The sequence below is a fragment of the Melospiza melodia genome, chromosome 20, assembly GCF_035770615.1.
Source record: "Melospiza melodia melodia isolate bMelMel2 chromosome 20, bMelMel2.pri, whole genome shotgun sequence".
Classification (NCBI taxonomy): Eukaryota; Metazoa; Chordata; class Aves; order Passeriformes; family Passerellidae; genus Melospiza; species Melospiza melodia.
Genome location: NC_086213.1, coordinates 15,291,634 through 15,435,812, shown reverse-complemented (window position 1 = coordinate 15,435,812; position 144,179 = coordinate 15,291,634). Strand labels below are relative to the sequence as shown.

The 144,179-nt window shown below is 46.0% G+C and overlaps 5 long non-coding RNA genes across 15 annotated transcripts; all 5 read right to left on the bottom strand.

Moving 5' to 3' along the window:
- Nucleotides 1-24,208: 24,208 nt before the first annotated feature.
- LOC134427405 (uncharacterized) lies at nt 24,209-25,084 on the bottom strand. Its single transcript, XR_010030149.1, has 2 exons — nt 24,372-25,084; nt 24,209-24,260 (listed from the first exon to the last, which is right to left on the bottom strand). It is a non-coding gene; the product is annotated as an uncharacterized LOC134427405 (long non-coding RNA).
- Nucleotides 25,085-25,131: 47 nt separating this feature from the next.
- Nucleotides 25,132-27,090, bottom strand: LOC134427356 (uncharacterized). Its single transcript, XR_010030147.1, has 5 exons — nt 26,365-27,090; nt 26,226-26,269; nt 26,081-26,124; nt 25,959-25,999; nt 25,132-25,877 (listed from the first exon to the last, which is right to left on the bottom strand). It is a non-coding gene; the product is annotated as an uncharacterized LOC134427356 (long non-coding RNA).
- A 15,138-nt stretch (nt 27,091-42,228) lies between these two features.
- On the bottom strand, nt 42,229-92,897 carry LOC134427448 (uncharacterized). 9 transcript variants are annotated; one of them, XR_010030179.1, is made up of 7 exons: nt 57,979-58,209; nt 57,401-57,465; nt 44,919-44,982; nt 44,155-44,230; nt 43,728-44,037; nt 43,270-43,387; nt 42,229-42,497 (listed from the first exon to the last, which is right to left on the bottom strand). It is a non-coding gene; the product is annotated as an uncharacterized LOC134427448 (long non-coding RNA). The 9 variants fall into 9 exon arrangements; XR_010030178.1 differs by lacking the exons at nt 57,401-57,465; nt 57,979-58,209 and adding exons at nt 45,601-45,665; nt 48,153-48,264 and having other exon boundaries at nt 42,229-42,586; XR_010030174.1 differs by lacking the exons at nt 42,229-42,497; nt 43,270-43,387; nt 43,728-44,037; ... (2 more) ...; nt 57,401-57,465; nt 57,979-58,209 and adding exons at nt 75,397-75,716; nt 76,877-77,644; nt 77,765-77,840; ... (2 more) ...; nt 79,213-79,277; nt 81,790-81,929.
- On the bottom strand, nt 88,037-91,821 carry LOC134427449 (uncharacterized). Its single transcript, XR_010030180.1, has 7 exons — nt 91,804-91,821; nt 91,652-91,715; nt 91,281-91,359; nt 90,886-90,961; nt 90,458-90,767; nt 90,000-90,117; nt 88,037-88,847 (listed from the first exon to the last, which is right to left on the bottom strand). It is a non-coding gene; the product is annotated as an uncharacterized LOC134427449 (long non-coding RNA).
- An 8,627-nt stretch (nt 92,898-101,524) lies between the features above and the next one.
- On the bottom strand, nt 101,525-106,396 carry LOC134427446 (uncharacterized). Of its 3 annotated transcripts, none has more exons than XR_010030168.1 (7): nt 105,833-106,396; nt 105,303-105,389; nt 105,151-105,214; nt 104,385-104,460; nt 103,957-104,266; nt 103,499-103,616; nt 101,525-102,346 (listed from the first exon to the last, which is right to left on the bottom strand). It is a non-coding gene; the product is annotated as an uncharacterized LOC134427446 (long non-coding RNA). The 3 variants fall into 3 exon arrangements; XR_010030166.1 differs by lacking the exon at nt 105,303-105,389 and adding an exon at nt 104,780-104,858 and having other exon boundaries at nt 101,526-102,346; nt 105,833-106,395; XR_010030167.1 differs by lacking the exon at nt 105,303-105,389 and having other exon boundaries at nt 101,527-102,346; nt 105,833-106,393.
- Nucleotides 106,397-144,179: the final 37,783 nt, after the last annotated feature.

Sequence of the window (144,179 nt, the reverse complement as noted above, 5' to 3'; positions counted from 1 at the left end):
GGGGGCACTGCCTCGGGGTGGGTGCTTGGGTATGGGGGTGGTTCTTAGTGACAGGTGTGCCTCATCAGGCTTGATTGGCAGCAGGTGGGGGTACTGATTAGGGGTGGGTGGGGTTCCTATATACTATATATAAAAAGAAGAAAAACTATAATGTCTGGTGCAGCAGTAGAAAATTTCAGGCTCCCGGGGAGTAAATGCTTTGTTTTATAATTTTTTTTTTTTTTGCTTTACTCCCAGGGAGCCTGAAAGTTTCTACTGCTGCTTTTTGAAAACTAAAGCTAGAAAGGAAAAGAAAGTTAGAAATAGAGAGAAAAAAAGAGAGAAAGAAAAGAGAGAGAGAGAGAAAGAGAAAAGAGAGAGAGAGAGAGAGAAAAGAAAGAGAAGAGAAAGAAGAAAAAAGTCAGAGATAAGACAGAAAAGAAAGAGAAAAATAGAGAGAAAAAAGAGAAAACCAGACAAAAGAGAAAAGAGAAAGACAGAGAGAAAAGAAAGGAGATAAAGAAAAAGGAGAAAAGAAAGAAAATAGAGAAGAGAGAGACACAAAAGAAGACAGAGAAAGACAAAAAGACAGAAGAAAAGACAGAGAGAAAAAAGAACACAGAAAAAAAAAAGACAGAGAGAGGATAAGAAAACACAGAGAGAGAAATCAAGACAGGGACAGAAAAGAAAAGGAGGGTGGAAAAACTGAAGAACAGGAGTTAAAAGGGAAAAAAAGTGGTTAGGGTTAGAGTTACAGGAAAAACTCAGGGTAGAGTGAAAAAGGAAAAGACTAAGAGGAAAAAAAGACAAACCAAGGAAAAGGAGAACACAGACAGAAAAAGAAGCAAGAAGACCACAGGTGAAAGTTATAAAGGAAAAGAAATAAAGGTGCAAAGTAAAGAGAGAAACAGAACAGAGTTACAGAAGCAAGACAGCATCAGAAAGAGTGAGACACAGAAACAAAGGGTGGGAGACAGATGGAAGTTAAGTGAAAAATAGAAAAGGAAAGAAAGGAGCAAAAGGAAGAAACACAGAGAAAAAAATGACAAAACCACACCAAAAAAAGACAGGAGCCATGGGGGGAAGAGGGGGTTTAGGGAAGGGCAGGGGGTATCTTTATTAGGGGTGATGCAACTTTATTACAGGAAATCAGCAAAAGACATAGAAACCGTGCATACAAATGCAAGCGCAGATACAATCCATAGACACAGCGATAAAACCTAATTCACGTACAAAGCAGTACAAAGCAGTACAAAGCAGTACAAAGCAGTACAAAGCAGTACAAAGCAGTACAAAGCAGTACAAAGCAGTACAAAGCAGTACAAAGCAGTACAAAGCAGTACAAAGCAGTACAAAGCAGTACAAAGCAGTACAAAGCAGTACAAAGCAGTACAAAGCAGTACAAAGCAGTACAAAGCAGTACAAAGCAGTACAAAGCAGTACAAAGCAGTACAAAGCAGTACAAAGCAGTACAAAGCAGTACAAAGCAGTACAAATATTAACACAAACTGATAACCTTTTCCTATTTCCATTACATGTTAATCTATGGTTACAGGAAACCCAAAACAACAAAACCACAGAGAAAACAACACTCACCCACCACAGACACTCGCTTCAAATAGCACAGAAACCCACCAGCCCTCTCCCCAAATCTACTAAATTAAACCCCAGCAATCATTGGTCCTCAGGAACGTGGTTCCCGGGAGCCCCCAAAAAATGCCTCCTGCCTGACGAAAACCCCGGTCCCTGGCCGTTCCGTGCCCGAACTTTGGCGATGAATGTCGCCTCGCGGACCGACCGGGAGCGAGGAAAAAAAAACCCAGCCGGGGGGAAAAAAAAAAAAACCCCCCGGCTGGGGATTTTTTATTCTAATTTTAAAAATGAGTTGAAAAACCTGAAAAGCAAACAGCATACAAGGTTACAACCCTACAGACCTTCAACAGGCACACACACACACACACACACACTTCAGCTTACACACAAACCCACACTACCTCCCACATCAACCGCTCCGCTAACCCTCAGCACACATGCCCACCGCTCCTCGGGAACGTGGTTCCCGGGAGCCCCCAAAAAATCCTCCTGCCTGACGAAAACCCCGGTCCCTGGCCGTTCCGTGCCCGAACTTTGGCGATGAACGTCGCCTCGCGGACCGACCGGGACCGAGGAAAAAAAAACCCAGCCGGGGGGAAAAAAAAAAAAAACCCCCCGGCTGGGGATTTTTTATTCTAATTTTAAAAATGAGTTGAAAAACCTGAAAAGCAAACAGCATACAAGGTTACAACCCTACAGACCTTCAACAGGCACACACACACACACATACACACACTTCAGCTTACACACAAACACACACTACCTCCCACATCAACCGCTCCGCTAACCCTCAGCACACATTCGCACCGCTCCTCGGGAACGTGGTTCCCGGGAGCCCCCAAAAAATCCTCCTGCCTGACGAAAACCCCGGTCCCTGGCCGTTCCGTGCCCGAACTTTGGCGATGAACGTCGCCTCGCGGACCGACCGGGACCGAGGAAAAAAAAACCCAGCCGGGGGGAAAAAAAAAAAAAACCCCCGGCTGGGGATTTTTTATTCTAATTTTAAAAATGAGTTGAAAAACCTGAAAAGCAAACAGCATACAAGGTTACAACCCTACAGACCTTCAACAGGCACACACACACACACATACACACACTCCAGCTTACACACAAACACACACTACCTCCCACATCAACCGCTCCGCTAACCCTCAGCACACATGCCCACCGCTCCTCGGGAACGTGGTTCCCGGGAGCCCCCACAAAATCCTCCTGCCTGACGAAAACCCCGGTCCCTGGCCGTTCGGTGCCCGAACTTTGGCGATGAACGTCGCCTCGCGGACCGACCGGGACCGAGGAAAAAAAAACCCAGCCGGGGGGAAAAAAAAAAAAAACCCCCCGGCTGGGGATTTTTTATTCTAATTTTAAAAATGAGTTGAAAAACCTGAAAAGCAAACAGCATACAAGGTTACAACCCTACAGACCTTCAACAGGCACATACACACACACATACACACACTCCAGCTTACACACAAACACACACTACCTCCCACATCAACCGCTCCGCTAACCCTCAGCACACATGCCCACCGCTCCTCGGGAACGTGGTTCCCGGGAGCCCCCAAAAAATCCTCCTGCCTGACGAAAACCCCGGTCCCTGGCCGTTCCGTGCCCGAACTTTGGCGATGAACGTCGCCTCGCGGACCGACCGGGACCGAAGAAAAAAAAACCCAGCCGGGGGGAAAAAAAAAAAAACCCCCCGGCTGGGGATTTTTTATTCTAATTTTAAAAATGAGTTGAAAAACCTGAAAAGCAAACAGCATACAAGGTTACAACCCTACAGACCTTCAACAGGCACACACACACACACATACACACACTCCAGCTTACACACAAACACACACTACCTCCCACATCAACCGCTCCGCTAACCCTCAGCACACATTCGCACCGCTCCTCGGGAACGTGGTTCCCGGGAGCCCCCAAAAAATCCTCCTGCCTGACGAAAACCCCGGTCCCTGGCCGTTCCGTGCCCGAACTTTGGCGATGAACGTCGCCTCACGGACCGACCGGGAGCGAGGAAAAAAAAACCCAGCCGGGGGGAAAAAAAAAAAAACCCCCCCGGCTGGGGATTTTTTATTCTAAATTTAAAAATGAGTTGAAAAACCTGAAAAGCAAACGTCACACACACGAGGTTAAATCCACTCACCCTGTGCTCACACACACAGAGACGAGCGCACACAGACAAACACAGCCACAGGCTCTCACACATGCTCACACGCTCTGCCCGCTTACACGCTCGCTGCGGCCCTTACCTGAGACGCTGAAGAACGTGCTTCGACGCATCTTCTGGCTGCCCCTCCCTGACATCAAATGGTAGATTAGGGAAATCGGTAGCCTCGGGAACCTGTGAGACAACAGAAAGTGGTCAGCAACTGCCAATCTGACAGCCAGGAATTGTCCCCGCTCTGAACCGATAAGTTTTCTACCCAAAACCCCACAAAACACAAAGCAACAGGAAAATTTCTATAACTGTTCCACCTAACTATGACTAGCTGCCAGGGCAGGGCAGCTCCGACCATAAGTGGTACAACATAGGTACGCATAATATAAGCCAATGCACAAAGTGCCAGTACAGACAATAAAATGCAATGCACTTACATACATTATAAGTACATACAGTATAAGCCAACACAGATACACACAATATAATCCAAGACAGGTACAACCAAGATAAGTACATACAGTATAAGCCAACACAGGTACATGCTAGATAAGCCAACAGAGGTACATGCAACATAAGTACATACAGTATACGCCAACACAGGTACATGCAACCTAAGTGCATACAGTAAAAGCTGACACAAGTACATGCAATATAAGCCAGCACAAGTACATACAATATAAGTACATACAGTATAAGCCGACACAGGTACATGCAAGCTAAGTGCATACAGTAAAAGCTGACACAAGTACATGCAATATAAGCCAGCACAAGTACATACAATATAAGTACATACAGTATAAGCCAACACAGGTACATGCAACCTAAGTGCATACGGTAAAAGCTGACACAAGTACATGCAATATAAGCCGACACAGGTACATACAATATAGGTAGATAGATACAATATAAAACAGGACTTAAGATCACTCTGGAAGATGAATTCCTGAGACCTATACCCTTTCAGAAGATGGAACCCATAGAACTACTGCAGTCACGTCAGGAGGGTATAAGACACTACTCCAGAAGTCAAAGAAAATGTCATTGGGAAAAAAGGCACTACCGAAGCTGGTAGTGAGAAGGAAGACTGATGAGAACATCTTCTCTAATCCTACCTGGCTCAGAGTAAAAAGATAAAGAGGGCAGAATAAGGAAGATCCAGAAAGGCACATGAGTAGAATATAGGCAATATAGCACACATTAGTGCCAACAAAGCGTCGAGACGTAAGAAAGGCCTTAGGCGTGAAAGACAATGGACACACACAACATAACACAGACGCAGATGACCTGACGCAAAGGCAAGCGGGAACTTTCCCCTTAGGGATCTGATATTGCAAACGCAAGATGAGCCACAGGAAAGGAAGACCTGTGATGATGGCACGTGATGATGAAATGTAGCTCGCAAAAAGAAGTTAGTGTCAAAGCAGTTAGGAAGACCCTCCAGACGCTCGGCCAGCCGACGGAAGGAAGCGGACTGCCGGATGACCGTGGCGATAGCTCCGGACCCGAAGGCAAGCCCCTCGGGGAAAACGGCCGTGACTATGCCTAGTCGAGGAAAGCTGACGACGCAAAGTCCACGAGAACGTGCAGATGGGTCGGAACTGCCCTGCCCGGCAAAGGCTCTCGTGAGGCTGAGGACAAACCCTCTCTCTTTAATTTCAAAGAGCCCGTCCCACTACAGACCTCTCAGCTAAGCTGACGTGAAACTGCCCCCTGTGATACTAAAGGCTTTTCCCCTTCTCCCGACCGCCGCCCCGACACTTAGCTTTTGGAAGACGAGCAGACAAAATCCAGCCTCAGTCGGACGTGCGCGTTGAGATGTTCTCGATGTGTGTGCTTCGGTGCTGCCGCTTCCCAGCTGTGGCTACGAGCCTGCTCAGGGTACCTAAGATACAACAGAAAATGTGACTATTGCCCTCAAAAACAGTAATCCCTGGAACTCCTCCACACCGTGGCCCCAGCTCACCTCAAAACTTGATTTGACTAAGGAGGCATCCCAGAAGACACCTGCAAAAAGAAAATGTACACACTTAGCATGCTGCTACATAACGCTCCCCTATGACTCACCCTGCCTAAACACCGACTCACCTGCCCTCCTCTGTTCCTTGATCATGCTTAGGGCAGCGACAGCACCTGCAAGGAAACAAAGCAAAAAAGCATGCTGAGATACTGGGAAAACACAACCTCCCTACCGTGACAAGTATGCCACACCGATACCTTAGGCTTGCACCCGCCTCGCATGAGCGGCCTCGGCCGGGATAGATCACAAGTGGACCACCTAAAAGAATAAAAAAAAAGAAAAGAAACAAGAGGAGACAGTTAGAGCTGCACCAGAAACTGAGACCTCAGCAATAAAACTGCGGGTGTACGCTACGCAATGCTCACCTTGCCCACTGGCCTGGACTGCAGCTCTATGCCTTGACTTCCTAAAAGGAAAGGCAAAAGAGCTGTGACAGCCAGAATTTATGCTTCCTCTACAGAGGAAAACAGTGACTGACCTGCTTGGGGGAATCCCCTCACCCTAGATGCGGGGCTCTGCCCTGGATTTGATCCTTCTGCATCTGAAAGACAGTTAGGAGAAAAGTCAAAGGGCTGCAGGAAAACTTAGAGGCTCCACACATGTCATGTCCATTTACAAATCCCATCTAGAGGCCAACTAGACCCCACATTACAAATTACAAGCCCCCGAGACGCCTCCAATTGCACCCGGCTACCGGGCAGGGCGGAGCAGCTCCGGCACAAATGTGTGCAGACACCCGTGACACAGGACAGACAGGACAGGACAAACAAAGGGCACAACACACAGACAAAAATCTCTTGGCAAGGAAAATGGCTGCAAGGACTGAGAGAATGCAAAAGGAGATGACTGAGTTCAAACTGACGATCAGCTGCTGAGGCTCAGAGAACCCTGGAGGAAGAAGATGCTAACTGAAGGATTTATTCCAAGAACAGCAAAGATCGATGCCTAGGAATCCTATGGTCAGAATCCTCTGCCTGCCCTCACATTCTTACAAGTCCTAATCCACCATAATGGATCCAGGTGGGGCATAGCTGTCCGGACAGCTCAGAACAAGACCTGACAAGACACCTGACTGGATGCTTCCAAAGAGAGAACTTTTGACCAGGGAGCTCAGACAGGTATCAGAATCACATGTGTGGCCTGGGTGCCAGGACACGGAATGCAGAGATCACAGATGCTAACAAGGATGCCAGGGTTTCTGACAGGCCCCCCTAAGGTAAAAGACATTGCATACACAAACAACACATAATGCACAACAGACAAAGGACACGAGACACACCGGGACTGCTCTGCCCTGCGCACCGCAGCACTGGGATCAACAGTGAGACGTGGCTTTTATGGGGCCTAAGGGGCCACTTCATGAACACCGCCCAGCTCCAAACTGGACTCAAAAACACCTCCCAGTAATTCCCAAACCAGCACCGTGCCTTCATCCCCTCGGTGGGTCACAGCCCTCTACTTATCTCTCAGACATCTGGGAATGCCAGTCCATCTCAGGTGCAGAGAAAGGCCACCTCGTCAGGTGGGAAGCTGCTGATGGCACCGGGCCGGTGTCTCTCAGACAACTACATTAAAGAGAAACAAACATCAATGCCTGACCTTGGCACCGCATCGGCCAAAACCCCACCACTCTGCTACTCACCGCGCTCCTAATAAGGCCCGGCATCTCCTAACCCTGACCCTCTGCCACATCTGGAATCCATCTGCACCTGAAAGAAAGTTAGAACATATGTCAAACACCACCAGGATAACTCAAAAGCTGCAAACACCTTATGTCAATCTAGGAAGAGCATCTAGAGCTCAAGTACATCCCACATTACAAATTTCAACTCCCCATGGTTTGTCCTATTGCAGCAGGCCAGGCAGCAGGGCAAAAGAGCTCCGGCACAAATACGCGCAGACACCCGTGACATGGAACGTGACCAACAGGGGGACATGAAACACAACACATCATGCTTGCGGTGAGGGCCTCGAGGGAAGAGGGCAAAAGGGACCCCAAAGACACACCAGGTAACAGGCACACCTGACAACACCAGACAGACCGGAGCTGTTCTGCACTGCCCGCCTGACATCTGCCATCAAAAGTAGAGTCTCTCCCTTCACTTGTCCTAACATGCCCTTGGACAAGATTGCTTCTGCCTCCGCTATTTGTTAAAGCTGGACCAAAAACTCCCAATCTGCTACACTCCCATCTCCAGACCGAGGCCCCTGACTCATCTTTTGGATGATGAGTGATGGCAATCCACGTTGGTCCTGAAATGAGTCTGCCTCCGAGGGCCCCTGATAGCCTGTTAGCCTCTTGGTCAGCTACAATAAAGAAAACCAAAACAAAAGTATGAGTCCAAAATTATGGGGGACATATCCCAGCCAGTCAGGTACTTGCCCTTTCCTGACTGTGCCTGGCTCCCTCAGGCTCCAGCTTCATCCTGATTCCAAGGCTGTGGCCTGCATTAGGGGCGGCACCTGGGTAAGAGAAAGGCAAAGTTAAATGCCATTGCTGTGAGTGCAGTGGATGACCTTGTGCGCTGCAAGACATGCGAATGCCTCTGCTAGGCTGCTGAACAGCCTTGTGTGGGGGTCCCCCAAATAAACACCCTTTCGCACCCTGCTGCCTGCAAACCCCCTCCCAAGACCGCCTAAGTCGATACCTGATCACCCACCCTCTCCTAGGCACAATCCTCAACTCACCTGAAGCCTCAATCTCAAACATCATCCTTGACACTGGGCAGATCTCTCTTGCGACATGATCAATCCGCTGAAATATTGTTGTGCTTGAGAGCTGAGCAATAAGAACCACTTCTCTCCGCTGCTCACCTTGGCTGCTGGTATCCAGATTGACTTCCTAAAAAGAAAGACAAAGAACAGTGCTGTAACACAGTCACCATACACACTTCTGCTGCAGAGACAAATGGGGCCTCACCTGCTCGGGGCAATCCGCCCACCCGGGATGGGGCCCTCTGGCACAGATTTAATCCATCTCAATCTGAAAAAAAAGGTAGGACAAGAGTCAAACTATTGCAGGATAACTGAGGAGCTCCAGATATCCTGTGTCCATCTACAAATCCCACCTAGAGTCCAACTACACCCCACATTACACATTCCAAGTCCCCGGGATTTCTACTATTGCACCAGGCTATGCGGCAGGGCAGAGCAGCTCCAGCACATACGTGTGCTGACACCCGTGACACAGGACAGGCAGGACAGGACACACAACGGGGACACAACAGGAACAGAAATCTCTTGGCAAGGAAAATGGCTGCAAGGACTGAGAGAATGCAAAAGGAGATGACTGAGTTCAAACTGACGGTCAGCTGATGAGGCTCAGAGAACCCCGGGGGAAGAAGATGCTAACTGAAGGGTTTATTCCAAGAACAGCAAAGATCGATGCCTAGGAATCCTGTGGTCAGAATCCTCTGCCTGCCCTCACATTCTTACAAGCCCTAATCCACCAAAATGGATCCAGGTGGGCATAGCTGTCCAGACAGCTCAAAACAAGACCTGACAAGACACCTGACTGGATGCTTCCAAAGAGAGAAGAGAGTCTGATGCCTGTCTGAGCTCCCCAGTCAAAAGTTCTGTGGCCGGGCTGCCAGGCCAGGGAATGCAGTGATCACAGATGCTAACAAGGATGCCAGGGTTTCTGACAGGCCCCCCTAAGGTAAAAGACATGGCATACACAAACAACACATAATGCACAACAGACAAAGGACACGAGACACGCCGGGACTGCTCTGCCCTGCACTGCCCTGCCTCAGCACTGTGATCAAAAGTGAGACGTGGCTATTATGGGGCCTAAGGGGCCACTTCATGAACACCCCCACCTCCAAATTGGACTCAAAAACCCCTCCCAGTCATTCCCAAACCAGCACCATGCCTTCATCCCCTCGGTGGGTCACAGCCCGCTACTTATCTCTCAGACATCTGGGAATGCCAGTCCATCTCAGGTGCAGAGAAAGGCTACCTCGTCAGCTGGGAAGCTCCTGCTGGCACCGGGCTGGTGTCTCTCAGACAGCTACATTAAAAAGAACCAAACATCAGTGCCTGACCTTGGCACCGCATCGGCCAAAACCCCACCACTCTGCTACTCACCGTGCTCCTAAGAAGGCCCGGCACCTCCTAACCCTGACCCTCTGCCACACCTGCAATGCATCTGCACCTGAAAGAAAGTTAGAACATATGTCAAACACCACCAGAATAACTCAAAAGCTGCAAACACCTTATGTCAATCTAGGAAGAGCATCTAGAGCTCAAGTACATCCCACATTACAAATTTCAACTCCCCATGGTTTGTCCTATTGCAGCAGGCCAGGCAGCAGGGCAAAAGAGCTCCAGCACAAATATGGGCAGACACCCGTCACACGGAACGTGACCAACAGGGGGACGTGAAACACAACACATCATGCTTGCGGTGAAGGCCTCGAGCGGAGAAGGCAAAAGGGACCCCAAAGACACAGCAAGTAACAGGCACACGGGACAACACCAGACAGACCGGAGCTGTTCTGCACTGCCCACCAAAAAGACGCCATCAAAAGTAGAGTCTCTCCCTTCACTTGTCCTAACATGCCCTTGGACAAGATTGCTTTTCCCTCCACTATTTGTTAAAGCTGGCCCAAAAACTCCCAATCTGCTACACTCCCATCTCCAGGCCAAAGCCCCCGACTTATCTTTTGGATGATGAGTGATGGCAATCCACGTTGGTCCTGAAATGAGTCTGCCTCCGAGGGCCCCTGATAGCCTGTTAGCCTCTTGGTCAGCTACAATAAAGAAAACCAAAACAAAAGTATGAGTCGCGAATTATGGGGGACATATCCCAGCCAGTCAGCTACTTGCCCTCTCCTGAGTGTGCCTGGCTCCCTGAGGCTCCAGCTGCATCCTGATTCCAATGCTGTGGCCTGCATTAGGGGTGGCACCTGGGTAAGAAAAAGGCAAAGTTAAATGGCATTGCTGTGAGTGCAGTGGATGACCTTGTGTGCTGCGAGACATGGGAATGCCTCTGCTAGGCTTCTGAACAGCCTTGTGTGAGGGGGCCCTCAAATAAACACCCTTTCTCACCCTGCTGCCTGCAAACCCCCTCCCAAGACCTCCTACCTGGATACCTGATCACCCTCCCTCTCCCAGTCACAATCCTCAATCACCTGAACCTTCAATCTCAAACATCATCCTTGACACTGGGCAGATCTCTCTTGCGACATGATCCATCTGCTGAAAAATTGTTGTTCTTGAGAGCTGAGCAATAAGAACCACTTCTCTCCGCTGCTCACCTTGGCTGCTGGTATCCAGATTCATTTCCTAAAAAGAAAGACAAAGAACAGAGCTGTAACAGTCACCATACACACTTCTGCTGCAGAGACAAATGGGGCCTCACCTGCTCGGGGCAACCCCCTCAACGGGATGGGGCCCTCTGGCACAGATTCAATCCATCTCAATCTGAAAAAAAAGATAGGGCAAGAGTCAAACTGTTGCAGGATAACTGAGGAGCTCCAGATATCCTGTGTCCATCTACAAATCCCACCTAGAGTCCAACTACACCCCACATTACACATTCCAAGTCCCCGGGATTTCTACTATTGCACCAGGCTATGCAGCAGGGCAGAGCAGCTCCAGCACAAATGTGTGCTGACACCCGTGACGCAGGACAGACAGGACATGACAAACAAAGCACACAACACACAGACAGAAATCTACCGGCAAAGAAAATGGTCGCAAGGACTGATAGAATGCAAAAGGACATGACCGAGTTGAAACTGATGGTGAGCTGATGAAGCTCAGAGAACCCTGGAGGAAGAAGATGCTAACTGAAGGGTTTATTCCAAGAACAGCAAAACCAGATGCCTAAGAATCCTATGGTCGGAATCCTCTGCCTGCCCTCACATTCTTACAAGTCCTAATCCACCATAATGGATCCAGGTGAGCATAGCTGTCCAGACAGCTCAAAACAAGACCTGACAAGACACCTGACTGGATGCTTCCAAAGAGAGAAGAGAGTCTGATGCCTGTCTGAACTCCCCAGTCAAAAGTTTTGTGGCCGGGCTGCCAGGCCAAGGAACGCAGAGATCACAGATGCTAACAAGGATGCCAGGGTTTCTGACAGGGCCCCCTAAGGTAAAACACATGGCATACACAAACAACACATAATGCACAACAGACAAGTGACACGAGACACACCGGGACTGCTCTGCCCTGCGCACCGCAGCACTGGGATCAAAAGTGAGACGTGGCTTTTATGGGGCCTAAGGGGCCACTTCATGAACACCCCCCACCTCCAAATCGGACTCAAAAACCCCTCCCAGTAATTCCCAAACCAGCACCGTGCCTTCATCCCCTCGGTGGGTCACAGCCCTGTACTTATCTCGCAGACATCTGGGGATGCCAGTCTGTCTCAGGTACATAGAAAGGCCACCTCGTGAGCTGGGAAGGTCCTGCTGGCACCGGGCCGGTGTCTCTCAGACAGCTACATTAAAGAGAACCAAACATCAGAGCCTGACCTTGGCACCGCATCGGCCAAAACCCCACCACTCTGCTACTCACCGCGCTCCTAAGAAGGCCCGGCACCTCCTAACCCTGACCCTCTGCCACACCTGCAATGCATCTGCACCTGAAAGAAAGTTAGAACATATGTCAAACACCACCAGGATAACTCAAAAGCTGCAAACACCTTATGTCAATCTAGGAAGAGCATCTAGAGCTCAAGTACATCCCACATTACAAATTCCAACTCCCCAGGGCTTGTCCTATTGCAGCAGGCTACACGGCAGGGCAGAACAGCTCCGGCACAAATATGTGCAGACACCCGTGACACGGAACGTGACAAACAGGGGAACGAGAAACACGAGACATCATGCTTGTGGTGAGGGCCTCTAAGGGGAGAAGGCAAAAGGCATGCCAAAGACACACTAGGAAACACGGCACAGTGGACAACATGACGCAGACCGGAGCTGTTCTGCGCTGCCCGCCTGAAAGCTGCCATCCAAAGTAGAGCCTCTCCCTTTAGCTGTCCTAAGAGGCCCTTGGACAACATTGCCTTTCCCTCTGCTCATTTTTAAATCTGGCCCAAGAACTCCAAATCTGCTACTCTCCCATCTCCAGGCCGTGGCCCCCGACTTATCTTTTCAATGATGGATGATGGGAATCCATGTTGCACCTGAAATAAGTCTGCCTCCGAGGGCCTCGTAATGGCCTGTGTGCCTCTTGGTCAGCTACAATAAAGAAAACCAAAACCAAAGTGTGAGTCCAGAGTGATGTGGGCCAAATCCCAGCAAGGCAGCTACTTGCTCTCTCCTGAGTGGGCCTGGCTCCCTCAGGCTCCAGCTTCATCCTGACTCCAAGGCTGCGGCCTTTATTCAGAATGGCAACTGGGTTAAACAAAGGGAATGTCGAATGGCATTCCTGTGACTGCAGTGGATGAACTTGTGTGAGAAAGACGTGAAAATGCCCCTGCTATGCATCTGAAAACCTTGGGTGGGGGAGCCCTCAAATAAACACCCTTTCACACCCTGCTGCCTACAAACACCCCCCCCCAAGAACTCCCAACTGGATACCTGCTCACCCTCACTTCACCTACTCTCAATTCTCAAATCCCCTGAAGCCCCAATCGCACGCATCTTCTTGGACACAGGGACGATCCCTCTTATGACATGATTAATCTGCTGAAAAATGTACTGGAGTTGACACACCCTAGAATCTGTGAAAGCTGCCCTCCTACTAAAAACAATGGAAGAAAAAAAAAAAAAAAACAAACACAAGAACAAAACCAGAAACTACAAACATACTTTACCCCCCCTAAACACAAAACTGAAAACCACAAACCTAAATACTCCCTGTATTCCACGGCGTTTTCCTCACTGTATTTCCCAAGCCTCTGTTACTTTGTCTAAAGGCCCAGAAACACCTGCTGAAAATGAGCTGAGATAAGCTAAAAGAGACTCTTCACTGAAATGAGAGGAGAGCTCTTACCCCAGCAGTTCCCAGGAAGGGAATGAAGGCCCTCAGCCAAGGCTGGGGTTAATATACCCCTGATAGTGCCCGCCTCTTGTTCCCATGATGCCCTGGAAAAGGGAGGGGACTAATCCCACCGGGTATAAAAGCCCTCAGAAGAGCTGCAGCAGTTTGGCTCCTCTGACTCAGATTCAAGAGGAGCAAAGGGCTTGTTAAAGAAGAAAGCTCTTCATAGAAAAAACAGTGCTTTCTATTTTCACAGCGACTACTTGCAGCAGAAGAACAAAAAACTGGTAAGACTTTAAACTTTTTCTTAAGGTTACATACATAGATACAGTGGGTGATATGCTGCTGCCTTACATAATTAGTCTTTGGTAATTGCTAAGTAGAACATCATGTAGGACAAAGTAGGGTGGAGAAGAATGATAAAGACATAAATAGTCTAAGTCTCATTGGGACTCCTAATTAGGCCTAACTGCATTAGAAATAAAAATGAGAAAAAAAAACCTCCTGGGTGGCTTATGTGTTAAGTACACGCCGGGCTCGCTCTTCTCTAAGATACCTGCTCCAAAGGCACGGAAAAAAAGTGGCCAGAAATGAATACTTAAATCCTAAAAATGCTGAAAAAGACACAGCTTCCTTCAAGTGAACCCATAAAAGTTAGACAGCGGGGCAGTTAGGTCCACTGAAACTGATAACATGACAAATAAACTGATTCTACCCTATAATTCGTTCTCCAAAAATATTGTGAAACGAAGGGTTCTCCTCAATTTAAATCCCTCAAGCAATGAAAAAACAGAATTTTTTCTGTCAATCAAAACCCTTAACAACGAGGGACAGCTGGGGAAGGTTTGCAGGAGGCACTTAAGACTCACAAAGCCACCTGACTTTGGGGTGGTGACGGCTTGTGTCTGTGAGACGTCTGGCGCGAGGCACGTTTTTCAGCAAGCGGCCGGCCGCTCTGGTCCGTAGACCTCTGAACAACAGTGCTGGCCCTTTTCCCTAGCAATGACAGCTAACTAACTCAGGTTCGAGATGGCAATTTGCAACAGGCACTTGGCACTACCAAAGTACCTTGAGGTGTCCCTGGTGCCAGCTGGAATCTGGAAGGCATACTTCACAAAATAGAATTTCGGCAGACACCACACCGCTCCGGGCTACAGGCCCGTGAACGCGAACACCGGCCCTTTCCCCTGGCAAAAGAAACTCACCTGCCCGGGTTAGTTCAGAGGAGGCGCTTGGGACTGACTACGCGGCCTGATTTTGCAGAGGTGCCGGTGTGGGCTTGAGAGGCATCCTGTGCCATGCAAAATATGAGGAGCCGGCTGGGCACTCGTGGCGGCTGAGTCCTTACCAAAAATGCCACCCCGTTTCCTAGGTAAACAAAGCTAACCGTTCCGGGTTCCTGGTGTCCCTTTGCAGGAGGCGCTTGTTATTGTTAATGCAGCCTGAGTGTTCCCTGCTGCCGGCTTGGGTCTGCAAGGTATCTGGCGCAATGCGGAATTTTAGGAGCCAAACAGCCGCTCCAGGCTGCGGGCACCCAAACACCAAAGCAAGGTCTTTTCCCTGGAAAGAAAATGCAACGGACTACGTTCCCGATGGCAGATTGCGGGAGCGCCTTAAGACGCTCAAACCAGCCTGACCTGCAAGTTGTGCCAGCTTACGACCTTGAAGCATCCCGTGCAATAGGGAATTTCAACGGGCAGCGGAACATGCTGGGCCTGAGGTGCCTGAAAAAAAATGCTGACCCGTTGCCCTGGGAAACGACGCTCAACGGCGCAGGGTCCTGATGGCAGACTCCGGGAGACGCTGGGAGCTGTCAAAGTAGCCTGACTTTGCAGTGGTGGCGGCTAGAGTCCGGGAGGCAACCTCTGCAATGCAGAAGTTCGGCAGGCGGTGGGCCTCTCCGGACAACTGGCCCCTCAACACGGAGACCGGCCTTTTCCCCTATCGATCCACACTCACCGGATCACGTTCCAGATGGCAGATTACAGAAGCCACTTAGCGCTGTGAAAGCAGCTAGAGTTGGAACTGATTCCACCTGAGGTCTAGGGGGCACCTGCGCAAGGCAAAAGGTCGGTAGGCGGACGGCCCCTAGGACCTGAACGCAATAGGCAGCCCTTTACACAGGGAAGTGTAACTCACCGGCGGAGGTTCCTGATGGCAGACGGCAGGAGACGCGTGCTGAGGAAAAAGCAGCTGGAGTTGGAACTCGTGCCACCTTGGCTCGAAGAGGCATATTTGGCAATACAGAAATTTCAGCAGGCAGCCAGCAACTCCGGGCAAGGCCTCCTGAACACCAATGCCGGCCCTTTCCCAGAAGAAGACAACTCAGCATCCCAGGTTCCTGATGGAATATTGCTGGAGCCATTTGGGACCCTCGAACGAGACTGACTGTACGGTGGTGCCAGCTTGGGTCTGGGAGCCATCCTGCGCAATGCAGAATTTTAGCCGGCTGATGGCCACGAAGGGCCCCTGGGCCCTGAATGTGAACACCAGCCCTTTTCTCAGGTAAGCGTGACTCAGCTGCCAGGTTCCTGATGGGAGATAGGAGACACGTGCCGAGGCCAAAGCAGCTGGTATTGGGACAGGGGCCAACTGGGTCTGGGAGGCAGATTGGGAAATGCAGAAGTTCAGAAGGCAAACAGCCGGCCACTCCGGGCCAAACGCCCCTGAACACTAATGCTGACCCTTTTCCCAGGTAAAGAAAACCGAGCAACCCGGGTTCCTGATTTCAAATTGCTGGAGGCGCTTGGGAGTCTCAAACCGTCTCGACTCGGCACCTATGGCAACTTGGATCTGGGAGGCATCCTGCGCAATGCGGAATTTCAGGAGCTAGCCGTCCACTAAGGGCCCCCGGCCCCTGAACAGGAACGCCAGCCCATTTCTCAGGGAAGCGTTACTCAGCCACCCGGGTTCCTGATGGCAGATGGCAGGAGACACGTGCCGAGGGAAAAGGAGCTGGACTTGGAACTGGTGCCGGCTTGGGTCTGGGAGGCACATTTGGCAATGCAGAATTTCAGCAGGCAGTCAGCCGCTCGAGGCAAGACCTCCTGAACAACGCCAGCCCTGTCCCAGAAGAAGAAAACTCAGCAGCCCAGGTTCCTGATGGAATATTGCTGGAGCTATTTGGGACCCTGAAACCAGCCTGACTAGGCGGCGGTGGCAGCTTGGGTCCGGGAGGGATCCTGCGCAATACAGAATTTCACCAGACAGCCGTCCACAAAGGGCCCCTGCGCCCTGGACACAAATGCCACCCGTTACCCCAGGTAAGTGTAACTCACCAGCTCGGGTTCTTCATGGAAGATTGCTGGGGACATTCTGAACCTTCAAACCAGCCTGACTTTGCGGTGCAGGCAGCTAGGGTCTGGGAGGCATACTGTGCGATGCAGAATTTCAGATGGCAGACAGCCAGCCCCTCTGGACCAGAGGCTCCTAAACACTAGTGCTGGCCCTTTTCCCAGGTAAGCAAAACTCAGCCCCCCAGGTTCCTTGTTGCAGATTAGTGGAGGCACTTGGGACTCTCAAATGAGCTCGACGCGAGTGAGGTGGCAGCTTTGGTCGGGGAAGCATCCTGAGCGATGCAGAACTTCAGCAGGCAGACAGCCGGCTGCTCCGGGCCACGGGATCCTTAAAATTAGTCCTGTCCCTTTTCCCAGATAAGGAAAACTCAGCCACCCAAGTTCCTGGTGGAATATTGTTCGAGGCGCTTGGGACTCTCAAAAAGATCAACTAGGCACAGGTGGCAGCTTGGGGCTGGGACGCATCCAGACCAATGCAGAATTTCAGGACACAGCAGGCCACTACGGGCCACTAAGGGCCCGGGACACCAATGCTGCCCATTACACAGGGAAGTGTAACTCAGCAGCTCAGGTTCCTGAAGGAAGATTGCTGGAGCCACTTGGGACTCCCAAACCAGGTTGACTTTGCGGTGGTGGCAGCTGGGGTGCGGGAGGCATCCTGCCCAATGTGGAATTTCACCAGGCGGCCGGCCGCTAAGGGCCCCTGGGCACTGGACAAAAATGCCGCCCATTACGCAGGGAAATGTAACCCAGCCACCTGGGTTCCTGATGGCAGATGGCAGGAGACACGTGCCGAGGACAAAGCAGCTGGAGTTGGAACTGGTGCCGGCTTCGGTCTGGGAGGCACGTTTGGCAAAGCAGAAATATCAGCAGGCAGCCAGCCAATCCAGTCAGGGCCTCCTGAACACAAATGCCAGCCCTGTCCCAGAAGAAGAAAACTCAGCACCCCAAGTTCCTGATGGGAGATTGCTGAAGCCATTTGGGAGCCTCAAAGCCTCCTCACTCTGCAGCGGTGGCAGCTTGGGTCAGGGTGGCATCCTGCGTAATGCAGAAATTCAGCACACAGCAGGTCACTAAGGGCCCCTGGGCCCTGAAAAAAGATGCTGCCCTTTACACAGGGAAGTGTAACTCACCAGCTCAGGTTCTTGATGGCAGATTTCTGGGCCCATTTGGGACCCTCAAACCAGCCTGACTCTGCGGTGGAGGCACCTTGGTCCGGCAGGCATCCTGCGCAATGCGGAATTTCAGCAGGCAGACAGCCACTCCAGGCAAGACCTCCGGAACACCACTGCCAGCCCTTTCCCAGAAGAAGAAAACTCAGCAGCCCAGGTTCCTGATGGCATATTGCTGTAGGAGCTTGGGAGTCTCAAACAAGTTCGACTCAGGTGAGGTGGCAGCCTCGGTCTGGGAGGGATCCTGCGCATTGCAGAATTTCAGAATGCAACCGGCCACTAAAGGCCCCTGGGCCCGGTATACCAATAATGCCCTTTACACAGGGAAGTGGAACTCACCAGCTCCGGTTCCTGATGTCAGATTGGTGGAGCCATTTGGGACCCTCAAACCAGCCTGACTTTTAGGTGGTGGCAGCTTGGGTCTGGGAGGCATCCTGTGCAATGTGAAATTTCAGCAGCCATCCGGCCACTCCTGTCCCCAGCCTCCTGAAGACACATGCTGACCCTTTACCCAGGTGAGCAAAACTCAACCCCCAGGTTCCTAGTTGCAGATTGGTGGAGGCGCTTGGGACTCTCAAACCAGCTCGACTCGGCTGAGGTGGCAGTTTGGGTCTGGGAGGCATCCTGCGCAATGTGGAATTTCAGAAGTCAGCCGGCCACTAAGGGCCCCTGGGCCCTGAAAACCAAAGCCGCCCTTTACACAGGGAAGTGTAACTCGCCAGCACAGGTTCCTGATGGCAGATTGCTGGAGTTACTTGGGACTCTCAAACCAGCCTGACTTTACGGTGGGGGCAGCTTGGGTCTGGGAGGCATCCTGCGCAATCTTAAATTTCAGAAGGCAGCCGGCCCCTCCGGTCCCCAGGCTCCTGAACAGTCATGCTGACCCTTTCCTCAGGTAAGCAAAAGTCAGGAGCCCAAGTTCCTGGTGGCATATTCCTCGAGGCGCTTGGGACTCTCAATCGAGCTCAACTCGGCTGTTGCAGCAGCTTGGGTCTGGGAGGCATCCTGCGCAATGTGGAATTTCAGAAGTCAGCCGGCCACTAAGAGCCCCCAGGCCCTGAAAACCAAAGCCGCCCTTTACACAGGGAAGTGTAACTCACCAGCTCAGGTTCCTGATGGCAGATTGCTGGGCCCATTTGGGACCTTCAAACCAGCCTGACTTTGCGGTGGTGGCAGCTTTGGTCGGGGAGGCATCCTGCGCAGTCTTAAATTTCAGAAGACAGGCGGCCCCTCCGGTCCCCAGGCTCCTGAACAGTCATGCTGACCCTTTCCCCAGGTAAGCAAAAGTCAGCAGCCCAAGTTCCTGGTGGCATATTCCTCGAGGCGCTTGGGACTCTCAAACAAGCTCGACTCAGCTGAGGTGGCAGCTTGGATCCGGGAGGCATCCTGCGCAATGGAGAACTTCAGCAGGCAGACGGCCGGCCACTCAGACCACAGGCCCCTGATCATTAGGGCTGACCCTTTCCCCACGTAAGCAAAAGTCAGCAGCCCAAGTTCCTGGTGGCAGATTGCTCAAGGCGCTTGGGACCCTCAAATGAGCTTGACTCAGGTGAGGTGGCAGCTTGGCTCTGGGAGGAATCCTGCGCCATGTGAAATTTCAGCAGGCAGCCGGCCACTCCAGGCCGCAGGTTCCTGAAAACTAATGCTGCCCCTTACCCAGGTAAGAAAACCTCAGCCCCCCATGTTCCTAGTTGCAGATTGGTGGAGGCGCTTGGGACTCTCAAACGAGCTCGACTCGGCTGAGGTGGCAGCTTGGCTCTGAAAGGCAGCCTGCGCAATGCAGAATTTCAGCAGACAGCCGGTCACTAAGGGCCCCTGAGTCCTCAACACCAATGCTGCCCTTTACACAGGTAAGTGTAACTCACCAGCTCAGGTTCCTGATGGCAGATTGCTGGACACATTTGGGGGCCCTCAAAGCAACCTGACTCTCCAGTGCTGGCAGCTTGGGTCTGGGAGGCATACTGCGCAATGCAGAATTTCAGCAGGCAGACGGCTGGCCACTCCGGGCCACAGGCTCCTGAACACTAGTCCTGTCCCTTTTCTCAGGTAAGCAAAACTCAGCCGCCCAGGTTCCTTGTTGCAGATTGCTGGTGGTACTTGGGACTCTCAAATGAGCTCGATTTGGCTGAGGTGGCAGCTTACATCTAGGAGGCATCCTGTGCAAGGCAGAATATCAGAAGTCACACAGACAGCCACTCCGGGCCACCGGCTCTCTAAAACTAATGCTGACCCTTTGCCCAGGTAAGCAAAACTCAGCCCCCCAGGTTCCTTGTTGCAGATTGATGGAGCTGCTTGGGACTCTCAAACGAGCTCGTCTCAGGTGAGGTGGCAGCTTGGGTCTGGGAGGCATCCAGGTGTTCCCCCCGACCCTGTGAGAAGCTCTCGCAGTCCTTCCATGAGACAGTGCCGGGAGCAGCCCATAAACCCCTCCACTCAGCAACTCCATGCAAAAGGGAGCTGAGGCAAAGCCTCCCCCTAAAACAGCCTCGCCCCGGCAGGAGCCGCCCCCTCATCATCCTCACACTCACACCTGGGCTGCTCCGAGCCCCCATCATCCTAACAGCTCATACCTGGGCTGCTCCCAGCCCCCATCATCCTCACACTCACACCTGGGCTGCTCCGAGCCCCCATCATATATTTTTCATATTTATATTCACATGTATATTTAGAATTTATATTACTGTATAATAAAAATTATATTATATATTGCATCTCTTCATGTTACTTACATAGATTTCTATTTCTATTTCTATTCATAGTTTGGTATTATATAATAAATATATAGAGATATAAAGATATATTTCTGTATGTCGATTTACATTTCTATAGTACTTATATTATTTAAAATAAAACCCCTGCCTCTAATGACATAAAAAGCTAAGACACCCCTTTCTTTAAAACACATTTAAAATTTTAAAAATAATTTTGTTTGTCATAATTCTATTCACATCTATATTTGTAATTTTCATTTGTTATATTTATAGATATTATATATATTGGAGAGAATACCTTTTTATATAATAATAGATACATTCTTTTGACACAATATATTTCTTTTACTTATATAAATATATATTAAATATTTATTGATATTGACATATATCTGATATATTTGCATTTCTAGTTTTATATTTTTTATGAAATCTCCAGCCCATACCCCAATAAAAGCCAAACAATCCCCAATTTATTTAAACTGTATTTAAACATAAATCCTGTCACAGCTGCGTTGCTCAGCAGTGCCCCAAGCTAATCTGACACTTGTTCATCTCCTGGACCTGAATCTGAACCCGCTCACCTTGATCGCACCTGGCAGAACCATTTTCGTACCTTTTTCTGGCATGTCTTGTTTTTGTTTTTTTTTGTCTTGAGTTTTTGTGCCCTTTATTGCCTCTCTTTCTTGCCTTGTTTCTTGGGGCTTTTACTCCCTTTTTCCTTGATTTTTTTCTGGCATTTCTTGGGGTTTTTTCTTCGTTTCTTCTTGCCCATTTTGGTGTTTATTCTGGTTTTTCCTTGCCCCCCTTGGGGTTTTTTTTTCAGTTTGTTTTTTTTTTTTTTTTCCTTCCCCATCTTGGTTTTTTGTTGTGATTTTGTTTCTTGCCCATCTTGGGGTTTTTCTCTGGTCTGTTTTCAGGGATTTTTCTTGCCCATCTTGGTTTTCTTCTGTGGGTTTGTTGTTGTTTTTTTTTTCTTTTCTTTTTCTTTTTTTTCCCCCTAGGTTTCTCCTTGCCCTCCTTGTTTTTGGTTTTTTTTGTCTGTCTTCCTTCCTTCTTTCTTCCTTTCAGTTCCTTTCCTTATTTTCTTTTTTTCTTTCCCTGTATTTCTAATCTTGGTTTTCATTTCTAGCTTTAGAATAAAAAAGCAGCAGTAGAAACTTTCAGGCTATCTGGGATTACAAAAACCTCCAAAACGAAAATGATTTAAAGAAAACTATTTATTTCCTGGGAACCTGAAATTTTCTACTGCTGCACGTGACATAGAGCGTTTATTCCTTCTTATAGATAGTTGATATTTCATACTTACTTTATACAGCGCTCCCTGCTGTCTGCACAGGCGCACTGCAGGCACAGCGGTGCGGCGACGTTGAGTTCTGTTTAATGAAACTCGGCTTGGTTCAGCTTGGTTCGGCTCTTAGTCGAAACTCATTTAAGTTCGGCTCTTCGGAACAATTCGCACAGTAACGCTTTCGGCACCTTTTACGACAGTCGCGCTTTACGGCACCTTTTACGACAGTCGTGCTTTACGGCACCTTTTACGACAGTCGCGCTTTACGGCACCTTTTACGACAGTCGCGCTTTACGACACCTTTTACGACAGTCGCGCTTTACGGCACATTTTACGACAGTCGCGCTTTACGGCACCTTTTACGACAGTCGCCCTTTACGGCAGTCTTTACGACAGTCGCGCTTTACGGCAGTCTTTACGACAGTCGCGCTTTACGACACCTTTTACGACAGTCGCGCTTTACGGCAGTCTTTACGACAGTCGCCCTTTACGGCACCTTTTACGACAGTCGCCCTTTACGGCCGTATTTACGACAGTCGCGCTTTACGGCAGTCTTTACGACAGTCGCGCTTTACGACACCTTTTACGACAGTGGCGCTTTACGGCACCTTTTACGACAGTCGCCCTTTACGGCAGTCTTTACGACAGTCGCGCTTTACGGCAGTCTTTACGACAGTCGCGCTTTACGGCACCTTTTACGACAGTCGCGCTTTACGGCACCTTTTACGACAGTCGCCCTTTACGGCAGTCTTTACGACAGTCGCGCTTTACGGCAGTCTTTACGACAGTCGCGCTTTACGGCACCTTTTACGACAGTCGCGCTTTACGGCACCTTTTACGACAGTCGCGCTTTACGGCAGTCTTTACGACAGTCGCGCTTTACGACACCTTTTACGACAGTCGCGCTTTACGGCACCTTTGACGACAGTTTTGCTTTACGGCACCTTTTACGACAGTCGCGCTTTACGGCAGTCTTTACGACAGTCGCGCTTTACGGCACCTTTTACGACAGTCACGCTTTACGGCAGTCTTTACGACAGTCGCGCTTTACGGCACCTTTTACGACAGTCGCGCTTTACGGCATCTTTTACGACAGTTTTTTTTCTTGCCCAGTTTGGAGTTTTTCCTGGGTTTTTTTGCCAGTCTTGCGGGGTTTTTTCCAGGTTTATTCTTGCCCATCTTGAATTTTTTTTTCTGGGTTTTTTTCTGGGTTTTTTCTTGCCCATCTTGGTGGGTTTTTTCCTTTTTTTTTTTCTTGGCTTTTTCAGGTTTTTTTCTGGTCCATCTTGCTTCTTTTCTTGCCCATCTTGGGGGGATTTTCTGTGATTTTTCTGGGTTTTTTGAGGATTTTCTCCTTGCCCATCTTGGTTTTTTTTTTTTGCGTTTTTTTCCTGCCAGTCTGGGGTTTTTGTTCTTGGTTTCTTTCTGGGTTTTTCCTTGCCCATCTTGGGATTTTTTTTCCGTTTTTTTTTCCTGGTTTTTCCTGCGTTTTTTCTGGTCCATCTTGTGGGGGTTTTTTGGGATTCTTCTTGCCCATCTTGAGGTTTTTTCCTGGTTTTCTGTGGGTGTTTTCTGCGTTTTTTCTTGCCCATCTTGGGGTTTTTTTCTGGGTATTCTCACCCATGTTTGGTTTTTTTCCTTGGTTTTTTCTGGGTTTTCCTTGCCCACCTTGGGAGTTCTTCCGGTTTCTTTTTCCTGTTTTTTTTTTTTTTTTTTTTTCTGGGCTTTTTCTGGGCTTTTCTTGCCCATCTTGGGGTTTTTAGCTTTTTTTCCCGGGTTTGCTCTTGCCCCTCTTGAGATTTTTTCCCTGGGATTGTTCTGGGTTTTTTCTTGATTTTTTTCTTCCCCATCTTGCAGTTTTTTTCCTGGATTTTTGTGGGGTTTCTTTGTTGCCCATTTTGGGGTTTTTTCTGCTTTTTTCTGGGTTTTTCTTGCCCATCTTGTGTTTTTTTACTGGGTTTTTTGGGCCTTTTCTAGCCTATCTTGGAGTATTTTTCTGGGTTTTTACTTGGCCGGGACCAAAAAAAAAAAACAGCCAGGGTGGAAGGCAGCTGGGGATTTTTTATTCTCAATTTAACAATGAGTTGCAAAACCTGAAAAGCAAAAGTCATATACACAAGGTTAAATCCAGTCAGCATGCGCTCACACACGCAGAGACGAGCAGACAGACACAGCCACGTGCTCTCACACACACTCCTTCTTACACGCTCACTGTGGCCCTTCCCTGAGATGCTGAAGAAGGTGCTTTGACACATCTTCTGGCTGCCGCTCCTTGAGCTAAATGGCAGATCCTGGGGAAATCAGCAGCCTCGGCGACCTGTGAGACAACAGGAAGGGTCAACAAGTGGCTATCTGACAGCTAGGACTTGTCCCCACTCTGGACTGATGAATTTTCTACCCAAAATCCCACAAAAGACAGATGAACAGTAAAGTTGTTATAACTGTTCTACCTAACTGTGACTATGTGCCAGGGCAGGGCAGCTCCGATCATAAGTGGTACAGTCTACACACAATGTAAGCTGACGCATACAGTGCAAGTGTACACAGAGTCTAAGTACACACAATATAAGGCGACATGCTTACATGCAGTGTAAGTACAGACAATATAAGGCAATGCACTTACATTGCATGTACCTATGCTGGCTTATACTGTACGTACTTATACTGTATGTAAGTACATACAATATAAGCCAACATAGGAACATACAATATAAACCACGACTTAAGAAAACTCTCTGGAAGATTACTTATTGAGCCCTGTACCCTTTGAGAAGATGGAACCTATAGAACTACTGCAGTCACGTGAGGAGGGTGTAAGATGCTCCCTCTAGAAGTCCAAGAAAATGGAAAAAAAAGCACTACCAAAGCTGATAGTGAGAAGGAAGATTGGATGAGAACATCTTGTCCCTGTGAGACATTCCTGTCTCAAAGAGTAAAAATGTAAAGATGCTAGAATAAGGGATATCCGGCAAGGAATGTGAGTAGAACATGGCACAGAAGAGAGCCGATAAAGCATTGAGATGTAACAAAGGCCTATGCCGTGGAAGACAATGGACACACACACCATAACATAGACACAGATGACATAACACAGAGACAAGTTGCAACTGCTTGGCACTTTCCCTTTAGGGACCCGAGAGTCCTAGCACAAGACGAGCCAGAGGCCAATGAGGCCAAGGGAAAGGAAGCCCTATGACAACAGCACGTGATGATTAAATGCAACTCATTAAAGGAAGTTAGGGCCAAAGCAGTTAGGAGGATGCTCGAGAGGCTCAGCAAGCCTAGAGAAGGAAGCGGACTGCCAGGTGACTGCGGCTACAGCTCCGGACCTGAAGGCAAGCTCCACGGGGGAAAGAGCCGTGACAACTTCAAGTCGAGGAAGGCAGATGACGCAAAGTTCACGAGAATGTGGAGATGGGTAGGAACTGCCCTGCCTGGCAAAGGCTCTGGTGAGGCTGAGGAGAAACCCTCTCCCTTTACTTCCAGGGAGCCTGTCCCACTACAGACCTCTCCGCTAAGCTGACATCAGATTGCCTCCTGTGATAGTAAAGGCTTTTCCCCTTCTCCCAACCACTGGCCCCGACACTTAGCTTTTGGAAGACAAGCAGACAAAATCCATCCTCGGTCGGACGTGGACGTTGAGACGTTCTCAATGTGTGCGCTTCGGTGCTGCCGCTTCCAAGCTGTGGCTACAAGCCTGCCCAGGGTACCTAAGGCAAAACAGAAAAGGTGACTATTGCCCTCAAAAACAGTAATCCCCGGGACTCCTTCGCACCCCTGCCCCAGCTCACCTCAAGTCTTGATTTGACTCCAGAGGCCGCCCGGAAGATACCTGCAAAAAGAAAATGTACACACTTAGCATGCTGCTGCATAACACTCACCTAGGAATCAGCCCATCTAAACTCCGAGTCACCTGCCCTCCTCTCTTCCCCGGCATGCCTAGGGCAGCGACAGCACCTGCAACGAAACAAAGCAGAAAAGCATGCTGAGATACTGTGAAAACACAACCTCCCAACCCTGACAAGTATGCCGTACTGATACCTTAAGCTTGAACCCACCTGGCATGGGCATGCTGGGCTAGGATAGATGGCAAGCAGTCCATCTAAAATAAAAAGAGGAATAATACATACCTAGAGCTGCACCAGAAACTGAGACCTCAGCAATAACAACTGTTTCGGTACCCTACTCAATGCTCACCTTGCCCACTCAGCCTTGACAGCTGCTCTCTGCCTTGACTTCCTAAAAATAAAGACAAAGAGCAGAGCTGCAGCAGCCACAATTTATGCTTCCTCTGTAGAGACAAACAGTGACTGACCTTCACGGGGGAATCCCCTCACCCAGAATGGGGGGCTCTGCCCTGGATTTATCCTTCTGCAACTAAAAGAAAGTTAGGATGAAAGTGAAAGGGCTGCAGGATAACTTATGGGCTCCACGTATCCTGTGTCCATCTACAAATCCCATCTAGAATCCAACTACACATTACAAATTCCAAGTCCCTGAGACTTCTCATATTGCACCAGGATATGCAGCAGGGCAGAACAGCAGCTCCAGCACAAATGTGTGCAGACACCCGTGACACAGGACAGACAAGACGTGACAAACACTGGGGACACAACAGGAACGGAAATCTCTTATCAAGGAAAATGGCTGCAAGGACTGAGAGAATGCAAAAGAAGAAGAGTTGAAACTGATGGCGAGCTGATGAGGCTCAGAGAACCCTGGAGGAAGAAGATGCAAACAGAATGATTTATTCCAAAAACTGCAAAGATGGATGCCCGAGAATCCTACAGTCAGAATCCTCTCCCTAACCTCACATCCTTACAAGTCCTACTCTGCTATAATGGATCATTGCGCAGCATGGCTGTCCGTACAGCTCAGAACAAGACATGACAAGACATTTGACTGGACGCTTCTAAAGCGAGATGCATTTCTGATGCCTGTGTGAGCTCCCCAGTCAAAAGATCTATGGCATGGGTGCCAGGGCGAGGAACGCTGAGATCACGGATGCTAGGAAAGGTTTCTGAGAGGCCCCTCACAGGGCTAAGATAAGAGACATGAGATATCCAGGAAAACACACAATACACAAGTGACACAAGACACACCAGGACTGCTCTGCCCTGCTGCGCACCTCAGCACTGTGACCAAAAGGGAGACTTTGCTTTTATGGGGCCTAAGGGGCAACATCTTGGCTAACCTCATTGCCAGAGCCAACTCAGACCCCCACCTCAGGGAGTCCTGACAAAGCACCCCACGTTCATCCCCTCTGAGGGTTGCAGCCCTCTGCTTATCTCTCAGACATCAGGGGATGCCTGTGTCAGGTGCAAAGAAAGGCCACCTCGTCAGCTGGAAAGGTCCTGCTGCCACCGGGCTGGTGTCTCTCAGACAGCTAGATTAAAGAGAACCAAACATCAGGGCCTGACCTTGGCACCGCATCGGCCAAAACCCCACCAGTCTGCTACTCACCATGCTCCTAGGAATGCCCAGCACCTCCTAACCCTGACCCTCTGCCATGGATGCAATGCATCCACACCTGAAAGAAAGTTAGAACATATGTCACACACCTCCACAATAACTTTAACTTTCAAGCTGGAAACACCTTATGTAAACCTAGGAATAGCACCTAGTGCCCAAGTAGAGCCCACATTCAAATTTCAACTCCCCAGGCTTGTCCCATTGCAGCACGCCATGCGGCAGGGCAGAACAGCTCCGGCACAAATACCTGCAGACACCCGTGACACAGAACGTGACAAACAGGGGGACACCAAACACGACACATCATGCTTGTGGTGAGGGCCTCGAGGGAAGAGGGCAAAAGGGACCCCAAAGACACACTAGGGAACACAGCACACCAGACAACAGGACACAGACCGGAGCTGTTCTGCACTGCCCGCCTGAAAGCTGCCATCAAAAGTAGAGCCTCGCCCTTTAGCTGTCCTAAGAGGCCCTTGGAGAAGATTGCTTTTCCCTCTGCTGGTTTTTAACTCTGCCCCAAGAACTCCCAACCTGATACACTCCCATCTCCCGGCCGTGGCACCCGACTTATCTTTTGGATGATTGGTGATGGGAATCCACGCTGCACCTGAAATGAGTCTGCCTCGGAAGGCTCTGTGATGGCCTGTTAGCCTCCCAGTCAGCTACAATAAAGAAAACCAAAACCAAAGTGTGAGTCCACAGTTATGTGGGCCAAATCCCTGCAAGGCAGCTACTTGCCCTCACCTGAGTGTGCCTGGCTCCTTCAGGCTCCAGCTTCATCCTGATTCCAAGGCTGTGGCCTTCCTTAGGAGTGGCACCTGGGTTAGAGAAAGGCAAAGTTAAATGGCATTGCTGTGAGTGCAGTGGAGGACCTTGTGTGCTGCAAGACATGGGAATGCCTCTGCTAGGCTTCTGAACAGCCTTGTGGGGGGGGGGGCCTCAAATAAACAAACAAACACCCTTTCTCACCCTGCTGCCTGCAAACCCCCTCCCAAGAACTCCTAACTGGATACCTGATCACGCTCCCTCTCCCAGTCACCATCCTCAACTCACCTGAAGCCTCAATCTCAAACATCATCCTTGACACTGGGCAGATCCCTCTTGTGACACGATGAATCTGCTGAAAAATGGTTGTGCTTGAGAGCTGAGCAATAACAACCACTCCTCCCCGCTGCTCACCTTGACTGCTGGCATCCAGATTGACCTCCTAAAAAGAAAGACAAAGAACAGAGCTGTAACACAGTCACCATACACACTTCTGCTGCAGAGACAAATGGGGCCTCACCTGCTCGGGGCAATCCCCTCACCCGGGATGGGGCCCCCTGGCACAGATTTAATCCATCTGTATCTGAAAAGAAAGTTAGGACAAGAGTCAAACTGTTGCATGATAACTGAAGAGCTCCAGATATCCTGTGTCCATCTACAAATCCCATCTAGAGTCCAACTACACCCCACATTACAAAGTCCAAGTCCCCAGGACTTCTCCTATCGCACCAGGCTGTGCGGCAGGGCAGAGCAGCCCCGTCCCAAATGTGTGCTGACACCCGTGACACAGGACAGACAAGACAGGACAGACAACGGGGACACAACAGGAACAGAAATCTCTTGGCAAGGAAAATGGCTGCAAGGACTGAGAGAATGCAAAAGGAGATGACCGAGCTGAGACCGATGGTGAGCTGATGAGGCTCAGAGAACCCTAGAGGAAGAAGATGCTAACTGAAGGATTTATTCCAATAACTGCAAAGATCGATGCCTAGGAATCCTATGGTCAGAATCCTCTGCCTGCCCTCACATTTTTTACAAGTCCTAATCCACCATAATGGATCCAGGTGGGGCATAGCTGTCCCTACAGCTCAGAACAAGACCTGACAAGACACCTGACTGGATGCTTCCAAAGAGAGAAGAGAGTCTGATGCCTGTCTGAGCTCCCCAGTCAAAAGTTCTGTGGCCCGGGTACCAGGCCAAGGAATGCAGAGATCACAGATGCTAACAAGGATGCCAGGGTTTCTGACAGGCCCCCCTAAGGTAAAAGACATGGCATACACAAACAACACATAATGCACAACAGACAAGTGACACGAGACACACCGGGACTGCTCTGCCCTGCACACCTCAGCACTGGGATCAAAAGTGAGACGTGGCTATTATGGGGCCTAAGGGGCCACTTCATGAACACACTACCCCCCCCCCCCCCCAAAACTGGACTCAAAAACCCCTGCCAGTAATTCCCAAACCAGCACCAAGCCTTCATCCCCTCTGTGGGTCACAGCCTTCTACTTATCTCTCAGACATCTGGGGATGCTGGTCCCTGTCAGGTGCAAAGAAAGGCCACCTCGTCAGCTGGGAAGGTCCTGCTGGCACTGGGGCTGGTGTCTCTCAGACAGCTAGATTAAAGAGAACCAAACATCAGGGCCTGACCTTGGCACCGCATCGGCCACAACCCCACCACTCTGCTACTCACCGCGCTCCTAAAAAGGCCCGGCACCTCCTAACCCTGACCCTCTGCCACACGTAGAATGCATCTGCACCTGAAAGAAAGTTAGAACATATGTCAGACACCACCAGGGTAACTCACAAGCTGCAAACACCTTATGTCAATCTAGGAAGAGCAGCTAGAGCCCAAGTACAGCCCACATTACAAATTTCAACTCCCTATGGTTTGTCCTACTGCAGCAGGCCATGCGGCAGGGCAGAACGGCTCCGGCACAAACGTGTGCACACACCCGTGACAGAGAACATGACAAACAGGGGGACAAGAAACACGACACATCATGCTTGTGGTGAGGGCATCGAGGGGAGAAGGGAAAAGGGATCCCAAAGACACACCAGGGAACACGACACACACCAGAGCTGTTCTGCACTGCCCGCCTGACATCTGCCATCAAAAGTAGAGCCTCGCCCTTTAGCTGTCCTAAGAGGCCCTTGGAGAAGATTGCTTTCTCCTCTGCTCATTTTTAAATCTGTCCCAGGGATTCCCAACCTGCTACTCCACCATCTCCAGGCCGTGGCCCCAAACTTATCTTTTGGATGATCGGTGATGTGGATCCACGTTGCACCTGAAATGAGTCTGCCTCGGAGGGCTCTGTGATGGCCTGTGAGCCTCTCGGTCAGCTACAATAAAGAAAACCAAAACCAAAGTGTGAGTCCACAGTTATGTGGGCCAAATCCCTGCAAGGCAGCTACTTGCCCTCACCTGAGTGTGCCTGGCTCCTTCAGGCTCCAGCTTCATCCTGATTCCAAGGCTGTGGCCTTCCTTAGGAGTGGCACCTGGGTTAGAGAAAGGCAAAGTTAAATGGCATTGCTGTGAGTGCAGTGGAGGACCTTGTGTGCTGCAAGACATGGGAATGCCTCTGCTACGCTTCTGAACAGCCTTGTGGGGGGGGGGGGGGGGCCTCAAATAAACAAACAAACACCCTTTCTCACCCTGCTGCCTGCAAACCCCCTCCCAAGAACTCCTTACTGGATACCTGTACACCCTCCCTCTCCCAGTCACAATCCTCAATCACCTGAAGCCTCAATCTCAAACATCATCCTTGACACTGGGCAGATCCCTCTTGTGACACGATCAATCTGCTGAAAAATGGTTGTGCTTGAGAGCTGAGCAATAACAACCACTCCTCCCCGCTGACCACCTTGACTGCTGGCATCCAGATTGACCTCCTAAAAAGAAAGACAAAGAACAGAGCTGTAACACAGTCACCATACACACTTCTGCTGCAGAGACAAATGGGGCCTCACCTGCTCGGGGCAATCCCCTCACCCGGGATGGGGCCCCCTGGCACAGATTTAATCCATCTCAATCTGGAAAAAAAGTTATGACAAGAGTCAAACTGTTGCAGGATAACTGAAGAGCTCCAGATATCCTGTGTCCATCTACAAATCCCATCTAGAGTCCAACTACACCCCACATTACAAATTCCAAGTCCCCAGGACTTCTCCTATCGCACCAGGCTGTGCGGCAGGGCAGAGCAGCCCCGTCCCAAATGTGTGCTGACACCCGTGACACAGGACAGACAGGACAGGACAGACAACGGGGACACAACAGGAACAGAAATCTCTTGGCAAGGAAAATGGCGGCAAGGACTGAGAGAATGCAAAAGGAGATGACCGAGCTGAGACCGATGGTGAGCTGATGAGGCTCAGAGAACCCTGGAGGAAGAAGATGCTAATTGAATGCAGTTATTGGAATAAATCAAAGATGGATGCCTAGGAATCCTACAGTCAAAGCCCTCTACCTAACCTCGTAATATTACAAGTCCTAATCCACCATAATGGATCCAGGTGGGGCATAGCTGTCCGGACAGCTCAGAACCAGACCTGACAAGACACCTGACTGGATGCTTCCAAAGAGAGAAGAGAGTCGGATGCCTGTCTGAGCTCCCAAGTCAAAAGTTCTGTGGCCCGGGTGCCAGGCCAAGGAATGCAGAGATCACAGATGCTAACAAGGATGCCAAGGTTTCTAACAGGCCCCCCTAAGATAAAGACATGGGATACACAAACAACACATAATGCACAACAGACAAGTGACACGAGACACACCGGGACTGCTCTGCCCTGCACACCTCAGCACTGCGATCAAAAGTGAGACGTGGCTTTTATGGGGCCTAAGGGGCCACTTCATGAACACCCCCCACCTCCAAATTGGACTCAAAAACCCCTCCCAGTAATTCCCAAACCAGCACCAAGCCTTCATCCCCTCTGTGGGTCACAGCCCTCTACTTATCTCTCAGACATCTGGGGATGCTGGTCCCTGTCAGGTGCAAAGAAAGGCCACCTCGTCACCTGGGAAGGTCCTGCTGGCACCGGGCTGGTGTCCCTCAGACAGCTAGATTAAAGAGAACCAAACATCAGGGCCTGACCTTGGCACCGCATCGGCCACAACCCCACCACTCTGCTACTCACCGCGCTCCTAAGGAGGCCCGGCACCTCCTAACCCTGACCCTCTGCCACACCTGGAATGCAGCTGCACCTGAAAGAAAGTTAGAACATATGTCAAACACCACCAGGGTAACTCACAAGCTGCAAACACCTTATGTCAATCTAGGAATAGCATCTAGAGCCCAAGTACAGACCACATTACAAATTCCCACTCCCTATGGTTTATCCTACTGCAGCAGGCCATGCGGCAGGGCAGAACAGCTCCGGCACAAACGTGTGCACACACCCGTGACAGAGAACATGACAAACAGGGGGGACAAGAAACACGACACATCATGCTTGTGGTGAGGGGAGAAGGGAAAAGGGACCCCAAAGACACACCAGGGAACACGGCACACCGGACAACACCAGACAGACCAGAGCTGTTCTGCACTGCCCGCCTGACATCTGCCATCAAAAGTAGAGCCTCGCCCTTTAGCTGTCCTAAGAGGCCCTTGGAGAAGATTGCTTTTCCCACAGCCAATATTTAATTCTGGCACAAGAACTCCCAACCTGATACACTCCCATCTCCAGGCCGTGGCCCCCGACTTATCTTTTGGATGATTGGTGATGGGAATCCACGCTGCACCTGAAATGAGTCTGCCTCGGAGGGCTCTGTGATGGCCTGTGAGCCTCTCGGTCAGCTGCAATAAAGAAAATCAAAACCAAAGTGTGAGTCCAGAGTTATGTGGGCCAAATCCCTGCAAGTCAGCTACTTGCCCTTTCCTGAGTGTGCCTGGCTCCTTCAGGCTCCAGCTTCATCCTGATTCCAAGGCTGTGGCCTTCCTTAAGAGTGGCACCTGGGTTAGAGAAAGGCAAAGTTAAATGGCATTGCTGTGAGTGCAGTGGATGACCTTGTGTGCTGCAAGACACGGGAATGCCTCTGCTACGCTTCTGAACAGCCTTGTGGGGGGGGGGGCCCTCAAATAAACAAATAAACACCCTTTCTCACCCTGCTGCCTGCAAACCCCCTCCCAAGAACTCCTAACTGGATACCTGATCACCCTCCCTCTCCCAGTCACCATCCTCAATCACCTGAAGCCTCAATCTCAAACATCATCCTTGACACTGGGCAGATCCCTCTTGTGACATGATCAATCTGCTGAAAAATTGTTGTGCTTCAGAGCTAAGCAATAACAACCACTTCTCTCCGCTGCCCACCTTGGCTGCTGGAATCCAGATTTATTTCCTAAAAAGAAAGACAAAGAACAGAGCTGTAACAGTCACCATACACACTTCTGCTGCAGAGACAAATGGGGCCTCACCTGCTCGGGGCAATCCCCTCACCCGGGATGGGGCCCCCTGGCACAGATTTAATCCATCTGATTCTGGAAAAAAAGTTATGACAAGAGTCAAACTGTTGCATGATAACTGAAGAGCTCCAGATATGATGTGTCCATCTACAAATCCCATCTAGAGTCCAACTACACCCCACATTACACATTCCAAGTCCCCAGGACTTCTCCTATCGCACCAGGCTATGCGGCAGGGCAGAGCAGCCCCAGCACAAATGTGTGCAGACACCCGTGACACAGGACAGACAGGACAGGACAGGACAGGACAGACAACGGGGACACAACAGGAACAGAAATCTCTTGGCAAGGAAAATGGCTGCAAGGACTGAGAGAACGCAAAGGGAGATGACTGAGTTCAAACTGACAGTCAGCTGATGAGGCTCAGAGAACCCTGGAGGAAGAAGATGCTAACTGAAGGATTTATTCCAAGAACAGCAAAGATCGATGCCCAGGAATCCTATGGTCAGAATCCTCTGCCTGCCCTCACATTCTTACAAGTCCTAATCCACCATAATGGATCCAGGTGGGGCATAGCTGTCCGGACAGCTCAGAACAAGACCTGACAAGACACCTGACTGGATGCTTCCAAAGAGAGAAGAGAGTCTGATGCCTGTCTGAGCTCCCCAGTCAAAAGTTCTATGGCCCGGGTGCCAGGCCAAGGAATGCAGAGATCACAGATGCTAACAAGGATGCCAAGGTTTCTGACAGGCCCCCCTAAGATAAAGATATGGGATACACAAACAACACATAATGCACAACAGACAAGTGACACGAGACACCCCGGGACTGCTCTGCCCTGCACACCTGAGCACTGGGATCAAAAGTGAGACTTTGCTTTTATGGGGCCTAAGGGGCCACTTCATGAACACCACCCACCTCCAAATTGGACTCAAAAACCCCTCCCAGTCATTCCCAAACCAGCACCATGCCTTCATCCCCTCTGTGGGTCACAGCCCTCTACTTATCTCTCAGACATCTGGGGATGCTGGTCCCTGTCAGGTGCAAAGAAAGGCCACCTCGTCACCTGGGAAGGTCCTGCTGGCACCGGGGCTGGTGTCTCTCAGACAGCTAGATTAAAGAGAACCAAACATCAGGGCCTGACCTTGGCACCGCATCGGCCAAAACCCCACCACTCTGCTACTCACCGCGCTCCTAAGAAGGCCTGGCACCTCCTAACCCTGACCCTCTGCCACACCTGGAATGCATCTGCACTTGAAAGAAAGTTAGAACATATGTCAAACACCACCAGGATAACTCACAAGCTGCAAACACCTTATGTCAATCTAGGAATAGCATCCAGAGCCCAAGTACAGCCCACATTACAAATTTCAACTCCCCAAGGCTTGTGCTACTGCAGCAGGCCATGGGCAGGGCAGAACAGCTCCGGCACAAATACCTGCAGACACCCGTGACACAGAACGTGACAAACAGGGGGACATGAAACACGACACATCATGCTTGTGGTGAGGGCCTCGAGGGAAGAGGGCAAAAGGGACCCCAAAGACACACTAGGGAACACGGCACACGAGACAACACCAGACAGACCAGAGCTGTTCTGCACTGCCCGCCTAAAAGCTGCCATCAAAAGTAGAGCCTCTCCCTTTAGCTGTCCTAATAGGCCCGTGGAGAAGATTGCTTTTCCCACAGCCAATTTTTATTCTGGCACAAGAACTCCCAAACTGATACACTCCCATCTCCAGGCCGTGGCACCCGACTTATCTTTTGGATGATTGGTGATGGGAATCCATGCTGCACCTGAAATGAGTCTGCCTCGGAGGGCTCTGGGATGGCCTGTGAGCCTCTCGGTCAGCTGCAATAAAGAAAACCAAAACCAAAGTATGAGTCCAGAGTTATGTGGGCCAAATCCCAGCAAGTCAGCTACTTGCCCTTTCCTGAGCGTGCCTGGCTCCCTCAGGCTCCAGCTTCATCCTGATTCCAAGGATGTGGCCCTCATTAGGGGTGGCACCTGGGTAAGAGAAAGGCAAAGTTAAATGGCATTCCTGTGAGTGCAGTGGATGACCTTGTGTGCTGTAAGACATGGGAATGCCTCTGCTAGGCTTCTGAACAGCCTTGTGGGGGGGCCCTCAAATAAACAAACAAACACCCTTTCTCACCCTGCTGCCTGCAAACCCCCTCCCAAGAACTCCTAACTGGATACCTGATCACCCTCCCTCTCCCAGTCACAATCCTCAACTCACCTGAAGCCTCAATCTCAAACATCATCCTTGACACTGGGCAGATCCCTCTTGTGACATGATGAATCTGCTGAAAAATGGTTGTGCTTCAGAGCTGAGCAATAACAACCACTTCTCTCTGCTGCTCACCTTGGCTGCTGGTATCCAGATTGACTTCCTAAAAAGAAAGACAAAGAACAGAGCTGTAACACAGTCACCATACACACTTCTGCTGCAGAGACAAACGGGGCCTCACCTGCTCGGGGCAATCCCCTCACCCGGGACGGGGCCCTCTTGCACAGATTTAATCCATCTCAATCTGAAAAAAAAGTTAGGACAAGAGTCAAACTGTTGCAGGATAACTGAAGACCTCCAGATATGATGTGTCCATCTACATATCCCACCTAGAGTCCAACTACACCCCACATTACACATTCCAGGTCCCCGGGCCCTCTCCTATCGCACCAGGCTGTGCGGCAGGGCAGAGCAGCTCCGGCACATACGTGTGCTGACACCCGTGACACACGACAGGCAGGACAGGACAGGACAGACAACGGGGACACAACAGGAACAGAAATCTCTTGGCAAGGAAAATGTCTGCAAGGACTGAGAGAATGCAAAAGGAGATGACCGAGCTGAGACCGATGGTGAGCTGATGAGGCTCAGAGAACCCTGGAGGAAGAAGATGCTAACTGAATGCAGTTATTGGAATAAATCAAAGATGGATGCCTAGGAATCCTACTGTCAAAACCCTCTACCTAACCTCGTAATATTACAAGTCCTAATCCACCATAATGGATTCCAGGTGGGGCATAGCTGTCCGTACAGCTCAGAACAAGACCTGACAAGACACCTGACTGGATGCTTCCAAAGACAGAAGAGAGTCTGATGCCTGTCTGAGCTCTGAGTAAAAAGTTCTGTGGCCTGGGTGCCAGACAAGAGAATTCAGAGGTCACAGATGCTAATGATGATGCCAGGGTTTCTGACAGGCCCCCCTAAGGTAAAAGACATGGCATACACAAACAACACATAATGCACAACAGACAAGTGACACGAGACACACCGGGACTGCTCTGCCCTGCACACCTCAGCACTGTGATCAAAAGTGAGACTTGGCTTTTATGGGGCCTAAGGGGCCACTTCATGAACACCCCCCCACCTCCAAATTGGACTCAAAAACCCCTCCCGGTAATTCCCAAACCAGCACCATGCCTTCATCCCCACTGTGGGTCACAGCCCTCTACTTATCTCTCAGACATCTGGGGATGCTGGTCCCTGTCAGGTGCAAAGAAAGGCCACCTCGTCAGCTGGGAAGGTCCTGCTGGCACCGGGCTGGTGTCTCTCAGACAGCTAGATTAAAGAGAACCAAACATCAGTGCCTGACCTTGGCACCGCATCGGCCAAAACCCCACCACTCTGCTACTCACCGCGCTCCTAAGAAGGCCCGGCACCTCCTAACCCTGACCCTCTGCCACACGTGGAACGCATCTGCACCTGAAAGAAAGTTAGAAAATATGTCAAACACCACCAGGGTAACTCACAAGCTGCAAACACCTTATGTCAATCTAGGAATAGCATCTAGAACCCAAGTACAGACCACATTACAAATTCCCACTCCCTATGGTTTGTCCTACTGCAGCAGGCCATGCGGCAGGGCAGAACAGCTCCGGCACAAACGTGTGCACACACCCGTGACACAGAACGTGACAAACAGGGGGACACCAAACACAACACATCATGCTTGTGGTGAGGGCCTCGAGGGGAGAAGGGAAAAGGGACCCTAAAGACACACCAGGTAACAGGGCACGTGAGACAACACCAGACAGACCAGAGCTGTTCTGCACTGCCCGCCTGACATCTGCCATCAAAAGTAGAGCCTCGCCCTTTAGCTGTCCTAAGAGGCCCTTGGAGAAGATTGCTTTCTCCTCTGCTCATTTTTAAATCTGTCCCAGGGATTCCCAACCTGCTACTCCACCATCTCCAGGCCGTGGCCCCAAACTTATCTTTTGGATGATCGGTGATGTGGATCCACGTTGCACCTGAAATGAGTCTGCCTCGGAGGGCTCTGTGATGGCCTGTGAGCCTCTCGGTCAGCTGCAATAAAGAAAACCAAAACCAAAGTGTGAGTCCACAGTTATGTGGGCCAAATCCCTGCAAGTCAGCTACTTGCCCTTTCCTGAGCGTGCCTGGCTCCCTCAGGCTCCAGCTTCATCCTGATTCCAAGGATGTGGCCTTCATTAGGAGTGGCACCTGGGTAAGAGAAAGGCAAAGTTAAATGGCATTGCTGTGAGTGCAGTGCATGACATGGGAATGCCTCTGCTAGGCTTCTGAACAGCCTTGGGGGGGGGGGGGGGGCCTAAATACACAAATAAACACCCTTTCTCACCCTGCTGCCTGCAAATCCCCTCCCAAGAACTCCTAAACTGGATACCTGATCACCCTCCCTCTCCCAATCACAATCCTCAACTCATCAGAAGCCTCAATCTCAAACATCATCTTGGACACTGGGCAGATCCCTCTGAAGACATGATGAATCTGCTGAGAATCTGTTGTGCTTGACACAGCTTGGAATTTCAGGGAGTCTCACTCCTCCATTAAAGAAAAAAAAAACAAAAAAACCAAAAAACAAACAAACAAAAAAAACCACTAAACCAGAAAACAAAAATAAAAAACCCAAAACACCTAAATCCCCAAAAAAAAAAAAAATACAGAAACCACCAAAAAATCAAAGAAAGCAATGAAAACCAACCAAAAACCCCAAAAAGAAAACCTAAGAAACCAAAAATTCCACCAAAAAAAATCCAACCAAAAAAAAAAAAACAGTGCAAAACCAAAAATTTCAAAGGCACTTTACTACCCCTAAACACAAAACCCAAAATCACAAACCTAAATATTTCCTGTGTTCTATGCTGGTTTCTTCACAGAATCTTCCAAGCCTCTGTGCTTTAGATGCCCAGAAACACCTGCTGAAAAGAAGCTGAGACGAGCTGAAAGAGCCTCTTCCCTGAAATGAGAGGAGAGCTCTTACCCCAGCACATCCCCGAGAGGGAATGAAGCCCCTCAGCCACGGCTGCGGTTAATATACCCCTGATGGTGCCCGCCTCTCGTTCCCATGGCACCCAGGAAAAGGGAGGGGGCGAATCCCACCAAGCCCTCAGAGCAGCTGCAGCTGTTTAGCTCTGACTCAGATTCAAGGGCAGTAAAGGGCTTGTCATAGAAGAAAACTCTTCAGAAAAATAGCAGTACTTTCTTTTTTGCAACAACTACTTGGAGCAGAAGAACAGAAAACTGGCAAGATATAAAACTTTGTGGTAAGGTTACATAGCTGGATAAATTGGGTGATTGGGTAATTTGCTGTTACCTTACATAATTATTCTGTGTTTAACAAAAGCCATCTAATAAATTCACACCCAAAACTCCAGCAGCCCAGCTGGCCCTACCAAATCTCTATGTTTATGCATACAGTAAACAAAACCAAAATCCCAGTAATACCTATGAGAACTCTGTGAAAGAAACCTATTGAAATTGATCCTACCTCAAATACAAAACAACCCATCCAAAGTTAGCTTCACTCAAAAAACAATTTACACAGAGTTAATAACACCAAGAAATAAAACAACACACGATATACCACCAATGAATATAACAGTGAAGAAAAAAAAACCACTTTTTTTTTTGTTTTTTAAACTAACTTCTTTTATTAGCTAGAACAAAAAAGATTTTGCCAGGACTGTAACAACAACTTCTTCTCCTTCTGAAATGTCCCTTCTTCTTCCCAAATTCCTTAAAACTTCTGAATTTACATCCAAGCAAAAAGCAAAATTCGTGCACTTGTGCGTTCGATGCTCCTGTCAGATTCTCTGTTTCTCTCCACATCTTCTTACACTTTCAGTCTTCACGCTGTCCTGCCGTGATGAGTTTGACGGAAGAATTGGTAAACGTTAAGAGAGGATTTCCCTGCCTCCCTCCCCAGAGCTGGTTTCCTTAGCGCATTTCACTCAATCCCAAGCCGGCAATGATGCACGCTCGCCTCAAGGCTCACAGCTGCTCGGCTAAACTCGGCTCTAATCGGCTAAACTCGGCCACTGTCATCTGCATTCGGCTGGACTCGACCCTTCGGCACGGCTCGGCTCCCTTCGGCCGAACTCGGAGCTGTTCTGTGCGCTCGGGGCGCCCCGGCTCGCTTCGGCCGAACTCGGAGCCGATCAGTGCGCTCGGCGCGCCTCGGCTCGCTTCGGCCGAACTCGGAGCCGATCAGTGCGCTCGGCGCGCCTCGGCTCGCTTCGGCCGAACTCGGAGCCGATCAGTGCGCTCGGCGCGCCTCGGCTCGCTTCGGCCGAACTCGGAGCCGATCAGTGCGCTCGGCGCGCCTCGGCTCGCTTCGGCCGAACTCGGAGCCGATCAGTGCGCTCGGCGCGCCTCGGCTCGCTTCGGCCGAACTCGGAGCCTCTCTGTGCGCTCGGCGCGCCTCGGCTCGCTTCGGCCGAACTCGGAGCCTCTCTGTGCGCTCGGCGCGCCTCGGCTCGTTTCGGCCGAACTCGGAGCCGCTCTCTGCGCTCGGCGCGCCCCGGCTCGCCTCGCTTCGGCCCAACTCGGAGCCGCTCTCTGCGCTCGGCGCGGCCCGGCTCGCTTCGGCCCAACTCGGAGCCGCTCAGTGCGCTCGACGCGACTCCGCTCGGCTCCCTGAGGGCGGGCAAGCGGCGGCGCCTCACGTTAAACTCGCCCGGCTCGGGGCTCTCCTGCTGCCGCGTCCCGCGGGCGGCCCGGCCATCGCACGGACACGAGCGGGAGCGCGGCGTGGCACAGGAGCTCATTGGGCTGTGACCGCACTCGCGCTAGTTAGCGCGCACGAGAGCAGCGGGCTCGGTTCGGCTGAGCTCGGTTCAGGCAGCCTCGCAAGCCTGGCCTCGGTTCGCTCGAGGCCGTCAGGTTCGGCCGGTCTCGCCTTGGTTCGGCTGAGCTCGTTCCATTCGGCCGAAGGAAGCGTCGTTCGCTCGTGTTTTTATAGATATCTTTCTATATTGACTGTATATTTCTATCTTTAGTTTTATACTTCTATAATACTTCCATTATTCCAAATAAAAACCCCGTCTCTAACCAAATAAATAAAAAAACCCCCTTCTTTTAAAGGATATTGAAATATTTTTTATTTATACTTTGTATAATTATACATTCATATTTTAATTTATCGTTTCTTTGGATGTATTACATTAATAATGATATATATTATATATATAAAATTTTAAAATAGATTTAAATTATTATTTAAATTATGTATAATATCTACTGCTACAATTTTTTCTTATATTTTTAATTTTTATATTTATCTGTATGTATTTATTATATATTTCTAAACTTAGATTTCTACCTTTATATTATTTGTATTTATAATTCTTACAATCAAAACCCTTCCTATTGACCAATAAAGAAAACCCGCTTTATTTAAGTATTTTAAAAATATTTTCATGTTTATAATTTTCATATTTATATTTATAATTTATTCTATATTACATGAGAACACACCTGCTCCTGCACCCCAGTGGGGCTCCCTCTCCTGGGGACCTTGGGGTGCCCCAACGGCATCAGAGCCCCGAGTCTTCACCCCCTTCTCCTCTATTTAGAAACTACACTACAACTTCTTTCTGGAAACAAAGACATTACCTAAATCCTCTCCCCGTGTCCTAGACAGATGGATATTCAGTTATTAGTTGGCTGGGCAGCAGTTTCTTAAATAGAATGATAAACAAGATGTGAACATTTCAGCTACAAGCAAATAGGCAAATCTGAACAAGGTACTGATGGCCAGCCACTGAAGTTATTTTGAAGCAATTTTTTAAACAATAAAATACTGATACCACAAAAATAAAGCAAAAAGCTAACTACTGGCTAAGAAAAAATTAACTTTTGACAGCAACAACATTCCAACCACACAGGCTTTTCCCCGATGTCATACCTTATAACTACCTCTCTTGGGAATTCTCATCACGTATCCCAAAAGGAATAAATACCTCAGAGCGTCCTAAAGCAAAAAGTAGCACACATGAGCTCCTCACACTCCCGGGAGGCCGGCACAGCGTGCACTGAGTCTGCAATGAATTCTGCTCAGTGAGGGTCTGCAAACAAAGGTTCAACTCATGAACTGAACTGATTTTAAAGGGAGGTTTTCTAAGCACTGAAGCACAACAAAGAACAAGCAACAACAATTCTTAAAAAAATCTGCAAGTTTTATTTAGCATATATGCGACTGATTTCCACGCTGTGGCTTCTCACTTTGATTCGTCTGTAGGTTCAGGAAGATGACAATGCACACTCTGCCTTCCCTGAGACCCCCACAGCAGCTGAGCGCTGCTCCGTGTGCTCAGATCATCAGGAACTGCATTACACGTGCCCGGATGGACTGGAACTGCTCTGCTGCAGATTCAGGAGACGATAGCAGAGAGGGGCTGGCCAAGGCGTCGTCCCAATTCCATTTCTGTGTGACGAGAAGCGGTTTGTTCCCAACAGCTGCAACAATCCCCAGCTCCCTTCCGTGGTGAGTACCGATGGCACACAAATGGCAGCCTGAGGAAATCGTGTTCTGGGCTCTAAGTGCTTGGGACGGGGTCTGATTTTTTGTTTTGTACTTGTATGAAGATTAGTACAACAGGGCTCTGATGGATGACATGGCAGCACAGAATTAAAAACTCCTCAATAGGATTACATCGACTTCTAGGAAAAGACAAAAGCTTAGGACCCTTCTGAAATCTAATTTTAATTCAAAGCACGGGGATTGTCAGCATGCTGCACCTTCCAGCTTTTCAAAGCAGCTTCCCTCTGAAGACCAGGAAACATTGATTTCTACAGAAACAATGGGCAACCCCCAGGCTAATCTCAGCACTACTGTTTAATAGGGGACCTGCCAGCGTGCCAGTCCAGCTTCAAGTGTGCTTTACTTCAGTCTAACATCCCCACACAATTCTTCTCACATCTTCCAACCCTGACATCTTATTTTCCCCTAAAGCTTCTCTTCATTAGCAATTTCCAAGTAACATAGTATTTTTATAACATTCAAAAATGTCGTGCTGGACTGTGCTAGAGAGTAATCTGCAAATATAAGCTTAGCAAAGTTTGAATTGACTTGTCCAGAGAAAAAACCTACAAGTGAACACCTACACCTGCCTACAAAGAGCTAACAAGCCCCTGGCAGCTGCCAGCATCAAAGCACAGCGGATGTCTCTAATACAGGGTAAGGATAACAATATCACCTTCTGTTCTCTCCAGCTTCTTTTCCCTGCAGTCATATTTTGCTTCTTATGATTTTTTTAGTCCCCGTATCTTCTTGGACAGCACCGAGCCCGACGACAAGGACACGAGAGTCTTTCCCTGCTGGACGGAGAGAACCAGGAAAACAGTTAAAATAAGAACAGGGCAGTTTGAAATTCATACTTGCAACGAGAAGCAGCGCCTAACCAACAGAACAAAAGTAAACAAAGCATGACACCTCCCTGGGGACAGAAGACTCACAAATTCTCCAGGATTTACAATTCTAGCCACCAACCCCTTCAGGACAGCAGCCAAGTGTCCCATGGGGTGGTGCTGCACCAAAGAACCATCTGAGAGGTTCCAAAGAGTGAAATGCACAATATTTTGCAAAGACAAAAAATCCTGCAAAATAACAAAAAAACAATAGATGTAAACTACAGGGCAAGAGTACAAGTGTTACCTTTGGGAGCTGGAACCATCCAGGTGAGCACCTGATAACTGGATCCTCACCAGAGTTTGAACCCTTCAGGACACAGAAGGGTTTTCCCCAGGACTTTCACAGACTGAGTTTTGACAGAAGCACGCTCGCCGGATCCTCAGAAACGTCGCCCATTCTCCAGGCGTCTGGAGAGAACTGCAAATGGCTCTCACGTAGTTGGAGCTGGTTCTGTAAGGTCTCAGGGTGAATTTCACCAGATGCAACCAAACTGGGCAACTCCCAGTGGGACAGAAGGAACCCAAAGCTTGGGTGAGCAGAGCTGCAGCAAATACTGAGGAAACAAACATAACAGCGTAAAAAATAATAAACCATCCTTTTTTTTCTCTTGCTTTTGTTTTTTTTCTTATTCAGATCAGCATAGCAATTAAAGAGAAGGTGAAAAACTCACCATTACTGAACATTTCATCACCTGTAAGCTGAGCATCCTTAGCATAGGGGACTCCAAAGTTAAAATTCACCTATCCCTGGGAAATGAAACCAAATATCGTATGGTAAACAATCAAACAGCAGACATAAAAATTTGTTTCCTCTAAGGACTTTCAGGTATGTATGCATCTTTGCATTACACATGAGAACATACACTTTATACCATCACCTAACACATAATAATTTACCTTTAAATTTTGAGAGTATAGCATGAATTTTTAACTTAAACTGGTGATCTATTATTATTCAGTTGGTGCCTAAAGTTATTTCTGCTGTCACGTTCAAAAAAACATGAATTTTTTTAACTGTAATGAGCAATTGATTTCAGTCATCACAAGCCCACCAAAACACAAAGCTGAGTTCACTGGACGGGTCTGTGAGCTAGAAGTAGTTAGGCTTGTACTTCCCTCTTGTTCTTCCAGAACCAATAAATGCTGTCAACAAAACCAGGATCTTTAGCCCGCTGCTGTGAAAGATTCTACAAGGATGATGGTTTGATTTGTGTTTAGAAGTTTTGATTTGAAATGGCCAGTCCAATGGATAAAGACAGTTTATGTAGTATTACATTACTATTATTATTATTTCTATTATTATTTTTACTATTACTACTGCTATTGTTATCACCTGCTACTGGAAGAAACAAACCAGTAGTACCTATACTTAATTATTTTTATTTCCAGGAAATAATAAAGAAAAAGAACCAAACCAAAAAAAGTCACTTCCTACCTTTTATATCAAGGGATGAAAAATTTCTCTTGGGCTCTTCTCCAATTTATCAAGACTCAGAGCACTGAAAGGCAAACAAAACAGTGCTTTATAGAAGGCCAAGTGCACGTTTCAAGGCTGAACCACCAACTGATTGCAGTGACAGCAGTTACAACATGAATCGTTCCCAGAGCCTCTGTTCAATGGAATGTTCTGTGGAACTGCCATTTCTTTCCCAAAATACTAACTTCCAACACTTCCGAATCGAATTTTGTATTTTAAAACCACAGAAGTTAGTGAGACTCTGTGCGGAGATCAGGTTTAAATTTATTTCCTTCCAAAGCACAGAGCTCTGTTCCATCACCCTTCCCTTCGGCTCTACACTGGATCATGGTGAGCATTCGAGGAGTGCTCAATAATCAATTCTATTTCTCTCTTTTTCTAGTTCTCTCTATTCCTAAATCATTCAAGACAAGTCAAATGAAAAATGACAAGTTCAGCATCAAAGTCACACTTTTTCCCTTTGTCTGCTCAAGAACAGGCTCTAAATCCACTTATTGCTGCCTTCAACGATTCAGACTTGCAAAACCATTTTTACATGTTTTACAGGTTTATCATACAACCCACAGAACGCAAGCTCTGAATTACAGGAAAAGGTACACAGGCAAATATCTAAAGGGATCACTTATTTGTAAATACATACCTTGATAGAGAGCGCACTGAGAACCTTTCCGTGGGACTCTAAGGGACGCATGCGTTCTGAGCACCCTGTAAACAAGAAAAGCTACGATATATTACAGGACATCCCCACTTTTTCTACATAATCAAATAGGATTTTTAATAAAAATAATTCAGTTACAAAAGAAGGAAGAAAACCAAGCTAATTTTACTCAGCTGTATTTACTGCCGATTTAGAGAAAAATGCCGGGCCGCGTCGGCCGTTGCGTCACACGCCGCGCCGGCAGCACGGCCTGCCGGGAGCTGGAGTCTCGGGCTGGCAGCCACTCATGTGCCGCGTCAGCTGTTGCGTCACACGCCGCGCCAGTAGCACGGCCTGCCGGGAGTTGGAGTCTCGGGCTGACAGCCAGCGCTCCGTCCCCCGGGAGCCACCGGGACCTGCACTCCCTCCCGGGCATCAAACGGCTCCTTCGCCCCAGGGCGGGGAAGGACCTGAGGCAGCACCGCTCCTCCCGGATGCCCTCTATTTTTCCCTACAACTCTTTTTACTTTTTTCACTCTGTTTTTCACCACTTCCCTTCCCTCTTCCTCTCCTGCTTCCCTTCCTTCCCTTCCCTTCCCTTCCCCTTTCTCGTATTTCTGATCTTGGTTTAGCTTTCTAGCTTTAGAATAAAAAAGCAGCAGTAGAAACTTTCAGGCTATCCGGGAGTAAAAAAAAAATCCAAAACGAAAATGATTTAAAGAAAACGATTTATTCCCTGGGAGCCTGAAATTTTCTACTGCTGCCCGTGACATAGAGCTTTTATTCCTTCTTATAGACAGTTGATATTTTATATATATATTTATAGTTTATATTGATGCATTATATTAATAACTATATTTAATATGCACCTTATTCAAAAATATACGGGAATTATTTTTTAAATTATTTACCATATCTACTGCTACAACTTATTTTTCCTTATATTTCTAATTTTTATATAAATCTTTAATGTGTTTATGATATATTTCTATACTTATATTTCTACCTTTATATTATTTGCATTTGTAATTTTTACACTAAAACCCCTGCTTTGGCAAAGGAAAAACAAAACCATCCATTATTTTAATGTACCTAAATTTTTTTTTATATTTATATTTATCATAATATACAACAAATGATATATATATATAGATAGATAGATATATCACATCCATATTTATATCTATTTTATATCCATTTCCTATAATATTTTTAATAAAATATATACAGTATTACTTGTATTATATATTGTATCAATTTATGTTATTTTACATTTACAATTTATTATTAATTTCTTATATATCTGCATATAGTTGCAATACATTTATATATTTGTATTTTTGTTTGGGTTGTATTTACATTTATATTCTCTATTCATTTATCTATAAAAATACTCTATTAAAATTAGAATAACTTATTGTAACATATAATGACTTTTGTTACATGTTAAATTTTAAAAATTGACCGAATATATAAAAATAAAATTGGCTCATTCCCATTGCTACACATCTATTTCTTTTGTTTCAATATAGTTAGAGTCATAATTGTATATTTAAAATCCAATTCCTAAATGAAATGACAGAACAAACAGCATCAAATTCCCACCAATATCTTCCAAAAACATCAAGATACCTCCAACAGCCAAACAAGTGTCAGCGAAAAAACAAAGAACACTCTTTTCAGTAACAATTCTCATCACGACAGAAAAATGGAACCAAAGTAAAAGAAAATCCTATAGAAACACACACAGCAAATTACAAAAAGTACTAAAAAAAAGTCAAACCAATCTACTCAACTCAAGCCATTGCCACTCACCCTGAACGACGTTACCAAAAAAAAAAACAAGAAAATTCTACCTCTACACTAACGCAAAGAATAAACAATCCTCTGTAAAAATAACTTTAAAACCTGAACTAATTAACAAAATGGAAAAACATCTCAACCACTAAAAACTAAGAAATTAACTACCCAAATAAATAAATACTTTAAAAACCCACCATATAAATACCCACGTTCCCAAAATAAACCCTGATAAACAATACTCAAATACATTAAAAGACAACAACAAAAAAAAAAATAAAGAAACCAACAACAAGAATAATACCAAAAAACAGATAAACTGAAATCTGCAACAAAAAAATTATTCCCAACTGAATAAACCCATAGTGCCTCAAGCTGTCAAAATAAAAATACCACCTAGAAACAAACACAAAGACTAAAGACAAACGTAACCATAAACAATGTCCCCCAAATTACCCGTAACCATAAAACATACACTACAATCAAACAAACCAAACAAATAAAAGCCCTGGAAGACGATAAACACACATGCAATTATCGAGATTAAAAACCCGCTGCTATGAACGACAGGACGCTACCCCAAGCCCCCCAAAACAAACACTACACACTCACGCTAATAAAAGCCACCGCAACAGAATTAAAATCTGAACCGCTGCTTCGCGCTACGACCCGTAAAAACCATTGCGCGCCCTTCTACACATAATACCCCGGCAAAAAAATATATATCCGACTACAAAACCCAATCCGAAACGAACCTTTATCATCCCTACCGGCACCGAGAACCGTACCACTCAGGAAGAACACCGTATCCCTTAGCAGCAAACCGAACCCGGCGATGCCATCAACGCCTCCAAAGCGCCTCCGAGCCACGGCACCGCCGAACTTGGAGCGGCCGAACCCCGCGCTCGCTGCCGGCCCCGGACGGAGCGCGGCTCCCGGCAGGAAAGCGGCTCCTGCGGCGGCTGCTCCGGCACGCGGGGCCGGCGCCGTCCCGGGGAGCCCCGCCCGCTGCCCCTGCCCGGCGGGGCCGGCACCGGGCCCGGGGCTACCGGCGGCGCCCGAGCCCCGCGCCCGGAGCGGACGGAGCGGCCGGCACCGCCCGGGCCGGCGCAGCAGCGCCCGCGCCGCCTCTGCCGCCCTTGGCCGGCCCGGCCCGGCTCCGCTCGGCTCCGCACGGCTCGCACCGCCGCGGCTCCGCCACTGCCGCCCTTGGCCGGCCCGGCCGCGCCGAATCCCCCGGGCGCCCCGGCAGCTGCCCGGGCCGTGCCAGCAGCGCTCCCGAGCGGGAACGTTCCGGGCCGGGCCGCGGGCACGGGCAGCGCCCTCCAATGCAGCGGCACAGCCCCATTGCAGCCCTGCAAACGCTGCCGGAGCTGCGGCTTCCCGCAAGCCAGCCCCGAAAAAGCAGACGGGGCTCACCTCACTTCAACAAGGGCAAAGAAATGCGTTCTCCCCTCCAATTTCACCCCCTAGGAGAGCAGAAAAGAAGGGGCGCTCCTCAAATGAAAGCCTTCGACTGATGGGAAAGGGCAATTTCGACCTCCATTCAAACCCTTCAAAAGGAGGGACACCAGGGCTGCCCCCTCCATTTAAACCCGAGGGTAATGAAAATGGGGTGGCTGCCTTCAAATCAAACCCATAACACCACAAGAATACTTTTCCCATTCCCCTTAAAATAGAACGCAGGGATTCCCTGTCACCCCCGGGATACCCCTAACAGCCTGGAAAAGGCAGCTTTTCCTGCAATCAACACCCTTAAAACCACAAGTCAAGAGGGATCCCCTCAGTTCAAACGCAGACAATAAAAGAAGAGCAGCTGCTTCCTTCTCCTTAATCCCTTTTGTCCTCATAAGCTCCACTTTTGTTCCTGGGGATCCGGGGAGGGACTGGCAAGATGAAATTGCAAAGGGGAAGGAGAAAATTCCCCGCTCCAAACCCACACGGGCTCACCTGTTCGGCCGCTGCTCCCCGGCACAAAGATTCGTCCCTCGGCACCTCCTTTAAGCGATGCTCCACGTACCCAAGCGCAGATCCAGGTGTTGCCCCCGACCCTGTGGGAAGCTCTCGCAGTCCTTCCATGAGACAGCGCCGGGAGCGCCCCATAAACCCCTCCACTCAGCAGCTCCATGCAAAAGGGAGCTGAGGCAAAGCCTCCCCCTAAAACAGCCTCGCCCTGGCAGGAGCCGGCCCCTCATCATCCTCACACTCACACCTGGGCTGCTCCGAGCCCCCATCATCCTAACAGCTCATACCTGGGCTGCTCCGAGCCCCCATCATCCTCATACTCACACCTGGTGCTGATCTGAGCCCCCATCATCCTCACACTCACACCTGGGCTGCTCCGAGCCCCCATCACATATTTTTCATATTTATATTCGCATTTATATTTAGAATTTATATTACTGTATAATAAAAATTATATTATATTATATATTGCATCTCTTCATGTTTCTTACATAGATCTCTATTTCTATTCATAGTGTGGTATTATATCTTTACATCTCTATATATTTATTATATATTTCTGTATGTCGATTTACATTTCTATAGTACTTAAATTATTTAAAATAAAACCCCTGCCTCTAACGAAATAAAAAGCAAAGACATCCCTTTATTTAAAACACATTTAAAAGTTTAAAAATAATTTTGTTTGTCATAATTCTATTCACATCTATATTTGTAATTTTCATTTGTTATATTTATAGATATTATATATATTGGAGAGTATACCTTTTTATATAATAATAGATATATTCTTTTGACACAATAGATTTCTTTTACTTATATTTATATGTATTAAGTATTTATTGTTATCGACATATATATATGATATATTTGGATTTCTAGTTTTATATTTTTTATTAAATCTCCAGCCTATACCCCAATAAAAGCCAAACAATCCCCAATTTATTTAAACTATATTTAAACATAAATCCTGTCACAGCTGCATTGCACAGCAGTGCCCCAAGCTAATCTGACACTTGTGCATCTCCTGGACCTGAATCTGAACCCGCTCACCTTGATCGCACCTGGCAGAACCATTTTCGTACCTTTTTCTGGCATGTCTTGGTTTTGTTTTCTTTTCTCTTGAGTTTTTGTGGCCTTTATTGCCTCTCTTTCTTGGCTTGTTTCTTGGGGCTTACTCCCTTTTTCCTTGATTTTTTTCTGGCATTTCTTGGGGGTTTTTTCTTCGTTTCTTCTTGCCCATCTTGGTGTTTTTTCTGTTTTTTCCTTGCCCCCCTTGGGTTATATTTGTTTTTTGTTTTTTGGTTTTTTTTTTTTTTTTTTTTTTTTTTTTTTTGGTTTTTTTTTTTTTTTCCCTGGGATTTTCTTGTCCTTCTTTTTTTTTTTTCTTTTCTGGATTTTTTCTTCCCCATCTTGGGTTTTAGTTCTGATTTTATTTCTTGCCCATTTTGGGGTTTTTCTCTGGTCTGTTTTCAGGGATTTTTCTTGCCCATCTTGGGTTTTGTTGTTTTTTGTTTTTTGTTGTTTTTTTTTCTTTTCTTTTTTTTTTTTTTTTTCTTTTTTTTTTGTTTGTTTTTTTTTTTTTTTTTTTCCGTAGGTTTCTCCTTGCCCTCCTGGTTTTTGGGTTTTTTGTCTGTCTTCCTTCCTTCCTTCCTGTCCTTCCTTCTTTCTTCCTTTCATTTCCTTTCCTTATTTTCTTTTTTTCTTTTTCTTTCTTTCTTTCCCTGCATTTCTAATCTTGGTTTTCCTTTCTAGCTTTAGAATAAAAGAGCAGCAGTAGTAACTTTCAGGCTACCTGGGAGTAAAAAAAAACTCCAAAACGAAAATGATTTAAAGAATACGATTTATTCCCTGGGAGCCTGAAATTTTCTACTGCTGCGCATGACATAGAGCTTTTATTCCTTCTTATAGATAGTTGATATTTTATACTTTATACAGCGCCCCCTGCCGTGTGCACGGGCGCACTGCAGGCAGAGCGATCCCTGCCGTCTGCACAGGCGCACTGCAGGCACAGCGCTGCCGCGTCGTTCGGTTCTGTTTAATGAAACTCGGCTTGGTTCGGCTTGGTTCGGCTCTTGGTCTAAACCCGTTTCAGTTCGGCTCTTCGGCTAAACTCGGTTTAAATATAATATAAATAAACTCGGTATTCGGCACATTGTCTAAATGCGGCTCAAGTCGGCTACACTCGGCTATCGGTTCCAGTCGGCTATCATCGGCTCTTGGTGTAAACTCGGCTGTTTTCGGCCGCACTGGGCTCTTCGGTGAAACTCGGCTGTTTCCGGCCGCACTCGGCTCTTCGGGGAAAGTCGGCTGTTTTCGGCCGCACTCGGCTCTTCGGCGAAACTCGGCTGTTTCCGGCCGCACTCGGCTCTTCGGCTCTTCGGAACTATTCGGCCCGGCTCGGCTCCCTCAGGGCGGGAAAGCGGACGTGAGAGGACCCCGGCACGGCGAGGCGTTTACCCAGATGCCTCTCACAAACCCGCCAAAATACGCCCGCCCGCGGCGCCCCTGAGCCCACAGCATGTCTCGGGTACACATGAAACGCCACAGAAAAATCCGTCGGAGCCGCCATGACGTTGGTATTCCGTGCAGGCAGTGCAGTGACACCCACCCGGTCCTCTACTTCCCCGCCCTTTTCGCCGCCATGCTGAGAAGGTCAATTAAAAGTCCGCGACATCGCCCACGCGCCACTCCCAAGGTGGCGGCCTCTCGCTGCACGGCTGCAGTACCGCGCTCTGCCCACAAGGCGCCAGCACTGCCGCCCGCCCCAGCCGGGGGCGCAGCGCGCCTCGGGGCTGCGGCAGCGAAGGCGGCAAAAAAGAACAGGGGCGACCCCCGCCGAAAACTGCTCTGAAATAAATGCCCCAAAACCGGGAAGAGGAAAAATAAACTTCTGCCTCTAATCTAATAGGATAAAAGACAAAACAAAACAAAACACAACACAAAAAAAAAAAATTATTTTAAAAAATATATAAATATTTTTTAAAATATTTTTTCATATTAATATTCACATTTCTATTTACAATGTATATTGATGTACACTGTCCATTTATACATTTCTTTTTATAAATACATTTCTATTCCATATTGCATATATCCCTAAAACTTAAATTTATTTGTATATTTTTATAAATATTTTTACACAGTAAGTATATATTTCTGTTACGATTTTTACTTCTGTAACACTTGGATTATTTAAAATAAAACCTTTGCCTCCATCCACATTAAAGCCAAAAAGAACCCCTTTCTTCAAAACTGTACTTAAATATTTTTTTAAACTCTATTTTTCAGGTTCATATTCACATTTACATTTAAAATGTATACTTATGTATACTGTTATTTGTATTCTTCATTACATCTCTTCCTATTATTTGTATTTATTTATATTTTGTGTTTATATATATATTTATATCTTGATTGTATATCTCAATATTTAGAAATATATAACAATAATATCTATATTCATATTATTTAAAATAAAAACCCTGCCTCTAACACAAGAATAAAAAAAGATCCCAACCCTTTGTTTTAAAAAATATTTAAATAGATTTTATCCTAATGTTCAATTTTTATATTCATATTTGTATTTATATTGTATATTAATGTATATTGCTTACTTACACATTTATCTTTACCAATGTCAATTTATAAATAAATTTATATTCTATATTACATGCGATGCGAGTAGGTATTTATATTTTTTATATATTTTTATTCATATTTTTTATATTGATTAAATATTTCTGCGTCAAGATTTTTACTTCTGGAACACTTATAATATTCAAAATAAAAACCCTGCCTCTACTTAAATAAAAGCCAAAACATTCCCTTTCTTTTAAACTATATTTACATATTTTTATATTTATATTCCCATTTATAGTTTATATTGCCATATAATGTTATTTATATTCCATGCTACAACTCTTCATATTACTTACATATATTTATATTTAAATTTATATTCATAGTTTAGCAATTTTTCTTTATATATTTATTATATATTTCTATCTTAAGATCCACATTTCTATATTGCTTATATTATTTAAAATAAAACTCCTGCCTCTAACCAAATAAAAACCAAGGACAACCCTTTATTTGAATCAGATTTAAAATTTAGGAAGTTAATTTATTTTTCAAAATTATAATGATATTTATATGGATATTTTTATTTATTTTATTCATAGATATTATATATATTAGAGAGAATACCTTCTAATATAATCATAGATATATATTTTCTGTATTATATATATTTTCTTACTTATATTTGCTTAAATTAAATATGTATAGATATTTGTATTTCTATATATATTTGTATATCTGAATTGATATTTTATTTCTATCATTTAAAAACCCCAGCCTATAACCTAATAAAACCCCCCAATTTTCTTTCACTCTATTTAAATATTTTTATATTTACAATCTATATTTATATATCTTTGTGTATATATATATATAAAATAGACTATCATTTATCTATATGATAATATGTTACAATTATATACCATATATTACAGTTTTACGTATGTATCTGTTATCTATATTTATGTTTACAACTCTAATGTTATATTTATTTTTAAATGTATATTTATTTCTATTTTCATCTCTATATTAAACCATGTCAGTTCATTAACCCGACGCACCAGAGCCACAACAATACTGTACCTTTGTCAGCACCGGCACGCAGCACACGCCCATCCCATCGCAGCACAGCAAAACAAAACCTATTTCTGTTACTAACGGAACAAACATCCCACAACGTCATTGAACCCTAATAAAAACTCAAATAAACCTAACTGTAAATAAATTTTAAATCCCATTAGAAAGTAGCCCAAAACCTCCGCACATGCTCATCATAAACTTCCTCCTAAACCGGTATCTCAAAAACCCCAAAAAACTCAAACACACCTTGAAAATGACACAACTGCTAATAAAAACAAACACCCAATAAAAATTAAATCAAACCAACGCACTAGACTCAAAACTGCACAACTGACCCTAAACATTACTAAAAAGTCCCCAAAGCTCTACCTTTATGTTAATGCACAAATAATAACCTGTCATCTATAAAAGTTATTTGAAAAAATTAAAAAAAATAATTAAAACCATGAAAATAAAAAACCTAAACTATTAAAAATATTAAAAAATATCACTACCTAAATTAAAAAACATATTGCCTATAAAAACCCACCATATAAATGCCCCTGTCCCAAAAAATAAAAATAAAAAAAAATATTGAACCACAAAGAAATCAGAACTTAGGAACACCAAAACCATAATGTTCAAAAAGTCACACCACATCCCTTATCATACACCAACTACAAACAACAATACAATGAATTCTTAAAAACCACCTTAAAACCACTACATTGAAAAACATTTCAAAAATTAAAAACTGCATCTAACAAAAGCCATCTGATAAATTTACACCCAAAACTCCAGCAGCCCAGCTGGCCCCACCAAAGCTCTATGTTTATACATACAGCAAACAAAACCAAAATCCCAGTAATACCCATCAGAAATCTATGAAAGAATCCTATTGAAATTAATCCTGCCTCAAATACAAACCAACCCATCCAGAAAGTCAGCTTCACTCAAAAAACAATTTACACAGAGTTAATAATACCAAGAAATAAAACAACACACCATATACCACCAATGAATATCATAGTGAAGGAAAAAATAAAAACACTACATTTTTTCCCTTTTGTTTTTTAAACTAACTTCTTTTATTAGCTAGAACAAAAGATTTTGCCAGGACTGTAACAACAACAACAACTTCTTTTTCTTCTTCTCCTTCTGAAATGTCCCTTCTCACTCCCAAACTCCTTTCAACTCCTGAGTTTACATCCAAGCAAAAAGCAAAATTCGTGCACTCGTGCGTTCGCTGCTCCTGTCAGATTCTCTGTTTTCCTCCACATCTTCTTACACTTTCAGTCCTCACGCTGTCCCGCCGTGATGAGTCTGACAGAAGAATTGGCACATGTTAACAGAGCATTTCCCTCCCTCCCTCCCTCCCTCTGCTTTCCTCAGCGCATTTCAATCCATCCCAGGCCTGCGGTGATGCACGCTCACCCCAAAGCTCACAGCAAGCATGCAGCAGCTCAGGCTCACTCGGCTCCAGGGCCCAGAGCCTGCAGGCCCTGCAGCTGCCACACGGATGGACCTGGTTCCCTCCCCGGGTGCCCAGAGGGAAACCTGAGGGCAGGCGTCCACCCCGAGGGGGCACCCGCAGCCCCGGGCAGGCATGGAGTCGCCGGCTGCTCTCTGGGGACGACACCCTCCCTGCAGGCCACACTGCCTCGTCCTCTCCCTCCCTGGGGGACAGGCACCTCCAGGGTCTGTGACCTTCCGTCAGCATCCAGGTGCTGTGTCAGAGCCAGAGGGGTCGAGGCTTTCCAGAACCATAGCATCCTTTAGGTTGCAAAAGCCTTCTAAGACCATCGAGCTGTTGCCCCAGCACTGCCAAGCCCAAATCAGGTCCCTAAACACCACATCTTGCCATGCTTTCAATGTCTCCAGCAATGGGGACTGCCCTGGGCAGCCCGCTCCTACGCCTGACCACCCTTTCAGTGAACAAACTGGTCCTCAAAGCCAATCTAAGCCTTCCCTGCTGCAACTTGAGGCCATTTCCTTTTGCCACGTCACCTCTTACCGGAGAGATCTCGGCACTTAAACCTTACCTGCCCCTTCCCTAGGAGCTCTCTGGCTTGCCTGGATGAGAGGAGAAACACTCCCACCACAGGAACGGCAGCTCAGCAGGTCCCACACCGAGGCAGGGGAGCAGCTGTCCTCACCAGAGCTCCCGTGTCAGCTCTCAGAGATCGCCTCTGCTCTGCCTCCCGGGCAGATCTCTGCTCAGCGCTTCAGAATTGGCTGTTTGGAGGAGGGGGAAAAAAACAGGTTAGCCAAGATTTTTATCCAGACTTATCTGATGTCTTTGCCTGCTTTGCCTCTTCCTGACTTCCTCCTGCTAAGAAAACAGCTGCCTTTGCACTTCTAGGGGGAACTGTCACGTAATGCTCGAAAAGGAACTACAGAAATGTGTCTCATTTTTAAAGACTCAGCCAAGAAGACAGATAACTGCAGCTTCTCCATCCCCACTGCCTGCACAGCTGCCAGGCACCAGGCCAGCTCTGCTCCGCTTCTCCCAAAAAAGATCTTTCAGTGCTGTTCTCCCTCCACGGGAAGGGCCTTTCTGTCTCACACACTTGGTGACACGAGGCTGCGCGAAGCTGCAGCAACCTCTGCTCCGGGTGGGAAGGGCTTTCTTCCTCCTCTGGCACCTGGCTGGCACAGGCTGCTCACAGATGCTGGGGCTGCCCCATCCCTGGAAGTGTTCGAGGCCCATTGGTGCTCTGGGATCAGGCTCAGAGCAACCTGGTCCATGGAACCATGTCCCTGCCCACGGCAGCAGGCTTGGAACGAGGTGATCTCTAGAGCCCCTTCCAACCTGAATTATTCCATGATTCTATGAACTCAAAAAACTCGGGGAAGAAATCTGTAAAGGTCACTAAATACATAAAAGCATATCCCCATCAGCATAATTTTGAATGACAAGTATATCTACAAACAGGGAGAAATATTCTATGTCTTTGCTCTTGCTACCTTTCAGGCAACAGAAGTTAGTGAGACTCTGTGCGGAGGTCAGCTTTAAATTTATTCCCTTCCAAAGCACAGAGCTCTGTTCCATCACCCTTCCCTTCAGCTCCACACTGGATCATGGTGAGCATTTGAGGAGTGCCCAATAACCAATTCTATTTCTCTCTTTTTCTAGTTCTCTCTATTCTTAAATAATTCAAGACAAGTCAAATGAAAAATGACAAGTTCAGCATCAAAGTCACACTTTTTCCCTTTGTCTGCTCAAGAACAGGCTCTAAATCCACTTATTGCTGCCTTCAACGATTCAGACTTGCAAAACCATTCTTACATATTTTACAGGTTTATCATACAACCCACAGAACGCAAGCTCTGAATTACAGGAAAAGGTAATTCACAGGCAAATATCTAAAGGGATCACTTACTTGTAAATACATACCTTGATAGAGATCGCACTGAGAACGTTTCTGTGGGACTCTAAGGGAGACATATTTTGTGAGTACCCTGTAAACAAGAAAAGCTAGAATATATATTACAGGACATCCCCACTTTTCCTACATATTCAAATAGGATTTTTAATAAAAACAATTCAGTTAAAAAAGAAGGAAGAAAATCAAGGTAATTTTACTCCCAATTTAGAGGAAAAAAAAAGTCAAGGCTGCTGCAAAGAAAAAAAAGTGAACCATAACCGCCTAGTAGAATTTTAAAACAAGTGCTTGGATAAAAGAATCTTATGGAACGTGAAGTAGAAAAAAAGTGAAACCACTATCAGACCTGCCTATTTTCTCACTATTGTACAAGAAAATCCTAAAAGCAGTATAAAGTCACTGCCTAAAACCGGTCATGGGATGTAACCAAGAACAATTTAGGCATTAGCTAATCTAGTCAGAAACCTTTTCTGGATGCAAGTGTCAAATCACAAGTTTTGTCTTTCAGAAGCTCGACAATGCTGGAAAGCATTTTCCCCGGGGCTCGGGAGGGCAGGGGCGGAAGGGGGGATCACTTTGCAGCTCGCACCTGTGCCATCCGAAGCATACAGCCCGCCCGCTCCCTGCGCTGGGCATTCTCCCGGCCATCTCTGGCTTTACCGCCCAGCGCCGCTCCATCCGCTGTCACGGCACAAAGAGCCACGAGCACTAACGCTGGCAGCAGCCCCGTCATGCCGGCGATACCGCAGCGCTCCCTGCTCGCAGCGCCCAACACGGGCGGAGCCGCCTCCGCCCGCAGCACCGGCAGCAGCCCGAGGGAGACGGCTGCAGCTCGGGGGCTCCTCCGGCGCCTCCGCCAGCCCGAGGGCGGCCGCCCCACCGGGACCGCGGGAGCGCCCGGCGCCGCTCGCCCGGGGCGGCTCCTGCAGCTCCCGGCCCGCGGCAGCAAAGCACCGCCTCGCCCCCCGCCTCCGGCACCGCTGAGGGAGGCCGAGGAACCGGGCGGACGCTCATTCCGCGCTGCTCAGCTCCGGGAGGGCGGCCAGACGGAGGCTGCGCCCCTCCAGCGTCGCTGTCCCGCGCGGGAGAGGCGCCGGCAGCTGCCCGCGCACAGCCCCGCGCGGCCGCCTGGCACGCCAGCCACTCATGTGCCGCGTCAGCCGTTGCGTCACACGCCGCGCCAGTAGCACGGCCTGCCGGGAGTTGTAGTCTCGGGCTGACAGCCACCGCTCCGTCCCCCGGGAGCCACCGGGACCTGCACGCCCTCCCGGGCATCAAACGGCTCCTTCGCCCCAGGGCGGGGAAGGACCTGAGGCAGCACCGCTCCTCCCCAATGCCCTCTCTTTTTCCCTCCAACTCTTTTTACTTTTTTCACTGTTTTTCACTCCTTTCCTTTCCTTTCCCTTCCCTTCCCTTCCGCTTTCTTGTATTTCTAATCTTGGTTTAGCTTTCTAGCTTTAGAATAAAAAAGCAGCAGTAGAAACTTTCAGGCTACCCGGGAGTAAAAAAAAAACTCCAAAATGAAAATAATTTAAAGAAAACGATTTATTCCCTGGGAGCCTGAAATTTTCTACTGCTGCACGTGACATAGAGCTCTTATTCCTTCTTATAGATAGTTGATATTTTATACTTTATACAGCGCCCCCTGCCGTGTGCACGGGCGCACTGCAGGCAGAGCGATCCCTGCCGTCTGCACAGGCGCACTGCAGGCACAGCGCTGCCGCGTCGTTCGGTTCTGTTTAATGAAACTCGGCTTGGTTCGGCTTGGTTCGGCTCTTGGTCTAAACTCGTTTCAGTTCGGCTCTTCGGCTAAACTCGGTCGTATTCAGCACATTGTCTAAATGCGGCTCAAGTCGGCTACACTCGGCTATCGGTTCCAGTCGGCTATCATCGGCTCTTGGTGTAAACTCGGCTGTTTTCGGCCGCACTGGGCTCTTCGGTGAAACTCGGCTGTTTCCGGCCGCACTCGGCTCTTCGGGGAAAGTCGGCTGTTTCCGGCCGCACTCGGCTCTTCGGCGAAACTCGGCTGTTTTCGGCCACACTCGGCTCTTCGGGGAAAGTCGGCTGTTTTCGGCCACACTCGGCTCTTCGGTGAAACTCGGCTGTTTTCGGCCACACTCGGCTCTTCGGCTCTTCGGAACTATTCGGCCCGGCTCGGCTCCCTCAGGGCGGGAAAGCGGACGTGAGAGGACCCCGGCACAGCGAGGCGTTTACCCAGATGCCTCTCACAAACCCGCCAAAATACGCCCGCCCGCGGCGCCCCTGAGCCCACAGCATGTCTCGGGTACACATGAAACGCCACAGAAAAATCCGTCGGAGCCGCCATGACGTTGGTATTCCGTGCAGGCAGTGCAGTGACACCCACCCGGTCCTCTACTTCCCCGCCCTTTTCGTCGCCATGCTGAGAAGGTCAATTAAAAGTCCGCGACATCGCCCACGCGCCACTCCCAAGGTGGCGGCCTCTCGCTGCATGGCTGCAGTACCGCGCTCTGCCCACAAGGCGCCAGCACTGCCGCCCGCCCCAGCCGGGGGCGCAGCGCGCCTCGGGGCTGCGGCAGCGAAGGCGGCAAAAAAGAACAGGGGCGACCCCCGCCGAAAACTGCTCTGAAATAAATGCCCCAAAACAACCGGGAAGAGGAAAAATAAACTTCTGCCTCTAATCTAATAGGATAAAAGACAAAACAAAACAAAACACAACACAAAAAAAAAAATTATTTTAAAAAATATTTAAATATTTTTTAAAATATTTTTTCATATTAATATTCACATTTCTATTTACAATGTATATTGATGTACACTGTCCATTTATACATTTCTTTTTATAAATACATTTCTATTCCATATTGCATATATCCCTAAAACTTAAATTTATTTGTATATTTTTATAAATATTTTTACACAGTAAGTATATATTTCTGTTACGATTTTTACTTCTGTAACACTTGGATTATTTAAAATAAAACCTTTGCCTCCATCCACATTAAAGCCAAAAAGAACCCCTTTCTTCAAAACTGTACTTAAATATTTTTTTAAACTCTATTTTTCAGGTTCATATTCACATTTACATTTAAAATGTATACTTATGTATACTGTTATTTGTATTCTTCATTACATCTCTTCCTATTATTTGTATTTATTTATATTTTGTGTTTATATATATATTTATATCTTGATTGTATATCTCAATATTTAGAAATATATAACAATAATATCTATATTCATATTATTTAAAATAAAAACCCTGCCTCTAACACAAGAATAAAAAAAGATCCCAACCCTTTGTTTTAAAAAATATTTAAATAGATTTTATCCTAATGTTCAATTTTTATATTCATATTTGTATTTATATTGTATATTAATGTATATTGCTTACTTACACATTTATCTTTACCAATGTCAATTTATAAATAAATTTATATTCTATATTACATGCGATGCGAGTAGGTATTTATATTTTTTATATATTTTTATTCATATTTTTTATATTGATTAAATATTTCTGCGTCAAGATTTTTACTTCTGGAACACTTATAATATTCAAAATAAAAACCCTGCCTCTACTTAAATAAAAGCCAAAACATTCCCTTTCTTTTAAACTATATTTACATATTTTTATATTTATATTCCCATTTATAGTTTATATTGCCATATAATGTTATTTATATTCCATGCTACAACTCTTCATATTACTTACATATATTTATATTTAAATTTATATTCATAGTTTAGCAATTTTTCTTTATATATTTATTATATATTTCTATCTTAAGATCCACATTTCTATATTGCTTATATTATTTAAAATAAAACTCCTGCCTCTAACCAAATAAAAACCAAGGACAACCCTTTATTTGAATCAGATTTAAAATTTAGGAAGTTAATTTATTTTTCAAAATTATAATGATATTTATATGGATATTTTTATTTATTTTATTCATAGATATTATATATATTAGAGAGAATACCTTCTAATATAATCATAGATATATATTTTCTGTATTATATATATTTTCTTACTTATATTTGTTTAAATTAAATATGTATAGATATTTGTATTTCTATATATATTTGTATATCTGAATTGATATTTTATTTCTATCATTTAAAAACCCCAGCCTATAACCTAATAAAACCCCCCAATTTTCTTTCACTCTATTTAAATATTTTTATATTTACAATCTATATTTATATATCTTTGTGTATATATATATATAAAATAGACTATCATTTATCTATATGATAATATGTTACAATTATATACCATATATTACAGTTTTACGTATGTATCTGTTATCTATATTTATGTTTACAACTCTAATGTTATATTTATTTTTAAATGTATATTTATTTCTATTTTCATCTCTATATTAAACCATGTCAGTTCATTAACCCGACGCACCAGAGCCACAACAATACTGTACCTTTGTCAGCACCGGCACGCAGCACACGCCCATCCCATCGCAGCACAGCAAAACAAAACCTATTTCTGTTACTAACGGAACAAACATCCCACAACGTCATTGAACCCTAATAAAAACTCAAATAAACCTAACTGTAAATAAATTTTAAATCCCACTATAAAGTAGCCCAAAACCTCCGCACATGCTCATCATAAACTTCCTCCTAAACCGGTATCTCAAAAACCCCAAAAAACTCAAAACACACCTTGAAAATGACACAACTGCTAATAAAAACAAACACCCAATAAAAATTAAATCAAACCAACGCACTAGACTCAAAACTGCACAACTGACCCTAAACATTACTAAAAAGTCCCCAAAGCTCTACCTTTATGTTAATGCACAAATAATAACCTGTCATCTATAAAAGTTATTTGAAAAAATTAAAAAAAATAATTAAAACCATGAAAATAAAAAACCTAAACTATTAAAAATATTAAAAAATATCACTACCTAAATTAAAAAACATATTGCCTATAAAAACCCACCATATAAATGCCCCTGTCCCAAAAAATAAAAATAAAAAAAAAATATTGAACCACAAAGAAATCAGAACTTAGGAACACCAAAACCATAATGTTCAAAAAGTCACACCACATCCCTTATCATACACCAACTACAAACAACAGAAAACAATACAATGAATTCTTAAAAACCACCTTAAAACCACTACATTGAAAAACATTTCAAAAATTAAAAACTGCATCTAACAAAAGCCATCTAATAAATTTACACCCAAAACTCCAGCAGCCCAGCTGGCCCCACCAAAGCTCTATGTTTATACATACAGCAAACAAAACCAAAATCCCAGTAATACCCATCAGAAATCTATGAAAGAATCCTATTGAAATTAATCCTGCCTCAAATACAAACCAACCCATCCAGAAAGTCAGCTTCACTCAAAAAACAATTTACACAGAGTTAATAATACCAAGAAATAAAACAACACACCATATACCACCAATGAATATCATAGTGAAGGAAAAAATAAAAACACTACATTTTTTCCCTTTTGTTTTTTAAACTAACTTCTTTTATTAGCTAGAACAAAAGATTTTGCCAGGACTGTAACAACAACAACAACTTCTTTTTCTTCTTCTCCTTCTGAAATGTCCCTTCTCACTCCCAAACTCCTTTCAACTCCTGAGTTTACATCCAAGCAAAAAGCAAAATTCGTGCACTCGTGCGTTCGCTGCTCCTGTCAGATTCTCTCTTTCCCTCCACATCTTCTTACACTTTCAGTCCTCACGCTGTCCCGCCGTGATGAGTCTGACAGAAGAATTGGCACATGTTAACAGAGCATTTCCCTCCCTCCCTCCCTCCCTCCCTCTGCTTTCCTCAGCGCATTTCAATCCATCCCAGGCCTGCGGTGATGCACGCTCACCCCAAAGCTCACAGCAAGCATGCAGCAGCTCAGGCTCACTCGGCTCCAGGGCCCAGAGCCTGCAGGCCCTGCAGCTGCCACACGGATGGACCTGGTTCCCTCCCCGGGTGCCCAGAGGGAAACCTGAGGGCAGGCGTCCACCCCGAGGGGGCACCCGCAGCCCCGGGCAGGCATGGAGTCGCCGGCTGCTCTCTGGGGACGACACCCTCCCTGCAGGCCACACTGCCTCGGCCTCTCCCTCCCTGGGGGACAGGCACCTCCAGGGTCTGTGACCTTCCGTCAGCATCCAGGTGCTGTGTCAGAGCCAGAGGGGTCGAGGCTTTCCAGAACCATAGCATCCTTTAGGTTGCAAAAGCCTTCTAAGACCATCGAGCTGTTGCCCCAGCACTGCCAAGCCCAAATCAGGTCCCTAAACACCACATCTTGCCATGCTTTCAATGTCTCCAGCAATGGGGACTGCCCTGGGCAGCCCGCTCCTACGCCTGACCACCCTTTCAGTGAACAAACTGGTCCTCAAAGCCAATCTAAGCCTTCCCTGCTGCAACTTGAGGCCATTTCCTTTTGCCACGTCACCTCTTACCGGAGAGATCTCGGCACTTAAACCTTACCTGCCCCTTCCCTAGGAGCTCTCTGGCTTGCCTGGATGAGAGGAGAAACACTCCCACCACAGGAACGGCAGCTCAGCAGGTCCCACACCGAGGCAGGGGAGCAGCTGTCCTCACCAGAGCTCCCGTGTCAGCTCTCAGAGATCGCCTCTGCTCTGCCTCCCGGGCAGATCTCTGCTCAGCGCTTCAGAATTGGCTGTTTGGAGGAGGGGGAAAAAAACAGGTTAGCCAAGATTTTTATCCAGACTTATCTGATGTCTTTGCCTGCTTTGCCTCTTCCTGACTTCCTCCTGCTAAGAAAACAGCTGCCTTTGCACTTCTAGGGGGAACTGTCACGTAATGCTCGAAAAGGAACTACAGAAATGTGTCTCATTTTTAAAGACTCAGCCAAGAAGACAGATAACTGCAGCTTCTCCATCCCCACTGCCTGCACAGCTGCCAGGCACCAGGCCAGCTCTGCTCCGCTTCTCCCAAAAAAGATCTTTCAGTGCTGTTCTCCCTCCACGGGAAGGGCCTTTCTGTCTCACACACTCGGTGACACGAGGCTGCGCGAAGCTGCAGCAACCTCTGCTCCGGGTGGGAAGGGCTTTCTTCCTCCTCTGGCAACTGGCTGGCACAGGCTGCTCACAGATGCTGGGGCTGCCCCATCCCTGGAAGTGTTCGAGGCCCATTGGTGCTCTGGGATCAGGCTCAGAGCAACCTGGTCCATGGAACCATGTCCCTGCCCACGGCAGCAGGCTTGGAACGAGGTGATCTCTAGAGCCCCTTCCAACCTGAATTATTCCATGATTCTATGAACTCAAAAAACTCGGGGAAGAAATCTGTAAAGGTCACTAAATACATAAAAGCATATCCCCATCAGCATAATTTTGAATGACAAGTATATCTACAAACAGGGAGAAATATTCTATGTCTTTGCTCTTGCTACCTTTCAGGCAACAGAAGTTAGTGAGACTCTGTGCGGAGGTCAGCTTTAAATTTATTCCCTTCCAAAGCACAGAGCTCTGTTCCATCACCCTTCCCTTCAGCTCCACACTGGATCATGGTGAGCATTTGAGGAGTGCCCAATAACCAATTCTATTTCTCTCTTTTTCTAGTTCTCTCTATTCTTAAATAATTCAAGACAAGTCAAATGAAAAATGACAAGTTCAGCATCAAAGTCACACTTTTTCCCTTTGTCTGCTCAAGAACAGGCTCTAAATCCACTTATTGCTGCCTTCAACGATTCAGACTTGCAAAACCATTCTTACATATTTTACAGGTTTATCATACAACCCACAGAACGCAAGCTCTGAATTACAGGAAAAGGTAATTCACAGGCAAATATCTAAAGGGATCACTTACTTGTAAATACATACCTTGATAGAGATCGCACTGAGAACGTTTCTGTGGGACTCTAAGGGAGACATATTTTGTGAGTACCCTGTAAACAAGAAAAGCTAGAATATATATTACAGGACATCCCCACTTTTCCTACATATTCAAATAGGATTTTTAATAAAAACAATTCAGTTAAAAAAGAAGGAAGAAAATCAAGGTAATTTTACTCCCAATTTAGAGGAAAAAAAAAGTCAAGGCTGCTGCAAAGAAAAAAAAAAAGTGAACCATAACCGCCTAGTAGAATTTTAAAACAAGTGCTTGGATAAAAGAATCTTATGGAACGTGAAGTAGAAAAAAAGTGAAACCACTATCAGACCTGCCTATTTTCTCACTATTGTACAAGAAAATCCTAAAAGCAGTATAAAGTCACTGCCTAAAACCGGTCATGGGATGTAACCAAGAACAATTTAGGCATTAGCTAATCTAGTCAGAAACCTTTTCTGGATGCAAGTGTCAAATCACAAGTTTTGTCTTTCAGAAGCTCGACAATGCTGGAAAGCATTTTCCCCGGGGCTCGGGAGGGCAGGGGCGGAAGGGGGGGTCACTTTGCAGCTCGCACCTGTGCCATCCGAAGCACACAGCCCGCCCGCTCCCTGCGCTGGGCATTCTCCCGGCCATCTCTGGCTTTACCGCCCAGCGCCGCTCCATCCGCTGTCACGGCACAAAGAGCCACGAGCACTAACGCTGGCAGCAGCCCCGTCATGCCGGCGATACCGCAGCGCTCCCTGCTCGCAGCGCCCAACACGGGCGGAGCCGCCTCCGCTCGCAGCACCGGCAGCAGCCCGAGGGAGACGGCTGCAGCTCGGGGGCTCCTCCGGCGCCTCCGCCAGCCCGAGGGCGGCCGCCCCACCGGGACCGCGGGAGCGCCCGGCGCCGCTCGCCCGGGGCGGCTCCTGCAGCTCCCGGCCCGCGGCAGCAAAGCACCGCCTCGCCCCCCGCCTCCGGCACCGCTGAGGGAGGCCGAGGAACCGGGCGGACGCTCATTCCGCGCTGCTCAGCTCCGGGCGGGCGGCCAGACGGAGGCTGGGCCCCTCCAGCGTCGCTGTCCCGCGCGGGAGAGGCGCCGGCAGCTGCCCGCGCACAGCCCCGCGCGGCCGCCTGGCACGCCAGCCACTCATGTGCCGCGTCAGCCGTTGCGTCACACGCCGCGCCAGCAGCACGGCCTGCCGGGAGTTGTAGTCTCGGGCTGACAGCCACCGCTCCGTCCCCCGGGAGCCACCGGGACCTGCACGCCCCCCCGGGCATCAAACGGCTCCTTCGCCCCAGGGCGGGGAAGGACCTGAGGCAGCACCGCTCCTCCCCAATGCCCTCTCTTTTTCCCTCCATCTCTTTTTACTTTTTTCACTCTGTTTTTCACTCCTTTCCTTTCCTTTCCTTTCCTTTCCTTTCCTTTCCTTTCCTTTCCTTTCCTTTCCTTTCCTTTCCTTTCCTTTCCTTTCCCTTCCCTTCCCCTTTCTTGTATTTCTAATCTTGGTTTAGCTTTCTAGCTTTAAAATAAAAAAGCAGCAGTAGAAACTTTCAGGCTACCCGGGAGTAAAAAAAAAACTCCAAAATGGAAATAATTTAAAGAAAACTATTTATTCCCTGGGAGCCTGAAATTTTCTACTGCTGCACGTGACATAGAGCTCTTATTCCTTCTTATAGATAGTTGATATTTTATAGATATTCATAGTTTATATTGATGCATTATATTAGTAACTATATATAACATGCACCTTATTCAAAAAATATACGGGAATTATTTTTTAAATTATTTACCATATCTACTGCTACAACTTATTTTTCCTTATATTTCTAATTTTTATATAAATCTTTAATGTGTTTATGATATATTTCTATACTTATATTTCTACCTTTATATTATTTGCATTTGTAATTTTTACACTAAAATCCCTGCTTAGGCAAAGAATAAACAAAACCATCCATTATTTTAAACTACCTAAATTTTTTTTTATATTTATATTTTTCATAATATACAACAAATAATATATATATAGATAGATAGATCGCATCCGTATTTATATCTATTTTATATCCATTTCCTATAATATTTTTAATAAAATATATACAGTATTACTTGTATTATATATTGTATCAATTTATGTTATTTTACATTTACAATTTATTATTAATTTTTTATATATCTGCATATAGTTGCAATCCATTTATATATTTGTATTTTTGTTTGGGTTGTATTTACATTTATATTCTCTATTCATATATCTATAAACACACACAACACTCTATTAAAATTAGAATAACTTATTGTAACATATAATGACTCATGTTACATGTTAAATTTTAAAAATTGACCGAATATATAAAAATAAAATTGGCTCCTTCCCATTGCTACACATCTATTTCTTTTGTTTCAATATAGTTAGAGTCATAATTGTATATTTAAAATCCAATTCCTAAATGAAATGACAGAACAAACAGCATCAAATTCCCACCAATATCTTCCAAAAACATCAAGATACCTCCAACAGCCAAACAAGTGTCAGCGAAAAAACAAAGAACACTCTTTTCAATAACAATTCTCATCACGACAGAAAAATGGAACCAAAATAAAAGAAAATCCTATAGAAACACACACAGCAAATTACAAAAAGTACTAAAAAAAAGTCAAACCAATCTACTAAACTCAAGACAGTGCCACTCACCCTGAACGACGTTACTAAAAAAAAATAAAAAACAACAAAATTCTACCTCTACACTAACTCAAAGAATAAACAATCCTCTGTAAAAATAACTTTAAAACCTGAACTAATTAACAAAATGGAAAAACATCTCAACCACTAAAAACTAAGAAATTAACTACCCAAATAAATAAATACTTTAAAAACCCACCATATAAATACCCAAAAAAAACCCTGATAATCAATACGCAAATACATTAAAAGACAACAACAACAACAACAAAAAAGGAAAATAAAGAAAGCAACAACAAGAATAATACCAAAAACCAAATAAACTGAAATCTGCAACAAAAAACTTATTCCCAACTGAATAAACCCATAGTGCCTCAAGCTATCAAAATAAAAATACCACCTAGAAACAAACACAAAGACTAAAGACAAACGTAACCATAAACAATGTCCCCCAAATTACCCGTAACCATAAAACATACACTACAATCAAACAAACCAAACAAATAAAAGCCCTGGAAGACGATAAACACACATGCAATTATCGAGATTAAAAACCCGCTGCTATGAAGGACAGGACGCTTCCCCAAGCCCCCCAAAACAAACACTACACACTCACGCTAATAAAAGCCACCGCAACAGAATTAAAATGCGAACCGCTGCTTCGCGCTACGACCCGTAAAAAACATTGCGCGCCCTTCTAAACATAATACCCCGGCAAAAAAATATATATCCGACTACAAAACTCAATCCAAAACAAACCATTATCATCCCTACCGGCACCGAGAACCGTGCCCACTCAGGAAGAACACCGTATCCCTTAGCGGACACCCGCTGCAAACCGAACCCAGCGATGCCATCAACGCCTCCAAAGCGCCTCCGAGCCACGGCACCGCCGAACTTGGAGCGGCCGAACCCCGCGCTCGCTGCCGGCCCCGGACGGAGCGCGGCTCCCGGCAGGAAAGCGGCTCCTGCGGCGGCCGCTCCGGCGCGCGGGGCCGGCGCCGTCCCGGGGAGCCCCGCCCGCTGCCCCTGCCCGGCGGGGCCGGCACCGGGCGCGGGGCTACCGGCGGCGCCCGAGCCCCGCGCCCGGAGCGGACGGAGCGGCCGGCACCGCCCGGGCCGGCGCAGCAGCGCCCGCGCCGCCTCTGCCGCCCTTGGCCGGCCCGGCCCGGCTCCGCTCGGCTCCGCACGGCTCGCACCGGCGCGGCTCCGCCACTGCCGCCCTCGGCCGGCCCGGCCGCGCCGAATCCCCCGTGCGCCCCGGCAGCTGTCCGGGCCGTGCCAGCAGCGCTCCCGAGCGGGAACGTTCCGCGCCGGGCCGCGGGCACGGGCAGCGCCCTCCAATGCAGCGGTACAGCCCCATTGCAGCCCTGCAAACGCTGCGGGAGCTGCGGCTTCCCGCAAGCCAGCCCCGAAACCGCAGACGGAGCGCACCTCACTTCAACAAGGGCAAAGAAATGTGTTCTCCCCTAAAATTTCACCCCCTAGGAGAGCAGAAAAGTAGGGGCGCTCCCCAAATGAAAGCCTTCGACTGATGGGAAAGGGCGATTTCGACCTCCATTCAAACCCTTGAAAAGGAGGGACACCAGGGCTGCCCCCGCCATTTAAACCCGAGGGTGGTGCAAATGGGGTGGCTGCCTTCAAATCAAACCCATAATGCCACAAGAATACTTTTCCCATTCCCCTTAGAATAGAACGCAGGGATTCCCTGTCACCCCCGGGATACCCCTAACAGCCTGGAAAAGGCAGCTTTTCCTGCAATCAACACCCTTAAAACCACAAGTCAAGAGGGATCCCCTCAGGTCAAATGCAGACAATAAGAGAAGAGGAGCTGCTTCCTTCTCCTTAATCCCTTTTGTCCTCGCAAGCTCCATTTTTGTTCCTGGGGAACCGGGGAGGGACTGGCAAGATGAAATTGCAAAGGGGAAGGAGAAAAGTCCCCGCTCCAAACCCACACGTGCTCACCTGTTCGGCTGCTGTTCCCCGGCACAAAGATTCGTCCCTCGGCGCCTCCTTTAAGCGATGCTCCACGTACCCAAGCGCGGATCCAGGTGGTGCCCCCGACCCTGTGGGAAGCTCCCGCAGTCCTTCCATGAGACAGCGCCGGGAGCGCCCCATAAACCCCTCCACTCAGCAGCTCCATGCAAAAGGGAGCTGAGGCAAAGCCTCCCCCTAAAACAGCCTCGCCCCGGCAGGAGCCGGCCCCTCATCATCCTCACACTCACACCTGGGCTGCTCCGAGCCCCCATCATCCTCACAGCTCATACCTGGGCTGCTCCGAGACCCCATCATCCTCACACTCACACCTGGGCTGCTCCGAGCCCCCATCATATATTTTTCATATTTATATTCGCATTTATATTTAGAATTTATATTACTCTATAATAAAAATTATATTATATATTGCATCTCTTCATGTTACTTGCATAGATTTCTATTTCTATTCATAGTTTGGTATTATATCTTTATATCTCTATATATTTATTATATATTTCTGTATGTCGATTTACATTTCTATAGTACTTATATTATTTAAAATAAAACCCCTGCCTCTAACGAAATAAAAAGCAAAGACACCCCTTTCTTTAAAACACATTTAAAAGTTTAAAAATAATTTTGTTTGTCATAATTCTATTCACATCTATATTTGTAATTTTCGTTTGTTATATTTATAGATATTATATATATTGGAGAGAATACCTTTTTATATAATAACATATAGATTCTTTTGACACAATAGATTTCTTTTACTTATATTTATATGTATTAAATATTTATTGATATCGACATATATATGATATATTTGCATTTCTAGTTTTATATTTTTTATGAAATCTCCAGCCCATACCCCAATAAAAGCCAAACAATCCCCAATTTATTTAAACTATATTTAAACATAAATCCTGTCACGGCTGCATTGCACAGCAGTGCCCCAAGCTAATCTGACACTTGTTCATCTCCTGGACCTGAAACTGAACCCGCTCACCTTGATCGCACCTGGCAGAACCATTTTCGTACCTTTTTCTGGCATGTCTTGGTTTTGTTTTCTTTTGTCTTGAGTTTTTGTGGCCTTTACTGCCTCTCTTTTTTTCTGGCACTTCTTGGGGTTTTTTCTTCGTTTCTTCTTGCCCATCTTGGTGTTTTTTCTGGTTTTTCCTTGCCCCCCTTGGGGGTTTTTTTCAGGTTTTTTTTTTTTTTCCTGGGTTTTCCTTTTCTGGATTTTTTCTTTGCCATCTTAGTTTTTTGTTGCGATTTTTTTTCTTGCCCATCTTGGGGTTTTCCTCTGGTCTGTTTTCAGGGATTTTTCTTGCCCATCTTCGTTTTTTTTTTTTTTTTGGTGGTTTTTCTTTTCTTTTCTTCTTCTATTTTTTTTCCCCCTAGGTTTCTCCTTGCCCTCCTGGTTTTTGGGTTTTTTTATCTTCCTTCCTTCCTTCCTTCCTCTCCTTCCTTCTTTTTTCCTTTCATTTCCTTTCCTTATTTTCTTTTTTTCTTTTTCTTTCTTTCTTTCCCTGCATTTCTAATCTTGGTTTTCCTTTCTAGCTTTAGAATAAAAAAGCAGCAGTAGTAACTTTCAGGCTACCTGGGAGTAAAAAAACCTCCAAAACAAAAATGATTTAAAGAAAACGATTTATTCCCTGGGAGCCTGAAATTTTCTACTGCTGCACATGACATAGAGCTTTTATTCCTTTTTATAGATAGTTGATATTTTATACTTTATACAGCGCCCCCTGCCGTGTGCACCGGCGCTCTGCAGGCACAGCGATCCCTGCCGTCTGCACAGGCGCACTGCATGCAGAGCGCTGCGGCGTCGTTCGGTTCTGTTTAATGAAACTCGGCTGAATTCGGCGTGGTTCGGCTCTTGGTCTAAACTCGTTTCAGTTCGGCTCTTCGGCTAAACTCGGTCGTATTCGGCACATTGTCTAAATGCGGCTCAAGTCGGCTACACTCGGCTATCGGTTCCAGTCGGCTATCATCGGCTCTTGGTGTAAACTCGGCTGTTTTCGGCCGCACTGGGCTCTTCGGCTCAACTCGGCTGTTTTCGGCCACACTCGGCTCTTCGGTGAAACACGGCTGTTTTCGGCCACACTCGGCTCTTCGGGGAAACACGGCTTTTTCCGGCCACACTCGGCTCTTCGGGGAAACTCGGCTCTTTCCGGCCACACTCGGCTCTTCGGGGAAACTCGGCTCTTTCCGGCCACACTCGGCTCTTCGGGGAAACTCGGCTCTTTCCGGCCACACTCGACTCTTCGGCTCTTCGGAACTATTCGGCCCGGCTCGGCTCCCTCAGGGCGGGAAAGCGGACGTGAGAGGACCCCGGCACAGCGAGGCGTTTACCCAGATGCCTCTCACAAACCCGCCAAAATACGCCCGCCCGCGGAGCCCCTGAGCCCACAGCATGTCTCGGGTACACATGAAACGCCACAGAAAAATCCGTCGGGGCCGCCATGACGTCGGTATTCCGCGCAGGCAGTGCAGTTAAACACCCACACGGTCCTCCACTTCCCCGCCCTTTTCGCCGCCATGCTGAGAAGGTCAAACAAAACTCCGCGACATCGCCCACGCGCCACTCCCAAGCTGGCCGCCTCTAGCTGCACGGCTGCAGTACCGCGCTCTGCCCACAAGGCGGCAGCACTGCCGCCCGCCCCAGCCGGGGGCGCAGCGCGCCTCGGGGCTGCGGCAGCGAAGGCGGCAAAAAAGAACAGGGGCGACCCCCGCCGAAAACTGCTCTGAAATAAATGCCCCAAAACAACCGGGAAGAGGGAAAAAAACCGTCTGCCTCTAATCTAATAGGATAAAAGACAAAACAAAACAAAACACAACACAAAAAAATTATTAAAAAAAATATTTAAATATTTTTAAAAATATTTTTTCATATTAATATTCACATTTCTATTTACAACGTATATTGATGTACACTGTCCATTTATACATTTCTTTTTATAAATACATTTCTATTCCATATTGCATATATCCCTAAAACTTAAATTTATTTGTATATTTTTATAAATATTTTCACATAGTAAGTATACATTTCTGTTACGATTTTTACTTCGGTAACACTTGGATTATTTAAAATAAAACCTTTGCCTCCATCCACATTAAAGCCAAAAAGAACCCCTTTCTTCAAAACTGTACTTAAATATCTTTTAAATTCTATTTTTCAGGTTCATATTCACATTTACATTTAAAATGTATACTTATGTATACTGTTATTTGTATTCTTCATTACATCTCTTCCTATTATTTGTATTTATTTATATTTTGTGTTTATATATATATTTATATCTTAATTGTATATCTCAATATTTAGAAATATATAACAATAATATCTACATTCATATTATTTAAAATAAAAACCCTGCCTCTAACACAAGAATAAAAAAAACCCAACCCTTTGTTTTAAACAATATTTAAATAGATTTTATCCTCATGTTCAATTTTTATATTCATATTTGTATTTATAATGTATATTAATGTATATTGCTTACTTATACACTTATCTTTACCAATGTCAAGTTATAAATAAATTTATATTCTATATTACATGCAATGTGAGTAGGTATTTATATTTTTTATATATTTATATTCATATTTTTTATATTGATTAAATATTTCTGCGTCAAGATTTTTACTTCTGGAACACTTGCAATATTCAAAATAAAAACCCTGCCTCTACTTAAATAGAAGTCAAAACATTCCCTTTCTCTTAAACTATATTTCCATATTTTTATATTTATATTCCCATTTATAATTTATAATGCCATATAATGTTATTTATATTCTATGCTACAACTCTTCATATTACTTACATATATTTATATTTAAATTTCTATTCATAGTTTAGCAATTTCTCTTTATATATTTATTATATATTTCTATCTTAAGATCCACATTTCTATATTGCTTACATTATTTAAAATAAAACTCCTGCCTCTAACCAAATAAAAACCAAGGACACCCCTTTATTTGAACCAGATTTAAAATTTAGGAAGTAAATTTATTTTTCAAAATTATAATGATATTGATATGAATATTTTGATTTACTTTTATTAATAGATATTATATATATTAGAGAGAATACCTTCTAATATAATCATAGATATATATTTTCTGTATTATATATATTTTCTTACTTATATTTCTTTAAATTAAATATGTATAGATATTTGTATTTCTATATATATTTGTATATCTGAATTTATATTTTATTGCTATCATTTAAAAACCCCAGCCTATAACCTAATAAAACCACCCAATTTACTGTAACTCTATTTAAATATTTTTATATTTACAATCTATATTTATATATCTTTGTGTATATATATATATATATAAAATAGACTATCATTTACCTATATGATAATATGTTACAATTATATACCATATATTATAGTTTTATGTATGTATCTGTTATCTATATTTATGTTTACCACTCTAATGTTATATTTATTTTTAAATGTATATTTATTTCTATTTTCATCTCTACATTAAACCATGTCAGTTCATTAACCCGACGCACCAGAGCCACAACAATACTGTACCTTTGTCAGCACCGGCACGCAGCACACGCCCATCCCATCGCAGCACAGCAAAACAAAACCTATTTCTGTTACTAACGGAACAAACATGCCACAACGTCACTGAACCCTAATAAAAACTCAAATAAACCTAACTGTAAATAAATTTTAAATCCCACTATAAAGTAGCCCAAAACCTCCGCACATGCTCATCATAAACTTCCTCCTAAACCAGTATCTCAAAAACCCCAAAAAACTCAAACACACCTTGAAAATGACACAACTGCTAATAAAAACAAACACCCATTAAAAATTAAATCAAACCAACGCACTAGACTCAAAACTGCACAACTGACCCTAAACATTACTAAAAAAAGTCCCCAAAGCTCTACCTTTATGTTAATGCACAAATAATAACATGTAATCTATAAAAGTTATTTCAAAAAATTAAAAAAAATAATTAAAACCATGAAAATAAAAAACCTAAACTATTAAAATATTAAAAAATATCACTACCTAAATTAAAAAACATATTGCCTATAAAAACCCACCATATAAATGCCCCTGTCCCAAAAAATAAAAATAAAAAAAAATATTGAACCACAAAGAAATCAGAACTTAGGAACACCAAAACCATAATGTTCAAAAAGTCACACCACATCCCTTATCATACACCAACTACAAACAACAGAAAACAATACAATGAATTCTTAAAAACCACCTTAAAACCACTACATTGAAAAACATTTCAAAAATTAAAAACTGCATCTAACAAAAGCCATCTAATAAATTCACACCCAAAACTCCAGCAGCCCAGCTGGCCCTACCAAAGCTCTAGGTTTATACATACAGTAAACAAAACCAAAATCCCAGTAATACCCATCAGAAATCTATGAAAGAACCCTACTGAAATTAATCCTGCCTCAAATACAAACCAACCCATCCAGAAAGTCAGCTTCACTCAAAAACCAATTTACACAGAGTTAATAATACCAAGAAATGAAACAACACACCATATACCACCAATGAATATCATAGTGAAGGAAAAAAAAAACACTACATTTTTTCCTTTTTGTTTTTTAAACTAACTTCTTTTATTAGCTAGAACAAAAGATTTTGCCAGGACTGTAACAACAACAACAACCTCTTTTTCTTCTTCTCCTTCTGAAATGTCCCTTCTCACTCCCAAATTCCTCTCAACTCCTGAGTTTACATCCAAGCAAAAAGCAAAATTCCTGCACTCGTGCGTTCGCTGCTCCTGTCAGATTCTCTGTTTCCCTCCACATCTTCTTACACTTTCAGTCCTCACGCTGTCCCGCCGTGATGAGTCTGACAGAAGAATTGGCACATGTTAACAGAGCATTTCCCTCCCTCCTTCCCTCCCTCCCTCCCTGTGCTTTCCTCAGCGCATTTCAATCCATCCCAGGCCTGCAGTGATGCACCCTCACCCCAACGCTCACAGCAAGCATGCAGCAGCTCAGGCTCACTCGGCTCCAGGGCCCAGAGCCTGCAGGCCCTGCAGCTGCCACACGGATGGACCTGGTTCCCTCCCCGGGTGCCCAGGGGAAACCTGAGGGCAGGCGTCCACCCCGAGGGTGCACCCGCAGCCCCGGGCAGGCATGGAGTCGCCGGCTGCTCTCTGGGGACCAGACCCTCCCTGCAGGCCACACTGCCTCGTCCTCTCCCACCCTGGGGGACAGGCACCTCCAGGGTCTGTGACCAGCCCCCTTCCGTCAGCATCCAGGGGCTCTGTCAGAGCCAGAGGGCTCAATTCGTGGTGAGTACCGATGGCACACAAATGGCAGCCCGGGGAAATCGTGTTCTGGCCTCTAAGTGCTTGGGACAGGGTCTGATTTTTTGTTTTGTACTTGTATGAAGATTAGTACAACAGGGCTCTGATGGATGACATGGCAACACAGAACTAAACACTCCTCGACAGGATTACATCGACTTCTAGGAAAAGACAAAAGCTTAGGACCCTTCTGAAATCTACTTTTAATCCAAAGCACGGGGATTGTCAGCATGCTGCACCTTCCAGCTTTTCAAAGCAGCTTCCCTCTCAAGACCAGGAAACATTGATTTCTACAGAAACAATGGGCAACCCCCAGGCTAATCTCAGCACTACTGTTTAATAGGGGACCTGCCAGCGTGCCAGTCCAGCTTCAAGTGTGCTTTACTTCAGTCTAACGTCCCCACAAAATTCTTCTCACATCTTCCAACCCTGAAATCTTATTTTCCCCTAAAGCTTCTCTTCATTAGCAATTTCCAAGTAACATGGTATTTTTACAACATTCAAAAATGTCATGCTGGACTGTGCTAGAGAGCAATCTGCAAATATAAGCTTAGCAAAGTTTGAATTGCCTTGTCCAGAGAAAAAACCTACAAGTGAACACCTACACCTGCCTACAAAGAGCTAACAAGCCCCTGGCAGCTGCCAGCATCAAAGCACAGCGGATGTTTCTAATACAGGGTAAGGATAACAACATCACCTTCTGTTCTCTCCAGCTTCTTTTCCCTGCAGTCATATTTTGCTTCTTATGATTTTTTTAGTCTCTGTATCTTCTTGGACAGCACCGAGCCCGACGACAAGGATACGAGAGTCTTTCCCTGCCGGACAGAGAGAACCAGGAAAACAGTTAAAATAAGAACAGGGCAGTTTGAAATTCATACTTGCAACGAGAAGCAGCGCCTAACCAACAGAACAAAAGTAAACAAAGCACGACACCTCCCTGGGGACAGAAGACTCACAAACTCTCCAGGATTCACAATTCTAGCGACCAAACCCTTCAGGACAGCAGCCAAGTGTCCCCTGGGGTGGTGCTGCACCAAAGAACCATCTGAGAGGTTCCAAAGAGTGAAATGCACAATATTTTGCAAAGACAAAAAATCTTGCAAAATAACAAAAATACAATAGATGTAAACTACAGGGCAAGAGTACAAGTGTTAACTTTGGGAGCTGGAACCATCCAGGTGAGCCCCTGATAACTGGATCCTCACCAGAGTTTGAACCCTTCAGGACACAGAAGGGTTTTCCCCAGGAATTTCACAGACTGAGTTTTGATAGAAGCACGCTCGCCGGATCCTCAGAAATGTCACCCATTCTCCAGGTGTCTGGAGAGAACTGCAAATGGCTCTCACGTAGTTGGAGCTAGTTCTGTAAGGTCTCAGGGTGAATTTCACCAGATGCAACCAAACTGGGCAACTCCCAGTGGGACAGAAGGAACCCAAAGCTTGGGTAAGCAGAGCTGCAGCAAATACTGAGGAAACAAACATAACAGCGTAAAAAATAATAAACCATCCTTTTTTTTTCCTCTTGCTTTTGTTTTTTTTTCTTATTCAGATCAGCATAGCAATTAAAGAGAAGGTGAAAAACTCACCATTACTGAACATTTCATCACCTGTAAGCTGAGCATCCTTAGCATAGGGGACTCCAAAGTTAAAATTCACCGGTCCCTGGGAAATGAAACCAAATATCGTATGGTAAACAATCAAACAGCAGACATAAAAATTTGTTTCCGCTAAGGACTTTCAGGTACGTATGTATCTTTGCATTACACATTAGAACATACACCTTATACCATCACCTAATACATAATAATTTACCTTTAAGTTTTGATAGTATAGCATGAATTTTTAACTTAAACTGGTGATCTATTATTATTCAGTTGGTGCCTAAAGTTATTTCTGCTGTCACGTTCAAAAAAACATGAATTTTTTTTACTGGAATGAGCAATTGATTTCAAAGTCATCACAAGCCCACCAAAACACAAACCTGGGTTCACTGGACGGGCCTGTGAGCTAGAAGTAGTTAGGCTTGTACTTCCCTCTTGTTCTTCCAGAACCAATAAATCCTGTCAACAAAACCAGGATCTTTAGCCCGCTGCTGTGAAAGATTCTACAAGGATGATGGTTTGATTTGTGTTTAGAAGTTTTGATTTGAAATGGCCAGTTCAATGGATAAAGACAGTTTACGTAGTATTACATTACTATTATTATTATTTCTATTATTATTTTTACTAGTACTACTGCTATTGTTATCACCTGCTACTGGAAGAAACAAACCAGTAGTACCTATACTTAATTACTTTTATTTCCAGAAAATAATAAAGAAAAAGAACCAAACCAAAAAAAGTCACTTCCTACCTTTTATATCAAGGGATGAAAAATTTCTCTTGGGCTCTTCTCCAATTTATCAAGACTCATAGCACTGAAAGGCAAACAAAACAGTGCTTTATAGAAGGCCAAGTGCACGTTTCAAGGCTGAACCACTAACTGATTGCAGTGACAGCACTTACAACATGAATCGTTCCCAGAGCCTCTGTGAAATGGAATGTTCTGTGGAACTGCCGTTTCTTTCCCAAAACACTAACTTCCAACACTTCCTAATCGTATTTTGTATTTTAAAACAAAAGAAGTTAGTGAGACTCTGTGAGGAGGTCAGGTTTAAATTTATTTCCTTCCAAAGCTCAGAGCTCTGTTCCATCACCCTTCCCTTTGGCTCTACACTGGATCATGGTGAGCAGTTGAGGAGTGCTCAAGAACCAATTCTATTTCTCTCTTTTTCTAGTTCTCTCTATTCCTAAATCATTCAAGACAAGTCAAATGAAAAATGACAAGTTCAGCATCAAAGTCACACTTTTTCCCTTTGTCTGGTCAAGAACAGGCTCTAAATCCACTTATTGCTGCCTTCAAGGTTTAAGACTTGCAAAACCATTTTTACATGTTTTACAGGTTTATCATAAAACCCACAGAACGCAAGCTCTGAATTACAGGAAAAGGTACACAGGCAAATATCTAAAGGGATCACTTATTTGTAAATACATACCTTGATAGAGAGCGCACTGAGAACCTTTCCGCGGGACTCTAAGGGAGACGTATTTTCTCAGTACCCTGTAAACAAGAAAAGCTACGATATATTACAGGACATCCCCACTTTTTCTACATATTCAAATAGGATTTTTAATAAAAACAGTTCAGTTACAAAAGAAGGAAGAAAACCAAGCTAATTTTACTCAGCTGTATTTACTGCCGATTTAGAGAAAAATGCCGGGCCGCGTCGCCCGTTGCGTCACACGCCGCGCCAGCAGCAGGGCCTGCCGGGAGTTGGAGTCTCGGGCTGACAGCCACTCATGTGCCGCGATAGCCGTTGCGTCACACGCCGCGCCGGCAGCACGGCCTGCCGGGAGTTGGAGTCTCGGGCTGACAGCCACCGCTCCGTCCCCCGGGAGCCACCGGGACCTGCACTCCCTCCCGGGCATCAAACGGGTCCTTCGCCCCAGGGCGGGGAAGGACCTGAGGCAGCACCGCTCTTCCCGGATGCCCTCTCTTTTTCCCTCCAACTCTTTTTACTTTTTTCACCCTGTTTTTCACCACTTCCCTTCCCTCTTCCTCTCCTGCTTCCCTTCCTTCCCTTCCCCTTCCCCTTTCTTGTATTTCTGATCTTGGTTTTCCTTTCCACCTTTAGAATAAAAAAGCAGCAGTAGAAACTTTCAGGCTACCCGGGAGTAAAAAAAAAAATCCAAAACGAAAATGATTTAAAGAAAACTATTTATTCCCTGGGAGCCTGAAATTTTCTACTGCTGCACGTGACACAGAGCTTTTATTCCTTCTTATAGATAGTTGATATTTTATATATATTTATCGTTTATATTGATGTATTATACTAATAACTATATATAATATGCACCTTATTCAAAAAATATACGGGAAATATTTTTTAAATTATTTACCATATCTACTGCTACAACTTATTTTTCCTTATATTTCTAATTTTTATATAAATCTTTAACGTGTTTATGATATATTTCTATACTCATATTTCTACCTTTATATTATTTGTATTTGTAATTTTTACACGAAAACCCCTGCTTTGGCAAAGAAAAAACAAAACCATCCATTATTTTAAACTACCTAAATGTTTTTTTATATTTGTATTTATCATAATATACAACAAATGATAGATAGAGATAGATAGATAGATATATCACATCCGTATTTATATCTATTTTATATCCATTTCCTATAATATTTTTCATAAAATATATGCAGTATCACTTGTATTATATATTGTATCAATTTATGTTATTTTATATTTACAATTTATTATTAATTTTTTATATATCTGCATATAGTTGCAATACATTTATATATTTGTATTTTTGTTTGGGTTGTATTTACATTTATATTCTCTATTCATATATCTATAAACATACACAATACTCTATTAAAATTAGAATAACTTATTGTAACATATAATGACTCATGTTACATGTTAAATTTTAAAAATTGACCGAATATATAAAAATAAAATTGGCTCATTCCCATTGCTACACATCTATTTCTTTTGTTTCAATACAGTTAGAGTCATAATTGTATATTTAAAATCCAATTCCTAAATGAAATGACAGAACAAACAGCATCAAATTCCCACCAATATCTTCCAAAAACATCAAGATACCTCCAACAGCCAAACAAGTGTCAGCGAAAAAACAAAGAACACTCTTTTCAATAACAATTCTCATCACGACAGAAAAATGGAACCAAAATAAAAGAAAATCCTATAGAAACACACACAGCAAATTACAAAAAGTACTAAAAAAAAGTCAAACCAATCTACTAAACTCAAGACAGTGCCACTCACCCTGAACGACGTTACTAAAAAAAAATAAAAAACAACAAAATTCTACCTCTACACTAACTCAAAGAATAAACAATCCTCTGTAAAAATAACTTTAAAACCTGAACTAATTAACAAAATGGAAAAACATCTCAACCACTAAAAACTAAGAAATTAACTACCCAAATAAATAAATACTTTAAAAACCCACCATATAAATACCCAAAAAAAACCCTGATAATCAATACGCAAATACATTAAAAGACAACAACAACAACAACAAAAAAGGAAAATAAAGAAAGCAACAACAAGAATAATACCAAAAACCAAATAAACTGAAATCTGCAACAAAAAACTTATTCCCAACTGAATAAACCCATAGTGCCTCAAGCTATCAAAATAAAAATACCACCTAGAAACAAACACAAAGACTAAAGACAAACGTAACCATAAACAATGTCCCCCAAATTACCCGTAACCATAAAACATACACTACAATCAAACAAACCAAACAAATAAAAGCCCTGGAAGACGATAAACACACATGCAATTATCGAGATTAAAAACCCGCTGCTATGAAGGACAGGACGCTTCCCCAAGCCCCCCAAAACAAACACTACACACTCACGCTAATAAAAGCCACCGCAACAGAATTAAAATGCGAACCGCTGCTTCGCGCTACGACCCGTAAAAAACATTGCGCGCCCTTCTAAACATAATACCCCGGCAAAAAAATATATATCCGACTACAAAACTCAATCCAAAACAAACCATTATCATCCCTACCGGCACCGAGAACCGTGCCCACTCAGGAAGAACACCGTATCCCTTAGCGGACACCCGCTGCAAACCGAACCCAGCGATGCCATCAACGCCTCCAAAGCGCCTCCGAGCCACGGCACCGCCGAACTTGGAGCGGCCGAACCCCGCGCTCGCTGCCGGCCCCGGACGGAGCGCGGCTCCCGGCAGGAAAGCGGCTCCTGCGGCGGCCGCTCCGGCGCGCGGGGCCGGCGCCGTCCCGGGGAGCCCCGCCCGCTGCCCCTGCCCGGCGGGGCCGGCACCGGGCGCGGGGCTACCGGCGGCGCCCGAGCCCCGCGCCCGGAGCGGACGGAGCGGCCGGCACCGCCCGGGCCGGCGCAGCAGCGCCCGCGCCGCCTCTGCCGCCCTTGGCCGGCCCGGCCCGGCTCCGCTCGGCTCCGCACGGCTCGCACCGGCGCGGCTCCGCCACTGCCGCCCTCGGCCGGCCCGGCCGCGCCGAATCCCCCGTGCGCCCCGGCAGCTGTCCGGGCCGTGCCAGCAGCGCTCCCGAGCGGGAACGTTCCGCGCCGGGCCGCGGGCACGGGCAGCGCCCTCCAATGCAGCGGTACAGCCCCATTGCAGCCCTGCAAACGCTGCGGGAGCTGCGGCTTCCCGCAAGCCAGCCCCGAAACCGCAGACGGAGCGCACCTCACTTCAACAAGGGCAAAGAAATGTGTTCTCCCCTAAAATTTCACCCCCTAGGAGAGCAGAAAAGTAGGGGCGCTCCCCAAATGAAAGCCTTCGACTGATGGGAAAGGGCGATTTCGACCTCCATTCAAACCCTTGAAAAGGAGGGACACCAGGGCTGCCCCCGCCATTTAAACCCGAGGGTGGTGCAAATGGGGTGGCTGCCTTCAAATCAAACCCATAATGCCACAAGAATACTTTTCCCATTCCCCTTAGAATAGAACGCAGGGATTCCCTGTCACCCCCGGGATACCCCTAACAGCCTGGAAAAGGCAGCTTTTCCTGCAATCAACACCCTTAAAACCACAAGTCAAGAGGGATCCCCTCAGGTCAAATGCAGACAATAAGAGAAGAGGAGCTGCTTCCTTCTCCTTAATCCCTTTTGTCCTCGCAAGCTCCATTTTTGTTCCTGGGGAACCGGGGAGGGACTGGCAAGATGAAATTGCAAAGGGGAAGGAGAAAAGTCCCCGCTCCAAACCCACACGTGCTCACCTGTTCGGCTGCTGTTCCCCGGCACAAAGATTCGTCCCTCGGCGCCTCCTTTAAGCGATGCTCCACGTACCCAAGCGCGGATCCAGGTGGTGCCCCCGACCCTGTGGGAAGCTCCCGCAGTCCTTCCATGAGACAGCGCCGGGAGCGCCCCATAAACCCCTCCACTCAGCAGCTCCATGCAAAAGGGAGCTGAGGCAAAGCCTCCCCCTAAAACAGCCTCGCCCCGGCAGGAGCCGGCCCCTCATCATCCTCACACTCACACCTGGGCTGCTCCGAGCCCCCATCATCCTCACAGCTCATACCTGGGCTGCTCCGAGACCCCATCATCCTCACACTCACACCTGGGCTGCTCCGAGCCCCCATCATATATTTTTCATATTTATATTCGCATTTATATTTAGAATTTATATTACTCTATAATAAAAATTATATTATATATTGCATCTCTTCATGTTACTTGCATAGATTTCTATTTCTATTCATAGTTTGGTATTATATCTTTATATCTCTATATATTTATTATATATTTCTGTATGTCGATTTACATTTCTATAGTACTTATATTATTTAAAATAAAACCCCTGCCTCTAACGAAATAAAAAGCAAAGACACCCCTTTCTTTAAAACACATTTAAAAGTTTAAAAATAATTTTGTTTGTCATAATTCTATTCACATCTATATTTGTAATTTTCGTTTGTTATATTTATAGATATTATATATATTGGAGAGAATACCTTTTTATATAATAACATATAGATTCTTTTGACACAATAGATTTCTTTTACTTATATTTATATGTATTAAATATTTATTGATATCGACATATATATGATATATTTGCATTTCTAGTTTTATATTTTTTATGAAATCTCCAGCCCATACCCCAATAAAAGCCAAACAATCCCCAATTTATTTAAACTATATTTAAACATAAATCCTGTCACGGCTGCATTGCACAGCAGTGCCCCAAGCTAATCTGACACTTGTTCATCTCCTGGACCTGAAACTGAACCCGCTCACCTTGATCGCACCTGGCAGAACCATTTTCGTACCTTTTTCTGGCATGTCTTGGTTTTGTTTTCTTTTGTCTTGAGTTTTTGTGGCCTTTACTGCCTCTCTTTTTTTCTGGCACTTCTTGGGGTTTTTTCTTCGTTTCTTCTTGCCCATCTTGGTGTTTTTTCTGGTTTTTCCTTGCCCCCCTTGGGGGTTTTTTTCAGGTTTTTTTTTTTTTTCCTGGGTTTTCCTTTTCTGGATTTTTTCTTTGCCATCTTAGTTTTTTGTTGCGATTTTTTTTCTTGCCCATCTTGGGGTTTTCCTCTGGTCTGTTTTCAGGGATTTTTCTTGCCCATCTTCGTTTTTTTTTTTTTTTTGGTGGTTTTTCTTTTCTTTTCTTCTTCTATTTTTTTTCCCCCTAGGTTTCTCCTTGCCCTCCTGGTTTTTGGGTTTTTTTATCTTCCTTCCTTCCTTCCTTCCTCTCCTTCCTTCTTTTTTCCTTTCATTTCCTTTCCTTATTTTCTTTTTTTCTTTTTCTTTCTTTCTTTCCCTGCATTTCTAATCTTGGTTTTCCTTTCTAGCTTTAGAATAAAAAAGCAGCAGTAGTAACTTTCAGGCTACCTGGGAGTAAAAAAACCTCCAAAACAAAAATGATTTAAAGAAAACGATTTATTCCCTGGGAGCCTGAAATTTTCTACTGCTGCACATGACATAGAGCTTTTATTCCTTTTTATAGATAGTTGATATTTTATACTTTATACAGCGCCCCCTGCCGTGTGCACCGGCGCTCTGCAGGCACAGCGATCCCTGCCGTCTGCACAGGCGCACTGCATGCAGAGCGCTGCGGCGTCGTTCGGTTCTGTTTAATGAAACTCGGCTGAATTCGGCGTGGTTCGGCTCTTGGTCTAAACTCGTTTCAGTTCGGCTCTTCGGCTAAACTCGGTCGTATTCGGCACATTGTCTAAATGCGGCTCAAGTCGGCTACACTCGGCTATCGGTTCCAGTCGGCTATCATCGGCTCTTGGTGTAAACTCGGCTGTTTTCGGCCGCACTGGGCTCTTCGGCTCAACTCGGCTGTTTTCGGCCACACTCGGCTCTTCGGTGAAACACGGCTGTTTTCGGCCACACTCGGCTCTTCGGGGAAACACGGCTTTTTCCGGCCACACTCGGCTCTTCGGGGAAACTCGGCTCTTTCCGGCCACACTCGGCTCTTCGGGGAAACTCGGCTCTTTCCGGCCACACTCGGCTCTTCGGGGAAACTCGGCTCTTTCCGGCCACACTCGACTCTTCGGCTCTTCGGAACTATTCGGCCCGGCTCGGCTCCCTCAGGGCGGGAAAGCGGACGTGAGAGGACCCCGGCACAGCGAGGCGTTTACCCAGATGCCTCTCACAAACCCGCCAAAATACGCCCGCCCGCGGAGCCCCTGAGCCCACAGCATGTCTCGGGTACACATGAAACGCCACAGAAAAATCCGTCGGGGCCGCCATGACGTCGGTATTCCGCGCAGGCAGTGCAGTTAAACACCCACACGGTCCTCCACTTCCCCGCCCTTTTCGCCGCCATGCTGAGAAGGTCAAACAAAACTCCGCGACATCGCCCACGCGCCACTCCCAAGCTGGCCGCCTCTAGCTGCACGGCTGCAGTACCGCGCTCTGCCCACAAGGCGGCAGCACTGCCGCCCGCCCCAGCCGGGGGCGCAGCGCGCCTCGGGGCTGCGGCAGCGAAGGCGGCAAAAAAGAACAGGGGCGACCCCCGCCGAAAACTGCTCTGAAATTAAATGCCCCAAAACAACCGGGAAGAGGGAAAAAAACCGTCTGCCTCTAATCTAATAGGATAAAAGACAAAACAAAACACAACACAACACAAAAAAATTATTAAAAAAAATATTTAAATATTTTTAAAAATATTTTTTCATATTAATATTCACATTTCTATTTACAATGTATATTGATGTACACTGTCCATTTATACATTTCTTTTTATAAATACATTTCTATTCCATATTGCATATATCCCTAAAACTTAAATTTATTTGTATATTTTTATAAATATTTTCACATAGTAAGTATACATTTCTGTTACGATTTTTACTTCGGTAACACTTGGATTATTTAAAATAAAACCTTTGCCTCCATCCACATTAAAGCCAAAAAGAACCCCTTTCTTCCAAACTGTACTTAAATATTTTATAAAATTCTATTTTTCAGGTTCATATTCACATTTACATTTAAAATGTATACTTATGTATACTGTTATTTGTATTCTTCATTACATCACTTCCTATTATTTGTATTTATTTATATTTTGTGTTTATATATATATTTATATCTTGATTGTATATCTCAATATTTAGAAATATATAACAATATCTACATTCATACTATTTAAAATAAAAACCCTGCCTCTAACACAACAATAAAAAAAAACCGAACCCTTTCTTTTAAAAAATATTTAAATAGATTTTATCCTAATGTTCAATTGTTATATTCATATTTGTATTTATAATGTATATTAATGTATATTGCTTACTTATATATTTATCTTTACCAATGTCAATTTATAAATAAATTTATATTCTATATTACATCCGATGCGAGTAGGTATTTATATTTTTTATATTTTTTTATTCATATTTTTATATGGATTAAATATTTCTGCGTCAAGATTTTTACTTCTGGAACACGTATAATATTCAAATTAAAAACCCTGCCTCTACTTAAATAAAAGCCAAAACATTCCATTTCTTTTAAACGATATTTACATATTTTTATATTTATATTCCCATTTATAATTTATATTGCCATTTAATGTTATTTATATTCCATGCCACAACTCCTCATATTACTTACATATATTTATATTTAAATTTATATTCATAGTTTAGCAATTTCTCTTTATATATTTATTATATATTTCTATCTTAAGATCCACATTTCTATATTGCTTATATTATTTAAAATAAAACTCCTGCCTCTAACCAAATAAAAACCAAGGACACCCCTTTATTTGAACCAGATTTAAAATTTACGAAGTAAATTTATTTTTCAAAATTATAATGATATTTATATGGATATTTTTATTTATTTTATGCATAGATTTTATCTATATTAGAGGGAATACCTTCTAATATAATCATAGAAATATATTTTCTGTATTATACATATTTTCTTACTTATATTTGTTTAAATTAAATATGTATAGATATTTGTATTTCTATATATATTTGTATATCTGAATTTATATTTTATTGCTATCATTTAAAAACCCCAGCCTATACCCTAATAAAACTGCCCAATTTACTTTAACTCTATTTAAATATTTTTATATTTACAATCTATATTTATATATCTTTGTGTATATATATATAAAATAGACTATCATTTATCTATATGATAACATGTTACAATTATATACCATATATTATAGTTTTATGTATGTATCTGTTATCTATATTTATGTTTACCACTCTAATTTTATATTTATTTTTAAATGTATATTTATTTCTATTTTCATCTCTACATTAAACCATGTCAGTTCATTAACCCGACGCACCAGAGCCACAACAATACTGTACCTTTGTCAGCACCGGCACGCAGCACACGCCCATCCCATCGCAGCACAGCAAAACAAAACCTATTTCTGTTACTAACGGAACAAATATCCCACAACGTCACTGAACCCTAATAAAAACTCAAATAAACCTAACTGTAAATAAATTTTAAATCCCACTATAAAGTAGCCCAAAACCTCCGCACATGCTCATCATAAACTTCCTCCTAAACCAGTATCTCAAAAACCCCAAAAAACTCAAACACACCTTGAAAATGACACAACTGCTAATAAAAACAAACACCCATTAAAAATTAAATCAAACCAACGCACTAGACTCAAAACTGCACAACTGACCCTAAACATTACTAAAAAAAGTCCCCAAAGCTCTACCTTTATGTTAATGCACAAATAATAACATGTAATCTATAAAAGTTATTTCAAAAAATTAAAAAAATAATTAAAACCATGAAAATAAAAAACCTAAACTATTAAAATATTAAAAAATATCACTACCTAAATTAAAAAACATATTGCCTATAAAAACCCACCATATAAATGCCCCTGTCCCAAAAAATAAAAATAAAAAAAAATATTGAACCACAAAGAAATCAGAACTTAGGAACACCAAAACCATAATGTTCAAGAACTCACACCACATCCCTTATCATACACCAACTACAAACAAGATAAAGCAATACAATGAATTCTTAAAAACCACCTTAAAACCACTACATTGAAAAACATTTCAAAAATTAAAAACTGCATCTAACAAAAGCCATCTAATAAATTCACACCCAAAACTCCAGCAGCCCAGCTGGCCCTACCAAAGCTCTAGGTTCATACATACAGTAAACAAAACCAAAATCCCAGTAATACCCATCAGAAATCTATGAAAGAACCCTACTGAAATTAATCCTGCCTCAAATACAAACCAACCCATCCAGAAAGTCAGCTTCACTCAAAAAACAATTTACACAGAGTTAATAATACCAAGAAATAAAACAACACACCATATACCACCAATGAATATCATAGTGAAGGAAAAAAAAAACACTACATTTTTTCCTTTTTGTTTTTTAAACTAACTTCTTTTATTAGCTAGAACAAAAGCTTTTGCCAGGACTGTAGCAACAACTTCTTTTTCTTCTTCTCCTTCTGAAATGTCCCTTCTCACTCCCAAATTCCTTTCAACTCCTGAGTTTACATCCAAGCAAAAAGCAAAATTCGTGCACTCGTGCGTTCGCTGCTCCTGTCAGATTCTCTCTTTCCCTCCACATCTTCTTACACTTTCAGTCTTCACGCTGTCCCGCCGTGATGAGTCTGACAGAAGAATTGGCACATGTTAACAGAGCATTTCCCTCCCTCCCTCCCTCCCTCCGCTTTCCTCAGCGCATTTCAATCCATCCCAGGCCTGCAGTGATGCACGCTCACCCCAAAGCTCACAGCAAGCATGCAGCAGCTCAGGCTCACTCGGCTCCAGGGCCCAGAGCCTGCAGGCCCTGCAGCTGCCACACGGATGGACCTGGTTCCCTCCCCGGGTGCCCAGAGGGAAACCTGAGGGCAGGCGTCCACCCCGAGGGTGCACCCGCAGCCCCGGGCAGGCATGGAGTCACCGGCTGCTCTCTGGGGATGACACCCTCCCTGCAGGCCACACTGCCTCGTCCTCTCCCTCCCTGTGGGACAGGCACCTCCAGGGTCTGTGACCAGCCCCCTTCCGTCAGCATCCAGGGGCTCTGTCAGAGCCAGAGGGCTCAATTCGTGGTGAGTACCGATGGCACACAAATGGCAGCCCGAGGAAATCGTGTTCTGGCCTCTAAGTGCTTGGGACAGGGTCTGATTTTTTGTTTTGTACTTGTATAAGATTAGTACAACAGGGCTCTGATGGATGACATGGCAACAGAGAATTAAAAACTCCTCGACAGGATTACATCGACTTCTAGGAAAAGACAAAAGCTTAGGACCCTTCTGAAATCTACTTTTATTCCAAAGCACGGGGATTGTCAGCGCGCTGCACCTTCCAGCTTTTCAAAGCAGCTTACCTCTGAAGACCAGGAAACATTGATTTCTACAGAAACAATGGGCAACCCCCAGGCTAATCTCAGCACTACTGTTTAATAGGGGACCTGCCAGCGTGCCAGTCCAGCTTCAAGTGTGCTTTACTTCAGTCTAACGTCCCCACAAAATTCTTCTCACATCTTCCAACCCTGAAATCTTATTTTCCCCTAAAGCTTCTCTTCATTAGCAATTTCCAAGTAACATGGTATTTTTACAACATTCAAAAATGTCATGCTGGACTGTGCTAGAGAGTAATCTGCAAATATCAGCTTAGCAAAGTTTGAATTGACTTGTCCAGAGATAAAACCTACAAGTGAACACCTACACCTGCCTACAAAGAGCTAACAAGCCCCTGGCAGCTGCCAGCATCAAAGCACAGCGGATGTTTCTAATACAGGGTAAGGATAACAACATCACCTTCTGTTCTCTCCAGCTTCTTTTCCCTGCAGTCATATTTTGCTTCTTATGATTTTTTTAGTCCCCGTATCTTCTTGGACAGCACCGAGCCCGACGACAAGGATACGAGAGTCTTTCCCTGCCGGGCGGAGAGAACCAGGAAAACAGTTAAAAAAAGAACAGGGCAGTTTGAAATTCGTACTTGCAACGAGAAGCAGCGCCTAACCAACAGAACAAGAGTAAACAAAGCATGATACCTCCCTGGGGACAGAAGCCTCATAAACTCTCCAGGATTCACAATTCCAGCCACCAACCCCTTCAGGACAGCAGCCAAGTGTCCCATGGGGTGGTGCTGCACCAAAGAACCATCTGAGAGGTTCCAAAGAGTGAAATGCACAGTATTTTGCAAAGACAAAAAATCTTGCAAAATAACAAAAATACAATAGATGTAAACTACAGGGCAAGAGTACAAGTGTTACCTTTGGCAGCTGGAACCATCCAGGTGAGCACCTGATAACGGGATCCTCGCCAGAGTTTGAACCCTTCAGGACACAGAAGGGTTTTCCCCAGGAATTTCACAGACTGAGTTTTGATAGAAGCACGCTCGCCGGATCCTCAGAAACGTCACCCATTCTCCAGGTGTCTGGAGAGAACTGCAAATGGCTCTCACGTAGTTGGAGCTAGTTCTGTAAGGTCTCAGGGTGAATTTCACCAGATGCAACCAAACTGGGCAACTCCCAGTGGGACAGAAGGAACCCAAAGCTTGGGTAAGCAGAGCTGCAGCAAATACTGAGGAAACAAACATAACAGCGTAAAAAATAATAAACCATCCTTTTTTTTCTCTTGCTTTTGTTTTTTTTTCTTATTCAGATCAGCATAGCAATTAAAGAGAAGGTGAAAAACTCACCATTACTGAACATTTCATCACCTGTAAGCTGAGCATCCTTAGCATAGTGGACTCCAAAGTTAAAATTCACCGATCCCTGGGAAATAAAGCCAAATATCGTATGGTAAAAAATCAAACAGCAGACATAAAAATTTGTTTCCTCTAAGCACTTTCAGGTACGTATGTATCTTTGCATTACACATTAGAACATACACTTTATACCATCACCTAATACATAATAATTTACCTTTAAATTTTGATAGTATAGCATGAATTTTTAACTTAAACTGGTGATCTATTATTATTCAGTTGGTGCCTAAAGTTATTTCTGCTGTCACGTTCAAAAAAACATGAATTTTTTTTACTGGAATGAGCAATTGATTTCAAAGTCATCACAAGCCCACCAAAACACAAACCTGGGTTCACTGGACGGGCCTGTGAGCTAGAAGTAGTTAGGCTTGTACTTCCCTCTTGTTCTTCCAGAACCAATAAATCCTGTCAACAAAACCAGGATCTTTAGCCCGCTGCTGTGAAAGATTCTACAAGGATGATGGTTTGATTTGTGTTTAGAAGTTTTGATTTGAAATGGCCAGTTCAATGGATAAAGACAGTTTACGTAGTATTACATTACTGTTATTATTATTTCTATTGTTATTTTTACTAGTACTACTGCTATTGTTATCACCTGCTACTGGAAGAAACAAACCAGTAGTACCTATACTTAATTACTTTTATTTCCAGAAAATAATAAAGAAAAAGAACCAAACCAAAAAAAGTCACTTCCTACCTTTTATATCAAGGGATGAAAAATTTCTCTTGGGCTCTTCTCCAACTTATCAAGACTCATAGCACTGAAAGGCAAACAAAACAGTGCTTTATAGAAGGCCAAGTGCACGTTTCAAGGCTGAACCACCAACTGATTGCAGTGACAGCACTTACAACATGAATCGTTCCCAGAGCCTCTGTGAAATGGAATGTTCTGTGGAACTGCCGTTTCTTTCCCAAAACACTAACTTCCAACACTTCCTAATCGTATTTTGTATTTTAAAACAAAAGAAGTTAGTGAGACTCTGTGAGGAGGTCAGGTTTAAATTTATTTCCTTGCAAAGCACAGAGCTCTGTTCCATCACCCTTCCCTTTGGCTCTACACTGAATTATGGTGAGCATTTGAGGACTGCTCAATAATCGATTCTATTTCTCTCTTTTTCTAGTTCTCTCTATTCCTAAATCATTCAAGACAAGTCAAATGAAAAATGACAAGTTCAGCATCAAAGTCACACTTTTTCCCTTTGTCTGGTCAAGAACAGGCTCTAAATCCACTTATTGCTACCTTCAAGGTTTAAGACTTGCAAAACCATTTTTACATGTTTTACAGGTTTATCATAAAACCCACAGAACGCAAGCTCTGAATTACAGGAAAAGGTACACCGGCAAATATCTAAAGGGATCACTTATTTGTAAATACATACCTTGATAGAGATCGCACTGAGAACCTTTCCGTGGGACTCTAAGGGACGCATGCTTTCTGAGCACCATGTAAACAAGAAAAGCGACGATATATTACAGGACATCCCCACTTTTTCCACATATTCAAATAGGATTTTTAATAAAAACAGTTCCGTTACAAAAGAAGGAAGAAAACCAAGCTAATTTTACTCAGCTGTATTTACTGCCGATTTAGAGAAAAATGCCGGGCCGCGTCGCCCGTTGCGTCACACGCCGCGCCAGCAGCAGGGCCTGCCGGGAGTTGGAGTCTCGGGCTGACAGCCACTCATGTGCCGCGATAGCCGTTGCGTCACACGCCGCGCCGGCAGCACGGCCTGCCGGGAGTTGGAGTCTCGGGCTGACAGCCACCGCTCCGTCCCCCGGGAGCCACCGGGACCTGCACTCCCTCCCGGGCATCAAACGGCTCCTTCGCCCCACGGCGGGGAAGGACCTGAGGCAGCACCGCTCCTCCCCAATGCCCTCTCTTTTTCCCTCCAACTCTTTTTACTTTTTTCACTCTGTTTTTCACCACTTCCCTTCCCTTTTCCTTTTCCTTTTCCCTTTCCTTTCCTTTCCCCTTTCTTGTATTTCTAATCTTGGTTTACCTTTCCACCTTTAGAATAAAAAAGCAGCAGTAGAAACTTTCAGGCTACCCGAGAGTAAAAAAAAAAAATCTGCAAAACGAAAATGATTTAAAGAAAACTATTTATTCCCTGGGAGCCTGAAATTTTCTACTGCTGCACGTGACACAGAGCTTTTATTCCTTCTTATAGATAGTTATATTTTACATATATTTATAGTTTATATTGATGCATTATATTAATAACTATATTTAATATGCACCTTATTCAAAAATATACGGGAATTTTTTTTTTATTATTTACCATATCTACTGCTACAACTTATTTTTCCTTATATTTCTAATTTTTATATAAATCTTTAATGTGTTTATGATATATTTCTATACTTATATTTCTACCTTTATATTATTTGTATTTGTAATTTTTACACTAAAACCCCTGCTTGGGCAAAGAAAAAACAAAACCATCCATTATTTTAAACTACCTATTTTTTTTTTTATATTTATATATATCATAATATACAACAAATGATAGATATATATAGATAGATAGATCACATCCATATTTATATCTATTTTATATCCATTTCCTATATTATTTTAAAAAAATATACACAGTATTACTTGTACTATATATTGTATCAATTTATGTTATTTTACATTTACAATTTATTATTAATTTTTTATATATCTGCATATAGTTGCAATACATTTATATATTTGTATTTTTGTTTGGGTTGTATTTACATTTATATTCTCTATTCATATATCTATAAACATACACAATACTCTATTAAAATTAGAATAACTTATTGTAACATATAATGACTCATGTTACATGTTAAATTTTAAAAATTGACCGAATATATAAAAATAAAATTGGCCCATTCCCATTGCTACACATCTATTTCTTTTGTTTCAATATAGTTAGAGTCATAATTGCATATTTAAAATCCAATTCCTAAATGAAATGACAGAACAAACAGCATCAAATTCCCACCAATATCTTCCAAAAACATCAAGATACCTCCAACAGCCAAACAAGTGTCAGCAAAAAAACAAAGAACACTCTTTTCAATAACAATTCTCATCACGACAGAAAAATGGAACCAAAATAAAAGAAAATCCTATAGAAACACACACAGCAAATTACAAAAAGTACTAAAAAAAAGTCAATCCAATCTACTAAACTCAAGACAGTGCCACTCACCCTGAACGACGTTACTAAAAAAAATAAAAAACAACAAAATTCTACCTCTACACTAACTCAAAGAATAAACAATCCTCTGTAAAAATAACTTTAAAACCTGAACTAATTAACAAAATGGAAAAACATCTCAACCACTAAAAACTAAGAAATTGACTACTCAAATAAATAAATACTTTAAAAACCCACCATATAAAAACCCACGTTCCCAAAATAAACCATGATAAACAATACGCAAATACATTAAAAGACAACAACAACAACAATCAAAAAAAGAAAATAAAGAAAGCAACAACAAGAATAATACCAAAAAACACAGATAAACTGAAATCTGAAACAAAAAACTTATTCCCAACTGAATAAACCCATAGTGCCTCAAGCTATCAAAATAAAAATACCACCTAGAAACAAACACAAAGACTAAAGACAAACGTAACCATAAACAATGTCCCCCAAATTACCCGTAACCATAAAACATACACTACAATCAAACAAACCAAACAAATAAAAGCCCTGGAAGACGATAAACACACATGCAATTATCGAGATTAAAAACCCGCTGCTATGAACGACACGACGCTACCCCAAGCCGCCCAAAACAAACACTATACACTCACGCTAATAAAAGCCACCGCAACAGAATTAAAATGCGAACCGCTGCTTCGCGCTACGACCCGTAAAAAACATTGCGCGCCCTTCTAAACATAATACCCCGGCAAAAAAATATATATCCGACTACAAAACTCAATCCAAAACAAACCATTATCATCCCTACCGGCACCGAGAACCGTGCCCACTCAGGAAGAACACCGTATCCCTTAGCGGACACCCGCTGCAAACCGAACCCAGCGATGCCATCAACGCCTCCAAAGCGCCTCCGAGCCACGGCACCGCCGAACTTGGAGCGGCCGAACCCCGCGCTCGCTGCCGGCCCCGGACGGAGCGCGGCTCCCGGCAGGAAAGCGGCTCCTGCGGCGGCTGCTCCGGCACGCGGGGCCGGCGCCGCCCCGGGGAGCCCCGCCCGCTGCCCCTGCCCGGCGGGGCCGGCACCGGGCGCGGGGCTACCGGCGGCGCCCGAGCCCCGCGCCCGGAGCGGACGGAGCGGCCGGCACCGCCCGGGCCGGCGCGGCAGCGCCCGCGCCGCCTCTGCCGCCCTTGGCCGGCCCGGCCCGGCTCCGCTCGGCTCCGCACGGCTCGCACCGGCGCGGCTCCGCCACTGCCGCCCTCGGCCGGCCCGGCCGCGCCGAATCCCCCGTGCGCCCCGGCAGCTGCCCGGGCCGTGCCAGCAGCGCTCCCGAGCGGGAACGTTCCGGGCCGGGCCGCGGGCACGGGCAGCGCCCTCCAATGCAGCGGCACAGCCCCATTGCAGCCCTGCAAACGCTGCCGGAGCTGCGGCTTCCCGCAACCAACCCCGAAACCGCAGACGGGGCGCACCTCACTTCAACAAGGGCAAAGAAATGTGTTCTCCCCTAAAATTTCACCCCCTAGGAGAGCAGAAAAGTAGGGGCGCTCCCCAAATGAAAGCCTTCGACTGATGGGAAAGGGCGATTTCGACCTCCATTCAAACCCTTGAAAAGGAGGGACACCAGGGCTGCCCCCGCCATTTAAACCCGAGGGTGGTGCAAATGGGGTGGCTGCCTTCAAATCAAACCCATAATACCACAAGAATACTTTTCCCATTCCCCTTAGAATAGAACCCCCGGGATACCCCTAACAGCCTGCAAAAGGCAGCTTTTCCTGCAATCAACACCTTTAAAACCACAAGTCAAGAGGGATCCCCTCAGGTCAAACGCAGACAATAAAAGAAGAGGAGCTGCTTCCTTCTCCTTAATCCCTTTTGTCTTCATAAGCTCCATTTGTGTTCCTGGGGAACCGGGGAGGGACTGGCAAGATGAAATTGCAAAGGGGAAGGAGAAAATTCCCCGCTCCGAACCCACACGGGCTCACCTGTTCGGCTGCTGCTCCCCGGCACAAAGATTCGTCCCTCGGCGCCTCCTTTAAGCGATGCTCCACGTACCCAAGCGCGGATCCAGGTGGTGCCCCCGACCCTGTGGGAAGCTCTCGCAGTCCTTCCATGAGACAGCGCCGGGAGTGCCCCATAAACCCCTCCACTCAGCAGCTCCATGCAAAAGGGAGCTGAGGCAAAGCCTCCCCCTAAAACAGCCTCGCCCCGGCAGGAGCCGGCCCCTCATCATCCTCACACTCACACCTGGGCTGCTCCGAGCCCCCATCATCCTCACACTCACACCTGGGCTGCTCCGAGCCCCCATCATCCTCACACTCACACCTGGGCTGCTCCGAGCCCCCATCATCATTACAGCTGACACCTGGGCTGCTCCGAGCCCCAATCATATATTTTTCATATTTATATTCGCATTTATATTTAGAATTTATATTACTCTATAATAAAAATTATATTATATATTGCATCTCTTCATGTTACTTGCATAGATTTCTATTTCTATTCATAGTTTGGTATTATATCTTTATATCTCTATATATTTATTATATATTTCTGTATGTCGATTTACATTTCTATAGTACTTATATTATTTAAAATAAAACCCCTGCCTCTAACGAAATAAAAAGCAAAGACACCCCTTTCTTTAAAACACATTTAAAATTTTAAAAATAATTTTGTTTGTCATAATTTTGTTCACATCTATATTTGTAATTTTCATTTGTTATATTTATAGATATTATATATATTGGAGAGAATACCTTTTTATATAATAATAGATATATTCTTTTGACACAATAGATTTCTTTTACTTATATTTATATGTATTAAATATTTATTGATATCGACATATATATGATATATTTGCATTTCTAGTTTTATATTTTTTATGAAATCTCCAGCCTATACCCCAATAAAAGCCAACCAATCCCCAATCTATTTAAACTATATTTAAACATGAATCCTGTCACGGCTGCATTGCACAGCAGTGCCCCAAGCTAATCTGACACTTGTTCATCTCCTGGACCTGAATCTGAACCCGCTCACCTTGATCGCACCTGGCAGAACCATTTTCGTACCTTTTTCTGGCATGTCTTGGTTTTGTTTTCTTTTGTCTTGAGTTTTTGTGGCCTTTATTGCCTCTCTTTCTTGCCTTGTTTCTTGGGGCTTTTACTCCCTTTTTCCTTGATTTTTTTCTGGCACTTCTTGGGGTTTTTTCTTCGTTTCTTCTTGCCCATCTTGTTGGGTTTTTTTAGTTTTTCCTGTTTTTCCTTGCCCCCCTTGGGGTTTTTTTTTTCAGGTGTTTTGTTTTTTGGTTTTTTTTCCTTGGATTTTCTTGGCCTTCTTTTTTTTTCTTTTCTGGATTTTTTCTTCCCCATCTTGGTTTTTAGTTCTGATTTTATTTCTTGCCCATTTTGGGGTTTTTCTCTGGTCTGTTCTCAGGGATTTTTCTTGCCCATCTTGGGTACTTTTCTGTTTTGTTTTGGTTTTTTTTTTTTTTTTTCTCTGCCTTTCTTACGTTTTTTTCTGGTTTATTTTTTTTTCTGGGATTTTTCTCGCCCATCTTGGGGGTTTATTCTGGGCTTTTTCATGCCCATCTTGGGGTTTTCTTCTGCGTTTTTTTCTTGCCCATCTTGTTCTTGTTTTTCGGGGTTTTTTTTCTTTTTTTTTTTGTCTTTATTTTGTTTTATTCCTGTTTTTATTTCTGTGGTATTTCTGGGATTTTTCTTGCTCATCTTAGATTTTTCAGGGAGGGAGGTTTCTCACCCATCTCGAGGTTTTTTTTTTTTATGTGGGTTTGTTTTTTTTTTTTTTGGTTTTTTTTTTTTTTTTCCGTAGGTTTCCCCTTGCCCTCCTGGTTTTTGGGTTTTTTGTCTGTCTTCCTTCCTTCCTTCCTGTCCTTCCTTCTTTCTTCCTTTCATTTCCTTTCCTTATTTTCTTTTTTTCTTTTTCTTTCTTTCTTTCCCTGCATTTCTAATCTTGGTTTTCCTTTCTAGCTTTAGAATAAAAAAGCAGCAGTAGTAACTTTCAGGCTACCTGGGAGTAAAAAAACCTCCAAAACGAAAATGATTTAAAGAAAACGATTTATTCCCTGGGAGCCTGAAATTTTCTACTGCTGCACATGACATAGAGCTTTTATTCCTTTTTATAGATAGTTGATATTTTATACTTTATACAGCGCCCCCTGCCGTGTGCACCGGCGCTCTGCAGGCACAGCGATCCCTGCCGTCTGCACAGGCGCACTGCATGCAGAGCGCTGCGGCGTCGTTCGGTTCTGTTTAATGAAACTCGGCTGAATTCGGCGTGGTTCGGCTCTTGGTCTAAACTCGTTTCAGTTCGGCTCTTCGGCTAAACTCGGTCGTATTCGGCACATTGTCTAAATGCGGCTCAAGTCGGCTACACTCGGCTATCGGTTCCAGTCGGCTATCATCGGCTCTTGGTGTAAACTCGGCTGTTTTCGGCCGCACTGGGCTCTTCGGCTCAACTCGGCTGTTTTCGGCCACACTCGGCTCTTCGGTGAAACACGGCTGTTTTCGGCCGCACTCGGCTCTTCGGGGAAACTCGGCTTTTTCCGGCCACACTCGGCTCTTCGGGGAAACTCGGCTCTTTCCGGCCACACTCGGCTCTTCGGGGAAACTCGGCTCTTTCCGGCCACACTCGACTCTTCGGCTCTTCGGAACTATTCGGCCCGGCTCGGCTCCCTCAGGGCGGGAAAGCGGACGTGAGAGGACCCCGGCACAGCGAGGCGTTTACCCAGATGCCTCTCACAAACCCGCCAAAATACGCCCGCCCGCGGAGCCCCTGAGCCCACAGCATGTCTCGGGTACACATGAAACGCCACAGAAAAATCCGTCGGGGCCGCCATGACGTCGGTATTCCGCGCAGGCAGTGCAGTTAAACACCCACACGGTCCTCCACTTCCCCGCCCTTTTCGCCGCCATGCTGAGAAGGTCAAACAAAACTCCGCGACATCGCCCACGCGCCACTCCCAAGCTGGCCGCCTCTAGCTGCACGGCTGCAGTACCGCGCTCTGCCCACAAGGCGGCAGCACTGCCGCCCGCCCCAGCCGGGGGCGCAGCGCGCCTCGGGGCTGCGGCAGCGAAGGCGGCAAAAAAGAACAGGGGCGACCCCCGCCGAAAACTGCTCTGAAATAAATGCCCCAAAACAACCGGGAAGAGGGAAAAAAACCGTCTGCCTCTAATCTAATAGGATAAAAGACAAAACAAAACACAACACAACACAAAAAAATTATTAAAAAAAATATTTAAATATTTTTAAAAATATTTTTTCATATTAATATTCACATTTCTATTTACAATGTATATTGATGTACACTGTCCATTTATACATTTCTTTTTATAAATACATTTCTATTCCATATTGCATATATCCCTAAAACTTAAATTTATTTGTATATTTTTATAAATATTTTCACATAGTAAGTATACATTTCTGTTACGATTTTTACTTCGGTAACACTTGGATTATTTAAAATAAAACCTTTGCCTCCATCCACATTAAAGCCAAAAAGAACCCCTTTCTTCCAAACTGTACTTAAATATTTTATAAAATTCTATTTTTCAGGTTCATATTCACATTTACATTTAAAATGTATACTTATGTATACTGTTATTTGTATTCTTCATTACATCACTTCCTATTATTTGTATTTATTTATATTTTGTGTTTATATATATATTTATATCTTGATTGTATATCTCAATATTTAGAAATATATAACAATATCTACATTCATACTATTTAAAATAAAAACCCTGCCTCTAACACAACAATAAAAAAAAACCGAACCCTTTCTTTTAAAAAATATTTAAATAGATTTTATCCTAATGTTCAATTGTTATATTCATATTTGTATTTATAATGTATATTAATGTATATTGCTTACTTATATATTTATCTTTACCAATGTCAATTTATAAATAAATTTATATTCTATATTACATCCGATGCGAGTAGGTATTTATATTTTTTATATTTTTTTATTCATATTTTTATATGGATTAAATATTTCTGCGTCAAGATTTTTACTTCTGGAACACGTATAATATTCAAATTAAAAACCCTGCCTCTACTTAAATAAAAGCCAAAACATTCCATTTCTTTTAAACGATATTTACATATTTTTATATTTATATTCCCATTTATAATTTATATTGCCATTTAATGTTATTTATATTCCATGCCACAACTCCTCATATTACTTACATATATTTATATTTAAATTTATATTCATAGTTTAGCAATTTCTCTTTATATATTTATTATATATTTCTATCTTAAGATCCACATTTCTATATTGCTTATATTATTTAAAATAAAACTCCTGCCTCTAACCAAATAAAAACCAAGGACACCCCTTTATTTGAACCAGATTTAAAATTTACGAAGTAAATTTATTTTTCAAAATTATAATGATATTTATATGGATATTTTTATTTATTTTATGCATAGATTTTATCTATATTAGAGGGAATACCTTCTAATATAATCATAGAAATATATTTTCTGTATTATACATATTTTCTTACTTATATTTGTTTAAATTAAATATGTATAGATATTTGTATTTCTATATATATTTGTATATCTGAATTTATATTTTATTGCTATCATTTAAAAACCCCAGCCTATACCCTAATAAAACTGCCCAATTTACTTTAACTCTATTTAAATATTTTTATATTTACAATCTATATTTATATATCTTTGTGTATATATATATAAAATAGACTATCATTTATCTATATGATAACATGTTACAATTATATACCATATATTATAGTTTTATGTATGTATCTGTTATCTATATTTATGTTTACCACTCTAATTTTATATTTATTTTTAAATGTATATTTATTTCTATTTTCATCTCTACATTAAACCATGTCAGTTCATTAACCCGACGCACCAGAGCCACAACAATACTGTACCTTTGTCAGCACCGGCACGCAGCACACGCCCATCCCATCGCAGCACAGCAAAACAAAACCTATTTCTGTTACTAACGGAACAAATATCCCACAACGTCACTGAACCCTAATAAAAACTCAAATAAACCTAACTGTAAATAAATTTTAAATCCCACTATAAAGTAGCCCAAAACCTCCGCACATGCTCATCATAAACTTCCTCCTAAACCAGTATCTCAAAAACCCCAAAAAACTCAAACACACCTTGAAAATGACACAACTGCTAATAAAAACAAACACCCATTAAAAATTAAATCAAACCAACGCACTAGACTCAAAACTGCACAACTGACCCTAAACATTACTAAAAAAAGTCCCCAAAGCTCTACCTTTATGTTAATGCACAAATAATAACATGTAATCTATAAAAGTTATTTCAAAAAATTAAAAAAATAATTAAAACCATGAAAATAAAAAACCTAAACTATTAAAATATTAAAAAATATCACTACCTAAATTAAAAAACATATTGCCTATAAAAACCCACCATATAAATGCCCCTGTCCCAAAAAATAAAAATAAAAAAAAATATTGAACCACAAAGAAATCAGAACTTAGGAACACCAAAACCATAATGTTCAAGAACTCACACCACATCCCTTATCATACACCAACTACAAACAAGATAAAGCAATACAATGAATTCTTAAAAACCACCTTAAAACCACTACATTGAAAAACATTTCAAAAATTAAAAACTGCATCTAACAAAAGCCATCTAATAAATTCACACCCAAAACTCCAGCAGCCCAGCTGGCCCTACCAAAGCTCTAGGTTCATACATACAGTAAACAAAACCAAAATCCCAGTAATACCCATCAGAAATCTATGAAAGAACCCTACTGAAATTAATCCTGCCTCAAATACAAACCAACCCATCCAGAAAGTCAGCTTCACTCAAAAAACAATTTACACAGAGTTAATAATACCAAGAAATAAAACAACACACCATATACCACCAATGAATATCATAGTGAAGGAAAAAAAAAACACTACATTTTTTCCTTTTTGTTTTTTAAACTAACTTCTTTTATTAGCTAGAACAAAAGCTTTTGCCAGGACTGTAGCAACAACTTCTTTTTCTTCTTCTCCTTCTGAAATGTCCCTTCTCACTCCCAAATTCCTTTCAACTCCTGAGTTTACATCCAAGCAAAAAGCAAAATTCGTGCACTCGTGCGTTCGCTGCTCCTGTCAGATTCTCTCTTTCCCTCCACATCTTCTTACACTTTCAGTCTTCACGCTGTCCCGCCGTGATGAGTCTGACAGAAGAATTGGCACATGTTAACAGAGCATTTCCCTCCCTCCCTCCCTCCCTCCGCTTTCCTCAGCGCATTTCAATCCATCCCAGGCCTGCAGTGATGCACGCTCACCCCAAAGCTCACAGCAAGCATGCAGCAGCTCAGGCTCACTCGGCTCCAGGGCCCAGAGCCTGCAGGCCCTGCAGCTGCCACACGGATGGACCTGGTTCCCTCCCCGGGTGCCCAGAGGGAAACCTGAGGGCAGGCGTCCACCCCGAGGGTGCACCCGCAGCCCCGGGCAGGCATGGAGTCACCGGCTGCTCTCTGGGGATGACACCCTCCCTGCAGGCCACACTGCCTCGTCCTCTCCCTCCCTGTGGGACAGGCACCTCCAGGGTCTGTGACCAGCCCCCTTCCGTCAGCATCCAGGGGCTCTGTCAGAGCCAGAGGGCTCAATTCGTGGTGAGTACCGATGGCACACAAATGGCAGCCCGAGGAAATCGTGTTCTGGCCTCTAAGTGCTTGGGACAGGGTCTGATTTTTTGTTTTGTACTTGTATAAGATTAGTACAACAGGGCTCTGATGGATGACATGGCAACAGAGAATTAAAAACTCCTCGACAGGATTACATCGACTTCTAGGAAAAGACAAAAGCTTAGGACCCTTCTGAAATCTACTTTTATTCCAAAGCACGGGGATTGTCAGCGCGCTGCACCTTCCAGCTTTTCAAAGCAGCTTACCTCTGAAGACCAGGAAACATTGATTTCTACAGAAACAATGGGCAACCCCCAGGCTAATCTCAGCACTACTGTTTAATAGGGGACCTGCCAGCGTGCCAGTCCAGCTTCAAGTGTGCTTTACTTCAGTCTAACGTCCCCACAAAATTCTTCTCACATCTTCCAACCCTGAAATCTTATTTTCCCCTAAAGCTTCTCTTCATTAGCAATTTCCAAGTAACATGGTATTTTTACAACATTCAAAAATGTCATGCTGGACTGTGCTAGAGAGTAATCTGCAAATATCAGCTTAGCAAAGTTTGAATTGACTTGTCCAGAGATAAAACCTACAAGTGAACACCTACACCTGCCTACAAAGAGCTAACAAGCCCCTGGCAGCTGCCAGCATCAAAGCACAGCGGATGTTTCTAATACAGGGTAAGGATAACAACATCACCTTCTGTTCTCTCCAGCTTCTTTTCCCTGCAGTCATATTTTGCTTCTTATGATTTTTTTAGTCCCCGTATCTTCTTGGACAGCACCGAGCCCGACGACAAGGATACGAGAGTCTTTCCCTGCCGGGCGGAGAGAACCAGGAAAACAGTTAAAAAAAGAACAGGGCAGTTTGAAATTCGTACTTGCAACGAGAAGCAGCGCCTAACCAACAGAACAAGAGTAAACAAAGCATGATACCTCCCTGGGGACAGAAGCCTCATAAACTCTCCAGGATTCACAATTCCAGCCACCAACCCCTTCAGGACAGCAGCCAAGTGTCCCATGGGGTGGTGCTGCACCAAAGAACCATCTGAGAGGTTCCAAAGAGTGAAATGCACAGTATTTTGCAAAGACAAAAAATCTTGCAAAATAACAAAAATACAATAGATGTAAACTACAGGGCAAGAGTACAAGTGTTACCTTTGGCAGCTGGAACCATCCAGGTGAGCACCTGATAACGGGATCCTCGCCAGAGTTTGAACCCTTCAGGACACAGAAGGGTTTTCCCCAGGAATTTCACAGACTGAGTTTTGATAGAAGCACGCTCGCCGGATCCTCAGAAACGTCACCCATTCTCCAGGTGTCTGGAGAGAACTGCAAATGGCTCTCACGTAGTTGGAGCTAGTTCTGTAAGGTCTCAGGGTGAATTTCACCAGATGCAACCAAACTGGGCAACTCCCAGTGGGACAGAAGGAACCCAAAGCTTGGGTAAGCAGAGCTGCAGCAAATACTGAGGAAACAAACATAACAGCGTAAAAAATAATAAACCATCCTTTTTTTTCTCTTGCTTTTGTTTTTTTTTCTTATTCAGATCAGCATAGCAATTAAAGAGAAGGTGAAAAACTCACCATTACTGAACATTTCATCACCTGTAAGCTGAGCATCCTTAGCATAGTGGACTCCAAAGTTAAAATTCACCGATCCCTGGGAAATAAAGCCAAATATCGTATGGTAAAAAATCAAACAGCAGACATAAAAATTTGTTTCCTCTAAGCACTTTCAGGTACGTATGTATCTTTGCATTACACATTAGAACATACACTTTATACCATCACCTAATACATAATAATTTACCTTTAAATTTTGATAGTATAGCATGAATTTTTAACTTAAACTGGTGATCTATTATTATTCAGTTGGTGCCTAAAGTTATTTCTGCTGTCACGTTCAAAAAAACATGAATTTTTTTTACTGGAATGAGCAATTGATTTCAAAGTCATCACAAGCCCACCAAAACACAAACCTGGGTTCACTGGACGGGCCTGTGAGCTAGAAGTAGTTAGGCTTGTACTTCCCTCTTGTTCTTCCAGAACCAATAAATCCTGTCAACAAAACCAGGATCTTTAGCCCGCTGCTGTGAAAGATTCTACAAGGATGATGGTTTGATTTGTGTTTAGAAGTTTTGATTTGAAATGGCCAGTTCAATGGATAAAGACAGTTTACGTAGTATTACATTACTGTTATTATTATTTCTATTGTTATTTTTACTAGTACTACTGCTATTGTTATCACCTGCTACTGGAAGAAACAAACCAGTAGTACCTATACTTAATTACTTTTATTTCCAGAAAATAATAAAGAAAAAGAACCAAACCAAAAAAAGTCACTTCCTACCTTTTATATCAAGGGATGAAAAATTTCTCTTGGGCTCTTCTCCAACTTATCAAGACTCATAGCACTGAAAGGCAAACAAAACAGTGCTTTATAGAAGGCCAAGTGCACGTTTCAAGGCTGAACCACCAACTGATTGCAGTGACAGCACTTACAACATGAATCGTTCCCAGAGCCTCTGTGAAATGGAATGTTCTGTGGAACTGCCGTTTCTTTCCCAAAACACTAACTTCCAACACTTCCTAATCGTATTTTGTATTTTAAAACAAAAGAAGTTAGTGAGACTCTGTGAGGAGGTCAGGTTTAAATTTATTTCCTTGCAAAGCACAGAGCTCTGTTCCATCACCCTTCCCTTTGGCTCTACACTGAATTATGGTGAGCATTTGAGGACTGCTCAATAATCGATTCTATTTCTCTCTTTTTCTAGTTCTCTCTATTCCTAAATCATTCAAGACAAGTCAAATGAAAAATGACAAGTTCAGCATCAAAGTCACACTTTTTCCCTTTGTCTGGTCAAGAACAGGCTCTAAATCCACTTATTGCTACCTTCAAGGTTTAAGACTTGCAAAACCATTTTTACATGTTTTACAGGTTTATCATAAAACCCACAGAACGCAAGCTCTGAATTACAGGAAAAGGTACACCGGCAAATATCTAAAGGGATCACTTATTTGTAAATACATACCTTGATAGAGATCGCACTGAGAACCTTTCCGTGGGACTCTAAGGGACGCATGCTTTCTGAGCACCATGTAAACAAGAAAAGCGACGATATATTACAGGACATCCCCACTTTTTCCACATATTCAAATAGGATTTTTAATAAAAACAGTTCCGTTACAAAAGAAGGAAGAAAACCAAGCTAATTTTACTCAGCTGTATTTACTGCCGATTTAGAGAAAAATGCCGGGCCGCGTCGCCCGTTGCGTCACACGCCGCGCCAGCAGCAGGGCCTGCCGGGAGTTGGAGTCTCGGGCTGACAGCCACTCATGTGCCGCGATAGCCGTTGCGTCACACGCCGCGCCGGCAGCACGGCCTGCCGGGAGTTGGAGTCTCGGGCTGACAGCCACCGCTCCGTCCCCCGGGAGCCACCGGGACCTGCACTCCCTCCCGGGCATCAAACGGCTCCTTCGCCCCACGGCGGGGAAGGACCTGAGGCAGCACCGCTCCTCCCCAATGCCCTCTCTTTTTCCCTCCAACTCTTTTTACTTTTTTCACTCTGTTTTTCACCACTTCCCTTCCCTTTTCCTTTTCCTTTTCCCTTTCCTTTCCTTTCCCCTTTCTTGTATTTCTAATCTTGGTTTACCTTTCCACCTTTAGAATAAAAAAGCAGCAGTAGAAACTTTCAGGCTACCCGAGAGTAAAAAAAAAAAATCTGCAAAACGAAAATGATTTAAAGAAAACTATTTATTCCCTGGGAGCCTGAAATTTTCTACTGCTGCACGTGACACAGAGCTTTTATTCCTTCTTATAGATAGTTATATTTTACATATATTTATAGTTTATATTGATGCATTATATTAATAACTATATTTAATATGCACCTTATTCAAAAATATACGGGAATTTTTTTTTTATTATTTACCATATCTACTGCTACAACTTATTTTTCCTTATATTTCTAATTTTTATATAAATCTTTAATGTGTTTATGATATATTTCTATACTTATATTTCTACCTTTATATTATTTGTATTTGTAATTTTTACACTAAAACCCCTGCTTGGGCAAAGAAAAAACAAAACCATCCATTATTTTAAACTACCTATTTTTTTTTTTATATTTATATATATCATAATATACAACAAATGATAGATATATATAGATAGATAGATCACATCCATATTTATATCTATTTTATATCCATTTCCTATATTATTTTAAAAAAATATACACAGTATTACTTGTACTATATATTGTATCAATTTATGTTATTTTACATTTACAATTTATTATTAATTTTTTATATATCTGCATATAGTTGCAATACATTTATATATTTGTATTTTTGTTTGGGTTGTATTTACATTTATATTCTCTATTCATATATCTATAAACATACACAATACTCTATTAAAATTAGAATAACTTATTGTAACATATAATGACTCATGTTACATGTTAAATTTTAAAAATTGACCGAATATATAAAAATAAAATTGGCCCATTCCCATTGCTACACATCTATTTCTTTTGTTTCAATATAGTTAGAGTCATAATTGCATATTTAAAATCCAATTCCTAAATGAAATGACAGAACAAACAGCATCAAATTCCCACCAATATCTTCCAAAAACATCAAGATACCTCCAACAGCCAAACAAGTGTCAGCAAAAAAACAAAGAACACTCTTTTCAATAACAATTCTCATCACGACAGAAAAATGGAACCAAAATAAAAGAAAATCCTATAGAAACACACACAGCAAATTACAAAAAGTACTAAAAAAAAGTCAATCCAATCTACTAAACTCAAGACAGTGCCACTCACCCTGAACGACGTTACTAAAAAAAATAAAAAACAACAAAATTCTACCTCTACACTAACTCAAAGAATAAACAATCCTCTGTAAAAATAACTTTAAAACCTGAACTAATTAACAAAATGGAAAAACATCTCAACCACTAAAAACTAAGAAATTGACTACTCAAATAAATAAATACTTTAAAAACCCACCATATAAAAACCCACGTTCCCAAAATAAACCATGATAAACAATACGCAAATACATTAAAAGACAACAACAACAACAATCAAAAAAAGAAAATAAAGAAAGCAACAACAAGAATAATACCAAAAAACACAGATAAACTGAAATCTGAAACAAAAAACTTATTCCCAACTGAATAAACCCATAGTGCCTCAAGCTATCAAAATAAAAATACCACCTAGAAACAAACACAAAGACTAAAGACAAACGTAACCATAAACAATGTCCCCCAAATTACCCGTAACCATAAAACATACACTACAATCAAACAAACCAAACAAATAAAAGCCCTGGAAGACGATAAACACACATGCAATTATCGAGATTAAAAACCCGCTGCTATGAACGACACGACGCTACCCCAAGCCGCCCAAAACAAACACTATACACTCACGCTAATAAAAGCCACCGCAACAGAATTAAAATGCGAACCGCTGCTTCGCGCTACGACCCGTAAAAAACATTGCGCGCCCTTCTAAACATAATACCCCGGCAAAAAAATATATATCCGACTACAAAACTCAATCCAAAACAAACCATTATCATCCCTACCGGCACCGAGAACCGTGCCCACTCAGGAAGAACACCGTATCCCTTAGCGGACACCCGCTGCAAACCGAACCCAGCGATGCCATCAACGCCTCCAAAGCGCCTCCGAGCCACGGCACCGCCGAACTTGGAGCGGCCGAACCCCGCGCTCGCTGCCGGCCCCGGACGGAGCGCGGCTCCCGGCAGGAAAGCGGCTCCTGCGGCGGCTGCTCCGGCACGCGGGGCCGGCGCCGCCCCGGGGAGCCCCGCCCGCTGCCCCTGCCCGGCGGGGCCGGCACCGGGCGCGGGGCTACCGGCGGCGCCCGAGCCCCGCGCCCGGAGCGGACGGAGCGGCCGGCACCGCCCGGGCCGGCGCGGCAGCGCCCGCGCCGCCTCTGCCGCCCTTGGCCGGCCCGGCCCGGCTCCACTCGGCTCCGCACGGCTCGCACCGGCGCGGCTCCGCCACTGCCGCCCTCGGCCGGCCCGGCCGCGCCGAATCCCCCGTGCGCCCCGGCAGCTGCCCGGGCCGTGCCAGCAGCGCTCCCGAGCGGGAACGTTCCGGGCCGGGCCGCGGGCACGGGCAGCGCCCTCCAATGCAGCGGCACAGCCCCATTGCAGCCCTGCAAACGCTGCCGGAGCTGCGGCTTCCCGCAAGCCAACCCCGAAACCGCAGACGGGGCGCACCTCACTTCAACAAGGGCAAAGAAATGTGTTCTCCCCTCCAATTTCACCTCCTAGGAGAGCAGAAAAGTAGGGGCGCTCCCCAAATGAAAGCCTTCGACTGATGGGAAAGGGCGATTTCGACCTCCATTCAAACCCTTGAAAAGGAGGGACACCAGGGCTGCCCCCGCCATTTAAACCCGAGGGTGGTGCAAATGGGGTGGCTGCCTTCAAATCAAACCCATAATACCACAAGAATACTTTTCCCATTCCCCTTAGAATAGAACTCCCGGGATACCCCTAACAGCCTGGAAAAGGCAGCTTTTCCTGCAATCAACACCCTTAAAACCACAAGTCAAGAGGGATCCCCTCAGGTCAAATGCAGACAATAAAAGAAGAGGAGCTGCTTCCTTCTCCTTAATCCCTTTTGTCTTCATAAGCTCCATTTGTGTTCCTGGGGAACCGGGGAGGGACTGGCAAGATGAAATTGGAAAGGGGAAGGAGAAAATTCCCCGCTCCGAACCCACACGGGCTCACCTGTTCGGCTGCTGCTCCCCGGCACAAAGATTCGTCCCTCGGCGCCTCTTTAAGCGATGCTCCACGTACCCAAGCGCGGATCCAGGTGGTGCCCCCGACCCTGTGGGAAGCTCCCGCAGTCCTTCCATGAGACAGCGCCGGGAGCGCCCCATAAACCCCTCCACTCAGCAGCTCCATGCAAAAGGGAGCTGAGGCAAAGCCTCCCCCTAAAACAGCCTCGCCCCGGCAGGAGCCGGCCCCTCATCATCCTCACACTCACACCTGGGCTGCTCCGAGCCCCCATCATCCTAACAGCTCACACCTGGGCTGCTCCGAGCCCCGATCATCCTCACACTCACACCTGGGCTGCTCCGAGCCCCCATCATCCTCACACTCACACCTGGGCTGCTCCGAGCCCCCATCATCCTCACACTCACACCTGGGCTGCTCCGAGCCCCCATCATCATTACAGCTCACACCTGGGGTGCTCCGAGCCCCCATCATATATTTTTCATATTTATAGTCGCATGTATATTTAGAATTTGTATTACTGTATAATAAAAATTATATTATATATTGCATCTCTTCATGTTACTTACATAGGTTTCTATTTCTATTCATCATTTGGTATTATATCTTTATATCTCTATATATTTATTATATATTTCTGTATGTCGATTTACATTTCTATAGTACTTATATTATTTAAAATAAAACCCCTGCCTCTAACGAAATAAAAAGCAAAGACACCCCTTTCTTTAAAACACATTTAAAATTTTAAAAATAATTTTGTTTGTCATAATTTTGTTCACATCTATATTTGTAATTTTCATTTGTTTTATTTATAGATATTATATATATTGGAGAGAATACCTTTTTATATAATAATAGATATATTCTTTTGACACAATAGATTTCTTTTACTTATATTTATATGTATTAAATATTTATTGATATCGACATATATTTATGATATATTTGGATTTCTAGTTTTATATTTTTTATTAAATCTCCAGCCTATACCCCAATAAAAGCCAACCAATCCCCAATCTATTTAAACTATATTTAAACATGAATCCTGTCACAGCTGCATTGCACAGCAGTGCCCCAAGCTAATCTGACACTTGTTCATCTCCTGGACCTGAAACTGAACCCGCTCACCTTGATCGCACCTGGCAGAACCATTTTCGTACCTTTTTCTGGCATGCCTTGTTTTTGGGTTTTTTTGTCTTGAGTTTTTGTGACCTTTATTGCCTCTCTTTCTTGCCTTGTTTCTTGGGGCTTTTACTCCCTTTTTCCTTGATTTTTTTCTGGCACTTCTTGGGGTTTTTTCTTCGTTTCTTCTTGCCCATCTTGTTGGGTTTTTTTAGTTTTTCCTGTTTTTCCTTGCCCCCCTTGGGGTTTTTTTTTTCAGGTGTTTTGTTTTTTGGTTTTTTTTCCTTGGATTTTCTTGGCCTTCTTTTTTTTTCTTTTCTGGATTTTTTCTTCCCCATCTTGGTTTTTAGTTCTGATTTTATTTCTTGCCCATTTTGGGGTTTTTCTCTGGTCTGTTCTCAGGGATTTTTCTTGCCCATCTTGGGTACTTTTCTGTTTTGTTTTGGTTTTTTTTTTTTTTTTTCTCTGCCTTTCTTACGTTTTTTTCTGGTTTATTTTTTTTTCTGGGATTTTTCTCGCCCATCTTGGGGGTTTATTCTGGGCTTTTTCATGCCCATCTTGGGGTTTTCTTCTGCGTTTTTTTCTTGCCCATCTTGTTCTTGTTTTTCGGGGTTTTTTTTCTTTTTTTTTTTGTCTTTATTTTGTTTTATTCCTGTTTTTATTTCTGTGGTATTTCTGGGATTTTTCTTGCTCATCTTAGATTTTTCAGGGAGGGAGGTTTCTCACCCATCTCGAGGTTTTTTTTTTTTATGTGGGTTTGTTTTTTTTTTTTTTGGTTTTTTTTTTTTTTTTCCGTAGGTTTCCCCTTGCCCTCCTGGTTTTTGGGTTTTTTGTCTGTCTTCCTTCCTTCCTTCCTGTCCTTCCTTCTTTCTTCCTTTCATTTCCTTTCCTTATTTTCTCTTTTTCTTTTTCTTTCTTTCTTTCCCTGCATTTCTAATCTTGGTTTTCCTTTCTAGCTTTAGAATAAAAAAGCAGCAGTAGTAATTTTCAGGCTACCTGGGAGTAAAAAAAACTCCAAAACGAAAATGATTTAAAGAAAACGATTTATTCCCTGGGAGCCTGAAATTTTCTAATGCTGCACATGATATAGAGCTTTTATTCCTTCTTATAGATAGTTGATATTTTATACTTTATACAGCGCCCCCTGCCGTGTGCACCGGCACACTGCAGGCACAGCGATCCCTGCCGTCTGCACAGGCGCACTGCAGGCACAGCGCTGCGGCGTCGCCTTTTACGACAGTCGTGCTTTACAGCAGTCGCGCTTTACGACAGTCGCGCTTTACGGCACCTTTTACGACAGCGCTTCTTTACGGCACCTTTTACGACAGTTTTGCTTAACGGCACCTTTTACGACAGTCGCGCTTTACGACAATCTTTACGACAGTCGCGCTTTACGGCACCTTTTACGACAGTCGCGCTTTACGGAACCTTTTACGACAGTTCTGCTTTACGGCACCTTTTGCGACAGTTCTGCTTTACGGCACCTTTTACGACAGTCGCGCTTTACGGCACCTTTTACGACAGTCGCGCTTTACGGCCGTATTTACGACAGTCGCGCTTTACGGCCGTTTTTACGACAGTCGCGCTTTACGGCCGTATTTACGACAGTCGCGCTTTACGGCCGTATTTACGACAGTCGCGCTTTACGGCACCTTTTACGACAGTCGCGCTTTACGGCCGTATTTACGACAGTCGCGCTTTACGGCCGTATTTACGACAGTCGCGCTTTACGGCCGTTTTTACGGCTGTCGCGCTTTACGGCCGTATTTACGACAGTCGCGCTTTACGGCCGTATTTACGACAGTCGCGCTTTACGGCCGTATTTACGACAGTCGCGCTTTACGGCCGTATTTACGACAGTCGCGCTTTACGGCCGTTTTTACGACAGTCGCGCTTTACGGCACCTTTTACGACAGTCGCGCTTTACGGCCGTATTTTCGACAGTCGCGCTTTACGGCACCTTTTACGACAGTCGCGCTTTACGGCCGTATTTACGACAGTCGCGCTTTACGGCCGTTTTTACGACAGTCGCGCTTTACGGCCGTATTTACGACAGTCACGCTTTACGGCCTTTTTTACGACAGTCGCGCTTTACGGCACCTTTTACGACAGTCGCGCTTTACGGCCGTATTTACGACAGTCGCGCTTTACGGCACCTTTTACGACAGTCGCGCTTTACGGCCGTATTTACGACAGTCGCGCTTTACGGCACCTTTTACGACAGTCGCGCTTTACGGCACCTTTTACGACAGTCGCGCTTTACGGCCGTATTTACGGCAGTCGCGCTTTACGGCCGTATTTACGACAGTCGCGCTTTACGGCCGTATTTACGACAGTCGCGCTTTACGGCACCTTTTACGACAGTCGCGCTTTACGGCCGTATTTACGACAGTCGCGCTTTACGGCACCTTTTACGACAGTCGCGCTTTACGGCCGTATTTACGACAGTCGCGCTTTACGGCCGTATTTACGACAGTCGCGCTTTACGGCCGTTTTTACGACAGTCGCGCTTTACGGCACCTTTTACGACAGTCGCGCTTTACGGCCGTATTTACGACAGTCGCGCTTTACGGCACCTTTTACGACAGTCGCGCTTTACGGCCGTATTTACGACAGTCGCGCTTTACGGCCGTTTTTACGACAGTCGCGCTTTACGGCCGTATTTACGACAGTCGTGCTTTACGGCCGTATTTACGACAGTCCCGCTTTACGGCACCTTTTACGACAGTCGCGCTTTACGGCCGTATTTACGACAGTCGCGCTTTACGGCACCTTTTACGACAGTCGCGCTTTACGGCCGTATTTACGACAGTCGCGCTTTACGGCACCTTTTACGACAGTCGCGCTTTACGGCCGTATTTACGACAGTCGCGCTTTACGGCCGTTTTTACGACAGTCGCGCTTTACGGCCGTATTTACGACAGTCGCGCTTTACGGCCGTATTTACGACAGTCGCGCTTTACGGCCGTTTTTACGACAGTCGCGCTTTACGGCACCTTTTACGACAGTCGCGCTTTACGGCCGTATTTACGACAGTCGCGCTTTACGGCCGTATTTACGACAGTCGCGCTTTACGGCCGTTTTTACGACAGTCGCGCTTTACGGCACCTTTTACGACAGTCGCGCTTTACGGCCGTATTTACGACAGTCGCGCTTTACGGCCGTATTTACGACAGTCGCGCTTTACGGCACCTTTTACGACAGTCGCGCTTTACGGCCGTATTTACGACAGTCGCGCTTTACGGCACCTTTTACGACAGTCGCGCTTTACGGCCGTATTTACGACAGTCGCGCTTTACGGCACCTTTTACGACAGTCGTGCTTTACGGCCGTATTTACGACAGTCGCGCTTTACGGCCGTATTTACGACAGTCGCGCTTTACGGCACCTTTTACGACAGTCGCGCTTTACGGCCGTATTTACGACAGTCGCGCTTTACGGCCGTATTTACGACAGTCGCGCTTTACGGACGTATTTACGACAGTCGCGCTTTACGGCCGTTTTTACGACAGTCGCGCTTTACGGCCGTATTTACGACAGTCGCGCTTTACGGCCGTATTTACGACAGTCGCGCTTTACGGCACCTTTTACGACAGTCGCGCTTTACGGCCGTATTTACGACAGTCGCGCTTTACGGCACCTTTTACGACAGTCGCGCTTTACGGCCGTCTTTACGACAGTCGCGCTTTACGGCCGTATTTACGACAGTCGCGCTTTACGGCCGTATTTACGACAGTCGCGCTTTACGGCACCTTTTGCGACAGTCGCGATTTACGGCCGTATTTACGACAGTCGCGCTTTACGGCCGTATTTACGACAGTCGCGCTTTACGGCACCTTTTACGACAGTCGCGCTTTACGGCCGTATTTACGACAGTCGCGCTTTACGGCCGTATTTACGACAGTCGCGCTTTACGGCACCTTTTACGACAGTCGCGCTTTACGGCCGTATTTACGACAGTCGCGCTTTACGGCCGTATTTACGACAGTCGCGCTTTACGGCCGTATTTACGACAGTCGCGCTTTACGGCACCTTTTACGACAGTCGCGCTTTACGGCCGTATTTTCGACAGTCGCGCTTTACGGCACCTTTTACGACAGTCGCGCTTTACGGCCGTATTTACGACAGTCACGCTTTACGGCCGTTTTTACGACAGTCGCGCTTTACGGCCGTATTTACGACAGTCACGCTTTACGGCACCTTTTACGACAGTCGCGCTTTACGGCACCTTTTACGACAGTCGCGCTTTACGGCCGTATTTACGACAGTCGCGATTTACGGCCGTATTTACGACAGTCGCGCTTTACGGCCGTATTTACGACAGTCGCGCTTTACGGCACCTTTTACGACAGTCGCGCTTTACGGCCGTATTTACGACAGTCGCGCTTTACGGCCGTATTTACGACAGTCGCGCTTTACGGCACCTTTTACGACAGTCGCGCTTTACGGCCGTATTTACGACAGTCGCGCTTTACGGCCGTTTTTACGACAGTCGCGCTTTACGGCCGTATTTACGACAGTCGCGCTTTACGGCCGTATTTACGACAGTCGCGCTTTACGGCCGTTTTTACGACAGTCGCGCTTTACGGCACCTTTTACGACAGTCGCGCTTTACGGCCGTATTTTCGACAGTCGCGCTTTACGGCACCTTTTACGACAGTCGCGCTTTACGGCCGTATTTACGACAGTCGCGCTTTACGGCCGTTTTTACGACAGTCGCGCTTTACGGCCGTATTTACGACAGTCACGCTTTACGGCCGTTTTTACGACAGTCGCGCTTTACGGCACCTTTTACGACAGTCGCGCTTTACGGCCGTATTTACGACAGTCGCGCTTTACGGCACCTTTTACGACAGTCGCGCTTTACGGCCGTATTTACGACAGTCGCGCTTCACGGCACCTTTTACGACAGTCGCGCTTTACGGCCGTATTTACGACAGTCGCGCTTTACGGCCGTATTTACGGCAGTCGCGCTTTACGGCCGTATTTACGACAGTCGCGCTTTACGGCCGTATTTACGACAGTCGCGCTTTACGGCCGTTTTTACGACAGTCGCGCTTTACGGCACCTTTTACGACAGTCGCGCTTTACGGCCGTATTTACGACAGTCGCGCTTTACGGCCGTATTTACGACAGTCGCGCTTTACGGCCGTTTTTACGACAGTCGCGCTTTACGGCACCTTTTACGACAGTCGCGCTTTACGGCCGTATTTACGACAGTCGCGCTTTACGGCCGTATTTACGACAGTCGCGCTTTACGGCACCTTTTACGACAGTCGCGCTTTACGGCCGTATTTACGACAGTCGCGCTTTACGGCACCTTTTACGACAGTCGCGCTTTACGGCCGTATTTACGACAGTCGCGCTTTACGGCACCTTTTACGACAGTCGTGCTTTACGGCCGTATTTACGACAGTCGCGCTTTACGGCCGTATTTACGACAGTCGCGCTTTACGGCACCTTTTACGACAGTCGCGCTTTACGGCACCTTTTACGACAGTCGCGCTTTACGGCACCTTTTACGACAGTCGCGCTTTACGGACGTATTTACGACAGTCGCGCTTTACGGCCGTTTTTACGACAGTCGCGCTTTACGGCCGTATTTACGACAGTCGCGCTTTACGGCCGTATTTACGACAGTCGCGCTTTACGGCCGTATTTACGACAGTCGCGCTTTACGGCACCTTTTACGACAGTCGCGCTTTACGGCCGTATTTACGACAGTCGCGCTTTACGGCCGTATTTACGACAGTCGCGCTTTACGGCCGTCTTTACGACAGTCGCGCTTTACGGCCGTATTTACGACAGTCGCGCTTTACGGCCGTATTTACGACAGTCGCGCTTTACGGCCGTATTTACGACAGTCGCGCTTTACGGCCGTATTTACGACAGTCGCGCTTTACGGCCGTATTTACGACAGTCGCGCTTTACGGCACCTTTTGCGACAGTCGCGCTTTACGGCCGTATTTACGACAGTCGCGCTTTACGGCCGTATTTACGACAGTCGCGCTTTACGGCCGTATTTACGACAGTCGCGCTTTACGGCCGTATTTACGACAGTCGCGCTTTACGGCACCTTTTACGACAGTCGCGCTTTACGGCCGTATTTACGACAGTCGCGCTTTACGGCCGTTTTTACGACAGTCGCGCTTTACGGCCGTATTCACGACAGTCGCGCTTTACGGCACCTTTTACGACAGTCGCGCTTTACGGCACCTTTTACGACAGTCGCGCTTTACGGCCGTATTTACGACAGTCGCGCTTTACGGCCGTATTTACGACAGTCGCGCTTTACGGCACCTTTTACGACAGTCGCGCTTTACGGCCGTATTTACGACAGTCTCGCTTTACGACCGTATTTACGACAGTCGCGCTTTACGGCCGTATTTACGACAGTCGCGCTTTACGGCCGTTTTTACGACAGTCGCGCTTTACGGCACCTTTTACGACAGTCGCGCTTTACGGCCGTATTTACGACAGTCGCGCTTTACGGCCGTATTTACGACAGTCGCGCTTTACGGCCGTTTTTACGACAGTCGCGCTTTACGGCACCTTTTACGACAGTCGCGCTTTACGGCACCTTTTACGACAGTCGCGCTTTACGGCCGTATTTACGACAGTCGCGCTTTACGGCACCTTTTACGACAGTCGCGCTTTACGGCCGTATTTACGACAGTCGCGCTTTACGGCACCTTTTACGACAGTCGCGCTTTACGGCCGTATTTACGACAGTCGCGCTTTACGGCACCTTTTACGACAGTCGCGCTTTACGGCCGTATTTACGACAGTCGCGCTTTACGGCCGTATTTACGGCAGTCGCGCTTTACGGCCGTATTTACGACAGTCGCGCTTTACGGCCGTATTTACGACAGTCGCGCTTTACGGCCGTTTTTACGACAGTCGCGCTTTACGGCCGTATTTACGACAGTCGCGCTTTACGGCCGTATTTACGACAGTCGCGCTTTACGGCCGTATTTACGACAGTCGCGCTTTACGGCCGTTTTTACGACAGTCGCGCTTTACGGCACCTTTTACGACAGTCGCGCTTTACGGCCGTATTTACGACAGTCGCGCTTTACGGCCGTATTTACGACAGTCGCGCTTTACGGCACCTTTTACGACAGTCGCGCTTTACGGCCGTATTTACGACAGTCGCGCTTTACGGCACCTTTTACGACAGTCGCGCTTTACGGCCGTATTTACGACAGTCGCGCTTTACGGCACCTTTTACGACAGTCGTGCTTTACGGCCGTATTTACGACAGTCGCGCTTTACGGCCGTATTTACGACAGTCGCGCTTTACGGCACCTTTTACGACAGTCGCGCTTTACGGCACCTTTTACGACAGTCGCGCTTTACGGCCGTATTTACGACAGTCGCGCTTTACGGCCGTTTTTACGACAGTCGCGCTTTACGGCCGTATTTACGACAGTCGCGCTTTACGGCACCTTTTACGACAGTCGCGCTTTACGGCCGTATTTACGACAGTCGCGCTTTACGGCCGTTTTTACGGCTGTCGCGCTTTACGGCCGTCTTTACGACAGTCGCGCTTTACGGCCGTATTTACGACAGTCGCGCTTTACGGCCGTATTTACGACAGTCGCGCTTTACGGCACCTTTTGCGACAGTCGCGCTTTACGGCCGTATTTACGACAGTCGCGCTTTACGGCCGTATTTACGACAGTCGCGCTTTACGGCACCTTTTACGACAGTCGCGCTTTACGGCCGTATTTACGACAGTCGCGCTTTACGGCCGTTTTTACGACAGTCGCGCTTTACGGCCGTATTTACGACAGTCGCGCTTTACGGCACCTTTTACGACAGTCGCGCTTTACGGCCGTATTTACGACAGTCGCGCTTTACGGCCGTTTTTACGACAGTCGCGCTTTACGGCACCTTTTACGACAGTCGCGCTTTACGGCACCTTTTACGACAGTCGCGCTTTACGGCCGTATTTACGACAGTCGCGCTTTACGGCCGTATTTACGACAGTCGCGCTTTACGGCCGTATTTACGACAGTCGCGCTTTACGGCACCTTTTACGACAGTCGCGCTTTACGGCCGTATTTACGACAGTCTCGCTTTACGGCCGTATTTACGACAGTCGCGCTTTACGGCCGTATTTACGACAGTCGCGCTTTACGGCACCTTTTACGACAGTCGCGCTTTACGGCACCTTTTACGACAGTCGCGCTTTACGGCCGTATTTACGACAGTCGCGCTTTACGGCCGTTTTTACGACAGTCGCGCTTTACGGCACCTTTTACGACAGTCGCGCTTTACGGCCGTATTTACGACAGTCGCGCTTTACGGCCGTATTTACGACAGTCGCGCTTTACGGCCGTATTTACGACAGTCGCGCTTTACGGCCGTATTTACGACAGTCGCGCTTTACGGCCGTATTTACGACAGTCGCGCTTTACGGCCGTATTTACGACAGTCGCGCTTTACGGCACCTTTTACGACAGTCGCGCTTTACGGCCGTATTTACGACAGTCGCGCTTTACGGCCGTATTTACGACAGTCGCGCTTTACGGCCGTATTTACGACAGTCGCGCTTTACGGCCGTATTTACGACAGTCGCGCTTTACGGCCGTATTTACGACAGTCGCGCTTTACGGCACCTTTTACGACAGTCGCGCTTTACGGCCGTATTTACGACAGTCGCGCTTTACGGCCGTTTTTACGACAGTCGCGCTTTACGGCCGTATTTACGACAGTCGCGCTTTACGGCCGTATTTACGACAGTCGCGCTTTACGGCCGTTTTTACGACAGTCGCGCTTTACGGCACCTTTTACGACAGTCGCGCTTTACGGCCGTATTTACGACAGTCGCGCTTTACGGCACCTTTTACGACAGTCGCGCTTTACGGCACCTTTTACGACAGTCGCGCTTTACGGCACCTTTTACGACAGTCGCGCTTTACGGCCGTATTTACGACAGTCGCGCTTTACGGCACCTTTTACGACAGTCGCGCTTTACGGCACCTTTTACGACAGTCGCGCTTTACGGCACCTTTTACGACAGTCGCGCTTTACGGCCGTATTTACGACAGTCGCGCTTTACGGCCGTTTTTACGACAGTCGCGCTTTACGGCACCTTTTACGACAGTCGCGCTTTACGGCCGTATTTACGACAGTCGCGCTTTACGGCACCTTTTACGACAGTCGCGCTTTACGGCCGTATTTACGACAGTCGCGCTTTACGGCACCTTTTACGACAGTCGCGCTTTACGGCACCTTTTACGACAGTCGCGCTTTACGGCCGTATTTACGACAGTCGCGCTTTACGGCCGTTTTTACGACAGTCGCGCTTTACGGCCGTATTTACGACAGTCGCGCTTTACGGCCGTATTTACGACAGTCGCGCTTTACGGCCGTTTTTACGACAGTCGCGCTTTACGGCCGTATTTACGACAGTCGCGCTTTACGGCACCTTTTACGACAGTCGCGCTTTACGGCCGTATTTACGACAGTCGCGCTTTACGGCCGTTTTTACGACAGTCGCGCTTTACGGCCGTATTTACGACAGTCGTGCTTTACGGCCGTATTTACGACAGTCGCGCTTTACGGCACCTTTTACGACAGTCGCGCTTTACGGCCGTATTTACGACAGTCGCGCTTTACGGCACCTTTTACGACAGTCGCGCTTTACGGCCGTATTTACGACAGTCGCGCTTTACGGAACCTTTTACGACAGTCGCGCTTTACGGCCGTATTTACGACAGTCGCGCTTTACGGCACCTTTTACGACAGTCGCGCTTTACGGCCGTATTTACGACAGTCGCGCTTTACGGCCGTATTTACGACAGTCGCGCTTTACGGCCGTTTTTACGACAGTCGCGCTTTACGGCACCTTTTACGACAGTCGCGCTTTACGGCCGTATTTACGACAGTCGCGCTTTACGGCCGTATTTACGACAGTCGCGCTTTACGGCCGTTTTTACGACAGTCGCGCTTTACGGCACCTTTTACGACAGTCGCGCTTTACGGCCGTATTTACGACAGTCGCGCTTTACGGCCGTATTTACGACAGTCGCGCTTTACGGCACCTTTTACGACAGTCGCGCTTCACGGCCGTATTTACGACAGTCGCGCTTTACGGCACCTTTTACGACAGTCGCGCTTTACGGCCGTATTTACGACAGTCGCGCTTTACGGCACCTTTTACGACAGTCGCGCTTTACGGCCGTATTTACGACAGTCGCGCTTTACGGCCGTATTTACGACAGTCGCGCTTTACGGCCGTATTTACGACAGTCGCGCTTTACGGCCGTTTTTACGACAGTCGCGCTTTACGGCCGTATTTACGACAGTCGCGCTTTACGGCCGTATTTACGACAGTCGCGCTTTACGGCACCTTTTACGACAGTCGCGCTTTACGGCCGTATTTACGACAGTCGCGCTTTACGGCCGTATTTACGACAGTCGCGCTTTACGGCCGTATTTACGACAGTCGCGCTTTACGGCCGTATTTACGACAGTCGCGCTTTACGGCCGTTTTTACGACAGTCGCGCTTTACGGCACCTTTTACGACAGTCGCGCTTTACGGCACCTTTTACGACAGTCGCGCTTTACGGCCGTATTTACGACAGTCGCGCTTTACGGCCGTATTTACGACAGTCGCGCTTTACGGCCGTATTTACGACAGTCGCGCTTTACGGCCGTATTTACGACAGTCGCGCTTTACGGCACCTTTTACGACAGTCGCGCTTTACGGCCGTATTTACGACAGTCGCGCTTTACGGCCGTATTTACGACAGTCGCGCTTTACGGCACCTTTTAAGACAGTCGCGCTTTACGGCACCTTTTACGACAGTCGCGCTTTACGGCACCTTTTACGACAGTCGCGCTTTACGGCCGTATTTACGACAGTCGCGCTTTACGGCCGTATTTACGACAGTCGCGCTTTACGGCCGTATTTACGACAGTCGCGCTTTACGGCCGTATTTACGACAGTCGCGCTTTACGGCACCTTTTACGACAGTCGCGCTTTACGGCACCTTTTACGACAGTCGCGCTTTACGGCCGTATTTACGACAGTCGCGCTTTACGGCCGTATTTACGACAGTCGCGCTTTACGGCCGTATTTACGACAGTCGCGCTTTACGGCACCTTTTACGACAGTCGCGCTTTACGGCCGTTTTTACGACAGTCGCGCTTTACGGCACCTTTTACGACAGTCGCGCTTTACGGCCGTATTTACGACAGTCGCGCTTTACGGCACCTTTTACGACAGTCGCGCTTTACGGCTGTATTTACGACAGTCGCGCTTTACGGCCGTATTTACGACAGTCGCGCTTTACGGCACCTTTTACGACAGTCGCGCTTTACGGCCGTATTTACGACAGTCGCGCTTTACGGCCGTTTTTACGACAGTCGCGCTTTACGGCCGTATTTACGACAGTCGCGCTTTACGGCCGTATTTACGACAGTCGCGCTTTACGGCCGTTTTTACGACAGTCGCGCTTTACGGCACCTTTTACGACAGTCGCGCTTTACGGCCGTATTTACGACAGTCGCGCTTTACGGCATTTTTTACGACAGTCGCGCTTTACGGCACCTTTTACGACAGTCGCGCTTTACGGCACCTTTTACGACAGTCGCGCTTTACGGCCGTATTTACGACAGTCGCGCTTTACGGCACCTTTTACGACAGTCGCGCTTTACGGCACCTTTTACGACAGTCGCGCTTTACGGCACCTTTTACGACAGTCGCGCTTTACGGCCGTTTTTACGACAGTCGCGCTTTACGGCACCTTTTACGACAGTCGCGCTTTACGGCCGTATTTACGACAGTCGCGCTTTACGGCACCTTTTACGACAGTCGCGCTTTACGGCACCTTTTACGACAGTCGCGCTTTACGGCACCTTTTACGACAGTCGCGCTTTACGGCCGTTTTTACGACAGTCGCGCTTTACGGCCGTATTTACCACAGTCGCGCTTTACGGCACCTTTTACGACAGTCGCGCTTTACGGCCGTATTTACGACAGTCGCGCTTTACGGCCGTTTTTACGACAGTCGCGCTTTACGGCCGTATTTACGACAGTCGCGCTTTACGACCGTATTTACGACAGTCGCGCTTTACGGCCGTTTTTACGACAGTCGCGCTTTACGGCACCTTTTACGACAGTCGCGCTTTACGGCCGTATTTACGACAGTCGCGCTTTACGGCACCTTTTACGACAGTCGCGCTTTACGGCACCTTTTACGACAGTCGCGCTTTACGGCACCTTTTACGACAGTCGCGCTTTACGGCCGTTTTTACGACAGTCGCGCTTTACGGCACCTTTTACGACAGTCGCGCTTTACGGCCGTATTTACGACAGTCGCGCTTTACGGCACCTTTTACGACAGTCGCGCTTTACGGCCGTATTTACGACAGTCGCGCTTTACGGCCGTATTTACGACAGTCGCGCTTTACGGCACCTTTTACGACAGTCGCGCTTTACGGCACCTTTTACGACAGTCGCGCTTTACGGCACCTTTTACGACAGTCGCGCTTTACGGCCGTATTTACGACAGTCGCGCTTTACGGCACCTTTTACGACAGTCGCGCTTTACGGCACCTTTTACGACAGTCGCGCTTTACGGCCGTATTTACGACAGTCGCGCTTTACGGCACCTTTTACGACAGTCGCGCTTTACGGCACCTTTTACGACAGTCGCGCTTTACGGCACCTTTTACGACAGTCGCGCTTTACGGCCGTTTTTACGACAGTCGCGCTTTACGGCACCTTTTACGACAGTCGCGCTTTACGGCCGTATTTACGACAGTCGCGCTTTACGGCACCTTTTACGACAGTCGCGCTTTACGGCACCTTTTACGACAGTCGCGCTTTACGGCACCTTTTACGACAGTCGCGCTTTACGGCCGTTTTTACGACAGTCGCGCTTTACGGCCGTATTTACGACAGTCGCGCTTTACGGCACCTTTTACGACAGTCGCGCTTTACGGCCGTATTTACGACAGTCGCGCTTTACGGCCGTTTTTACGACAGTCGCGCTTTACGGCCGTATTTACGACAGTCGCGCTTTACGACCGTATTTACGACAGTCGCGCTTTACGGCCGTTTTTACGACAGTCGCGCTTTACGGCACCTTTTACGACAGTCGCGCTTTACGGCCGTATTTACGACAGTCGCGCTTTACGGCCGTATTTACGACAGTCGCGCTTTACGGCCGTATTTACGACAGTCGCGCTTTACGGCACCTTTTACGACAGTCGCGCTTTACGGCCGTATTTACGACAGTCGCGCTTTACGGCACCTTTTACGACAGTCGCGCTTTACGGCCGTATTTACGACAGTCGCGCTTTACGGCACCTTTTACGACAGTCGCGCTTTACGGCCGTTTTTACGACAGTCGCGCTTTACGGCACCTTTTACGACAGTCGCGCTTTACGGCCGTATTTACGACAGTCGCGCTTTACGGCACCTTTTACGACAGTCGCGCTTTACGGCCGTTTTTACGACAGTCGCGCTTTACGGCACCTTTTACGACAGTCGCGCTTTACGGCCGTATTTACGACAGTCGCGCTTTACGGCCGTTTTTACGACAGTCGCGCTTTACGGCCGTATTTACGACAGTCGCGCTTTACGGCCGTATTTACGACAGTCGCGCTTTACGGCCGTTTTTACGACAGTCGCGCTTTACGGCACCTTTTACGACAGTCGCGCTTTACGGCCGTATTTACGACAGTCGCGCTTTACGGCACCTTTTACGACAGTCGCGCTTTACGGCACCTTTTACGACAGTCGCGCTTTACGGCACCTTTTACGACAGTCGCGCTTTACGGCCGTATTTACGACAGTCGCGCTTTACGGCACCTTTTACGACAGTCGCGCTTTACGGCACCTTTTACGACAGTCGCGCTTTACGGCACCTTTTACGACAGTCGCGCTTTACGGCCGTATTTACGACAGTCGCGCTTTACGGCACCTTTTACGACAGTCGCGCTTTACGGCCGTATTTACGACAGTCGCGCTTTACGGCACCTTTTACGACAGTCGCGCTTTACGGCACCTTTTACGACAGTCGCGCTTTACGGCCGTATTTACGACAGTCGCGCTTTACGGCCGTTTTTACGACAGTCGCGCTTTACGGCCATATTTACGACAGTCGCGCTTTACGGCACCTTTTACGACAGTCGCGCTTTACGGCCGTATTTACGACAGTCGCGCTTTACGGCCGTATTTACGACAGTCGCGCTTTACGGCCGTATTTACGACAGTCGCGCTTTACGGCCGTATTTACGACAGTCGCGCTTTACGGCACCTTTTACGACAGTCGCGCTTTACGGCCGTATTTACGACAGTCGCGCTTTACGGCCGTATTTACGACAGTCGCGCTTTACGGCCGTATTTACGACAGTCGCGCTTTACGGCACCTTTTACGACAGTCGCGCTTTACGGCCGTATTTACGACAGTCGCGCTTTACGGCACCTTTTACGACAGTCGCGCTTTACGGCCGTATTTACGACAGTCGCGCTTTACGGCCGTATTTACGACAGTCGCGCTTTACGGCCGTATTTACGACAGTCGCGCTTTACGGCACCTTTTACGACAGTCGCGCTTTACGGCCGTATTTACGACAGTCGCGCTTTACGGCACCTTTTACGACAGTCGCGCTTTACGGCCGTATTTACGACAGTCGCGCTTTACGGCCGTATTTACGACAGTCGCGCTTTACGACCGTATTTACGACAGTCGCGCTTTACGGCCGTTTTTACGACAGTCGCGCTTTACGGCCGTTTTTACGACAGTCGCGCTTTACGGCACCTTTTACGACAGTCGCGCTTTACGGCCGTATTTACGACAGTCGCGCTTTACGGCACCTTTTACGACAGTCGCGCTTTACGGCACCTTTTACGACAGTCGCGCTTTACGGCACCTTTTACGACAGTCGCGCTTTACGGCCGTATTTACGACAGTCGCGCTTTACGGCACCTTTTACGACAGTCGCGCTTTACGGCACCTTTTACGACAGTCGCGCTTTACGGCACCTTTTACGACAGTCGCGCTTTACGGCCGTTTTTACGACAGTCGCGCTTTACGGCACCTTTTACGACAGTCGCGCTTTACGGCCGTATTTACGACAGTCGCGCTTTACGGCACCTTTTACGACAGTCGCGCTTTACGGCCGTATTTACGACAGTCGCGCTTTACGGCACCTTTTACGACAGTCGCGCTTTACGGCCGTTTTTACGACAGTCGCGCTTTACGGCCGTATTTACGGCAGTCGCGCTTTACGGCCGTATTTACGACAGTCGCGCTTTACGGCCGTATTTACGACAGTCGCGCTTTACGGCCGTTTTTACGACAGTCGCGCTTTACGGCCGTATTTACGACAGTCGCGCTTTACGACCGTATTTACGACAGTCGCGCTTTACGGCCGTATTTACGACAGTCGCGCTTTACGGCCGTATTTACGACAGTCGCGCTTTACGGCCGTATTTACGACAGTCGCGCTTTACGGCCGTTTTTACGACAGTCGCGCTTTACGGCACCTTTTACGACAGTCGCGCTTTACGGCCGTATTTACGACAGTCGCGCTTTACGGCCGTATTTACGACAGTCGCGCTTTACGGCCGTATTTACGACAGTCGCGCTTTACGGCCGTATTTACGACAGTCGCGCTTTACGGCACCTTTTACGACAGTCGCGCTTTACGGCCGTTTTTACGACAGTCGCGCTTTACGGCCGTATTTACGACAGTCGCGCTTTACGGCCGTATTTACGACAGTCGCGCTTTACGGCCGTATTTACGACAGTCGCGCTTTACGGCACCTTTTACGACAGTCGCGCTTTACGGCCGTATTTACGACAGTCGCGCTTTACGGCACCTTTTACGACAGTCGCGCTTTACGGCCGTATTTACGACAGTCGCGCTTTACGGCCGTATTTACGACAGTCGCGCTTTACGGCCGTATTTACGACAGTCGCGCTTTACGGCCGTATTTACGACAGTCGCGCTTTACGGCCGTTTTTACGACAGTCGCGCTTTACGGCCGTATTTACGACAGTCGCGCTTTACGGCCGTATTTACGACAGTCGCGCTTTACGGCCGTATTTACGACAGTCGCGCTTTACGGCACCTTTTACGACAGTCGCGCTTTACGGCCGTATTTACGACAGTCGCGCTTTACGGCACCTTTTACGACAGTCGCGCTTTACGGCCGTATTTACGACAGTCGCGCTTTACGGCCGTATTTACGACAGTCGCGCTTTACGGCCGTATTTACGACAGTCGCGCTTTACGGCCGTATTTACGACAGTCGCGCTTTACGGCACCTTTTACGACAGTCGCGCTTTACGGCACCTTTTACGACAGTCGCGCTTTACGGCCGTATTTACGACAGTCGCGCTTTACGGCCGTATTTACGACAGTCGCGCTTTACGGCACCTTTTACGACAGTCGCGCTTTACGGCCGTATTTACGACAGTCGCGCTTTACGGCACCTTTTACGACAGTCGCGCTTTACGGCCGTATTTACGACAGTCGCGCTTTACGGCACCTTTTACGACAGTCGTGCTTTACGGCACCTTTTACGACAGTCGCGCTTTACGGCACCTTTTACGACAGTCGCGCTTTACGGCACCTTTTACGACAGTCGCGCTTTACGGCACCTTTTACGACAGTCGCGCTTTACGGCCGTATTTACGACAGTCGCGCTTTACGGCACCTTTTACGACAGTCGCGCTTTACGGCACCTTTTACGACAGTCGCGCTTTACGGCACCTTTTACGACAGTCGCGCTTTACGGCCGTTTTTACGACAGTCGCGCTTTACGGCCGTTTTTACGACAGTCGCGCTTTACGGCCGTATTTACGACAGTCGCGCTTTACGGCACCTTTTACGACAGTCGCGCTTTACGGCCGTATTTACGACAGTCGCGCTTTACGGCACCTTTTACGACAGTCGCGCTTTACGGCCGTTTTTACGACAGTCGCGCTTTACGGCCGTATTTACGGCAGTCGCGCTTTACGGCCGTATTTACGACAGTCGCGCTTTACGGCACCTTTTACGACAGTCGCGCTTTACGGCCGTATTTACGACAGTCGCGCTTTACGGCCGTTTTTACGACAGTCGCGCTTTACGGCCGTATTTACGACAGTCGCGCTTTACGACCGTATTTACGACAGTCGCGCTTTACGGCCGTATTTACGACAGTCGCGCTTTACGGCCGTATTTACGACAGTCGCGCTTTACGGCCGTATTTACGACAGTCGCGCTTTACGGCCGTTTTTACGACAGTCGCGCTTTACGGCACCTTTTACGACAGTCGCGCTTTACGGCACCTTTTACGACAGTCGCGCTTTACGGCCGTATTTACGACAGTCGCGCTTTACGGCCGTATTTACGACAGTCGCGCTTTACGGCACCTTTTACGACAGTCGCGCTTTACGGCACCTTTTACGACAGTCGCGCTTTACGGCCGTATTTACGACAGTCGTGCTTTACGGCCGTATTTACGACAGTCGCGCTTTACGGCACCTTTTACGACAGTCGCGCTTTACGGCCGTATTTACGACAGTCGCGCTTTACGGCCGTTTTTACGACAGTCGCGCTTTACGGCCATATTTACGACAGTCGCGCTTTACGTCACCTTTTACGACAGTCGCGCTTTACGGCACCTTTTACGACAGTCGCGCTTTACGGCCGTATTTACGACAGTCGCGCTTTACGGCACCTTTTACGACAGTCGCGCTTTACGGCCGTATTTACGACAGTCGCGCTTTACGGCCGTTTTTACGACAGTCGCGCTTTACGGCCGTATTTACGACAGTCGCGCTTTACGGCCGTATTTACGACAGTCGCGCTTTACGGCCGTATTTACGACAGTCGCGCTTTACGGCCGTATTTACGACAGTCGCGCTTTACGGCACCTTTTACGACAGTCGCGCTTTACGGCACCTTTTACGACAGTCGCGCTTTACGGCCGTATTTACGACAGTCGTGCTTTACGGCCGTATTTACGACAGTCGCGCTTTACGGCACCTTTTACGACAGTCGCGCTTTACGGCCGTATTTACGACAGTCGCGCTTTACGGCCGTTTTTACGACAGTCGCGCTTTACGGCCATATTTACGACAGTCGCGCTTTACGGCACCTTTTACGACAGTCGCGCTTTACGGCACCTTTTACGACAGTCGCGCTTTACGGCCGTATTTACGACAGTCGCGCTTTACGGCCGTATTTACGACAGTCGCGCTTTACGGCCGTATTTACGACAGTCGCGCTTTACGGCCGTTTTTACGACAGTCGCGCTTTACGGCCGTATTTACGACAGTCGCGCTTTACGGCCGTATTTACGACAGTCGCGCTTTACGGCCGTATTTACGACAGTCGCGCTTTACGGCACCTTTTACGACAGTCGCGCTTTACGGCCGTATTTACGACAGTCGCGCTTTACGGCACCTTTTACGACAGTCGCGCTTTACGGCCGTATTTACGACAGTCGCGCTTTACGGCCGTATTTACGACAGTCGCGCTTTACGGCCGTATTTACGACAGTCGCGCTTTACGGCCGTTTTTACGACAGTCGCGCTTTACGGCCGTATTTACGACAGTCGCGCTTTACGGCACCTTTTACGACAGTCGCGCTTTACGGCCGTATTTACGACAGTCGCGCTTTACGGCCGTATTTACGACAGTCGCGCTTTACGGCCGTATTTACGACAGTCGCGCTTTACGGCCGTATTTACGACAGTCGCGCTTTACGGCCGTATTTACGACAGTCGCGCTTTACGGCACCTTTTACGACAGTCGCGCTTTACGGCCGTATTTACGACAGTCGCGCTTTACGGCACCTTTTACGACAGTCGCGCTTTACGGCCGTATTTACGACAGTCGCGCTTTACGGCCGTATTTACGACAGTCGCGCTTTACGGCACCTTTTACGACAGTCGCGCTTTACGGCACCTTTTAAGACAGTCGCGCTTTTTCATGCCCATCTTGGGGTTTTCTTCTGCATTTTTTTCTTGCCCTTGTTGTTGTTTTATGGGTATTTTTGGTTTTGTCTTTATTTTGGTTTTTTCCTGGTTTTTTTTCTGTGGTATTTCTGGGACTTTTCTTGCCCATCTTGGATTTTTCGAGGAGGGAGGAGGGGGGTTTCTCGCCCAGCCCGAGGTTTTTTTCTGTGGTTTTTTTTTTGTTTGTTTGTTTTTTGGTTTTTTTTTCTTTTCCTTTTTCTTTTTTTTTTTTTTTCCCCTAGGTTTCTCCTTGCTCGCCTGGATTTTGGGTTTTTTTGTCTGTCTTCCTTCCTTCCTCCCCTTCTTCCTGTCCTTCCTTCTTTCTTCCTTTCATTTCCTTTCCTTATTTTCTTTTTTTCTTTTTCTTTTTTTCTTTTTCTTTCTTTCTTTCTTTCTTTCCCTGCATTTCTAATCTTGGTTTTCCTTTCTAGCTTTAGAATAAAAAAGCAGCAGTAGTAACTTTCAGGCTACCTGGGAGTAAAAAAAAACTCCAAAACGAAAATGATTTAAAGAAAACGATTTATTCCCTGGGAGCCTGAAATTTTCTACTGCTGCACATGACATTGAGCTTTTATTCCCTCTTATAGATAGTTGATATTTTATACTTTATACAGCGGCCCCTGCCGTCTGCACAGGCGGACTGCAGGCAGAGCGCTGCGCTGTCGTTCGGTTCTGTTTAATTAAACTCGGCTGAATTCGGCTTGGTTCGGCTCTTCGTCTAAACTCGTTTAAGTTCGGCTCTTCGGCTAAACTCGGTCGTATTCGGCACGTTGTCTAAATGCGGCTGAAGTCGGCTACACTCGGCTATCGGTTCCAGTCGGCTATCATCGGCTCTTGGTGTAAACTCCGCTATTTTCGGCCGCACTGGGCTCTCCGGTTCAAGTCGGCTGTTTCCGGCCACACTCGGCTCTTTGGGGAAACTCGGCTGTTTTTGGCCACACTCGGCTCTTCGGGGAAACTCGGCTGTTTCCGGCCACACTCGGCTCTTTGGGGAAACTCGGCTGTTTTCGGCCACACTCGGCTCTTTGGGGAAACTCGGCTGTTTTCGGCCACACTCGGCTCTTCGGGGAAACTCGGCTGTTTCCGGCCACACTCGGCTCTTTGGGGAAACTCGGCTGTTTCCGGCCACACTCGGCTCTTCGGGGAAACTTGGCTGTTTCCGGCCACACTCGGCTCTTCGGCTCTTCGGAACAATCCAGCCCGGCTCGGCTCCCTCAGGGCGGGAAAGTGGATGCGAGAGGACCCCGGCACACCAAGGCGTTTACCCAGATGCCTGTCACAAACCCGCCAAAATACGCTTGCCCGCGGCAACCCTGAGCCCACAGCATGTCTCAAGTACACATGAAACGCCGCAGAAAAATCCGTCGGGGCCGCCATGATGTCGGTATTCCGTGCAGGCAGTCCAGTTACACCCACTCGGTCCTCCACTTCCCCGCCCTTTTCACCGCCATCTTGAGAAGGTCAACCAAAAGTCCGCAACATCAGCCACGCGCCACTCCCAAGGTGGCGGCCTCTCGCTGCAGGGCTGCAGTACCGCGCTCTGCCCACAAGCCGGCAGCACTGCCGCCCGCCCCAGCCAGGGGCGCAGCGCGCCTCAGGGCTGCGGGCAGCGAAGGCGGCAAAAAAGAACAGGGGTGACCCCCTGCCGAAAACTGCTCTGAAATAAATGCCCCAAAACAACCGGGAAGAGGGGAAAAAAAAACTGTCTGCCTCTAATCTAATAGGATAAAAGACAAAACAAAACACTACACAAAAAAAAAAAAGACACCAATTTATTTTAAAAATATTTAAATTTTTTTAAAGTATTTTTTCATATTAAAATTCACATTTTTATTTACAATGTATATTGATGTACACTGTCCATTTATACATTTCTTTTTATAAATACATTTCTATTCCATATTGCATATATCCCTAAAACTTAAATTTATTTCTGTATTTTTATACATATTTTTACATAGTAAGTATATATCTCTGTTACGATTTTTACTTCTGTAACACTTGGATGATTTAAAATAAAACCTTTACCTCCATCCAAATTAAAGCCAAAAAGAACCCCTTTTTTCTAAAGTGTATTTAAATATTTTTTTAAATTCTATTTTTCAGGTTCATATTCACATGTACATTTAAAATGTATACTTATGTATACTGTTATTTGTATTCTTAATTACATCTCTTCCTATTATTTGTGTTTCTTTGTATTTATATATATTCATATCTTGTTTGTATATCTCGATATTTAGAAATATATGACAATAATATCTACATTCATATTTTTTAAAAATAAAAACCCTGCCTCTAACACAATAAGAAAAAAAAAACCCCAACCCTTTATTTTAAACAAAATTTAAATAGGTTTTATCCTAATGTTCAATTTTTATACTCATAGTCGTATTTATAATGTATATTAATGTATATTGCTTACTTACACATTTATCTTTACAATTGTCGTATTAAAAATAAATTTATATTCTATATTAGATCTGATGCAAGTAGTTTTTCATATTTTTTATATCTTTTTTTCATATTTTTTTATATTTGATTAAATATTTCTGTGTCAAGATTTTTATTTCTGGAATTTTTGCTACGGCAGCACGCCATGCGGCAGGGCAGAACAGCTCCAGCACAAACGTGTGCACACACCCGTGACACAGAACGTGACAAACAGGGGGACAAGAAACACGACATCATGCTTGTGGTGAGGGGATTGAGGTGGGAAGGCAAAAGGGACACCAAAGACACACCAGGTAACACGGCACACCGGACAACACGACACAGACCAGAGCTGTTCTGCACTGCCCGCCTGAAAGCTGCCATCAAAAGTAGAGCCTCTCCCTTTAGCTGTCCTAAGAGGCCCTTGGAGAAGACTGCTTTCCCCTCTGCTCATTTTTGAATCTGCCCCAAGAACTCCCAACCTGCTACTCCGCCATCTCCAGGCCAAGGCCCCCGACTTATCTTTTGGATGATTGGTGATGTGGATCCACGTTGCACCTGAAATGACTCTGCCTCGGAGGGCCCCATGATCACCTGTTAGTCTCTGGTCAGCTGCAATAAAGAAAACCAAAACCAAAGTGTGAGTCCAGAGTTATGTGGGCCAAATCCCTGCAAGTCAGCTACTTGCCCTCTCCTGAGTGTGCCTGGCTCCCTCAGGCTCCAGCTTCATCCTGATTCCAAGGCTGGGGCCTTCCTTAGGAGTGGCACCTGGGTTAGAGAAAGGCAAAGTTAAATGGCATTCCTGTGAGTGCACTGGATGACCTTGTGTGCTCTAAGACATGGCAATGCCTCTGCTACGCTTCTGAACAGCCTTGTGTGGGGGGCCCCTCAAATAAACAAATAAACACCCTTACTCAACCTGCTGCCTGCAAACCCCCTCCCAAGAACTCCTAAACTGGATACCTGATCACCCTCCCTCTCCCAGTCACCATCCTCAACTCACCTGAAGCCTCAATCTCAAACATCATCCTTGACACTGGGCAGATCCCTCTTGTGCCATGATGAATCTGCTGAGAAATTGTTGTGCTTGAGAGCTGAGCAATAACAACCACTTCTCTCTGCTGCCCACCTTGACTGCTGGCATCCAGATTTACTTCCTAAAAGAAAGACAAAGAACAGAGGTGTAAGAGAGTCAATTGAGAGGTGTAACAGAGTCTGCTGCAGAGGCAAATGGGGCCTCACCTGCTTGGGAGAATCCCCACACCTGGGATGGGCCCTCTGGCACAGATTTAATCCATCTGAATCTGAAAAAAAAGTTAGGACAAGAGACAAACTGCTGCAGGATAACTGAAGAGCTCCAGATATGATGTGTCCATCTACAAATCCCATCTAGAGTCCAACTACACCCCACACGACAAATTCCAAGTCCCTGGGACTTCTCCTATCGCACCAGGCTGTGCGGCAGGGCAGAGCAGCTCCAGCACATATGTGTGCTGACACCCGTGACACAGGACAGGCAGGACAGGACAGACAACGGGCACACAACAGGAACAGCAATCTCTTGGCAAGGAAAATGGCTGCAAGGACTGAGAGAATGCAAAAGATGATGAGTGAGCTGAGACCGATGGTGAGCTGATGAGGCTCAGAGAACGCTGGAGGAAGAAGATGCTAACTGAATGATTTATTCCAAGAACAGCAAAGATGAATGCCCAGGAATCCTACAGTCAAAACCCTCTACCTAACCTCGTAATATTACAAGTCTTAATCCACCATAATGGATCCAGGTGGGGCATAACTGTCCATACAGCTCAGAACAAGACATGAAAAGATGTCTGACTGGACGCTTCCAAAGACAGAAGAGAGTCTGATGCCTGTCTGAGCTCCAGAGTCAAAAGTTCTGCGGCCTGGGCACCTGGCCAAGGAATGCAGAGATCACAGAGGCTAACAAGGATGCCAGGGTTTCTGACAGGCGCCCCTAAGATAAAGATATGGCATACACAAACAACACATAATGCACAATAGACAAGTGACACGAGACACACCGGGACTGCTCTGCCCTGCACACCTCAGCACTGTGATCAAAAGTGAGACTTGGCTTTTATGGGGCCTAAGGGGCCACTTAATGAACACCCCCCACCTCCCAATTGGACTCAAAAACCCCTCCCAGTAATTCCCAAACCAGCACCATGCATTCATCCCCTCTGTGGGTCTTAGCCCTCTACTTATCTCTCAGACATCAGGGGATGCCGGTCCCTGTCAGGTGCAAAGAAAGGCCACCTCGTCAGCTGGGAAGGTCCTGCTGGCACCGGGCTGGTGTCTCTCAGACAGCTAGATTAAAGAGAACCAAACATCAGTGCCTGACCTTGGCACCGCATCGGCCAAAACCCCACCACTCTGCTACTCACCGCGCTCCTAAGGAGGCCCAGCACCTCCTAACCCTGACCCTATGCCATGGATGCAATGCATCCGCACCTGAAAGAAAGTTAGAACATATGTCAAACACCACCAGGGTAACTCACAATCTAAAAACACCTTATGTCAATCTAGGAATAGCAACTAGAGCCCAAGTACAGCCCACATTACAAATTCCAACGCCCCATGGTTTGTCCTATTGCAGCAGGCCATGCGGCAGGGTAGAACAGCTCCGGCACAAACGTGTGCACACACCCGTGACACAGAACGTGACAAACAGGGGGGACATGAAACACGACACATCATGCTTGTGGTGAGGGTCTCGAGGGGAGAAGGCAAAAGGGACCCCAAAGACACACTAGGGAACACAGAACACTGGACAACACAACACAGACCGGAGCTGTTCTGCACTGCCCGCCTGAAAGCTGCCATCAAAAGTAGAGCCTCTCCCTTTAGCTGTCCTAAGAGTCCCTTGGAGAAGACTGCTTTTCTTGCTGCCAATTTTTAAATCTGCCCCAAGAACTCCCAACCCACTATTCTCTCATCCCCAGGCCAAGGCCCCCGACTTATCCTTTGGATGATCGGTGATGGGAATCCACGTTGCACCTGAAATGACTCTGCCTCGGAGGGCCCCGTGATGGCCTGTGAGCCTCCTGGTCAGCTACAATAAAGAAAACCAAAACCAAAGTGTGAGTCCAGAGTTATGTGGGCCAAATCCCAGCAAGGCAGCTACTTGCTCTTTCCTGAGCGTGCCTGGCTCCTTCAGGCTCCAGCTTCATCCTGATTCCAAGGCTGTGGCCTTTATTAGGGGTGGCACCTGGGTAAGAGAAAGGCAAAGTTAAATGGCATTCCTGTGAGTGCAGTGGATCACCTTGTGTGCTGTAAGACATGGGAATGCCTCTGCTATGCTTCTGAGAAGCCTTGTGTGGGGGATGCCTCAAATAAACACCCTTTCTCAACCTGCTGCCTGCAAACCCCCCTGGCCACAATAATGCCTTACTGGATACCTGAACACCCTCCCTCTCCTACTCCCAATCCTCAACTCACCTGAAGCCTCAATCTCAAACATCATCCTTGACACTGGGCAGATGCCTCTTGTGACACGATGAATCTGCTGAAAAATTATTGTGCTTGAGAGCTGAACAATAACAATCACTTCTCTCCGCTGTTCACCTTGGCTGCTGGCATCCAGATTTACTTCCTAAAAGGAAAGACAAAGAACAGTGCTGTAACAACGTCACCATACACACTTCTGCTGCAGAGACAAATGGGGCCTCACCTGCTCAGGGCAATCCCCTCACCTGGGATGGGGCTCTCTGGCACAGATTTAATCCATCTGAATCTGAAAAAAGTTAGGACAAGAGTCACACTGTTGCAGGATAACTGATGAGCTCCAGATATGATGTGTCCATCTACAAATCCCATCTAGAGTCCAAGTACACCCCACATTACAAATTCCAAGTCCCCAGGACTTCCCCTATTGTACCAGGCTGTGCGGCAGGGCAGAGCAGCCCCGTCCCAAATGTGTGCAGACACCCATGACACAGGACAGGACGTGACAAACAAAGGGCCCAAGACACAGAGAGAAATCTCTTGGCAAGGAAAATGGCTGCAAGGACTGAGAGAATGCAAAAGGAGATGACCGAGCTGAGACCGATGGTGAGCTGATGAGGCTCAGAGAACCCTGGAGGAAGAAGATGTTAACCGAATGATCTCTTCCAAGAACTGCAAAGATGGATGCCTAGGAATCCTACTGTCAGAAGCCTCTACCTACCCTCACATTCTTACAAGTCCTAATCTGCTATAACGGATCATTGTGGGGCATGGTTATCCATACAGCTCAGAACAAGACCTGACAAGACATCTGACTGGATGCTTCCAAAGAGAGAACTTTTGACTGGGGAGCTCAGACAGGTATCAGAATCGCATCTATGGCCTTGGTGCCAGGCCAAGGAATGCAGAGATCACAGATGCTAACAATGATGCCAGGGTTTCTGACAGGCCCCTCAAAGGCCTAAGGTAAAAGACATGAGATACCCAAACAACACAAAATACACAAAAGACAAGTGACATGAGACACAGCGGGACTGCTCTGCCCTGCTGCACACCTCAGCACTGTGACCAAAAGTGAGACTTTGCTTTTATGGGGCCTAAGGGGCCACTTCACGAACACCCCCCACCTCCAAAGCAGACTCAGAAACCCCTCCCAGTAATTCCCAAACCAGCACCCTGCTTTCATCCCCTCTGTGGGACTTAGCCCTCTACATATCTCTCAGACATCTCAGGATGCAGGTCCATGTCATGTAAAAAGATGGTGGCCTCTACATCTCGGAAGTTCCTGCTGGCACTGTTGTTCAACTACCTCCTGTTGTTTCTTAGCCAGCTACATTAAAGAAAACCAAATATCAATGCATGATCTCAGCAGTACACTGGCCAAAACCCAACAATTCTGCTACTCACCATTCTCCTAAGAATGCCCAGCTCCTGGGGCCGTATGCTTCGGCCTCACTCAGAGGCTGACACCGTTGTCGCAGGGTAGGCCTGGGATAAGAGGAGAGGAGGTGATATGGCATTGCTGAAACCTGAGTGGACCCTCGCTCCTCCTCCCTACTTCCCTGACTCACCGCAACTCCTCAGCCTAGAAAAGGCAGAGGCTTCATCACAGAGTGCTGTGATACTTCTGCAGGGCTCAGGAGAGCAGCAAACCTGGTGCATCGGCCAGTGGGTGAGTGGGGCTTGGCATGCTCTGAGTGGATTGCCTAAAGTGCAGAAACAGGAATAGATGCTTAGAGTTGCACCAGAAAGTGAGACTTGAGCAATAACAACTGCTTCTGTAAGCTACTCAATGCTAACCTTGCCCATCTTACCTTGACTGCTGATATCCAGCTTTACTTCCTAAAAAGCAAAAGAACAGTGCTGTAACAGAGTCACGCTTTACACTCCCCCTGCAGAGACAAACAGTGACTGACCTGCTCAGGGGAACCTCCTCCCCCAGGATGGGGGGATGGATTTTACCCTGGATTTTATCCTCTGCATCTGAAAGTGAGGACAAAAGTCAAAGGGCTGCAGGATAACTTCACAGCTCCAAACATCTTGTGTCTATCTAGGAATATCATCTAGAGTCTGGAAATACCCCATAAACATCAAGTCTCTGGGACTTGTCCTATTGCAGCAGGCCATGCGGCAGGGCAGAACAGCTCCGGCACAAACGTGTGCACACACCCGTGACACAAAACGTGACAAACAGGGGGACATGAAACACAACACATCATGCTTGTGGTGAGGGCCTCGAGGGGAAAAGGCAAAAGGGACCCCAAAGACACACTAGGTAACACGGCACACCGGACAACACAACGCAGACCGGAACTGTTCTGCACTGCCTGCCTGAAAGCTGCCATCAAAAGTAGAGCCTCTCCCTTTAGCTGTCCTAAGAGGCCCTTGGAGAAGACTGCTTTTCCCACTGCCAATTTTTAAATCTGGCGCAAGAACTCCCACCCTGATACACTCCCATCTCCAGGCCGTGGCCCCCGACTTATCTTTTGGATGATCGGTGATGGGAATCCACGCTGCACCTGAAATGACTCTGCCTCGGAGGGCTCTGTGATGGCCTGTGAGCCTCTCGGTCAGCTGCAATAAAGAAAACCAAAACCAAAGTGTGAGTCCACAGTTATGTGGGCCAAATCCCTGCAAGGCAGCTACTTGCCCTTTCCTGAGTGTGCCTGGCTCCTTCAGGCTCCAGCTTCATCCTGATTCCAAGGCTGTGGCCTTCCTTAGGAGTGGCACCTGGGTTAGAGAAAGGCAAAGTTAAATGGCATTGCTGTGGGTGCAGTGGAGGACCTTGTGTGCTCTAAGACATGGCAATGCCTCTGCTACGCTTCTGAACAGCCTTGTGGGGGGGGGCCCTCAAATAAACAAATAAACACCCTTACTCACCCTGCTGCCTGCAAACCCCCTCCCAAGAACTCCTAACTGGATACCTGAACACCCTCCCTCTCCCAGTCACCATCCTCAACTCACCTGAAGCCTCAATCTCAAACATCATCCTTGACACTGGGCAGATCCCTCTTGTGACACGATGAATCTGCTAAAAAATTGTTGTGCTTGAGAGCTGAGCAATAACAACCACTTCTCCCCGCTGCCCACCTTGACTGCTGGCATCCAGATTGACTTCCTAAAAGAAAGACAAAGAACAGAGCTGTAACACAGTCACCATACACACTTCTGCTGCAGAGACAAATGGGGCCTCACCTGCTCGGGGCAATCCCCTCACCCGGGATGGGGGCCTCTGGCACAGATTTAATCCATCTCAATCTGAAAAAAAAGTTAGGACAAGAGTCACACTGTTGCAGGATAACTGAAAAGCTCCAGATATGATGTGTCCATCTACAAATCCCATCTAGAGTCCAACTACACCCCACATTACAAATTCCAAGTCCCCAGGACTTCTCCTATCGCACCAGGCTGTGCGGCAGGGCAGAGCAGCCCCGGCACTAATGTGTGCAGACACCCGTGACACAGGACAGGCAGGACAGGACAGGACAGACAACGGGGACACAACAGGAACAGAAATCTCTTGGCAAGGAAAATGGCTGCAAGGACTGAGAGAATGCAAAAGGAGATGACCGAGCTGAGACCGATGGTGAGCTGATGAGGCTCAGAGAACCCTGGAGGAAGAAGATGCTAACTGAATGCAGTTATTGGAATAAATCAAAGATGGATGCCTAGGAATCCTACAGTCAAAACCCTCTACCTAACCTCGTAATACTACAAGTCCTAATCCACCATAATGGAACCAGGTGGTGCATAGCTGTCCGTACAGCTCAGAAGAAGACCTGACAAGACACCTGACGGGATGCTTCCAAAGACAGAAGAGAGTCTGATGCCTGTCTGAGCTCCCGAGTAAAAAGTTCTGTGGCCCGGGTGCCAGGCCAAGGAATGCAGAGATCACAGATGCTAACAAGGATGCCAAGGTTTCTGACAGGCGCCCCTAAGATAAAGATATGGGATGCACAAACAACACATAATGCACAACAGACAAGTGACACGAGACACACCGGGACTGCTCTGCCCTGCACACCTCAGCACTGGGATCAAAAGTGAGACGTGGCTTTTATGGGGCCTAAGGGGCCACTTCATGAAAACACTACCCCCACCCCCCCAAAATTGGACTCAAAAACCCCTCCCAGTAATTCCCAAACCAGCACCATGCCTTCATCCCCTCTGTGGGCCACAGCCCTCTACTTATCTCTCAGACATCTGGGGATGCCGGTCCCTGTCAGGTGCAAAGAAAGGCCACCTCGTCAGATGCGAAGGTCCTGCTGGCACCGGGCTGGTGTCTCTCAGACAGCTAGATTAAAGAGAACCAAACATCAGGGGCCGATCTTGGCACCGCATCGGCCAAAACCCCACCACTCTGCTAGTCACCGCACTCCTAAGAAGGCCCGGCACCTCCTAACCCTGACCCTCTGCCACACATGGAATGCATCTGCACCTGAAAGAAAGTTACAACATATGTCAAACACCACCAGGATAACTCACAAGCTGCAAACACCTTATGCCACCCTAGGAATAGCAGCTAGAGCCCAAGTACAGCCCACATGACAAATTTCCACTCCCTATGGTTTGTCCTACTGCAGCAGGCCATGGGCAGGGCAGAACAGCTCCGGCACAAACGTGTGCACACACCCGTGACACAGAATGTGACAAACAGGGGGACATGAAACACAACACATCATGCTTGTGGTCAGGGCCTCGAGGGGAGAAGGGAAAAGGGACCCCAAAGACACACTAGGGAACACGGCACACGAGACAACACCAGACAGACCAGAGCTGTTCTGCACTGCCCGCCTGAAAGCTGCCATCAAAAGTAGAGCCTCTCCCTTTAGCTGTCCTAAGAGGCCCTTGGAGAAGATTGCTTTTCCCTCTGCTCATTTTTAAATCTGGCGCAAGAACTCCCAACCTGCTACTCCGCCATCCCCAGGCCGTGGCCCCCGACTTATCTTTTGGATGATCGGTGATGGGAATCCACGTTGCACCTGAAATGAGTCTGCCTCGGAAGGCTCTGTGATGGCCTGTGAGCCTCTCGGTCAGCTGCAATAAAGAAAACCAAAACCAAAGTGTGAGTCCACAGTTATGTGGGCCAAATCCCTGCAAGGCAGCTACTTGCCCTTTCCTGAGTGTGCCTGGCTCCTTCAGGCTCCAGCTTCATCCTGATTCCAAGGCTGTGGCCTTTGTTAAGGGTGGCACCTGGGTTAGAGAAAGGCAAAGTTAAATGGCATTGCTGTGAGTGCAGTGGAGGACCTTGTGTGCTCTAAGACATGGCAATGCCTCTGCTAGGCTTCTGAACAGACTTGTGGGGGGGAGCCCTCAAATAAACAAATAAACACCCTTTCTCACCCTGCTGCCTGCAAACCCCCTCCCAAGAACTCCTAACTGGATACCTGAACACCCTCCCTCTTCCAGTCACAATCCTCAACTCACCTGAAGACTCTATCTCAAACATCATCTTGGACACTGGGCAGATCCCTCCTGTGACATGATCAATCTGCTGAAAAGAAATGTTGTGGTTGACACAGCTTGGAATTTCAGGGAGTTGCACTCCTCAATTAAAAAAAAAACAACAGCAACAACAACAAAAAAAAAAAAAAACAAAAAAAAAAAACAAAGAAAAAAAAACAAAAAAAAAAAACAAAGGAAAAAAAAGAAACAAACAAAACCCCACAAAAACAATAAAACCCAAAACACCTAACTCCCCACAGAAACAAAAAAAACCACAGAAAACATCAAAAAATCCAAAAAACCCACAAAAACCAACCAAAACCCACCCCAAAAAAAACCCCAAAAAACCAAAAAATTCCACCAAAAGAAATCTAACCAAAAAAAAACCCAGAGCAAAACTAAAAATTATGAAAGCACATTACCACTCCTAAACACAAAACCCAAAATCACAAACCTATATACTCCCTGTATTCCATGCTGTTTTCTTCACAGAATCTTCCAAGCCTCTGTGCTTTAGATGCCCAGAAACACCTGCTGAAAAGAAGCTGAGATGGGCTGAAAAAGCCTCTTCACTGAAATGAGGAGAGCTCTTAACCCAGCACATCCCAGAGAGGGAATGAAGCCCCCCAGCCACGGCTGGGGTTAATATACCCCTGATTGTGCCCCGCCTCTCGTTCCCATGCCACCCAGGAAAAGGGAGGGGGCGAATCCCACCAAGCCCTCAGAGCAGCTGCAGCTGTTTAGCTCTGACTCAGATTCAAGGGCAGTAAAGGGCTTGTTATAGAAGAAAACTCTTCAGAAAAGTAACAGTGCTTTCTTTTTTGCAACAACTGCTTGGAGCAGAAGAACAGAAAACTGGCAAGATATAAAACTTTGTGGTAAGGTTACATAGCTGTATAAATTGGGTGATTGGGTAATTTGCTGTTACCTTACATAATTATTCTGTGTTTAACAAAAGCCATCTAATAAATTCACACCCAAAACTCCAGCAGCCCAGCTGGCCCTTCCAAATCTCTATGTTTATGCATACAGGAAACAAAACCAAAATCCCAGTTATTGGAAAAAAAGTGGCTCCCAATATTACCAGTTAGATTGTGCCTGGGCCAGTCTGACCCTCGCTGCTGGGCCAAAGGCAGCAACTGCGGCGTGTCACCCCAGAGATACCTTAGCTTGCTGGTGGTTGCAGCTGGGCACTGAACAAGTCCAGGCTTGTTAGGGACCCCGTTACCTCAGGATAGCTTCAGGCGATGGTGAAGAGAAAAAGGAGAGGATCCTGCTGGAGGGTTTAATGTCCAGAGATTTATTCCATAGTTACAGAGGTCTGAACGTGAGGACCTGCTCCAACAGAACGAAGACCGCATGGTCTGATCACCTTTTTAAGCTCAGGGACAGGGGGAGGGGAGGTACAGGTGAGCCACCAACCAGGTGAGAGGGGCAGGGTCTCAGGGGAAGATGACACCCAGACAGGCCAATGACCTCTGGGCATAGGGGCATCCTTTAAACTTGACCAACCACACGACGCCTTGCTGGAATGTTAGGTCTGAGTGACAGGACTCACTCAGCATGGGGGTAAGGGGGAAGGGAGAGAGACATAGGCACACCTGGGAAAGTGACCTGGAAGGCCAAAATGGGACAATACAGCACACCACAACATCTCCCCCTAGTTTTGTTTAAAAAGAAGAGGACTGTGTTTGTGGTGCAGAATGATTGTCAAACCATGGTTGGTAAATCAGTTCTTCCTCTACAGGAGGGTCAGTGTTTTCCACTGAGGCTTCTAGGTCATCCATTGGAGCACGGAGGGCTTCCAAATGGTAGACCTCAGGAGGGGGAGATGAGCTTGAAACTAACTTGAGAACCATGCGTTTGATTAGTCCAAAAACAATGCTAAAAACTACAATAACTATAACTAAAGTAAACAGCGCTAAAAACACAGTTTTCAGAATAGATCCCAACCAGCCCGAGAGTCCCCAGCCCTTGAACAGTCCACTCAGCCTGTTGTCAGTTTCTCTGTTGATGTCTGAGAGCCTTTGTCAAGGTAGTCCATATGTGGTTTGGGCTGAGGCACTATGCAGGAGGTCACAGGTGGGATGATCACGAGTAGGACGAGAAGCAGGCTCGGTCTCAAGGTGTCTCGAGGCTACACACGAACAGTGGGATCTAAACTGCCACAAAAACTTGAAACAAATATATATTATAAACTATTCCAGATAGGAGGCTTAAATGGAATTTCCTCCAGAGAACGCGTGCGGCGTTTTCTTCTCCAGGCAGCATGAGCAACCTGGGGTGCTTCTGTAGATTTCTCTGATACCTTGGGAACATAGGGCTTTACCCATTTGGAAGGAACCCACCTTAAACCAGAGGGGGTGGACACACAGGCATATCCACGTCCCCAAGTAACCAATTTGTAAGGTCCCACCATTTTCCAAGTCTCAGGGTCCTTTACTAGAACTGGAGGTTTTTCCCTAATTAACCTATGATTGCTCCCCCCAAAGTGGCGTAGGATGGGTGGGTTCAGGCTGTCAAAAGAACAATTCAGAAAACTGATTGTGAATAGCGCCCTGGATAACCGGATGTGGGGAGGTTCCACCTTCAGAACCTGTTGTTGCTGGTCTAGGACTCTTTTAATATCACGGTGAGTTCTTTCTACAATGGCTTGACCTGTAGGGGAGTAGGGGATGCCAGTTTTGTGCTCTACTCCCCATTGCTGCAGGAAGCTCCCAAATTCCTTGGATTTGTAAGCAGGCCCATTATCAGTTTTCAGCTCCTTGGGGATGCCCATGAAAGAAAAAGCCTGCAAGAGGTGCTTAGTAGCATCAATAGATGATTCTCCTGTGTGGGCAGAAGCATAGACCGCTCCAGAAAAGGTATCTACACTAACATGAACATATTTCTGCCGTCCAAAAGACTGTATGTGTGTTACATCTGTTTGCCACAGTTCACAACTGTTCAGTCCCCTTGGGTTTGCTCCCGTATTCACTGTAGGGAGTGCATGTTGTTGGCAATTTGGGCATGTGGCCACAATCGCTTTGGCCTGTTCTCGAGTGATGTTAAACTGACGAACCAGGCCAGGTGCATTTTGGTGGAAAAGCTGGTGGCTGATTTTTGCCTGTTCAAAAACATTTGGGAGAGTGGCCATCACTG